At 41.0% G+C, this 101,039-nt stretch overlaps 4 protein-coding genes across 7 annotated transcripts in view; 2 read left to right on the forward strand and 2 right to left on the reverse strand.

Moving 5' to 3' along the window:
• The window catches only part of rargb (retinoic acid receptor, gamma b), a 41,560-nt gene extending 22,770 nt beyond the window's left edge, over nt 1-18,790 (reverse strand). For both annotated transcript variants that reach the window (XM_049588882.1, XM_049588864.1), the window contains exons 1-2: nt 18,641-18,790; nt 4,506-4,908 (exon numbers count right to left, since the gene is read on the reverse strand). In XM_049588882.1, coding sequence (XP_049444839.1) covers nt 4,506-4,674 — 169 coding nt within the window. In that variant the 5' untranslated portion in view covers nt 4,675-4,908; nt 18,641-18,790. The remainder of the gene's footprint in view (nt 1-4,505; nt 4,909-18,640) is intronic.
• Nucleotides 18,791-37,847: 19,057 nt separating this feature from the next.
• On the forward strand, nt 37,848-48,892 carry nr1d4b (nuclear receptor subfamily 1, group D, member 4b). The gene is made up of 8 exons (XM_049583323.1): nt 37,848-38,576; nt 44,048-44,359; nt 44,464-44,552; nt 44,671-44,815; nt 46,315-46,877; nt 46,982-47,167; nt 47,260-47,470; nt 47,563-48,892. Exons 1-8 carry the CDS (start codon nt 38,558-38,560, stop codon nt 47,757-47,759), a joined length of 1,722 nt encoding a protein of 573 aa, XP_049439280.1. The 5' UTR covers nt 37,848-38,557; the 3' UTR covers nt 47,760-48,892.
• Nucleotides 48,893-52,953: 4,061 nt separating this feature from the next.
• On the forward strand, nt 52,954-60,215 carry faim2b (Fas apoptotic inhibitory molecule 2b). The gene is made up of 12 exons (XM_049581970.1): nt 52,954-52,968; nt 53,569-53,617; nt 53,916-53,983; nt 54,388-54,452; nt 54,542-54,595; nt 54,690-54,740; nt 54,865-54,904; nt 55,007-55,044; nt 55,130-55,217; nt 55,312-55,407; nt 55,639-55,692; nt 58,968-60,215. The coding sequence occupies exons 1-12, from the start codon at nt 52,954-52,956 to the stop codon at nt 59,115-59,117; spliced, it is 768 nt and encodes a 255-aa protein (XP_049437927.1). The 3' UTR covers nt 59,118-60,215.
• Nucleotides 60,216-62,585: 2,370 nt separating this feature from the next.
• rbms2a (RNA binding motif, single stranded interacting protein 2a) lies at nt 62,586-100,337 on the reverse strand. 3 transcript variants are annotated; one of them, XM_049581930.1, is made up of 14 exons: nt 100,184-100,337; nt 84,486-84,649; nt 75,644-75,702; nt 73,529-73,620; nt 70,508-70,665; nt 70,284-70,363; nt 70,047-70,156; nt 69,816-69,859; nt 69,519-69,612; nt 69,202-69,252; nt 68,919-69,029; nt 68,689-68,769; nt 67,157-67,244; nt 62,586-66,462 (listed from the first exon to the last, which is right to left on the reverse strand). In XM_049581930.1, the coding sequence occupies exons 1-13, from the start codon at nt 100,253-100,255 to the stop codon at nt 67,164-67,166; spliced, it is 1,197 nt and encodes a 398-aa protein (XP_049437887.1). In that variant the 5' UTR covers nt 100,256-100,337; the 3' UTR covers nt 62,586-66,462; nt 67,157-67,163. The 3 variants fall into 3 exon arrangements, with proteins under 3 accessions (XP_049437887.1, XP_049437893.1, XP_049437901.1); XM_049581936.1 differs by having other exon boundaries at nt 84,486-84,646; nt 100,184-100,330; XM_049581944.1 differs by lacking the exon at nt 68,689-68,769.
• Nucleotides 100,338-101,039: the final 702 nt, after the last annotated feature.

Consider the following 101,039-nt stretch of genomic DNA (forward strand, 5'->3'; position numbering starts at 1 on the left):
TGCAGGCTGACATGCAAATGATTTTGGATCGTTTCCTTTTCAAAGCATTGAGACACTCTGCTGTTCATGAGATGTTGCAATGGTATCAACCAGCCACTCCCAGAAACCTCTGTAGCTCACTGATATTCCTTGGCATAGGAAACTCTTGCTTTGACAGGACGAGTTAAACATCTGTTAACTGTCAGTTAGCAAGCTACCTATAGAGAGCTTTTTTTCCTCTCTATGATAACTCTTTCTTAAAATGAAATAATGGAATAAAGTCCAAATGTTGTGAAAAAATCATAATTCTGTAATAATGACACTCTTACTTGTGTTTATATTTGTGGGGATCGAGGATGGACATGCTAAAGCGAGGAAACTCATTATCTGGAAAAGTAATGGCTGGTGTTGATGCACAACCTATATACATTATTATAAACGTGCATTATGGGTTAATTAACTTGGCTTGAAATCTCAGTGACTGCACCTTTAATCTTTTCTGACAACACCAAAATTCTACAAGAGTTTTACATGTTAATTTATATGAGCCTGGTTAATTTCCACATCTCGCCCACATTTTCAGCTTTTGTACCTCCCTTTCACAGAATATCACACACAAGTATCGCATACTAGTGTCAAGAGTATAATTTTATTGATACATATCAGTCAAAACATAAATATTTGAAACGGTTTAAATACTTATTTTCCACAGTATTGATACACCCATACAAGCTGCACTTTCTCAGTCTCTCTTATCGTTAATGTTTGCTCCAGTCATCCTGCTGTTCTCTGCTACTAACCAAGAAAAGAGAAGTCGTCGTTGTCATGTTGAAGCCTTCTTACATTCATCTTTTAATAAAAATTTGGAATTTTATGTCCTAAATGTCAATTTTATGTATATGAAGGCAAAGAAAAACAAAGAAGATAAAGTGAGCGATTATAGAAATAAACTTTAAACTGATTATTTACCTAATGATACTCTATGGTCTCTGCACCACAAGCTTACAGGGGAGCACCATCTAAATGAATAACTCAAATGTGTTATTTCTGTAGCCTAGGAAAGTTCAATCAATATTTGTGAGCATCAGCTACTCTCTCTCAAAGCCAGAAACCAGAGAAGTAAGTCTCAGACTCTTTTCCACCGCACAAAAAACCTGCTAACACCTGCTAACATTTAGCTTTTTAATGTGATGGGAATCTGCATTCACACTTGGGTCATTTGACTCTGTCAGTGGTCATGGGTATTTATTGGCTGCAGCTCTGATCGGCATTGACGAAAACACAACACCAAGGTGAATGCGTTAATTTTAGCTCCTTAATTTGCAAGAAGCAATAATGAGCCACCACGAAATACCGTCTGTCTCCGCACAAGCAGCCCTCAAATATTGTTCCATACTAGTCTGCACTGAGTTTTAAAGATAGACTGAATATGTAAGAGATATATAAAAAAATGTAACCACTTTGACGTGGTTTTTTTGTTGTTGTTGTTGTTGTTAATACAGGTCTCCATGCTGCTTTCTGTTGTTTACTAACATATTTTCTGGCCTGTCTGTGGTGTTAAACATCACAAACCAAAAAAAAAAAAAAAAAAAAGAGCCTACACACAGAAAGGCATGTTCATCTGCTGCATATCGTCTACTGGCAATGGGAAAGGAGTCTCTAGCCTTTTTTAGCGGGTTTACCCATGTTTAAAAAACCCTTGTATAAATAAATATAAAGTCTGGAGCTGCACAATAGAGCCAGATTTTGTGAACCCGCGGAATGTTTGTTTTCTTTTTATACCCAAATGAGTTTTATTCCATTGCAGTGTTCTCAGTTGTGAAACAGAAAATGTACCCACATACTGAGAACATTCCCCTGGGTGCTCTCAGATCTTTCCTAATTCACTGACTATGGAGCAGCTCCAGACTTTATACTAGTGATGTCAATTACCAGAGGCTCCACGACATGATGTATGATATGATATTATCATGATACTTTAGTCACAATACAATATTATAGCGATATTGTTGCGATATGCTGAGTATTGTGAAAAAATATATAACGATTCATTACCTGTTTTCAGCAGCAAATAATGTCCTCAAACGAAAACTTTGTCAACATCTGTTTTATCTAATACGATATCTAGTGGACTTAAAAGCAACTGATTATATAATTCACTTAGGCTACCTAAAGTTTCATTTGTATTTGTAATACTAAACATTTATATAATTAAAAAACAATACTTGTGGGACGATATGATATTGCCAAACAAAAATATTGCATTACTATGCTGTATCAATTTTTCCCCCACCCCTACTTTACCCTATACCCTATGACATCCCAAATTTGAGTTTTAGCACTCTAGTTTTTGCATAGTATACCTTTTTTTTAAGATTTTTTTTAGGCCATTTTGCCTTTAATCGATAGGACAGTTAAGTGTGAAAGGGGGAGAGAGAGAGAGAGAGGGAGTGACATGCAGCAAAGGGCCACAGGCTGGAGTCGAACCCGGGCCGCTGCGGTAACAGCCTTGTATATGGGGTGCCTGCTCTACCACTAAGTCATCGACGCCCCCTCTAGTTTTTGGATTTGGGAGAGAGTTAATTATGTTTACTAATATTTTTGGACTGTCTTAGACCAGAGGAGTAACATGTATGAATTTAGATAAAGGTATAGTTCCCCTTTAACGAATCTAATTTGGTTGGCCTCTACCGGCAACTGTCAAAGTTGAAAAAACATAAAAAAAACTGAGACTTAGATATTCTGTATGTACCTGTACATGTTCCCTGGGCCTCTTGTTTTGTCACATGTGGCCACCCGTATTGTCATCAGTCCTGACTGACATAATGCGGCCCCTCATATCTTTCTGTCTCTGTCTGTCTCTGTGTGTATTAAAGTCCCAGAGGCAACATGTCAAAGATGTAATGACACTGTGAGTGCTACAAACGTAGTGGTAGGACCTGAGTCTCTAGATAAACAGATATCAGCCGCTCACTGAGCACATTATCTGCGTACATACAATGAGACACACACACACACGCTGACTGACAAGAGCGTTCAGCAGGTATTTCTACACCAGATTTCAGTTTTACAGGATGAAAGATACTGTGTTTAGAATACTAATCTAGAATACTAGTCACAGGTATCAATATGAATGCAAGCTAATCCACCTAATTTTAACTACATAAACTTGAGATTATCAGCATTCATATGAACACATTAAAGGGTATAAGTTGCAGGAACCTTCATCTATTAATGCTGAAATTGCAAAAGTTGCACTGTAAGGAAGTCAAGAAAATCCTGATCCTGAGCTAAAGAAGGAATTGAGGACAGAAGCTTATTTTAAAGGAGGAACATATTTTATAATCAAAAGAAATTTCAATAACTTCACCACAAATTGCTGCCTTTGTTTCACTTTCACATCCTGTTGTTTACCCTACACACTTTTTTCCTGATCACTGTGACTCAGTGAATTTCAGTCAATATTTCTCCTTCTATATGAATCCATAGCAACTCCAACTGTATGATACATAACTTTAATTTGCTACAACACTAGCATTACAGGGAATTTACGGTATGTAGTGTCAGTTACATGAATATAGATTCATATTAAAGGGTGCTGTGATCCTGTAATGTCTCAGTAATACTACTGAACAGAGGAGAAGAGAATGAAAAGATCAAATCAACTTCATTTTCAAAATACACACTTTGTCAGTCTTTGCATGAGTCTCTCTGCAGTCTTTGTCCCTGTGAAGTGCAACAGCGCCCCCTGTGACTCAAAATCGTCTCTATCAAAACACACTGCTTTGGCAAGTTGGCATGAGAAACTCTTTCATCTGCCATCCTTCTTCTAAGGAAATGTGTGTTCCTCTATACTGATGAGGATTTGAAAGATTTAGATTGTGTGGAGGGCAGCAAGCTACACCAGAGACCATTATGTTTGCTGTTTTTTTCCAGCCCTACCCTCTCTGCCATCCGTTTGGTTTACCACATGGAAAACTTTCTTCTCTTCTCTTCTCTTCTCTTCTCTTCTCTTCTCTTCTCTTCGCATGATTTAAAGCCTGATTATAATCTCAATTCGCCCTGAAGACACAAACTGTGAAAAGTCTCCACTGTTTTACACAAAACAGGACTGTCTGGACATGGATATTTGGCACACTGTCTTGTCATATGCAAGCGTGTGGGATCAGAATTTCTTGATTGAACCTTGGCCCAGTCTTGATTATATTAAACATTTTCAACATATTTTCTTCAACAATCTGAATTAAGATAAATGTGTCTCTCTAGTTTTGAGCGGTAGGTCTGAATATAACGAGATTTTTTTTGGTTAGGAGCATCTTTGTGCATCTGTGCATTGATATGAGTTTACGTAAGTGAGGTATCCCAACAATTTTCTCAAAATTTCTCTCTTCGTCTTTTTTAATAAAATGCACCAAATGGAAAACCTACGCCTTTCAAAGTGTCACACTATAAAAGTGATGAATAACAACTCTTCATGGTTGATTTTGTAAGTTGCGTAAATGAATAATAAATTATTTATTACTCACACAATGCAGCCATCTCTTTGGGAAGGTCTGCCCCAAACCGGCCGAAAAGGTGGCTACTGGCCAGCAGGTCAAAGGGGGAGTGGCTCCGCATGGAGTTAAAGGTAAACGGGTACATGGCACGAGGAAAGCCGGTCATGTGACGCACTTGGTGCTCCCTGTTGGTTGCCATCGTGAAAAGTGCTGCTGCTGGTTTGGGTGAGTTTTCTCTGACTGTCTTAATGTTTCCTCTTCCTTTGTCTTCTTTGTCAGGGGCCTGCAATGAGTTTGAAGTGGGCTGCTGCCATTCAGCCCCTCTCAGCTGCTAGCTGCTCTGCCGTCAGGCTGCAGAGAGGTGAGAGGGATGCTGACAAGCAAGGAAGAGAGATCAGGAGCCACGTGACCAAGACCTGACGAGGTCCAGACTCTGTAGAAAAGAAGGAAGGAGAAGAGCTTATGTCAGTCCTGGAGACCATAGTGAGTTAAAAACTTTCCTAAAGTCAAATTGATAACAACAATTCATACAAAAATAGCAATAACAAAAACAATACCTGAAATATCTCAAAGACAAAGTCCAGATGAGGAAAAAAACACAAAGAAGGCAAAGAGCAAAAAGAGAGCGCTGAAGAAATAGAAACACTTCTCTCATGTTTTTTGTCTGTCTTCAAAGTAGTGCAATGATTTCAGGCAATGCCATATGATTTCAATCAGCAGCACTGTATTATAAAGGGTCTCTCTGTTCCCTCTGCCAGCCTGACTGTAGCCAGCCTTCTCGAGAACAGCCAGCCACAACATGGGCACAATTAACCCTTTGCAACAACAGACACATGACTTACTCCTTCTCACTGTACCCCACACCACAAACCCTCTGTGAAGCAAACAAACCTCTGAGGGTCTATGGTGATCACAATATCTCACCTTCTCTGGCCCTCAGGACTCACGCAGTGGCTCTGTGACCCTGTCAATAAGTGAAATGAGGGCAGCCCTCTCCTCTTGTTTCTCTATGACTTTCTCATCCCCTTTAGTGATTTCATGAGTGGGTGGAGCTTAACTCTCTGTGGTGGAGCTGTGGTAAATACAGCTCGGCCAAAGAATGTCTTGTTGTTTTGGGCCTGCTTCAGCATGGGAATCAAACACCCAGTGTGGGTGAGATGCAGAGGGAGAGAATTATGAATTTACAAATGGCCCTTATTGCACTACTAAGTAGAATACACAGATTCAATAGAAATACAAAGTGAAGAAAACATAGGGGAACTATCTGTCCGTCTATCCGTACCTGACTGAAAGTAAATTGTTCCACATGTGGAGGTAAAAATACTGGCTACAGCAGAACCCCTTTACAGGACAGAGACATGCCAACAAACACACACCCAAGCTTTACCTCTTAATTTAGCAAGTCCCACAGTTTCCATCTTAAAGAGACAATTCACTCAAATTGCCTCTTGTGTTCTTGTTGTACTTCGCCATGCAGATTATGTTTTTATTTGTTCAGGCTTTGAGATATCTATTTATGAGACATCTGCGTCCAACCAAACGAAACAGAGATGAATAAAAGTTTGTTAATGGAACTCACAGAATTTAAAAATCACAGTTAAAAAAACAGCAATATATCTTTCCGGGAACAGAGTCCCAGTTCTTAATAATCCATACGTGAGCAGTTCTCTTCAATAGAAAGCACTGCTGTAGTGCTCAAGATCAGTCTTGGTCTCTAGACCACTTTTTAAAGCTCTTGGTCTTGTCTCGCACTTGACTACATTTTTACTTGGCCTTGCCTCCATCTCAGACTAAAAGTACTTTGCATTTTATGTTCAAAACCAGTCAAGACCACAACAGCAGGGATCAGTGTTGAATGAAGAAGGTTTAGTGGATTTCACCCCTTAGTGTTTGTATATGTTTGCTCGTAGAAAACAAATTCCCAAATTCATGGTGCAGTCCCCAATATACACAATAAAAGAGATAAATGAAGAGAAATATTAATTTGGATGATTTTTGTGAATGTGGGTCAGTCAGATCAATTTTAGAAGTGCTGTCTGGTCTTGGTCTTGACTTGGTTTCAACCCCTCAAAGTCTTGGTCTTGTCTTGGTCTCGGTACATTCTAGTCTTGGTCATGACTTGGACTTGGTGTAAGCGGTCTTGACTACAACACTATTAGAAAGTAGAAGTGTTTACAACCATTCACCTCTGTTATATCGGATGAACCTGGACATATTGTAACCTATATCCCAAACTGTTTCGTAAGGCTTAATATTACCTGGGCTGAATGAAAAAGTGTTTGCTCTGATAAAAATGCTTCATATAGAAATCTTAGGTGCTGCACCTTATTAAAGAGCTTTAATCATAACAGCTTATTCCAGGCTTCATCACTCAAGATCCTAAGAAGATATGTTTTGGTCAGCCAACCCTTTTAAGTACTTAGCAGTTGCAGCCATAGACTGTAGGTTGTAACCCGTTGTCATTTTCTGGACGTCAAATACCAACGCATTGTCACATCCCTCGCCATGTTAAATCAACACCAGAGACACCCTTTAGCATCTTTAGGAGATGCACATAGCTTTTCACTAACCCCAATCTAAATCCATCTCCAGCAATACACTAAGAGCAACTGATGTGGTATAAAGAAAGGGGATCCACATAGGGAGGGATGGAGTCAAAGTGGATGTGTTAAACAAAATAGCCCCATTCCCACCAAGCAGTACAGTACGATACAGTACAGTTCGGTACACTTTTTGTCCGTTTCACTGTGAAAATTTGTGGATGGTGCCAATGGAACCTTTCCATACCATTCCCATTTTTGGTGCTGGTACTAAAAGGTGGAGCTGTGAACACTGCAGTCTGTTGATTGGTCACTCTACGCAGGGATGAGTTGTGGCTAGTTTTGAGGGAGTTTTACATATAATAGTAAACTGTAACCATAAAATAAAGGATGTTTTGCTGCCTCTCGCAGCAGCTGGAGTCTTGAGAAAAAAAAAATTCAACTCACTGGGCTGACTGCCGGCAACTTTTAAGGTGGAATGTTTACTTGTAATGTTAGTGAATGCATTAGCACACCTTGTGTCACACCTTAAATTTCAATATGACAACTATGAGCATTACTTCAGTATTTACTGTCTCTCTTGGATGACATACACTTTTAGTAATGAGCGCATCTTCAAGTGTTTAAAAATATATATTAATTTCGACTGCGTTATGTGAACTGCATATATTCTAATCCGCACTTGGAGGAAAAAAAAGCATTGCAGAGCATCGCTCCTGTGAGCAATAATAAACCCCTGAGCTTGCCTGAGAAGGACTAAATGCGCAAAGCTGCTATTTTTAAATATCCCATTGAGAGAGACTCTCCGTGCAGCCTGTTATAATTTGTTCTGAAAATGTTGGTGTGCAACCCTGTTCTGTGGACGATAAATGAGGTGCAGTCTTCCAGTCATGTAACCAGTGATGAGGAAATACAGCGAGTGTTGGACGAAGCAGTGAGTGACAACAACCCCACCCACATTTAGGGGCACTGTTTGCACTGGAAACACCCAACAGACCCATGGTATAGGTACCATGTCTGAAGGGTTATTCTTGGTTCCAAAGGTACCATACCAAAAGTGTTTGGTGGACTAATCGGACTTTCACCCAGGAGACTGCAGTTTGTGTCCTGTTTCAAACCAAAAGTCAGTGCTGTTTTAAGGTACTTTTAAGGTAGTATTTGTTCACATACTAACATCACTCAAGAGGCACATTTACATCATGTTACACAAGAAACACAATCATTTTAACCAGAATCATGATCTTTTTTATAAACCTAACCAGGTAGTTTTGTTGCCTAAAGCTAACTGCGACTGTTTCACAACATTAGCCACATGTTACAATGTATTTCAGCTATGCATCACAAAGAGATGCTAAAAGGGTGCCCTATGTGTCTCTATGAGGCACAGAGGGATACAGGACAAAGTGTTGGTAATTGATGACCTGGGAATAAGAATGGGATGCCGGTTCATACATATGTTTTATGTCTGTTGAGTTTTTTTCTGGTATTCTTAACCTGCAAATTAGTAATACACACATGATATGACTTTTTTAAATTAGATATCAGGATATTTTAGACTGTAAATAAAATATAAGCATCAAAAATTATGCACTCAGTTGCCAGTTTTTTGGGTACCCATGTGCCAAAAGTAATGCAGTCTAACACTACAGAAATACAATAAATCCCTCATGAAGATAAGATTGTTCACCTTTTGTAGAAACTGTTTAAAAGAGGTGTTGCTTTAAATTGGAGGCTTACGTTTGTAGTGCTGTACAGTTGTATTGCATCACACTGAGGGGTGTTTCTAATATTTAGTCTACACTCAATGATATAAATCGGGTGGATTAAACATTAGACTAACCATCAGGCATCTGTGCTACCATTATTATAGTAAAATACTTCAACATCCTTCTGTTGTTACGGCAGCTTTTTCTTCCAAAACACACACATACAGCACATGTTACACATTCACATACACGGCCACAAAATCAGCGCAGTGAGTGTTGTTTTTAAAGTCATATTTCCCATATTGACATATTTTCTGTAACTGCTTGGCTCTGCTGCGGTTTTTCTTCACTGCGAGGGCCAGTTAGGGAGAGTCCCTGCGAACTATTTTCACAAAGAGCTTTTGTGTTTGACGATCAGAAAATGTCAAACACAGGTTGGACAAAGTGTGTAGTGATTAAAAAAAAAGTGATTACATACATGGTGTGGAATGGTCACATTTTGCAAAACATATGCATGCACATGCCTCTCCAAAAGCAGCACACAGAAACATACAAGCACGGACATGCAGGCTGGAGAAGTGAACGTACACAGATGTTCTGTGACTTTAATCATGTTCATGGGCGAGTAATCAGTGGAAAACACACTGTGTTCACACATGCTGAAGCACCATTGAAAGCTGCAATTGACCTTGAAGAATGAAGGAGTAAATATAGGATGGAGGATCCCTCCACAGATGCAGCTTTGGAGTCGTTCGACTTCAAGTTGACTCTTTAACCAATCAAATTCAAAGACCGAAATCACCAGTATGAAAGCCAGATGTATAAAAGGATTGGGATGAAGAAAAAAATAAAGTGTCGAAAGCTGAAAAAAAAGATGGAAAAAGATAGAGGGAAACAGAGGAAAAGAAAGGGAGGGGAAGAACATAAGAGGGAGTTTCAAGCATCTGGCAGGCCATGTGTAAGAAGTGAACAGAGTCCTATTAATTAGAGCCATACTAGAAACTGGATTAATAAGAGAAAGAACGGACTGTGGTAAAGCAGCATGGGAGGAGGGAGGAGAAAAAAAAAAACGGGCAGAGCGGTTGCAGAAAACATACATAAAAATAAAGCAACGGTTTTATTTCCACTAATAAACTATGAAATAATGTGCACCCAAGCCAAGGAACAGTTTCTTTCTCCCTAATGAGTAACACCCCCCCGCCCCCTCACCCTCCCTCCAGGGGGAATACACCTTGGGTAAGGCAACAAAAGCAGTGCTGTGTCTCCGGGCCTCCAGGCCTCAATGCAGCTTTTATGAGACCTGGCTGGGTCAGGTCAGACTGGGTCACCTGGTCCTGGTCCTGCTGACACACAAATACACCAACACACACAACCGATGCTCCCTTTTCCCAGACTATGGGGATTAAAAACAGCTTTAGTGTAAAAACGTTGGGGCTTTCCACCTCTCTGTCTTTTCCAACAAGCCACTGCAAACCATCAACTGTGTTTGTTTTCACACAACTTCCATCAAACTCTGCTTTCTGGAGCGACCCCATTATGTGCAGAACATTGCTGCAAGAGCTGTAAACATCTCTCAGCTGTAAACAGTTGAAATGACAACATTTTTTAAATAACATGTTTTAAGTGCTTATTAGGAGCATCATCTGGACCTAGTTACCCTGGGTGTAAATGTGACTAAACTTCCCAGCCCAAATCAGCTTGAGGTTATAGTTATGAAACTACACACACACTGACACACAGAAGGTCATTACTGAGCATCTGTCCACACTAAGTCATTAACATGTGAAAACGACCTGTGACCAGACTAGCATATCAGGAGGCCACCTCACCAAATCTGCAACATGGAAGCTGAACAAGATCATTTCTTTTTGCTCACTTTAACAGCAAACTAGGGAGAGCACTATAGGGTTCACAACTTGCAGGCGACAATCATTTGTGAAAGGTGATGCCGCCATTGTTGTGAGCAGCACTTAAAAAATTGCCCCAGGTTGTTTTTATAAAAATCTCTTTTGTAATTTGGTAGGCAAACAACTAATCTGTCAGAGTCAACACCTGGCCAGATCATAGGGCTGTACCAAATAGTTTGAAGCTTCATTCATAATGCTGAAATTTGAATTCAACATTTTTCAGACAGGGCAAGACTTGAAGTTAGACTTGTAGCATTTTGGTCGATGTGAATTAAATATCATCATCTGCCCATGTCCACAAGGGTCCGCATAGACTCCACATATAGCTCATTTATTGTGGTTGCGTGGACTGTATGCATAGCAAGCGTGCTGACTGCACATGGTCCAGTCTCCTGTTCCACACTCTGGTCCAGCCCAAAACCCTGCAGCCAAGCCATCTGCAGCCGCTGCAGCATGGTGAAGTTCGTTTTAAGGTGGATATTTGACAGACATTCACCTCAGACCAGGACCTTATTTTCAGTTTTACCCAATGCTGGCAGTAGGAGGAAGGTAAGCTCAGCACCCATCCCTCCTGTTTACTACCAGGGGGCTGACATGGACTGCCAATGGCACTACGAATACAACCACATGTGCGTCCGCATAACGTTCAATGCAGGTAACAAAAATACTATGACTCTTATTTTCAGATGATCCTGAAGTAATGAACACATAGTTATGAGTACATAGTTATCCCCTCCTCTTCTCTGGGATTGTCAACAGTGTGGTCTAACTCAGCCAACTCATGATTTTGTAGTTGTCATTTACATATACACCTGTTTCTATTGTCAGACAACTGATGAGCACAATTCATAAATGCAACCTGTGGATCAGGTTCTATTTTACAACTGCAACGTCATCTGACAGCATCAATATAAATACATTTTAATGACAATGACTTGTATGTCCTGATTGACTATATTAAGGTTTTAACTTTCTGTTAAAATCAGCAGAAAGTTGACCTTTTATTTACACTGCTATACGTGATAAAAAGTTTAACATTATAGCAGTTATATGTTTTGTTCTTAGATCCATCACTCTTTGGTGAATTGAGAATTTTGATCAGATTTTTGGTTGTTTTTTATCTGCACATTAGAGAAAAATGTGGTGTGGAGATAATGTGGTGAAGCATTTTTTTAGGGAAACTGATTACTGGAGAGTTACAATTAATCTTCAGTTTTATAGTATAATGAGTCCACTTTTGGGGCTGGGAAATGTGTGGTAACAGGAAGTCTAGTATGTGTCCTCCAGTGTCAGTTAGTGAATGAGCAACAGCCTCAGTTAAAGCATTCAGAAAATGGAGCTTGATCAGGGTGTGTATAGGTTAATAAAGGATTAATCCATCTTTAAATCATGAAAGGATTGCACAAGGATAAAGACTGCACTATTTCATAGACCAGGTAACAGTATACACTAGAGAGGACTAGTAGCTCCTAGTTTCCTGCCCTGTTTTCACTGATTGGACAGGTTCCCAATGTCACCAACAAAAACAGTTGTATTGCTTATGTACTCTTGCAGGCTGTTCTCAAGCAGTGTTTTATGCATACCTACTAAAATTAATTTATTTGTATATAACCTACATAATCATGAGCCAGTAATTCATGTATGACCCACGTAATCAGGAAGGCTGTGGTCATAAGACAAATGCGCTGATGGGGAGATGGATGTGTCACAAAACACAGGACTTTCCTGCAGCAGACTGGTGTTTGTGTCCCATGTGAAACCAAGTGAACTTTTAATCATTTTAAGGTGCTTCATCAGCATTTTTATTTTCCTAAACCTAACCAAATTAACTTTACTTGCCCAAACCTAGCCTTTGTAACTTTGCTTGCCTAAACGTCACCCAAGTAATTTTACATTAAGTACATAACGTCATTCATGGGGTGATAATTTGTTGGATATCATATGAACTGTTGTATGAGGATACACTGATTCTTGCATGGTGGCATGTCAGCTTGCATCAGCCTGTTTTGACTTTTCTTTCACTCTGAAAACACTCTTGAGTCTTTGCATTGCTCAGTCAGTATGTTTACATGCACACCTAAGTCGAGCTATGGTTAGCTCAAGTTGGCTATCTAATTGGTCTACTGTCCTTGTCCCAGTATACAAGCACAGGAGGGGAATTGATTTATTATCTGAAGTGTGATAGGTGGCAATATGTTCCCTTTCATCCTGTCAGTATTGGACCTTTTTCCAGTTCACCTACGTATACATGCAGGGGTAATTCAGCTCCCAGCTGCATTATCTGGGTGTGTTAGTACGACTTGGAGAAATACAATTTAGTACGATTTCAGTTGGACTAACATGTTAACATGCATTTTAAAAGTCCACTTGTCGGATTAACACAATAAATCGTTTTTCTGTAATGTGCCACACAGAGTTATTATTACTAATATTTTAGAGTGAACTTTCCTTGTCATGGAGGGACTAATGTTGTATAGATGGAACAAATTTGACTATGTATTGTGGGGGAAAGGGTTGACTGCAAGTGACTGGTCAGTGCTAAATGGCTACCTGTGTAGTTTTAGGTACCCTTTCTGTTTCTGCCACAGGTCCTTCTTTCTTCAAGTCCAGCTGTGTTCGAAACTGAATCTGAGAATCAGTAAACATTGAGGTGCAGGGATAGATAATCAGTGAAACAAACAGTTCTTGATATGCTAACAGGAATAAAGGCAACATGACCAAAAAAATCTCTTTATTATTTATAATTCATTAATGAAACCTACACTTTTGACTTATGCACCATCAGCATTGTTTTTTTAAGGCAAAGCATCATGTACGCAATGTCTCAACTACAACAGAATACAAGCACACTGGCAGATTTTAGGATTTCATTGGAAAGTGTTGAGGTTCAGAGAAACACATGAGAAAGGTAAATGTTTATGTGTTGGTACTGTCAATGTTTCCATTAAATAGAAACAGTGTCAGTTATATGACTCTGAACTATTACCAGAGGGTTTAAATACTCAGTTCCACATCACATAATGATGTCCTTTATTTTGTATAATCATGTGGTCGATTAGTCCTCACTGTTAGCGTATCCAATGATGATGTTTCTTATTTTTTTTCTATACCCTTAAAGTGGTTGTTTCACCCCAATGAGAGTGTGAGCGCTTGTCTAAGACAAAATAAAAACTGAGAACAGGCCACATGAACTGAAAAGTATCCTGTCAGTAAATAGAAAATAAAAAAAATGTTGTATTTTTTTTTTCTCCTCCCAACTATTTAGTCATCTTTCTGTTTCCACACTTTCAGTGTGTGGGTTCAATCCAGAGCGATGTGAGTCAGCTGGAAAATAGGCCGGTATTCAGTGATTAAGTGCTATGGATTTTCTTTTTTTTTTTGTTGTTGCTCTTTTGTTTGGTTGGTTTATTATCTTGTGTTGTTCTTTTGTGGATATGAGCTTTGCTTATCTTTTGTTCTTTCCCTTTTATTCTGAAATCTATTTGCTTATTGTCAGTGTAACGTGGAGCAAATCTTCAGCCACTTTGACCTGCACAACAGATGAAAGTTTATGGTTTTGTTCAGCTTGTATCTATGGAGACATTAGAGTGTGATAGTAGGAAGGAAATCAAGAGGAAAAACTTAAATACAATCCCTGCGTTTGAAACCACAGAGTTTCTCTGTATGACACCGAGCCACAAAGTAAAGTAAAAGGCAGAGTCTGAGTGGATATAAAAACTCCCCCCAAAACAGCCAAATGCAGGGAAAAACATGACTTCAGCAGGGACAATTAGCTGTAAACCATAAAACCACAATCAAATCTGGCTTTTTCTGCGAGAATGCAGCCAGGGATGATCTGTCCTGAACACTCCAAGCAGAAAATGCACATACTGACACACAGAAACCATTACAGAGGGGAAAAAACATAGGCACCATCACCCACAAACAACATAATGAGATTTTCCAACAAATGACCGTACTATATTTTATGTCAAACTGACATGTAAAAATGTCTTTTGAGCAACACAAATATTGCAGGGCCGTAAACCATCGGTGTCTGACAGCCATCTTATACCCGCAAAATGTTTCTGGCTGTGGCAAACACATATTTTCATTTCATGCAAGTCATTATGTTGTTAGCTTAGTCAAGAATGTACACACAGATGTATATATTAAGCCTCAAAATAACATTTGATGTCTGTTTCCCCGCTGTTACTCAGAAACATCTTTCAGAGAGATTTCCAGATATTCGTTTTATGAAAATGATTTTCAGTAAACAAGATTTGATCTCCCTCGCCGAGTTTATAGAGGCTATAAAAAATACATGTTTGAAGTTTGAGGGTGACAAAGTCAATAATAACCTAAAGGCAATAGTTCCACATTCTGGGGAATCCGCAAAGTTTCCTTTTTCTTTTTGAGAGTTAGAAAATTCAATGCATTGTAGCTATACATCTGAGAGTGGTATCGACCTGCTTGTCTAACTTTTGGCAAGAAAGCCAATAAATGCATTTCCAAAACATTTTGAATTAACCCTTTAACTTCACACCACCAGTTGAACTTTCATCTCAGATTCAAATCTGCAACACATTATTAAAATGTTTTTATGTAAATGACAGTGTATCTACTAAAGGGATGTCTCCAACAAATGTTTATGGATACAACCACTGTTCCAAGTTTAGTTATGCTGGGTATGCTTGAAATTAGGACTGTTACATTGAAATTGCAATTTTCAAGTTGGTGATTGATGGAATTATTAACAAAAAAACTTTTGCAAAAGTGACTATTATAAATATATATACATATATATATATATATATATCAGAGGATCGAATAGGAAGGGTCATTTTCAGTCTGATAAATAAATTCAAGTTTTCAATTAATTACAGTCAGTACATGCTTATTATTTTTATTAGTTTTGTGGGGTTTTTAGATCTAGATTAATGCTGTATAAGTAAAATGTATTTAAAGAAGAAAAGATTAATTGTCATTGACAAAAAACAAAAAAAAAATCTGATTTCTGATTAATCATGACCCCATTTTTTTTTACACAAAACTGCCAAACACTCACTGGTTCCCATGTCCTCAGTGTGTATGCTTGCAATGTCTTTAACCTTCTATGATAGTAAACTGGTTTTTGGACTGTTGGTTGGGCAAAGAAGGCAACTGAGATGTCTGAGATGTCGGTTTGATCTCTGGGAGATATATACCAAACATTGGATTAGAAATTATTATTACTGTTAACCTGGATTAGTTGGGGTCTTTGGGATATTCACATTACACCAAAATACATGATCGAGTTACAGCATTATCATCAAATCATCTCCACCCAGTAGAAAACGATCTGAAAGTCACAATAGGCACCCTCCACTTTGTTCATTCATCACCACAAAGCGTCACCTGACTCTAGACTAACTTATTTTTACTCTTGTAATTTTGTAATTTAAACTGTCCAACATACTCAGAATGACACAGTATGAATTCTGTGTTAGCAGTGCTAATGGGGATGATGTTGACGATAGTAATGCTTCATAACACACACAATGTTGTCATTATGTGGAGCCAACCCTGTGGGCTCCCGGGGGTCTCCAGGTCGGAGCCGGGGTCAGCCCCTGTCGCTCCAGGCACAGCAGCCCGGGCCATGGGTCAGGCCTAATTGAAGCATTTGGTGGGCAGCTTTTCATTTAGTATTAAAGTAAAATGTGTGTCTAGAGACTGTCTGAACCCCCCACCGCCTATATGTCTAACACACACTCAAAATCTGTGCCTTGCTGTTGCTCCACAGAGAGGATTAGAAATGTGTTTAAAGGGACTTGTAGCCTGTACTGAAGAGCAGCCCCGGGGCCACGATTAAACACACTGAGAAGCTCTTTAGACACACTGAGACACATTCAGCCTCAAATTTTTTTTTGAAAAAGTGCAGCGAAAGCATTAATGAATGTTACAAGTGACTTTCAAATCTCTGAAGCCAATTGGGCATGTCAAGCCCGAACCACAACCACTGCATGGCTCTCAGAATAACTCAGTGTACAATATTCTGCAGAACAAGAAAACATTTGTGTCTTCCGCTCTCAAAAACAAGTAGCAAACGCTCACTTCTTTGTCTTGGAAGATCCAAGTTTCCATTTCTGTGTAGCGGGCATGAGAACAGCCCTGTTCAAAATCAAACTCAGCTGACACGCCGGCAAAGACGAATTGTTTCATATATAAATATATATATATGTATGTATATGAGGAAATAAAGAAGAAAGAAGTCAGTGAGACTGTGAGGAAGAGAAAGAACGAGGGAGAGGAGCCAGACAGCCTCCTCAGCCTGAGGGGCTGTCATTCTTGAAAAGTGTAGAGAACAAAGATGAGATCGCAATGCAGTTAAAGGAGTTATATCCAAACACACCCAAACCCATACACACACACACACACACACGCATTCCTTCTTGAAATTTTTTCTCCAAATGATGAAACCAAATGAAAAAAATTAGGAGTTAACCAAGAGCAGATGCATGCACCATAAATGTTAGATTTCAAAAAGCTGAAAATAATCTGACCTGGGATCAGAGAGACAAGTTCACTCAGTAGCCGACACTGTGGACGTCCACTGACGGAGAAAATGACCAAGTGACGAAAAGCAGAGTAAAATCAAACCCATTCAATCAGATGAGAAGAGGAAGCAAAGAAGACGACAAAGAGGAGTTATATTTAGCGAGTCTGTCACTGCTCTCCAGAATGTCATCTCTAATATGCTATGTAGTGTTTGCACCCAGCTGTTTATGCCTCCTTATAGACTCGTCCACCTATTCCTGTGGACGTGCTGATGAACATTCCTCCAGACATTAAGGAAAATTAATCTGGAATAGATTTGTCAAGAGTTTGCTACAGCAGCTCGCAGCGGGGGCCTTGCATTGGAGTGCATGGTGTAGAGTGGCATGCTCAGCAGTATGGTGTTAGCGGACAGACGTGGGCAGCTCGGATCAGCTGGGAAGAAGCACTTAGCAGATGAATAGCATCTTAATCACAATCATCAATCAAGCAATGCATCTGTATTTATACAGCGCATGTCGCACAAAGGATGCTATTTGAAATGATTCATGGGCTTTATAAAAAAGGGGGTCAGCAAGTGTATTCTCACACACATACACACATAATGCAAAGCAGCAGTGATCAGACACACAGCAGACTGTCTTGTGATATCCGGAGTGGCCTATTTCAGTGTTTCCATCCCGCTTATGTAATTGTGTGGATGGAAACCTGTTTACATAACCTTCAGGGAGGGGGGGTGAGTGACTGAGTGTGTTCATACTCAGGTAGACCAGACCCACTCAGCCATTTGTGATGTTGATGGAGTGATCCATCAAGTCTGACAGCCGGTCTGTTGGCTGAGAGCCTGCGGGCTAAGGCAGCCACTTTGTCTGGTGCTGGAGAATGGCCTGAGATGGTTACCAAGCTCACCTGTAGCACGCCACCAAGCCTGATGTATGCAACAGTAGAACGCAGTGACCTCTGCTCGCGAATTCTAACATCCATTATTTAACATGGACCTTAGCAGTGATCATAACCTTTCAGCAGCTGTGAATCAGAGTTTATAAAGTCAGGAATAAACAGAGACATGTGCATCCATCAGTGGGGGAAAAACAAATGACACACACATACATCTCCACAAGCATTTGTCTTCTCTCATGGAGCGGCCCCTGAGCACATGCAAGTGCTGATCAGCTTTCATTCCCCTCCTTAGCTGTTTCTGTTGTTCTTTCTCCTTTCGCTCGAAATCTCTGTTCTCAATTAAAGCTGTCCTCAGGAAACTCAATCTCTCCACTCGTGCTGTCCCAGAAACACACACACACGCACACACTCACAGAAAGAGAGAGGAGGAGAGAGACAAGAGAAACACACACACATCTCACTCATGCTCTGACATGTCCTCTGTCTGTCTTCTTTTCACACACACACACACACACACACACACACACACACACACACCGCCAACAGAAGTTATAAGTAAAGGAAGATCTTGAAAAATTGGATTGAAAAACCAAACTTACCAGATGTGGCTGAACACGGCACACAGTGAGGCGGCTAGTAAGGGTGAGTCAGTGGAGAAACGAGCTGGGAAGGAGCGTAGTAGTTGTGTTTGTCAGTCAGAAGTCCCTCTCACGGCGACGATAGAGCTCAGCCTGTTGCATTCCGCCTCCCTCTCCTTTTCCCCTCTCTCTCTCTCTCTCTCTCTCTCTCTCTCTCTCCCTCTCACACACACTAACACACACCCTCTCTCCTTCTCTCTCTCTCTCCTCCTGAAATCATTGTGTACTTTGATTCACAAACCCTGCCTTTGTCACGTGATCCAACACTTCAAATATACAGCACATTTTTTACCAGCCACAGAATGCCCGAAGGAAGAGAAAACAGGGTCCAGAAAGCTTAGGTTTCAACTTGCTGCCCACCCCCTCGCTTCCCTTGTCTCTCTCCCTCTCTCTCTCTCTGTCTCGCTTTCTTTGTCTCACAGCCCCTTTCTCTCTCTTTACCTCCACTCTGTCTACACTGTACTGTCAGTCAACGCTCTTTTGTTGGATTTCAACTCTAGGAGTGTTTGTTTTACATTTCTAAATTTGTTCCTCCTCTACTCACCATCCAAAGATAGGTCTACACTAACACACACACACACACACACACACACACACACACACACACACACACTCACAGAGAGAGCAGAGAGGCACATGCTTGCATGCACACACACTAACGAAACAGTCATTAACTTACAGACATACACAAACACGCATGCTGCAGAGGGCTGCACACCTTTGGGGATATCAGTATCAGCCCTTGGCTTGCGCTCCGTGTTTACAATGCCTTGACTTTGGGATGGTGGCCAGCCAATGTGGGAGTCCAGGGGCCTGGGGCCAATCAAGGGCCACTCAGTGCTTTATTGTGACTACATATCCCTGATGGGAAAGAAATACTCTCAGCATCAGTGTCTGTATGACTCAGGATGGTGGAAACAACAACTTAAAAACTGGAAAGGCTGCATTCAGCCTGAAAATGTTACAGTGTAAGAAAAAGAGTAATGCAAACGGTGAGTCAATCTGAAAATACTGATCACATATAAACAACTGTACAAGCTTGTTTACAGAAACATAAATTGCAACTGCTATTCAATGCACAGCACATTTGAAGTGCTACAGATAAGAAAAATGTGCAAAATATTACGTACACAACAAATTCATAGTATAGATACCTTCTCTGGAAACCACACAGAGCCTGGTATATATGTTAGATGACTTCATTAAATCTCCAAAATGCAAACTACCATGAGCTGTTTTCCATCTTTCCTATAGCCTGAGAAGTACAAAGGGCCATTCTCTCTGCAGTTTCCGCACCTTTAAATCAGTTTAAGTGGACTCTTTTCCTCCTACAGGATTTTCCTAAGCAAATCAACCCGGCATTTTTTTCTGGTAAGGAAGCATTTAATGGTGATACATTTGATCCGTGATAAGATCAAACCTGGCCAGTCGGGCCCTGAGGGGCAGAGCTACCTGCCTCTTCATGTCAGAGATAAAACTGTCTGCTACTGTCTGACTGACTGGCCTCAGTGGCGAGTCAGCCCACTACAGTCAGTACAGGTCACCTTCCAAAACAAAAGCTGTTTTTTTATTCTCAGCTTGACTACTTAATGAGGTTTTAAAAACACAAGTTTTATGTTTATTTAGAAAAAGTCCAATTTTCTATTTTTAATCCACCCGGTCTCCTAACAGTCACGTTTATGTACACTTAAAGGCCCACTGTGGATTTAGGGGAATACTTGAAATATAATATAATAAGTATGTTTTCTTTAGAGTACAGTCACCTGAAAATAAGAATCATTGTGTTTGTTACCGTGGAATGAGCCATTTATATCTACATAGGGAGCAGGTCCTCGTCTTCAGAGATCCCCATGTTGCACCGCTATGTTTCTACAGTAGCCCTGAATGGAAAAATCCAAACACTGCCTCTAGATAGGGTGTGTTTTCACATCAGCCACATAGTCAGCAGCCAAGCACTGGGAAAACACTTTTTTTAAACTCCTTTATTCAGTGTTTTTACTGGTTTACATCACCAGGTACGTTTGTTGTCGAGAGAAAGAGACCTCTGCGGATAATTCAGCTCCCGCTAAAAACCTCTTGAACATCTGGATCTTAATTTATCAGAGAGAAAAATAGGTGAGCACACTGTTCCTTCAAGTAAATTATTCATAGTTTGTCCTAAAAGTACCATGAAAATTGCAACAAGCGTGTCATTATTGTTGAGTGAGTTGGTTCCATGCAAATATGAAAAAAATATGTGTAAATAAGTTTCGAAATGAACTAATGCTTGGGAACAAAAATGAAAAATTGAAGTAGCAAGAACCTTTTATAAAGTACCTACAAATGTTAGATTTCCATATTTATACGATCAATTTGAACCTTTTTATTTAAATGCATTACATGGAAATCATGGAAAACAACATGAAATGCTTTAAAACTTCCCCAAGATGTTAAATTTCTGCGCTTATAAAAGACCACATATGTGTATATATACATGGCAACAATGGCAAGCTGTGTCTTTTTGCTACAGTATGGTGGGTTTTACATAAGAAATGCAAGGAAGCAATGTACCATCAAACTCTGCCTTGTCGCCATAATTAATCCCACTTGTTAAATTAGGTGTTAAATGCATCTTCTCATGGTTTTGTGATAAAATACACAAAACATGTTGGCAATATTCTCCTGTGAAATCGACCTCTTCAAGGGTTCCTGTCATACGTGACATGGAAACAACAGATCTGAGCCACATGGCGAGGGAGGAATGGAGAAATGAATAAGTCAATAGCTCTCTGCAGCGATACAGTGTGTGTTTTCAATAGCAGAACAAAAGAGATATCTGGAATAGATTTTGTTAGTACGGGGGCTTAGTGTACAAATATGAGACAGAGTGTTTTTTTCCCCATTGTTTCCTACCTCAGCAACTTACCATACATACACTACACTACTGAATGAAAACTACAAAATCATTCAGTATATTAACATAAACACAGAATGTCTACATTGAGCTTTTTTCAGCTATCTGTCTTGGATCACATTTTTTACATCACTTTGGTCACAAATATGGAGCTGTGGACGGTCCAATCAGAGGTCCACTGCTTCAACCATCTGGGTAACTGCCACACTCCTCAGCCCCAGTGTCAGCGAGGGAGGTGAAAGGTTAGTCCCGTTTGTGTTTCTGTGTCAGTGAAATGCGCAAAAAGGAGGGGAGGGTGTAACATCTGGCTGAGCGTTAAAGAAGCATTTGTATATTTCTGACTGTAAATCTATGGGGCAGTAATAAGCACAACATGTGGATGCATGTTGATGCATCACACAGATGTTTTCATTCTCTCCCACTTTTCTTCTTGTTTAGTGTCAATGAGTGTCAAAGCAGCTCGACTCAGAGAGAAGATTAGGAACATGAGAAGGGTTTCGATGAGGCCTCCAGGTAGGATATTAGAAAGAGGTAGGTAGGATAGGAAAGACGGCCTTAAAGATGTCGAGCAAAGAAGAAAGAACAAAGAAGCGGAGGAGCAAAACAGAGGAGGAAAAAAGAGGGGAGCTTATAACTTTCTGCAGAGCTCGAAATGGGGCCCTTTTTGGCAGCGAGCAGTGGAGAAAACCGCAGAATGGTGCGACTCTGGAGTTGAGGGGTGGAGGAGGCAGGAGGAGGGGAGGGGGCGAGCAGAGGACGAGGAAGCAGGAGAGAGCGAAGAGGAGGGAGAAGAAAAGAAAGGGTGAAGGAGGAGGGTGCAGACGGCAGGTTTTAATCAGCAACAGGCTGTTGGTAATGAGATCACTATCCCACTGCTCTCAGATTGATGTCATGTGAAGCTCTGTGGTGCACAGAGAGGCATGCAGAGGATGACAGGCATGCATGACAAGCTCACTCGCGTGCTCGGGCACACACAAACATACGAGCATACATGCAGAAAGGCAGAGACAGAGTAACTCTCACATTGAGGCTGGCAAATGCCCACAAACCAAAAAACACTGGCACTGCAAAAAATAAATAAAAAATCACATGCACAAGACAAAGAACCTTTAATACACCACAGCTCCCTGCTGTTAATTTTCTTCAAGCAAGAAAAAGAGCTGACACAAATATAATCACACCCACACATACACCATAAACACGTTTCGGGTCCCCAAGCTCCTTTATGTCTTTTCTGTCTCTCAAACAGCTAAACATGCACACAAAGAACATACTGTACCAGTGGTGAGGGTTGGCTAGACGTGCAGGCAAAAAAAGTGGGAGCAAAGGAGGAAAGAAAACGAGGACCGGGGGGAAGGAAAGAAGGGAGAGAAGAGGAAAAGAGTGACACTCTGGGTAGTAGTTGTCAGTTTGGGGTTATAAAGTTTAACACACGACCAGGGGAATAAGGGGGGTTGTTCATTAAAACACAGAATCTGGGTAAAGCATATGCATAACAAAAAAAAAAAAAAATGCAGTGAAGAAATTTAAAGTGCCGAAGCACATTTGCATATTTGGTGTTGTTTGCATCGATTAATGTTTCTGGCTAAGTGGAGAAAGAAAGGGAAAGGGAAAGGAGGTTGGGGGGTGTACATGTGCATCCAATGAGCAGCGAATAGTTTTTCCTATATAAATGTTCCCCAAAATTCAACCATGATGTCACCATGAACCTGTTGTGAACCCAACTCTGTCAACTACCATTACCGTCTCATGCTGTTCCCCACTGCTCCCTCCTGCTTTAGCTCGCTGCCTCTCCATCTCCTTCCACGCTGTCCCCCATCTTGTTCATGGGCTTCCACTCTTTATCTTTCGCCATATAATGTTGTCTGGCTGCATTTTTCTTTTCAACACAAACTGCATGTGTGCCCCCTCCCAACCACCACCACCACCACCTCTCCGAACCCAACCGCCCCCCCTACACACACACAAACTGCTCACAGCCATTTGGAAAGTCTCTGGTATAACAAGGACAGTTTTAATCAGAACAAGCTGGCATATTTTGGCCAAGACCTGCACTTATGGTAATTCAATCAGAAAGAGAGGGGAAAGAGGGGGAGAGAAAAAGTGAAAAGGGGCACACGGAGGGTAGTAGAGTGTGAGACGGGGAAATAAGAAAAACAGAGGGAGGAAAAAGGAGACAGTGGGCGGATGGGAGGGTGAGGTAGGGGTTGAGTGGTTGAAGGAGTTTGATCCACATGTGGAAATGATTGTCTAATTACAGCAGATATGTATAAGTGTTACTGCCTGGAGGACAGATGGTGATTGGAGGGCGCAGAGCTTCGAAAATGAAATGATTGGACAGGGGAAGAAATCAAGACGTGTAACTGGAGGAGCAGGAAGAGGAGAAGATCGAGAGAAGTGTCATGGTGGCTCCCGCATCATCTCCGTCTCCTTCCTCTTCAGCCTCAGACACAAGGCCTTCCCAAGACTCAAGGGCTGTCCATCACGACGCCTCTTCCAGTGATTCAGCCTGCACCTCATCTTCAAAATGAGACAGTCCACAAAGACATGCTCCTCATCAACTCACACAGTTGGAAAATGTATAGATTATCAGATGTTGCCTTCAAATAGCTGACAGAGAGGAACTAGGAAAAGTTTGACATTATGGGAAATACACTGATTCCCATTCTTGCCAAGAGTTAGTTATTAAGATTGATACCTCTCTCTTGTCTGTACTTTAAATATGAAGCTACAGCCAGCAGCCTGTTAGCTTAGCCTAGAATAGATTTCATCTGTACAAAAACTTAAGTGTAAAAATGACAATATCCCATTTTACGGGGGTAATGTGCCGAATTATTTCTTGGCCTGGACCAGTGACCTTATGGAGTTACCTGGCAACTGGGTAAGTCAAGGCCTAGAAATAGTCTGGCACGTAACCCCCATAAAACAGCTGCTTTTTTACACTTTAAACAAACTAAATATAACTTGTCAATTAGTGAGATTTAGAGGTGCTGGTAGGTGGATTTTGTTACGTTTGGACAGAGTCAGGCTTGTGGTTTCCTCCTGTTTCCACTCTTATTGCTAAGCTAAGCTAACCAGCTGCTGGCTCCAGCCACACATTTAATGTACAGACACCAGAGTGGTATAAATCTAATCTAACTCTCAACAAAAAATCAAATAAATGTACTTGACAACATTTTTATCCATTCTTTTAAATTGAAGCAAGTTCCATGATGCTAAAGTTTCCATCCCTGATATCAGACAGAATTGTCAACTCATTACACTCTGTGCCCACCTTCAGTCTGACATTAAGTCCACTGTAACGATTTCCCTGGTGGGGGAGGAATCGATTTCCCCTAACCAGTCACTAGAGACCCACATATCCACCTAAATCTATTGTTTAAAGTCCACACTGATGAATAGCCATGCCAACATTTTGCCAAGGTTTGAAGGGTGGAGCAGAGCAAAGAAAAAACAAACCATGATATTGGACAACAATGAGAAGACATGTCATCTAGGTGCAGATTTAGAACAGCCTAAATAGCAGCATCTATCTTGTCTATTGCACCCGCCATAGTACTCCACATTGGTTCCAGTGTGCAGCTTGACAGCACATGACAACAACTTGACAACCGTCTTAGTCTCGTCAGTGATGCTAATTGGCTAATTGATTCCCACCGCAGAGCTCACTGGTCTTTTTTTTTTTTGTTTTGTTTGTTTTTAAACCAAGAAACCACTGTTTCATGTCACAATGTCAGACGAATCAGTCAACTCAAACTTGGTAGAGTGCGGAATCAAAGGTCTGGACCAAGACAACAAATTTTCACAGAGGCACTGACATTTCACTTCAATACATGCTGAACAGTGAACCAGTATAAGAGTAACACATTTTTAAATCTTAAATTTTCCTTTGAAACCCCTGTGATGAACTACACATCCAGTCTATCCACACATCCAAGAACAAACTGTGGGGTTTATGCCTGATTTCCTTCACTGTTGGTTTCATTGATCATAAGTATGAGTTTTTCCAAACCGAAACCAAACTAGTTTCATCTGCCTAAACTTATGTCAAATACAGAGTTGATGTGTTTGTTACCAAACGAGATGCAATTGAAGTGGCATCCGCAGAAACAAGACAATGCAATGATGTCCTGTGACTGCCATCACATCTGTAAATCGCAAAAACATACAGCCATGAGTATCCAATTGCAACTGTTTTTTTCCAGTACAAATTACACAAAGGTGTAAGTAACTTACCACCACTATGGATTTACTAAAACTAAAGATAACATGAATACATATGGTTTCTTAATTTGCCCTAAGCTACGGGAGCCCTGAATGGCCATGCATTCAAACATTTCATTTACTCTGTTTGCCCATCATAACAAGTTCATTTTATCCGTTTTCTCAAGATCTCAACATAACAATATTTTGTTTTCTCAATATAACAAAAAAATGGTTAGCCTAAGCTATGAGGCTTAAATCATTGCAGGAACCTTTGCATTCTGCAACTCATCGGTTTGTATGCTATCTTATGAATTAGTGCACCACGAATGACATTACATCCTTTACACAAAGTCATGTCATTAAAGTTACTGTGGTTAGGTTTAGGAAAAGAAAAATGGTGAAAGTGTACCTTAAAATGACTCGCAGTCTCAAACAGTAGTCTCCTGGTGAAAGTCCCAGTGGAAAGTCCTGTGCTGTGTGACTCATCCACTACTCAAACCTGCATCCTTACAGACCGCAGATCCCCTCCTTGCTTACTCCTGTCAGTGCATTGGCCACGTGATCACAGCCTTCTAAAATATGTGGGTTATGCACAAATTATTGGCTCATCATTACATGAGATATGTACAAATTTTGGTGCATTACTTTTCGTAGGAAAATGTACAAACAGTGCATAACAACAGCCTGAATTCTGTGTAGCAAAGAGCATATTCATCATTGCATCACATCACATATCTCTTCAATGGAGGCCTGACGCAGGCTGAACTTGCTTTATGCCATGCTGTTACAGATAATATACACATTAATGTGGGTCGTCTAAGAAGATGTTTAACAAGGCTTCAGCTTTATCAGAGGAACAATCAAAGCATCAGCATGACATGACAAGATGACAAGACACAATACCTATTACATTCAATTTACAAAACTTTTTGTGATCTTAAATTAATTATCTCAAGAAAACAAGGATTTGTTATCTCGAGATCTCAAGAATAATATTGCATCATCTCAGGAAAACATTTGCTATAGTGATATAATGACATAAATAACTTCTCATCTTAAGAAAACAAATCAAATTAACTTATTATTACAGGAAAATAGAGGAAATAACTGTCTGAATGATGGCCATATAGGGCTTCTTTTTAAGGGCTTTTTGCCATGCTGTCTCCACTTTCCTCACTGTACTAAAACAAAAGTAAATACATTAAGCTACCAGGATACAGTAGGGGTAGGACGTTTGTCCCCGTCAGGATAAACTGGCACCTCTTCACAAGAGGCTGCCTGTCAACAGACCTCAGCATATCTGGGCTGCCTGCTGCGACATCTGTCTACCTGTCAGAAAATGTAAATACCCTCTGGAGGTTAAACGGGGCAAGTATCAGACATAGGTTGTTCCCACTATCATGGGATTAAACTGACTTTATTTGTGTTTATCAAGACACTAATATGGTTTCTGAATGTTGCTCAGTGAATGCAATTTTAATGAAATCTTAATGTATCATATTTAATGTATTTCTACGTCCCTGTAAAGCACTTTAAGTTGTCTTGTGTCTGAATGGCGCAATATTAATAACCTTGCCTTGCTGGTGTCCCAGTGACCTACGGGTCTTAATGCAGCCAGCAGTACAATATTTCATAGCTGCATGTTGATGTTTTTGTTTTATCCATTTCATTGTGACCAGTTGTTCCTTATATTTCCATCAAACTTCCTCTTAGGCACCACTGAAGTAAAATACTGTGGTGAACTTGTGGAGGGAAATTGTGCTACTCTCTGTAAGCACTGCATCAGAAGTAGATGATCAAGCTGTAGTTCACTTAAAATGTTGTCATATTGATTTGCATCAATCATTGTCTGATTTATAAGTGTTGATAAATTGAATGACAATACAAATTATTGTAATAATTCTTTCGATGTGGCATTTTGTGTTTATATGCAACCACAGATGAATTAGATAAAGCCATTTTCACATTCTGCTCTGTGTCATCTAACATGTTTAGAACATTTTAATCCTCATTTTATAGTCAACAAATTGTACATAATTATGTTGATTATGTTGCTAATATCAGCAGTCCAATGTATGCATGCAACTCCAGTGACCTCCATCTCTGCTGAAATATGGAAGCTACTCCTCCATGCTGGACATGCCTACAGAAGCCCTAAACAGCTATGACTAAAAAATATTATTTCCTAAATTTTCCCGGGGTTACCTGCAGTTTTATTTGTTACCACAAGATCAGGAGTTATTAATGTCAATATTCTTAAATAACAAGTGTTTCCCGAGAACACGGGATAATTTTCTTAATATCTCAACATAACGAAACTTTGTTTTTCTGGAGATAATGAGATACAGTAGCCTTTAAGACCTAAACCATTGCAGGAACCATTACATTCTGTGTAGCAATGTCACATGATCAAGAGCATATTGATCATCACATTACATTTGCGCCAATCAAGGTCTGACTCTGGCTAACCTGCTGTATGCCTGACTGTTACAGATAATAGTGCTTCATCTAAGAAACTTTTTAGCAAGGCTTCAGGTTTATCTGCGGTGCAATCAAAGCATGTCAGCATGACATGTCAAGTGTGGTGGATATGTTGATACACAGTGGCCTAGTCCTATTACATTTACACATTGTTTTCTCAAATTAATCATGTCATTATCTTGAGAAAACAGAGTTTCGTTATCTTGAGATCTCAAGAAAGTGATTCTGTTACCTTGTTAAACAACATTTGTTATGTTAAGATGATGACTTAAACAGCATAACTTGTAATCTCCAGAAAACAGAATTGGTTATCGTGGAAAAACACACAGAGGAAATAAAATCTTTATATCAAGACTGCGTAGGCCTTCCATATAATTCTACTGTAAAGCTCACATGATGAATTTACTGTGTAGATCAGAAACCTTTCTGAGTATGTCACATGCTGACCATTTCCATTTGTTTCTTAACATGATGGTTGCTGCTTAACTGGTGAGGAGGAAGAGAGATGAAGAGAAAGAACAAAAGGCAACAGCTAAGCCTCAGGGTTCCTTAATACCAGTAGATATCATCCTACCTGTACCCCTCGGAAGCCCACACTGGCTCTGCCTCCACCTGGACAATACACCTGGCGTATCATTCCTATAACCCGTAGCCTCAGGGGCAAGGCTCTGCTACACAGCCCTGCGCTCATAAAATGTGTTTATTAATTTGCCTTTGCCAACCTCACCCACGGTGTCAGTTTTTCCTACGCTTCACACCAAGTCTGCTGCCACTGGACTCACTACCGACCACTGTTTTTAAATTGCGTCATTTTTCATATTACCAGCTGTGTGTCTGCCTAGAGGCTGACGTCAGTCCCTCTGACAGGGAAACACCTGGGACTGGGAAGACTTGGTTTTGGAATATTACATGTGATCAGTTATTATTTCTAAATTGTTGTTCTTGGAATGTTTGTCTGTCCATCACACTGTATTTTGTATTCTGATCCAGTGAAGCTGCTTCTGAGTTTCAGCTGGCAAGGAAAAGTAAAAGAAGGCTGAAGATTCAAAGTAAATGAATTTATTATATCATACCATGTTTATTGTGCTGTTCCTGTCCTGTTTCAGTCTGCTATATGGTGCATTATTTTATAGTCTGTCTGGTTATGCCTGTATTCTGAAGAGGCAGGGTTGGAGGATAAACCTCTGCCATATAGAAACTAAGCTTGTCTTTCAACCAAAATAAGACACTTTCAGACACTGTCAATACACTGTTAATGTAGCTATCAATACTGAGTGCATCATGGAGGAGTCGTAACTTGATGGATGACAGCCCCAGGGGCATTCTCCCAGGTGTCACTTGGAGCAGTAACAACATTGCAATAAGACTAAAAAACATCTTGTGAATTCTGCAAGTCAGTGTATGTTTTGACAACCCTCAAACACAGTGCCTCGGCACAGTGTGTGCATACACTCAAAACAGAGTCGCTGACGCTTTGATAAGTCCATGGCCTTATAACCGTAATTAGAACACCAGTGCCAATGTACTTAATGTGTATGTCTCATGTCTATATTTAGAGCCTTCTACATCCCTGCTGATGTAGACACATACATCCACACCTCAGTTAAAGTGTTGTGAGTTTTTAAAACCCTTATACTGATGAATTTCAACCTTGTGAGGACTTGGAAAACTTATGCCAAAACAACCCACTAAAAGAAGCCCATTTCCTCACATGCCTTTACCTATACAAGTGCTGCCACCTTGTGGAAAATATATAGTGGTGCATTTTGGAACCATAGCTCTGACAGGGGAATAGGGAGCGGTGGATGTCTTTTTTCCAGGAATTATTGCTGCTTACCAAGAGAGGTACAGTGACATGATCCCTACATCTCCACAGCTGAATTATGTTTCTGCCAAACAAGCAATTTTTTTAACAACAACAAAAAAAGTGTTTCCATTCTTCAAACAGCTGTATCTCCTCTGACACATTTAATGATACACTACAAATAATGCAATGCTCGAAGTCACCAGTACTGACTAAATGCCCCAAATAACTCTTCATGTCTACATGACCTGATTCTTAGTTAAGAGCAATGACGAGCATCAGTAACATCTGTCTAGTTCAAGGGAAGCTGCACAGCTTACTTAAACCACAGAGGGGCGCTGTTCAATTACTTATTATATTGTGTGGGCGTCTGTTTCAGGTTCATTCAAGTACAATTTGTGCTGAGGATCTTCTTACAGTGAGACTCACAGTGGGGTCCATGGCACCCTGTACGCCTTAAAGGGGGGTCTGCAGCAAAATTAGATTTATCTATTCATTTTTATTCATTCCACTTAAAAAGATGTTGGATGAATTCAGGTCTAGGACATGAAGTTTTATAGAACATTTTAAGAATACGAGAAACTGTTTTCATTCAGGCCTCAGGCCTCAATACAGTCTCTGATCAATATCTTAATGTTTTGTTAATGTGAGTCATGGGAAAGGGTGGAGTAAACATTCAACACTTGAGCTAAAACAAACAAAAAATACATAGCACTGATGGCATTTACTTTTGATAACAGGTTAATAGAACTTCTTTTAGACTTTTATTTTGCATAAATGTGATGTAAATTTGTGAATGTAATTTAATTCAAACAAACTGAGTACATTTTTATCAATAATATATCTTTTCATAGCACCAACAGTGTTGATAAATCCTAACATGGTCTCATTAAGTTACAGAAATCTCCCTTAAACTAATCATAACCAGTTAACTACTGGTGCTGTATCCTTCAACCACAGATACAATCATTTCTGAAGGACAGGTGGATGTTATGTCTGAGATAAGCTTTATTTTAGTGCCTTGTTTTCAAAAGTTATATATTTTTGCTGCACAGACAAGTTTTCAAGTTTATCAAAGAGTATTTAAAGCCATGGCTTACATTAAATCGTGTACGTGTTCTAAGGTGCTTTGAAGAATAATCATAGTGAATGAGTTAGAAAGTAGGACATAATGATTCCTGTGAGTGTAGATTACAACTGTGGCCTTTGGTCAAGAAACCTGCCAGACCTGTTGTGTCACTGTTTGATATGAGATGCCAAAATAATGTAGACCACAGGAAGTGATGATGTGCTCATATAAAAGTTTTTATATAGCGAGATATATGTGGTGTAAGCATCTCCAGTGGTGGAAGAATCACCCAAAATGACCTTTAACACACAACAGACACTCAGTTACAAGACAATATCCTGAATTAAACATTTTTGTTTGGTAGAGGTAGGATTATTATTATCATTATTATTACTATAATATGATGTAAAATCTTAAACTGATATTAACTGATGGGTTAACCATAGCCTAGCTCTTCAATACATTTTGGGGATTAAAAATTCCATTGTATAAAGTAGCATCAAATGGAAATGCTCAGCTAAAGTACAAGTATCTCAGAATTGTAGGCTGACTTTATTACAGAAGCCTGCTTGAATAAATGTCAACCCACTGTACTATATTTAGCTTGACAGCTCAGTGCTTGCAAAAATTGTGTGATTTTTCCTTTTCACTGGAAGGAAATATGTTTGGGATAAGGTCAATAACAATGTGTAGCAGGCAGAATCAAACTCTGTAAAAATAAATTTAACAAAAAAATAGTAGGTCCATTAGAGGAAAATGTTCTATCATTAGCTCTCCCTAATTGAAAGTGATAGCTACTTGTAGATGACATTGAAACTTGAGCAGGTGCTGACTTTAATATCAAACACACGGTGACCCCATAGCCTAATTCCCCACAAGTTGAAGCTGAGTTTCTCATTGGGCTCACCTATGGAGAATAACAAGGAGGCTGGGAATAGAAGGCTGAGGTACGTGACCTAAATGTAATTGTCTATGTGCCTGCCAGCAACAGGCGCTGTGTCTTCTGAGTGCTTTCTGTGAGGACAGCGCGCTTTTTGGGCACATGCAGGCTATTTTACGGTGCTCATGTTTGCCCAAACAGCTCCTGACCTACATTCGCTCTGCCCCAGCCAATCTCCGGCGATAGTTTGGCTTTTAGCAAACACAATCTGTGGAGAGAAAAGGAAACGTGATGGAGAGGAGGAGGGGCGGCGGCAGTCACGGTGAGCACCGCCCATTACGCACGTGCCAGCTCTCTCAGGCAGAGATCGTCTATGTGTGGGAAGATGGCCGCTAGGCTCGGTAAGCAAAGACTGCACCAGTTTCCGGGTTGAAAACGTGGGCGTTGGCCTGGCGCATGCGTCCTGCCCGTGCGGTTTTGCCCTAAGCAGGAGAGGCACGTGGACAGGCATTGACACATTGACCTTACATTGCAGTTTTGTTTTCTTACTCTCTGTCTAGTCATGCTTTGTTTGTAAGAGTTTTTATCTGTTGCAACTTGCACTTAAGTCCAGCACTGTCACGTGAAGAGTGCTACTGCAATGGTCAGACTATTTTAGTTATTTTAATTACTAGTATTATTATCATATGTTATAATACATAATATCCATTAAATCTAAAGCCTATGTTTACATTTAGGCTCTTAAAATAAAAGGCTTGAGAAGAACACATTTCCACACACTGTCCTACATTCAAGGCAACCTGTATTTCAGAAGTGCAACATTTTCGGTCCCTAGACCTTCATCAGGTGAAGCAAGAAAAACATTTCAGACAGACAGACTGTAGTCGACATCTCTTAAGGCTGATTAGGGACCATGAGTCAGGCAGTTAGTCCCACAGGCTGTGTGCAATCAGCTTATTAGAGACACCTCACACTTTCACTATCTATAGCAGACAGCAATTACATTGACTTATATACGCACATTGAATAGTACAATTTAAAATCACAGTATCCAATATCATCTTCTCTATAATGACAATTATAATATTAGACTTAAATATCAGCCTGTGGGACTGATAGCCTGACAGCTCATGATCCCAGCTGGTCTCACCTGAGGAGGTGTTGACTGTATCTGTCTGGAATGCTCTTTGTTCCTCAGCTTTAGGCTGTCTGATGAGTGCCTCAGGACTGAAACGTTGTATTTTTTTTTTTTTTTTTTTTTTAAAAGATAAACCAAAGGAGTTCTGTCTTCTCTTCACTGGGGACATTTTCTTGGACACACCTGTATACAAGAAGCTGAAGGTGTGCATGAGCCTTCACAGTCTAGATTTGGCTTTTAAAACACTAAAATACTGAAAAATGTAAAGATAAATTTGCCAATCAATACTTTTATTTACGTATTTTTAGATAAAATGACATTATTTGTGTTATAAGATTTACATCATATATTATGATATATATTATATATGCATATATTGTAATTGGTATGTCTTTATTACATTTTATTTGACAGATTTTGACAGCCAATGTGAAGTCTGAGTACACAAAAAAATCGCTCATCAGTTAAATGTGCCAGATTTCCACAGAAAATATTTACATTAATAAAACTGTAGCCTATCATGTTTTTGGATGCAATTAAACCATTTATAACAATCACACTGAAACAATGTGATTTTCCTGAAAGTCAAACTTAGCTATATTACATTGGCCTATAATCTATACTTTTTCAAAGTAAAATGTAATTATGTTGCATTATGTTGCATTGATAGTTTAACAATATATATATATATATATATATATATATATATATATATATATATATACATACTCTATATATATATATATATATATATATATATATTACACTGACCAAATGTAATTTTCCATAGAATCAAAGTTAGTTGTATTACAGTTAGTACTGAAGTACAGTTAAAGCAAAATGTAACTATGCTGATAGAATGTGATTTCCTAAAAGTTTAACATATTGACATTACACTGACCAAATGTAATTTTGTACTACTTTAATTACAGTAGTAATAATCAGTTTCATGTATTTTTCATCATGTAAAATGTATATTTTACTTTTGTGTGTATTACACTGATACGATATTGTGCTTGTCTCATACTTGTTTGTTTGTAAAAACAAAATCATCCATCAAATACAACCATATATACATGAGCCCCTCTCCCACGGTACACAACAGCAAAAGGGGAGAGGTACCCTTTTATCGGTGGGGTACCCCCAAAGGTGAACATACAAATACAGAAACTCAAGTATCAAATATTCCACATATTGACTATGGAGGCCGAAGTGTGTCAGGTAATAACAACTGAAACCCAATTTGGGAGATCCTTCGTCCCCAAAGCATTACGACTGTTTAACACCTCCTGAATCCAGTCACACACGTACACACATCAAATTAGCCATAACTGGCTGGACTATGGAATGGACAATTTTATTTTAATTTAACTTCTACTTATGCATTCATTTTTAACTTTTTTTTTTTATTTTATGTCTATTTTAATACCACTGTGTTGTTGTTGATGAGGGGAAGCGTGGTTGTTTTTTGTTTTTTATGTGCTGCTGGACAGATGAATATCCCTTTGGGGATAAATGAAGTTCTTTCTATTCTATTCTACTTAATATTACATATGTTCATTTGACTTTGTTACACATATCACTGCTGTATAACTGACCCTGTTAAATATAGCTGTAATTTCTTATGATACACTATTTAATACAGAAGGAGATGGGTTTTCAGGGTTTTAATTTTTTTACCCCATGGCTACGGCCTTGGTATGCATGCAAGGCATATCCCTTTCATGCATAGTGGTCACTTTAGCGGACAGCTATTTAAAAGCCATTTTCTTGTATAGGCATGGGTTCTGATGTTATAGTTACATTTAAATCACTAGGGTGGACCCTTGTGCGTCATGCCATACACTGCCACCCACTGGACAGGTGTTGTCAGTGCAACACAAATCTTTCAAAACCAAGATGGCCGACAGAATGCAGGAAATGTTGTGCATCTCAGGAATATCTTGCCAATCCTTCTATAACAGGAGACCCTGGTAGGTAAATAAAATCTGGCAATGTCAAGTAACATCTAAGGAGTAAATACTGTGGCTAAATTTTTCAAGTATTAATTTAATGTTATGAGGAAACTGCAGTTAATCATCTGGCCACTGAACTGGACGTCATGCATTGCTGGCTATATTTCAACTACAACTGATACTATTATTGCAGTTTTGTTGTTCCTGAAAATACTTAATTTGCAGTGATTTTCTGAACTGTATATCAAGAATTAGAATGTAATTTACAGTTTTTGTAACAGAAACAATATTTTGACAATATTTTTGTTATTTTTGTGGAAAATGGTCATAGAAAAAAATGATAATTTACGAGGAGGAGGTGGGTGGATGGTGAGGAGTGAAGAGGATGGAGCTGGGGGGGGGGGTAGGTTACAGGAGGCAGAAGTAATAAGAGAGAGGGGAGATGCTTAGGAGTCAGGAGTAGAGTTCAACGCTTTTGCATGGCATTGAACAGTATATGAACATGTTAAAATATGCGAACACACTAGTTTAACAGCACTGAAAATATATTTTTGTAGAGTTTCACATGATATATATCGGTTTTTAAACTGGTTTATATTTCTTCAGGTGAAAACCTAAACGCATGCTGTCCAACTGAGTGGACATGTGAAAAAATTAACTTCAGAATTTACTTTTTCATGCCTAAAGAGGAATAGAAAATATATCTTGACTGACATCCTTGTAGTTCATGCATGAAAGGGGTTATCTGTGCACATTTTGTTACCTGCCACCTCATGATCTTATCTTTTAGATTTTTTGTATGTTATATTGACTTACCCTGCCTGTTATGTTCCATTGAATGTTGGTTTAGCTCAAAAACATCTACTAAAGGTAAAATCTAAAGATAGGCTATGCCCTTAACATCTTGGAAAAAGAGATAGATTTATCATTTTTGCAGTGCTTCCAAAACTCACTTTGCAAAGATAAACTGTCGGTTTTCACTGGGTGCTGTCATTTAAAATAATAGTTTCTATCATGGTATTAAAGCCCATAATCCTCTAATACAGGGCTGTCACACCAAAGGGTCCAGTCCAGCCTACTGGATGACCTTGCACACCTAATAATGATGCACTTGTGAAGGCTAAAGCCTGATTTATGGTCCTGCGTTAAATCAACAACGTACCAACGTCGTAGGGTACATGGCTACAGCCTGCTTTATGGTCTTGCAGGGTACCTACGACGTACCTACGTCGTTGCCGTGACGCCGTCACTCCATTTCGTTGCGGTGCAATTCACCGCCAGAGCGGTAGGGGGCTGCGTTCCTTTCCTGAATGGTTATCGTCGTCTCTAGTTGATTCTTTGTTTAGCTTGCGGCTTTTCCAGGCACAGAGAAATGAACGCGGAGCACAGACAGAAGACTCCGTCCGTATCCGTATCCGTATTTAACGTTGAGCATAAATGGGCCTTAATACTGCAACATCTCCATCACAACAGAAGATATTTAAAGATGGTGGCGATGGCGCAATCTGGAAATACGGAACTGGAAATGCATTGCTACCAAACAAACCAATCACAGCCCTCTCAAGCCTCCTGCGTAGCCATGTACCCTACAACGTCGGTACGTTGTTGATTTAACGCAGGACCATAAATCAGGCTTACGCAGGAGGCTCGCCGTAGCCCCCGGCATAGCCTGACGTGCACCTCCCAAAAAATGTAACTACACTTCGAGGCGATGCAGACCCAGTGCAGACCGAGAGGGCTGTGATTGATTTGTTTGGTAGCAACGCATTTTTGGTTCCATATTTCCATCCCCGCCATCTTTAAACATCTTCTCTTGTGATGTAGATGATGCAGTATTAAGGCCCATTTATGCTCGATGTTAAATATGGATACGGATATGGATACGGACGGAGTCTTCTGTCCGTGCTCCGCGTTCATTTCTCTGTGACCGGAAAAGCCGGAAGCTAAACAAAGAATCAACGACGATAACCATTCAGGAAAGGAACACAGCCCCCTACCGCTCTGGTGGTGAATTGCACCACGACGAAATGGAGTGACGGAGAAGTTCGAGGTACGACGTAGGTACGCCGCAGGACCATAAAGCAGGCTTAAGAAGTGTCAGGTTTCAGGAGCAAGTTAAACAGTGAGTGGCCTTCTTTGTATAAAATGCTGCTTTCGAGGTGTTTCCATTCTGACCAGAACACTTTACTTTAGTGTGGTGATGTCAGGATTATCACACAGGATTGGAAATGTATAGAAAAATGCACATGTAATGACAGCGAGTAGGCGACTGAATGTGGAAATATTCTTAAAATTGCATATATTATTCTGGAGACATCACAAGCTGTTTGTCATCTGTTTTGTCAATGAATGAGTGATTCTGAAATACAACAAAAGGGAAAAAAATGGAGGCGTTTGTTATTTATAGGATATTATGCACTGGTTTCACTGGTCTGGCCCACCTGGGATGGAATCACACTGCATGTGGCCCATGAGCTAAAATGAGATTGAGTGCAGTCAGGAAAGAGATAGGAGTGAGAGCTCCTCCCTCCCCTGCCTGTCTCTGCCTCGTTTCCTCGTCGTCTTATCGCCGGGCCCAGGCAGCCATTAGCATAAAATGTGTGTCAGTAGGGCAGCGTGAGCTCACATGCCATGCGCACATGCTGGAGAGCTTTAACCAGCATTCCAATGTCGAACCAGTCCAATGTGCCGTCTCCACGCGGGGCTCTCGGCCAATGAAAAAGTGAGAAAGAGTAGAAAGAGTGGGGGCACGAGGACAGGAAGGGAGGGGGGGTAAAATGTTTTCAGAGAGCGTGACAGGGAGAGAGAGAGAGAGATCCCTGATACTCATCGACAAACAAAAGAGAGAGAGAGAGAGAGAGAGAGAGAGAGAAAGAGAGAGAGGAAGAAAAAAACTGGTCACATTTCTCAGGCACCTGAAAACGTGCTGGTTATTTTAAGACTCGTGTTGCTTATTGATGAGTGGGGAGTGTTTAAACTACTTCCACTCCGGTCATGTTTTGATGGTGACTGTACATGGCAAGCAGCTGAACGCGTCGGGACCTCAGTAATTTAGAGAAGCCCTTTTACAGTGATCTCTCACACAGTATCCCGGCATCATAAGGTGTGCAGACGGAGAGCCGAGCCGCCGTGCGCTGCAGTCTCCTAACCTCGGAAATCATTTGGATCAGCTAGAGATAACTCGTCTTATTTCATTTCCTCTTCTTTAATAATATTTGCTCTTTACTTTTTCTTCGCTTGGTCGTGTTTTTTAAAACACCCCCCAATGCCCTGCGCACATCGCTGCTGGTCTGAGCTTTTGGATACACTCTTTATGCCTTGGCAGTTCTTGACTCTTTCACCTATATCAACCAAACTCCTCGGTAGCAAGCAAAGGCACTCAGTCCTGTACTAGACGGCCAGAAGTGAACCGCAGGGAACAACTCAACAGCATCGATCATCCACTAGAAAACATGGAAAACAGTCCTGGTGGTAAGTAAGCGTCATTCATGTAGTAATGTGTGTGTTTGCCTGAATCCACTGGAAACAGTATCCCAGTGCCAAACAGCAGTAATGTAATAGAAGCAGGCACTGGTGCGTAGTGGGAGCAGATGCCATTAGAACATTATTTTTAGATAATAAGATTTGTGGTTAATTCTAAATATGATTTAATAATTGCATCAGTCAAAACTACTGCTAATTATAGGCCTAGTACAAGTAGAGCAGAGAAATTAGTTGATGTCTTTGTTTTGTATGCTTTCCCTCTGCACGTCACTTTAACACACTGCGTCTAATGCACCTAATAGTTTAAAGCACCCCGGGGTGTAATTTTTCATGTATGTAGAGCTGGATCGGCTGTGTTAAACATGATGTGCAGCTTTTGGGAATCTCACACACTCAGATGTTACATACAGGCTGATGCAGGGTGAATGTGCAGGCTTTTAACTTTAATTCAGATGTGTAGCATGTTGCGCGGTGCCAGGTGACTCTGGGCTGCAGGCTATAGAGTTTTGAGTGAGTGAGTGAACTGAGCGCACACGCACGCACGCACACACACACATACACACAGACGGGGAGAGAGAGAGGGAAGTCCTTCCTCGTCAATCTCTGCGGCGGACTTCCGATTCCCTGCATGTAAACAAACTCACGTGAAGCGCGACCTAAAACGCCCCCTGACCGAGCACGTTTTCAGCCCACGACAGCCCCGTCTCACTCATCTCAACATCGTGGGCTGTGTTCTCGTGTCATCGATTGCCAGAGAAGGTGGATCACACACTCACTGACTCACTGAGTTTCTCTAGTTTGGTATTCATTGGAAGTTTTACAGAGTTGTTACTCAGTCACAGTGTGTGCTTCATTTATTTAAATGGGCTGTTTGTAACATCTTTGGCTCATGCGCAACTTTTTTCCAAAATAAATGTGAGTGGACTGTGTCAAGGAGCAGGCACGCCCCTTTGAGTCAAAACAAGTAGCCGGTGCCAAATGTTCCATCCGTGTACTGGACACCACTTGAAAAACACTTCTCAGAGTGAACATCCTGTTCAGCCAGGACTTGAATCATGATCTAAATGTGGCGGGGTGACGAAAACAAGCGCTCCAGTTAACATAACTTTTAAACTGGGCTATTTCCCGTTAACTCTGCTGCTCCATTATACATCTAATATTACATTGGGCATGACAGGGGGTATTAAAGTCGGTGTGTATTTCTGCTTCCAGCAAAACAATTTTAATTGCAACATTTTACCGCTGACACCAATGCAAAATTAAATTGGGTGGCTACCACGTCAGAGCACGCCATTAAGTGCCACACAGACATAATGCGCATTGACGTCATCACTCCTAAGCATAACACTTCTCATCTTCCCATATCATATTAATAATAACCCAACAGTAGTCAGACATAACGTCCTTGAACAGTGGGTGACCATTATAACCGTCATGTCTTTTCATCCCCTCTCCGCCCGGTGCACCCTGGGTAGGCACAGTCGTGATAATGCTGGGAATCATGCGCCTGATTTTTTTTAATACGCAGTTACCCCGCCTCGAGCTGACAGCACGTGTATACAGCCTCACAGTCCACGTGCGGCGCTTGATTCCCAAGCACCCCGCCCCTCGCGGTCGCTCCTCTCCACCGCGCGCGCCCTGCTCGCGCTCAGCCTGCACGGGGATTCCTCTGTATGCGCTGATAGCTTGGTCAGTGGGTCAGAGAGGTTTAGCAGCCTGTTCTCTCCTCCTGGTTACTGTAACAGGTTTGAAATGGTCGTTGGTTATTATTACGGGCTGTATTAGATGTAAAGTTGCAGTTTGGTGCCTGTGAGACATGTTAACCTACATTTGTCTGCAGTCAAACTGTGGTTTTGGGTGGCATGACGAACCAGTTCCGGTGGTGGTGTAGTTGCAACAGCGACCGTTATATTTAATTGAGCAATTATATTTTAATGTTTTTTCCTGCAGGACTGAATGAAGAAGTGTCTTTAGATTAACGTGACATCATTTACATGTTTCTTTTGAACATGGGCACAGATTTCAGGGGGGTGATATGTCCCCCTCAATATTTAGAACATGTGCACATGTCCCTCCTGAAAGACATTAAAGACATTTATGCCATAAATAGGCGCAGAAAAGGGATAAATAGGTGCAGAAAAGTTAACCATAATGCAGGAAGTTTAATGTTTGACACTCAAAATTTTCTGAGGCAGGACCCCCCAAACCCTGCATCCCTCCACCCAATAAGGATTTTGTAGACTGCTAGACTGTCAGTGAGTGCTTTGGTCAATTTGAATCCAGTTAAGTGTATTATGTAACATTCTGAAAAGAAGTCAACCATAGTCATTCCCTTCAACCTCACTGGTTGAGTTTTAAACTGTAGAATTTCTATGGAAACTGTGGGCGTACTAGTAGCTGAGCATTCTAAGTATACTTTGTCTCCACAAAATGGATGATGAGCATTATCTCAATGTATGACCACCCCTAGAGAGCTGGCCTTGTGACCTAAAAGCATGACTGTGGCCTGACCATTATTGTCTTATCCCAAGAGAGTGTTTTTTTTTCATTATCCCAGACACTGAATGGCCGGTACCTTTTTTATATAAATGTAAAAGATCCCACTGTATCTACGCAGATGAATGCGTCACAGGTGTCCTTCATGCTAATGGGAACAATAAGCTTAATGCTGAGCTCTGATGCCAGTCCTGAAACTAGATTCCTCCTGGTTGTCAGCATGACAGATGGTCACACATCTAGCTAATTCGCATTAAAAGCCAAGCTAGATTCAGGTGTCAGATAGTATTTCTATCCGAGGACTGAGCATGACCTGCTTCTTCTAGTTTTATATTATATATGTAGCGTAAGGGAGAACCTTCTATAAATACATATAGGACTCTGTGAACGTTTGCACCACAGAACTCCTTCAGGTTCAAATTGGAGCAACATACAAAGGAGTCATTTATGTTTCTGTATAAAGCAATAAAAGATAATTCGGGATTCATGTAATATAAAGCACTCTGGAACCATCTTTCTTGAATGTGCTTCATAAGTAGACACATGACATGAGGCCAGCTGTTTCACGTGGAGTGGGGCTTACGGCCCATGCACAGTTGCAACTGTTCACATGAAAGAGGACAGACTAGTTGGAAGTTAAGAGGGGGCGTCTCCCCTCCAGACATGATATGTGCACGCTGTCTATACAGTTTGCCTGCCATGCGTGCATGCCCAGGGGGTGGGAACACATGAGAGTGGAAGTTCATAGAGGTCTGGTTAAAGGGAGGGGCGCTGGACGGGTTTGTTTATTTTGTACTTCTTACGGCTCTGTGCATCCACAGGTCACATGTTGTAACCTGTGCCTGAGTACAGCAGGGATGATATTCCCAGAGCTCATTCTGGCACCCAGTCAAGCCAGATTCCAGGAAATGGTTATGAGGCGACAGAATATGGAATGTTTTCACAGTAGAGGGGTGGGGATGCATTTGTGAATGTAGGCAGTGGGTGTGGAGCTCATGTGTGACCCTGTCCTCTGCAGGTGATGCACATGTCCTTATCTCACACAAACACACAGGAAATGGCATGGGCACGTTACATTTGTGTGTGAGGCGATGTCCCAGTCTGTGTGATATTGGAGCTGCCACCACCACACAAGACGTCAGGCCCAGAGTACCTTGCATTCAGCGTTGACACGTGTGAGCGGTGGAATTAAGGAGGCACTTAGAGCTAAACAGAAATGCAGCACGTGTTTTCTCAAGGAGAGAAAGCACAAGAGACGAGGGAGGCTTTTTCCTCCACTGATTCAAGGTCCTTGAGAGGGAATGTGCACAGAATGACAGTGTAGACAAACTGAGGGTCTTGAGATAACACTGCCACTACAGTTAGTCTAGAAATCTCTTGACATGGCTGCAGTAACCTGTTTGGCAGGAAAGGGCAGTCATCTGACAAAAGCCGGGGTACAAAGCCGTTTTGTTGAGTAAAGATCTCTATCAGTCCAGTATTGACCCACAAAGTGCAATCATGATCATCTTGATGCGAATGGCTGTGGAGCATGGCACTGCCTTTATTTATGCTAAGGTATTTAGACCCTTGACACAGTGATCTAATTGCAATTAAAAAGGAGGGCAAACTGAACTGAGGAGGAAAATCATGAGGGGAGTGTAGAAATGAGCAGAGATATATATCTTGAAATTATAATAGTTTGCAGTATTAGAGATGATCTCCACTGTATTCAATTTTACCATTATACTTTAAAATGATTAATTGCAATCAAATGCTCTTTAAACTGATAAAAAAACCCTCAAGCACAGCATTTTGCCATGTCAAAAATAGTGGGCAGCAACAATGTTACTGTTTCTGTGGAATGCAGTGACTTCAGGTTGCTGTGCCCTGCTTGCTCTCCTCTACGTCTATAGTCACAGCATTAAAGCCTTCTCTATTCCAAACGTGATCTGCCCTAGCGCTTGTTATTGTGCTGCTGCTGTTGTCTACACGGGACTGCGCAAAGAGCCTTGTGAGCCGGGCGGGAACTGTGTCAAGAGTCCATGTGAGCTCCCGGTCAGGTGGCTGGCGGATAGATGGGTCTGCATGCCCGCAGCCAGAGCGGGGAGGGAGGGAGGAGGAGGAGGAGGAGGTAGAATGGGAGGAGGATAGAGAAGAAGGGAGGGGGAGGAGGGAAAGACTCAGTGCTGAAAAGCAAGCAGGCAGGGAGCTGGCTGGCTCAGGCTGCACGTGAGGGGCAGGCTTTCATCTTGCAGGGAAGAACACTGTCTGCAAAACAAGGGGGGCGGATGGGTGTTGTGTTGAGGGGTAATAGGGCATTTCCGACTTGATGTGACAACCCTAAACAAAGGCCTGTCTATGGCACTCATTGTGAACGTGCGGTGACTCACTGTCATATTATCATAAGCATATGGTGCTTCTTACTCAACATAGATGTGCTATGCATAGCTGTAATACATTTTTCTTGGGCTACGATACATTACAGGCTATTATATCACACACGTGTAGAAAACATATCTTCTCAGGCTATAACATGTGGCCATAATGTGTGCGTGTTGGTTCAACAAACAGAAAAGGGTATGTATCTGACCTGGTCATTGTTAGTTTAGCATTATTTATTCACATAATACCATCCAAAGATGCCAAAGTATCACTAATCAGTAAAAGCAACACCACCTTGGCATTAAAAAGCCTTTTTGATTAACCACCAGATTAGGATCCAAAAGACTCGACACAGATATCCAGGTCAGAGTTGTTGTCGCTCTAGCGCTGGCATTTTTTCTAAATAATTCATCAGATCAAATTTCTGTTGTCCCAACACGATCAGGGTTTTGTGTGTGTTTGTGAAAGTCTGCCAAGTAAGCTCTCTGGATCAAAGTAGAGCATTGCTCAACACTTGCACTCCCACTCACATTGTGCATGTGAACACGACCCAGATGAAGATCAGTACACTGAGTTTCTGCCCCTCTCTGTTCCTCCAGGTGGTGTTATCCTGTACGCCGGCTCGTCTGGCAGTGCCAGCCCGAGTCCTGGCAGCCCCTCAAGTGGATACCAGACCCAGTCGCCCTCGTCCCACTCGCAGCCCTCATCCCCTGAGGGTGTCTCCTTTCAGGAGATTGGGCCCCTGAAGCAGAGAGGGGAGCGGAGAGGAGGGACGCCTTCCCCGAAATTGGTCTTCCAGTTTCCCGAAGTAAACAATGCTCCCGTCGCCCAAATAACGACGGTATCATCTGCGACCTACAGCCATCCCACAGTGGCCAAGAGACCTTGTGGTTTCACTGGCACATTTACCAGTAAGTACCCACTCACTTCCCCCCTTCCTGTTTTCCTCTGTGTCACCTGCTAGCACTATGTTATTGTATCACTTTCTGATGATGGATGTGTGGTTCTTTCACAGAGACCGGAGGTATGGTGCTTCTGTGTAAGGTGTGTGGGGACATCGCGTCTGGGTTCCATTATGGCGTGCACGCCTGCGAAGGCTGCAAGGTGAGATGGCTCACAGATAATGTTATGTCATGTCTTTCTATTCAGCAGGTACACACACACAAACATTTTGCCACAAAAGACACTCTCTAAAGCCTTTCTTCTTTTGTGCCTCCTCCAGGGTTTCTTCAGACGTAGCATTCAGCAGAACATCCACTACAAGATGTGCGTAAAGAATGAAAACTGTCTCATCATGCGCATGAACAGAAACCGGTGCCAGCACTGCCGCTTCAAGAAGTGTCTCTCCGTGGGCATGTCCAGAGATGGTGAGAGACATGGCAAAATTTTTAGACTTAGGGCAACTAAAAGTGAAATCATTTTTTCTTTGTTAGTGTAGAGGAGAGGATTTAATATGCAGGTTACAGAATAGCTTTTAACAAAAAGACCATTCTACTGTCGAAATTGTTCGCAAGGAGGTCTCAGTCCTCGTCACAGAATTTCATTTTCCCTCATCTCTTTCCTCTCCCCTCCTTTTGTCTTCTGCTCTCCTCTGTCATCCTCTCCTCGTGCCCTGCTGTCTGATTTATGGCAGACGTAGCGGAGAGTCCCAGTAGTCATCCGTCATGGAGAAAACTGTGACAAATACAGTATTATTTTGGGAAATTGGGGCACAAAGTTGTTGATGACTCTGTGCGCTCACCAAAATGTACACATTTACCAATTTCTTTTTGTCAACATTGACATTAACAAACAGTCATTTGAGATGTAATGTTATTCCGTCCTGTTAATCAGGAAAACCTACAGCGCTCCACTTGAAATTAGAATAATATCACTGCAGTTAATCTGCTCCACTGCATCATTTCACCGCAGGACTCCAGTCTCTAGGGATACGGCTAAAGTAGGTGATAATAAATCATGGTTTTTCTGGAGCAAACATTTTTAGCTGACCCAAAAAAGCCAAAATGCGGGAGTGAAAAATCACCTGCACCAGATCACAACAGCGAGACTTTATTATTCATAACCACATTTTACACGTTTTTATTTTCTGAAGATGCACTCAAATTAAAAACCAAATTACATACTGTTGTTGGTTCTTGTCCAAAATGATATTATAGACCCTCAAAGCGATTTTTATTCCATGTCTTGACTTGACAACATAATATCTGCTCGCAAATTATCTTTTGATTATCCATTTTTTTACCACCTTCAACCCTTTGTCTCTTCCCCTCTCCCACCTGCCCCTCTTTTCTTTTTGACCTTTCCACTTCTCACTCACTATCATTTTACTAATGACATCGTGTTTAGTGTTGTTGACCCAGTGACCTACTTTCACAGAAAAGAGAGAGCGATTGCTCAACTGGAAGACAGAGAGAGAGAGAGAGACCGAGGGAGGTGGTGTAGCATACAGCGTACTATAAATAGGGATGTCAGTGGAGGTGCAGATTTGAAGGAGGGGGGGGAGGGGAGGATTGTAAAGGCTGAAGAGGAGGATGAGGCAGTCAGATGAGATGAAGGCTTAAGTGTCCGTATGGTGGTGAAACAGATGTGGTGGCTACAATATAGTGGGAGACTGTAGAGAGGTTGTGGGATTAGTTATCTGCGTAGAGATGACAGCTTGAGTGTCGGATGTAGAATGGAACAAAGAGTGGTTCTTTATCCATCCAGATAGACATGTAGATAGACATCTCTATACAATCTATATAAATCCTACATTGTGACTGCCTGAGTGTTTGTGCCGTTCAGTGTAACAATTAAAGTGCTGCCAGTAAGGAGCTGGCAGAGAAATGCTAACAGACGCTTCTCTTCTCTTCTGTTCTGTCCTTAGCTGTGCGTTTTGGGCGTATTCCTAAACGGGAGAAGCAGAGACTGTTGGATGAGATGCAGAGCTACATGAACAGTCTCAATGAATCAGCATCCATGGAAATGGAAGTGTCCCCTCCTCCCGATGCCCCCTGCAGTCCGCAGAACCAGACGAACGACGGAGCGGGCTCCATATCCCAGTGTTACCGCAGCAACGTAACGAACAGAGACGAGAAACCAATCAAGATGGCTGCCGGCAACAGCAACATCGGGGCTTCCTCCTTCCAGAACAACTCGGCGCAGGAACCCTCCCTGTCACACTCTGCGACCCAGACTCACCACACGGTTCACGGGGAGCAGGGGAACTACCACGTCCCCACAAACTGCCCTGTGTCCTCCACCAGCAATGAAAACTCCACCCATGTCGACAACGCCAAGTACACCTACCCTTCCAATCAGAATCAGTGCCCCGTCACTGGCCGCCTATCATCTCAGTCCTACTCAGCCAATCAGAACAGTTACCCAAGCAGTGATTCCCAGAACCAAGGCCCCTGCCCCTGGAAGCTAAACGGAGGAGCCAAAGTGCTGGTGAGTCTTTATTTTCCCCATTATTGAGTATGAGTCTGTCAATTCAGTGTCAATAAAAGGTCCATAACACTTCCTGTCCTCTCTTCTCTCCGTCTCTTCTTCAGGCATGTCCACTCAATTCATGTCCCGTGGCTCCATCCAGTCGCTCCAGTCAGGAGGTGTGGGAGTCTTTCTCCCAGTGCTTCACCCCCGCTGTTAAAGAAGTAGTGGAGTTTGCAAAGAGTATTCCTGGCTTCCAGTCTCTCAGCCAGCATGATCAGGTCATGCTGCTCAAATCCGGCACTTTCCAGGTACATTCAGATAAATATAAAGTGTTGGTGGGACTGTGGGAGATTTTCTTTTCCCATCCTCAGACCCTGACCTTGCCTGCTTCTGTCCACAGGTTTTGATGGTGAGATTCTGCTCACTGTTTGACCCCAAGGAGAGGACAGTAACCTTCCTCAATGGGCAGACATACTCACTGGCATCACTAAGGGCTCTTGGCATGGGCTCCTTACTGGACGCCATGTTTGAATTCAGCGAGAAGCTGGGATCTTTGGGTCTGGAGCCAGACGAGATGGCTCTTTTCATGGCTGTCGTGCTGGTTTCTGCTGGTAAGCAGGCACGCTAATACATGCACACAAAGCACATACTGTTTGCACACATTGTCTTGTGTCTAACCCCAGTTTCCCCTCCTTTTCTCCAGATCGCTCTGGTATAGTGGAGGTGGGAGCAGTCGAGCAGCTGCAGGAGAATCTAATAAAAGCCCTGCGCTCCCTCATCACCAGTCGCCGCCCAGATGATAGCACCCTCTTTCCAAAGCTGCTGCTGCGTCTGCCGGACCTGCGCACCCTGAACAACCACCACTCCGACAAGCTTTTAGCCTTCCGCATAGATCCATGAATTTAAAGCGCGAAAGCTTCCTGAGGTGTCTACTTTGGGGAGCCTCCGTGCTCCCCATGCGAGCCTGGCCTGCGACGTGCAGTTCACTGGCCTCTGCATGATGGACAGTTGTTGTGGGAGCTGTGCCAAGTCTGATATCATGAAAGAGCAAACTTGGGAAAAAAAATATCAGTGAAGGATGTCGGCACAGCAGGAGGCGGAGGCTCCTGAACTCAAACTGATTCCTCCTCCAGTTCCAGGATTGTTTAAAAAAACATTAAAACATAGATTGTGTTCTTCCTTTGGGTTCTTCGAGTTAACATCAAACCACCAAGTCATCACCACTCCCTCTGGGAGTTTGTGCTGGAGACCAAAAAGAAGAAAGAACCTGTTGTTCCTCACTAGACTTTGTCCTCCCATCCCAGCTCGCAAAGCTAACAAGAGGGAAGCACATACTCTCACCCAGTGAAAAAGGAACATGTACAAACATTCACCAACCATGATTTCTTTACTGTACATTCATGCTTCATTGTGTAAAGGGCACCTTCCATACATCGAGAGGACCTCTTGAATCAATATATAACATAGCAATAGAAATGTCTAATACACAGTCGGGAGGACGGTTTGTGTGTGCCCTGTTGAAATGATATAAGCTATTTTCACAACATGTTACCATGTGGGAAATCTTTATGAAAAATCACCCATTTGTGATTGAGAAATGTATAACATTTTTAAGAAATGAGAGTAAATTGCATTGTATTTGTATGCGGTAATCAGGGAGAAATTATTGGTCATTTTAGACCGTGTCTGATGGGATATATGTTAACGGTGTTTACTTGTACATTTTGTATATAACCTTTATTCTTGGTCTTCATTAGTTTGCAGATTCTCGGCTATGTAAATGAAGTTAGTATTGAATTATTGTATGACGTCACACATAATAGATTGCTCTACAGACTGCAAAGAGAAAGCAGCATTTGAACCTGAGTATAAACTTTTTATTTGAAGATATATATATATATATATATATATATAAATATATATATAATTGAAATAAATGTATTGTCAACTGACTGCATCACCTTGTGAATATTTTGTAAATGTTTTATGGTGACACCATAGTGTACCATTATTAAATAATGTTATATAGCATATTTCCTTGTGCTCATCTTTTTTCATTTTCCTCCTTAATGTGATCTTACCATCAGTATTACCGAGGCACACTGTGGAGCTGTAGCCTAGCAACAGAGGCAATCAGCCAATCATGCTCCAGGTCTGAGAGCCATTAGGGGCTTCATTACTAACAAGAAACACCACTTGATTTTTGAGTGTGTATGTGTGATAACAAATATAATTTCAAAGAACGTCACACTTCAATACGGGGCAATGTTCTTTGTCAACAGACAACAATCAGGAGGGAGATTATCAACTGAGATGGATTCTGTTGGGTGATGTGTGGAAATATGGCACTGAAGCGACAGTTTTGCTGTAGGCTGACACGTGAGTATGCAAATGCTCAGGGTGCCAGACAGTACAAGGAGAAGACGTCACCGCTGCTATCACTAACAGCCCACTTGAAGGCCTGGGAAAAATGCATTAGTATAAATGTTTGGGAACATTCTCTATAAACAGCAACTCTGGCCTCCAAAAGTCTCCATAATAAGCCTTGTCACTGTTTGTTATAAACCAGACTGACGTGGACAGATACAGCCTGTCCATGTTCTTATTTTACACTTTAAATTACTGCTAATACAAAATAAATGCATGTGGTTTTTGTGCACAGCAAATATAGATTCATGCTGAGATTAATATTCCCTCTGAGGTAACTTAATCAGGAGTGCATGTGACTCCTCATATGAATATCAGGAGACACATATCCAGCAGTATATGCTGAATAAAAGCAATGAATCGCCTCCATGTCAGGTGATTCTCTGGCAGTCAAACTGTCTCAAAGCAATAGCACATACACTACCTCTCACTCGGTGCCAAGATGAAAAATGAGCATCAGCCAAAAGCTGCCCTCTGCACTCCTTATATGTGAACACTGCCAAACTTTTATTCTCAGTGTGGTATCAAAAGAAAAAAACCACTGAAAGTCTTCTACAGTAAAAGTCTCAGTTGGAGCTGTGACAACCAGTGTTCTAGTCATTTCTATGAACTGTGTGAGGGCTTCACATGCCACCTACTGGACAGGATGATAACAACAGGAGCACATATTGGATGTGACTTTATTTTATGATTAGAAACAGGGACCGGGGCTAATACTGGAACCAAACGTCCATTCTGTCAAAATCAATACCCCCTATAATCAAGCACTCAAAAACACAGACAAACAAAGACTCAGATCTAACCCTTACTCTAATCCTGTAACGCGTGTGTGTGTGTGTGTGTGTGTGTGTGTGTGTGTGTGTGTGTGTGTGTGTGCGCCACTAAACAACAAGCAGTCAGCATCTCTGTGGTGTATCAAAGTGCAATCTCAAAATACCAGGACAGCATATCTGAGGTCCAAAGTTCATTCTCACTTGTGAAAGAAATCTCATCACATGGCTCATTTAGTCGCTGATCTGGAGCTTTTGATCATATCACATGATCGCCATCAGCAGATAGAGTTTGCCAAGTCATATTGAAACTGTAGTTCTTTAAATTTCCATTGTTTATTTACATTAACCTTTTGTGAGATTGTTTGTCAAGGACCACTTTAATTCCTTATAAGTGAGTATAGCTTATGTGTTGTCACAAAACATGCTTTGCTTTACTATTAGAGGTAATAGAGACAGCATTTTGTTATTTAGGAGCCTTATACCTCTGGTCCAATGATCTGCTTACTCTCCTGAGCAGGGGCGCACCATCAGGAGAGGCAAACCAGGCAAATATTTGGAGCCCCACAAAAAAATCTAGGAAAAGAGTCCCCGCTGGCCACTCACATTGGCATATTTTGGAGCTATAACCCCTTTAAACCTCCCATTAAGGCACCAGACAGTGCACCAACACTGCCCCATAAACACTTAAGTGGAGCCCCATCTAGCAACTGTGGGACACCTGGATAACATTAACTGGGACAAGGCCTCTTTGGGCTTCTTTGAGTGGGGCTTCCTAGAGTCTAGGATCACCTCTGTCCCAGTGTAAAGAAGCCAAGGACACATGTATTTGAGTAACAATACTACAACCTGCAATCTGTCTGGCACATGTTCCTTCTTGCAACATACACTGACCAATTTAATCTTGTCTGCTGGTGCCATCTAGTGGTGACAAGGGGGAAGTGTATACAGAGGCATTTTGTATTAAATGTTTTATGGGTTGAGGATTGGAGGAAATTCACTAAGCTATCTGCATCCCATTTATTGCATCCCAAATGTCACTTAAACTTGTCTTTTTTAAAATGTTGATACCATTTAGTGTCAGAATCTGTTTATCCTTATCGTCCACATTGTTTTGTATGGCTCCGCATTTTGCATTTCTGACTGAATGCCTGAATGGCTCAATCAATCAATCAATTGATCGATCGATCAATCAATCAATCATTCAATGCCTCTGTGTTTTTACCTATTTTCTGTATCATATGTGCATCTGTGTCTGTGTATGTGTTGTGTAAAAAGCTGCTAGGTGCCTTAATTTCCCTCTTGATTGATAAAGGATCTATCTATCAATGAATGAACTGAAACACAGGTTTTGTGGTTTCAGACAATGTTTCACCACAATAAAGATCACACTTCCTGCTGAACATTAAAGTAAAGTAACATTATCAGACATCATTGTATCAATGTATTGTATCAGCACTACATCAGAATCAGCTCTTAATGTACATAAATAGGCATACAACTACAAATAAAGCTGAGCAAATTAACACACTTTACTATGAACTTTGGCTACGTACACACTCACACACACACACACAAAATAACGTACAGTACAATCAATGTTGGAAACAGTTGGACAGTAGCGCAGATAGATGTGCTGGAATGAATTTAGAATGATAACGTGGTGCATACTTATACATGATATACATATGTTTGACATTTACATGTTTGCAGTGTGTATTTACACCAAAAAAAAATTCTGATGAGGTGGCTGCTTAATGTTAACTATATCACTATATAGCAGGCTTTTTGCACCCATTTTCACTGGTTGTCAATGGAAGGGGAACCATGAAACCTTATCAGTAGCTTTCTTATGTGTGTCCTTACTTTATGATCTATACTGAGACAAATCTCAATATGAAATACAGTAACATGTTCCTTCAGAGCAGTTTATCATGCTTGTGAAGTTCGTAATGGTCTTTTTGGCAAGGCAGATGGTAGTCAAAACAATATTAGTAAAAATAGTGCCTGCTGGTAAACCTCAAAGGTTATGTGTTTACTCCATAATGTTCTTAACTTCAATCTCATTAGCCTGATGTGCCTGTTACAAAACCAGTCTCTTACACAAAAACATGATGTCATACAGTCCGTTCATGGGATCACTGGTGTGCTGCTAAAAATAAAGCAGACACAAAAGTCATCTCATAAGTCATATCTCATAAGCTCACTTGATAATGATGTACATTAATGTTGTCACTCAACATGTCAGTGTATGTAAACAAATCCATGTGCACAGAGGTTGTTGGTTTTGTTTTGTATAATATATTACTACACAATATGAATACAAATATGTAGATTATCAAACATATTTTGTGTCTGTGCTCCTCATTTCCCCCCAAAGTGGAGCAAAACAGTTATGTAATGAATATGTAATTCAGATATGTAAGTCCTTTGAGTCTTTTCTGGTGAGCACTAGGATGATTAACCGTCCTGGAACACTGTAGAGAAGGTTTGTGCCAGCAATGGGAGACATAAACGACACCCCTGTTTTGCAACAGCAGTGGTACGGTCTGGCTTCATCTTAATGTTTTTGCGCTACCTGGACAATTCTAGAGCGACCTCATTTGGCTGAGGATAGGGGTGGCGTGGGATCAGGGTTAGAGAGAGATTAACCACATGGAGGCATATAAAGCTTCAGTGTAATCCGCACGCTGGAGACAAATTCAGAGCAACAACTATTCCACCAACAACATTTTTTTGCTTGCAACTCACAGTATTTTGGACCACACAAATTACACAAGAGAAGAGGAGCTGAGTGTTTTTTGTTTTTTTTTTTAAGACAAGAAAAACATTAATCTGTGATTTCAGAATAGTTTTCCTCATCATCAGCAACTCAAAGGTGCAAAAAGGGGAAAATCATGAAGAAGGGAAAGGTATGTTTTTTACTTTCCTGCCTTACAGCCACACCACAGCTTTGTAATACATTGTATAGTGGTTGACTTGAATGCAGTTTTTAAGTTTGTATTCTGAGCTGCAATAGATACTTATTCTCCAAAACTGAGCCCAAAATGAGCTCAGAGAAGCACAAATGATGAAGTCATGCAGTCATGCTCCGAGTCAGGATTGTAGGGCTATGGCTCTCCTCTTTCTGATTATTTTAATGACCACATCACAGCCAGGCTAAAATTATAACAATATATCGTCATTCAATGAATGTAGGTTTCAGTGTACTTCAATTATAGTGTTATACACGCTGGCTGCAAAAAGATGGAGGCCCATCGCATCCATCCTAATCCTTTGACCTAATCAAACATGGAGGCTGTTTTGTAGACAAATCTGTTATGAAGGATTGTCTGCGGGCAGCTTTAATAGTAAAATGGAAGGTATCATAGACTGAAGATGAAAGCAAAATTCATCTTCTCCATACATGTTTTATTCCCCTGTGCTACATGTATGGGAAATGCAATGACAGTTATGCTTTTTGTGTGTCTGATTAAAATTTTAAGAACGTTCAAACTTTAATTGTATCCCAGCAGGTCGGTGATGAAAAGGAGCCCCCTACTTATCAGGAGGCGACTGCAGGTATGATAAATTCCATTAGTTAAAAGAGTATTATGTTCTTACGTTCTGTCTAGACTCACTACATAGAGTACACACTTGTTTGTGTGAAAGTATATGTGTAAAAGTCAGATTTACAACATGCAGTGAGTGAATGGTTCTTTTATTATGATTGGATTGTTTGTTTCATTGCGATTTTTAACTGTAAGGATGTGGTAAAAGTTGTGTCTTGACATCACATAAATATTTAAATAATGCTGCAGTATCATTTTTAGTGTGTCACCATGTGTGACCAGACGTCTCCTCCCTGCCTCTCTCACAGGATATGAGGAGATGGAGGCCCAGTTCGCCTGGGACGACAAGGTCATCAGGCAGACCTTCATCAGGAAGGTACAAATGTGTAATATAAAGTTAGGGCTGGACAATATGGAGAGGATCGAATATCACGATATGTTTGAACAAACACCTACGGTTTTGATTATTGGTGCTTGATAAATAATCATCAGTAATGTGGATATAATGACTGAGTGTGTAAAGGCAAATAATAGAGCAGCTAGAACCGTCTCCAGAATTCATAAAATTACATCACTTTACTCTATGCAGCCTTTACAACCAGAAAAACACAATCATTATGATATGACCATATCCAAAATCTACAACAATATTTAGCCTCATATCATGAAATCAATTGATACATTGCCCAGCAACAATATGAAACAAGTGTCATCAGTACAAACCAATATCACAGTGAGTCTTCCATTGCTCTGACATTGTCTATGTATGCCTCCCTGCAGGTCTACGCCATTCTCTTGGTCCAGCTGTTAGTGACAGTGGGAATTGTTTGTCTCTTCTCATTTTGGTAACTACTCTTTTGAAATCTCTCAAGTTTTTGTTTTTAGTACTTCGATTCAAACATGAATTTAATCCATTTAATTTTTGTCTCTACAGTGCACCTGTGAGGTATTTTATCCAGACACATCCAGGCTTGTACATGGCGTCTTAGTAAGTGAAAACATGATGATTGTAGTTATTGTGTCACCTTTATATTGTTAGACGTTGTTTACTAAATTTCGTATTTATTTATGTTTTTTGACAGTCTCATGTTCTTTGCCACCTACATCGCGTTGTCCTGCTGTGGAGACCTGAGGTAATGCTTCTTTGCAATACAACTAACAACACAAATACTCATTATGGTGAACACATAATACTGTGTAGATTTATATTTGTGAATTTAAGCTGTGGATTTTCTTTCTTTTTTTTAACCTAAACAGGAGGCAGTTTCCTTGGAATGTCATTTTGTTAGTTCTCTTTGTGAGTATTCCTCATCATGAAAACACACCGCAATATGCTCTTCACTCACACACTCAACACACACCCTAACTGCAGCGATATTTCTTCACCCCTCCCCCCCAGACTGTGAGCATGGCCTTCATGATGGGATTTGTGTCGAGGTAAATACATATGTTCATGTGGGTGTTTTCGATGTTGGTTTCAACCCATTCCAGAGTAAAAGACTCCTTCCTCTCTTCCCTCCAGTTTTTACAACACCAAATCAGTGGCTCTGTGCCTGGGAATCACAGCTTTGGTGTGTCTTTGTGTCACCATCTTCAGCTTCCAGAGCAAGGTCAGAGGAAACTTCTTACTTCAAACTGCTTTTAAACAATCAAACAAGTGAAAAAAAATCCATCATCTGTTTCTCTCTTTGTCATCTGTTGCAGATTGACGTCACATCCTGTCAGGGTGTCTTGTTTTCTTTATGCATGGTCATGCTTCTCTGCGCCATTACCCTCTCCATTGTCGTCCCTTTTGGATATGTAAGTTTACCCACACCTTTCTGGAAGAAGTCTGAAATAACCTTTTACTGGTGATGAGTCCAGCCCCAGTTGCAGGATAATGCCTGCGGTGCTGCTAGCTGTATTTGGGTGTGCATTAACAAGAAGGGATTATCACAGATAATCTTGCAAAGCACTCCTGAGTTTTTCTTAAATTAGCATCCCACTGCCCTTCTTAATAGTGTTTTGTAATGCATGTGTCTCGCACCACAGGTTCCCTGGTTACACGCCCTGTATGCTGTGGGAGGAGCCATCCTCTTTACTTTGGTGAGAATCACATCATGAAAATATGGAGGCCCTTTTCCACCATTTTGATCCAAAAAACAAACAAACAAAAAAGATCCTACAAGTCATTATAAAGAGAAACTTTCTCCAAATCATGACTTAGTATCTCAAAATAATGAAAAACGTTGTCAAAATGATGACCTAGCATCTTAAAATAATGACATTAATGACTTAATTTGTCAAAATGAGAAACTTTGTAAAAAATAATGAGAAATTTCCTCAACCTGGTTTGGTTTCTCAAAATTACAAGAAAATCTCAAAATAATAAATTAGTGATCTCAAAATAATGAGAAACGTAGTATCGTTCTCATTACTTTTGAGGAAATTTCTCATTATTTTGAAATACTAACTCATTATTTTTGAGATACTAATTCATTATTTTTGAAATATTGACTCATTATTTTGAAGATACTAACTCATTATTTTTGAAATACTAACTCATTATTTTGAAGATACTAACTCATTATTGTACAATACTAACTCATTATTTTTGAAATACTAACTCATTATTTTGAAGATACTAACTCATTATTGTACAATACTAACCCATTAATTTTTGAGATACTAACTCATTATTTTTGAAATATTGACTCATTGTTTTTGAAATACTAACTCATTATTCTTGAAATATTAACTCATTGTTTTTGAAATACTAACTCATTATTTTTGAAATACTAACTAATTTTTGAGATACTAACTCGTTATTTTGAGATACTAACTCATTATTTTTAAATATTAACTAACTCATCATTTTGACATACTAACTCAATATTTTTGAAACATTAACTCATTTTTAAAATACTAACTCATTATTTTGAGATACTGGGCTCTAGTTTCACGGAGGGTGGCGCAGGGTGGCGAACCCCGCGCAGAACTAGTTTCGAGCAGCGCAACCCGAGGCGCGCTCAATTTAGTAGTTTGGCTTACCGAGGTGCGCTAAGATGGGTGTGGCAGGGGGAGGTGTCGACAGATCCAGCTTGGCAGTTTCGTGCCAAAACGCTTCGCCAAAGGTGCGCTAAAAGCTCGCCACTTGGAACCAAGTCTACTGTCAGCGCAGGCGGAGCGCAGCCGGTGTAGTGGAAGTTTGGCTGACCGGCGGACAGTGCGCACACATCACGAAAACCTCACAGTCAGGTTTCCAGAATATCAGGCACATTAACAATGCCATAAATAGCCACAAAAACCACTATTCAATGCAACTATCTGCAATCAGCACATAAATGTATCTCTATACATCTGATGTCAGATCAAAGGGGATTGGCACCACTTGGCACGTTTGGCACGCGTAATGGAAACCCAACCTGATTTGATTAACACAAACTAATGAGTTCACCTCCCTCTCAGCCAACCACAAACAGCCACAGCATCAGATAGGGAGTATATATTCAGCATCTGTCATCTTAGAAAAGCCAAAAGAAAAGAAACAGAGTGAGACTGTGAGAGAGAAAGAGAGAGCACGCGCGTACGAGAGAAACGCAACATTGATTTACGATTGTGGTGACCTCCTCCGAGGCTACCTTTGCATCATCAGCCCGTGGAGGTCTGCTCGCAGTTCCGTATATTCGGACACTGCGAGCTTGGACCTCCTGGACCAAAACATCAGTTTCCTCCTGGGAGAAGTTTGGCCATCTGACGCTGCTGCTCTCTTCTGCCATGGCGAATTGAGTAAACTCTCATTACGCCTTCGCGTGGCGCATTTAAGGGCGAGGAGAGGGGCTCATTTGATTGGTGTGATGTGTGTAAAACCCACTCCACGCCTTCTCTCCTCCCTCTTTCTGACTTGCGCAGGACGGAGGGACGGAGGTGGGAAAGAGGAGTAGCTGCGCCAGTGCGCACAGTGTGCCAAACTTACAAAATCTGCCTGAAATAACTCATTATTTCAAAATACTAACTCATTATTTTTAAGATAATAACTTATTATTTTGAAATACTACCTCATTATTTTTAAGATACTTACTCATTATCTTAAAATTCCAACTCATTATTCTGGAATACTAACTCATTATTTCTGAGATACTAACTCGTTATTTTTGAAATACCAACTCATCATTTTTGAAATACTAACTCATTATTTTTCGATACTTAATAATTATTTTTTTTTTAAATAACTCATTATTTCAAAATACTAAGTCATTATTTTAAAATACTTACTCATTATTTTAACATACTAACTCATCATTTTAAAATACTTACTCATTATTTTGAAATACTAACTCATCATTTTAAAATACTAACTCATTATTTTTGATATACCAACTCATCATTTTGAAATACTAACTCTTTTTTTTTAAATAACTCATTATTTAGAAAATACTAACTCATCATTTTAAAATATTTACTCATTAATTTTGAAATACTAACTCATTATTTTGAAATACTGAGTCATTATTTTTGAAATACTAACTCATTATTTAAAATACTTACTCATTATTTTTGAAATACCAACTCATCATTTTGAAATACTCACTCTTTATTTTTCGATACTTAATCATTATTTTTGAAATAACTCATTATTTCAAAATACTAAGTCATTATTTTAAAATACTTACTCATTATTTGAAATACTAACTCATCTTCTAACCGCTTCATCCTCTTGAGGGTCGCGGGGGGGCTGGAGCCTATCCCAGCTACATCGGGCGAGAGGCAGGGTACACCCTGGACAGGTCGCCAGACTATCGCAGGGCTGACACATAGAGACAAACAACCATTCACGCTCACATTCACACCTATGGACAATTTAGAGTTATCAATTAACCTAGTCCCCAATCTGCATGTCTTTGGACTCTGGGAGGAAGCCCAGAGAGAACCCACGCTGACACGGGGGGAACATGCAAACTCCGCACAGAAGGGCTCCCACACCCGGGATCGAACCGGCAACCCTCTTGCTGTGAGGCGAGAGTGCTAACCACCACACCACCGTGCCGCCCGAAATACTAACTCTTTTTTTTTTTTTTTTTTTTTTGAAATAACTCATTATTTAGAAAATACTAACTCATCATTTTAAAATATTTACTCATTATTTTTGAAATACTAACTCATTATTTTGAAATACTTACTCATTATTTGAAATACTTACTCATTATTTGAAATACTAACTCATTATTTCAAGAAAGTTTCTCTTATAATGACTTCTTTTTTAAACAAACTGGTAGAAATGGGTTTCCATATAAAGATCTCAATATCGTCCACCTGAAGTTTGTTTGTAAACTAATTCACTCTCCCTGGTTCTTCTCACTCTGTCCCTCTTTCTGCCACAGTTCCTGGCGTTTGACACCCAGATGCTGTTAGGGAACAAGCGCTACACTATAAGTCCGGAAGAATATATTTTTGCCACCCTCAGCATCTACCTGGACATCATTTACCTGTTCAGCTTCCTGCTACAGATCATGGGAGGAAGCCGCGAATAAAGCATTCCACCTCCTCTTCTTCCCCTACATAGTATTAATTTGTCCTTTAACTGATCTATTTGAACTGCTAACAAACTCAACAATCAACCTGGATATACTACCCTCGTGAACAAGACGACATCAGGGGTAGGCCCATATGGTTTTTCATGAATTTGTTTTTTTCTGTATGTATCCATGTCCATAGAATCCTGCTGCTGTTTTTGTCACCTTGACACAGCCCACACCTGCCTGATACCTCACTGCAGGGGCAGAGCCTGATGTTTGTGACTCAACCCAGACCTAGGGGGGTCCAGAGGGTATGCTCTCTTTGCCGTTTATAGCAGCTACACGCACCATTTCTTTGATAGTTGCCAGGGGAAAAAAATAATACTCTTGAGCAAGTATCTATTTTCTATCAAATATCATCTCTTGAAAAGAGGCAAAAATTGGAAGTTGACATAAACAGCATCACTGAGAGTACACAGACTGGATGTTTAGCTGAACGAATCTGCTACATGTGAATCCATGCTGTAATAATTTGAGCTGCTCTAATTTCGAATCAAGGATCCCCAACAAGGCCAAGTAGATGTAGTCTTTAATAATCAGAATTTAATATTAGGCCAACAGAAGAACATTTATTCAGACATAGTAGTTTAAACAAGATGGGTACGTATTATTATCTGTATGACACAACATTGGAGGTATTTTAAAGACCTAAAAGATTCAGGGCTCACTGTAGTCATTCACTTTACTCTGACCATTCCTTTGTATGTGATTTTGTATTTCTCAGGGGTCCACTGTGACCCCACCATCCTACAGTGTGTAGTCAAACAGTCATTAGGCTCATAAGTGGACAACAGACCAAAACAGAGTTAATTATTATCTGTTTCCATCACTGAGCCAAAAAGGGAGATTCATAAAATCTGCACTTTCAGGTTGTGTTTGCTTTAATAACCAACTGTTTCACCAGTTATGTACAGTAGATACAGTTTGTTTTATACTTGTTTTAATGCACATTATCACTGATGACAAGTTTAGTGTTTAACTGTATGTGTCTGAGATATTTTCACCTCAGTTTGAGCGTGGATGTTTTTGCCGGGAAATACTGTTTGAGTGAAACTGAACCACTGGATTTCAACTAACATCTAGACTTTCGAAGCTATGATACAACACCAACCACAAAGGGAAACTGTGTGTTTGTAGCATCATTCTTCATACTTTAACAACATACTTAAGTTATTAGACATCAGTTGCAATTTCTATTGTAACATTAATGTGGCCTTTGGGACGTGATAGAAAATGATTTCATGTGAACAAGTTGATGATTAGAATATGAGCTTTAGAAATGTTCAAACTGTATAGTGAATAAAACACATGGCATGTTCATATTTGTTTTTTCTAACAGTGAGCTGTGTCCGTTTGATTCTGATGTTTCAGTAAAAGTGACTCATAAAAAGTTGTTTAATGGTGATTAATCATTTCTTTACAGCTGATACATTCCATATGTCCTAACAGCACAGCTATTAAACTTTGTGCACAAGTAAGACGCCAAAGACAGTCAGTGGAAATGCCAGAAAACTTTTCATGAGTGGCCAGATGGGGCCACTGAAAATCTTGGGGAGGCGCACCGAAACCCAAAGCCATTGAATTTCAGGAATTCAATTTTGCTGTTGTAGTATAGTTGAAAACTACATCAATATGAGAGTACAGGAGTCACATACTTATATATCTTGGTCTCTTATTTTACAGTTAATATTACTAATTATCTGATGAGTTTAGACTAATATCAGTACAGTTAGGTATGGGTACCCATTGAACCTGTATTCATTCATATATGTTGAGGTGAGAGTTGAAAAACACCATGTCAGTTTTTCCCCTGGCCAACATTTAGTCTAACTTTGGAGTGTTATTTAGCCCCCTTCCCAACAAGCTAGTATCTTGTTATTAATGGATACCTTAGGTTGTCTAGTTTCACAAGAAACCAATTTTGCATTAGCTTAAAAAATGAAGGTGCGATGGCCCCCTAAAGACAGCAGTGTTAAGGCTCCAATTATGTTTATCAGGGTAAGCTATTGGTGCCACTGCACTCAGGTATCTGTGCAGTTAGCTGAGCTAAATTAATCATAGCTGTAGATGCGAGTATGGATGGTTTCCTGTCTGTGTATTAGGCCTGTGATGGACTGGTGGCCTGCACAGGAGTTACCCCTCTGCTCCGCTACTGCATGCTGGAACAGACTCCAGCAAGGCAAGGCTGTAGGTTTGGTTTCAGAAAAAAAACCATAAATATATATGTGAATGGTATTTCGTGCACTCTTTATATTTGTATCAATCTGGCAAATAACACATTGTTATTAATTAAACTGGGCTTTCCAAATTAATTTTAGTGACTTTTTTTTATTTTTAACAAATGTTTTAATAGTTGTAATATTAATTATCAATTATGTCACCTCACATTTACTTTTTGTTGATACAGCCCTCATACGTTATTACTGCTAAATATACGACTTACATCTTTGCTTGTGTTTTTTACTGAATGTATTACGCTTCTGTCGGTCCATCGGTCCATCTCATTCTTGTGAACGCGGTATCTCAAAAACACCTTGAGGGAATTTCTTAGAATTTGGCACAAACGTCCACCTGAACTCAAGGTGAACTGATTAGATTTTGGTAGTCAAAGGTCAGGATCACTGTGACCTTGCATTCACCTCATTCTTGTGAATGTGATATCTCAAAAAGGTCTAGGAGGAATTTCCTGAATTCGGCACAAACGTCCACATAGACTCAAGAATGAACTGATAAGATTTTGGCGGTCAAAGTTCAGTTATTGTGAAACTATTTCACACAAATGTCTAAAATGATTAAATGATGACATTTTTATCCAAAAAGTCAAAGGTCAACTTCACTTTGACATCATAATGTGAAATGCAAAAACACTTTTCCGGCCATACCTTAGGAACCAAGGGGTGACATCTGGTCAGATACTGAATTGGTGACACTAAACTTGCATGTTAAAATATGTAGCTTCTCTGCAGAAACATCCATATTTGAGGCATTACTGTCTGTCTATGTATGAGTCTGGACAGATATGGATGTAAACTGTAACTGCAACTTGACTGGTTCACAAAGGCATTTGACCACAAGGCAGTAATTCTAGTTTTATATGTAGAGGTGTTTGCAGTATTTTTTTCAGGATTTTGAGCGGAAATTCCCCAACTGAATTACATCCTCGGACTTCAGTCCCCCGTAACTCATAACAAAACAAGTAGGTTTAGAAAATGGACAGTCAGCTTTGACCTATTGAGCTACACAAACACATGCAAATACCTTCAGAGTTATGATGACACATACCAGTGCAGTAATTATCAATACAGCTGAAACAGCAGCAGCAGGAGGAGGTAATGATCCATCTGCTGTCAATAATGCAGCCCCTCCACTCAGTTACCGTGAGGCAGAAAATCAAAAGCACAGTTCACCCGATCATTGAAACAAGGCTTTTATTAAAAAAAAAAAGAAAAAAACTGACATATTCAAATTCAAAAGAAAACCAAGAAAGGAGGAAAATCTTATCTCAATCAATAAAAAAAACACAAGTTACAGACAATTTAGCAACTCTGGCACAGGAAGACAAAAGTAGCCAAGTGGCTTTGCAAAATAACCAAATATCAAAACCTCTTTCCTCTTAACAAAACTGTACAAAATGAGTTCTTGTATAAATAAGAAAACTGTTCACAAGCAGGGAGTGGGATTAGCCTATCGGATTTTCAAAATGCCTGGGATGCACACAAACCTGGTTCACACAGTGTGGAGTTTAATTATTTCTAGGTCAAAAATGTCACCTTATAACAACATTTCTATGTTTTAATAATATAAAATACAACTATTTAAACTGCCCATCAGCCTAGTGAAACAACAGTAAACTACTTTCTGTACATTAGTATCATGAGGTTATGTCTGAAAATAAAACAAATGATAGACACTCTATGTTAACCAAATGCAAATAAAAGGGGACATTTTGAAAATCCAGATTGGCCAACATCTAACCACCTGTTTGGAAATCCTGTTTTAGCAGCAAAACATTTTGAAGCTATGAAATAAGCCATCAAATCTCCATTAGGGTGGACAAAAAAAGAGCATTTTCAAATTGGTGTGGACTAAAAAAATAAGTGCGAGGAGATTTGTCTTTTTTCTGATATTGTGTACACAACTGATCTCACTATTCCTACAATTAAATGTAACTTAAGGTTCTACTTTTCATGATGCAAATTTTGGAGCATCGTGACTTTCTGTAATCTCTGCTGACAAGTTTTTAAAATATAAAAAGAAAATAAATAAACACTGCATTGTAACAAGTGGTCATTTCATAGTTTCAAAATCCTGTTTTTGTATTAAAAGTGATGGCTAATACATGGAATATCATTTCTCTGAACATATAAACAATATCCATGACATTTTCCTTCATGGTGCACTGAATCTGAAAAACTTGCTAGTCACTGTGTTATCTGGACAGGTTATAAATCATTAAAAAAAAACACACACACACACACGAGAAGAAACAAACAACATGGTGTACAGAGAATAGTGGAAGGGAGGAGGAAAAAAGACTATTTACAAAATTAGCTCTCGTGTCTGAAACTCTCGCTGTCGTAAAAGCTCTGGATTCCTCCTGGGTGTCTGCAGAGGCCAATAAAGTTCATAATGAGTCTACATGCGCACCAACTCTCCACCGCATTACGTATACTGAGGGAAACTCAGCTTCATTAACACATGTAAACAAAACCAGATCGTTCACGTGTAGTTTACTTTATGACAGATAGAGTAGTGGAAAAAAAAGTTCTCACAAAACCTTAAACTGTGGTCATAATGTGGAATATTGTGTGCACGTCACCACCTTTATTGCGATCTTTCTCTTTCTGGGTCTATCTGAAGCAGAATTTTATCCAGCTACACACACACAACACATGATCGTCTACGAACCAGAGAGCTAAAAGACGGGGCGGCTACAACATCTTTGGTTGTGAACAGAAACACACAGCAAAAAGCTGACGTGAAAAAAAAAAAGACAATGTAAAGAGAAACAGAATCATCAAACTGCGAGCCTCAACAAAGATGTTTTCACACTGTGTTTATCACTGGACTCAAACGTAGATGCCTGAAGAGCGGGAAGAAGAGCTCCTCGTAACCCTACAGCTAGACGACCTACTCGATGGCATTCAAACAAGCCTGTTGCTATTTCTGTAGTATATACAACTTAGTGTCAACCCTATGAGAGATCAGGCAGTTCATCCAGAGGAAAACATTAAGGCTTAGCTAAAAATAGTTTTTGCAGAATTTCGGATCACTCCTAAATTCATTCAGACTTGCTGTCTCACTAAAGGCTTCAAGAATCGTCTTTAATGGCACTTCCATGGTCTAGTGAGCAGTCCTTTGTAAAACCATTTATTTCTATTATCTACATATCTACAGTTTTTTTGATGTCTGCATAAATTAAAGTTCAACATATTTGGATGTTGGTGACATGAGCTCCACTCGAAAAGACTGAGGCACACCCAGGGCTCGTGCGCACGAAGCCTCTTTGAGCCGCAACACTGATGCAGCGCCAGTGTGAATCATTTGGATCAGCACTAAAATGAAGTCATTGTTTGGTTCAACTCTCAACTCCAAAAGGCTTTCCCCAAACAGGCCCGACACAACATGAGGACAGAAGACACAAGGTTTGGAACGGAAAAACTGAACAAGAGAAAAACTTGATGTGCACAACAAAACAGCATCAATCCCTACACAGAGAAAAAACTAACATCTATTCTTAAAAAAGCTAAATTCTACAGCTAAAATCTAATCTACTTCAAAGGTAAATTCATCCAAAAAATAAGGCAAAGTAGCTCAAAAAGGTTTTCAAGTGACAGACGAAAGCAAAACAGAAACTTTCTACAAACTAAAAAAAAAAAAATCACTGACAGAGAATCAAACTCAGGTGACAACAGCAGCATTGAAAAAAAAAGACTTACAGCTCCCTTTCCTTTCAAACTAATAATTCTCAGGGATAGTGTTAGTCTTCTATTTGATTTCCCTCATCGCTTTTGCTAAACTATATCTTAATTTAGTAACTGCAATGTTCTTTGTACACATAATCTTTCAGTAATCTAACTGCTCAGATCTAAAGCACGTTCACTTCATCCCTTCGACAGAGGATGAATTTAATGATACCTGAAAGTTTGCCACAGCAAAACCGCTTAAAACCACTTCTCATGGACATGGATGTAACGTGGAGTTACACTCTAACAAAACAGGACGACTATTAGTATGAACAGGTGTCATTTTTGTCTTCTTTCATGGCGCACACAAGACTCAAACTACTAAAGAATCATTTTCATGAGCCAAAATATTAGAGCTCATCATTAATGCATGGGGTTAAGTCCATTTCATCATCATAGACTACAGTATTAAATAACGTCTTTTCTATAAATGTATGTTTCAATGATCTAAAAACTCTAAAAAATAGAACTATAATTCAAATATAAATAGAAATAATTGATTGTCTTTTGTTCACTTATGGAAGAATGTTTAAAAAAAAGAATTTGATGAAACTATAAATAGTCAATGTTATTATTATATAACATCTGTGCGTGAATAGAAATCTCTGCAGCAGTTACAGGAAGAAGTAGCTTTAAACGGTTTGCCTCCCCGCGGTAATAATGACCCGACACATCAGACCAGCAAAAGTGTTTTGTAAGTTTTTTAAATCTGTACAAATTGTTACCCCCGCTGCTGCAAATAGAACATCAAACAACAGACATCAGGAAATAAAAATAAAAGTTTGCATATTTTACAAAAAAATAAAAGACACATTGTGTTTCAACTCTTCCTTGAATCACCCTGAAACGTCCAGAATGCTTGTTTTAAAAAATAAGAATTTGTTATATTACGTGCACAAAAATAATGCTCTGTGTCTTTTCCTCCGCTCTTAAGTTTTTTTTCCATTTTTTTTTTTTTTTTTAACTTCTTGTGTTCCTTTTTTTCAGTTATCAAAATAGATCAAAGCTTCTGTGAAGAAGATTCCCACCTTTGGTTGATCAACGCTTGAGGATGTGAGCAGGAAAGTCCAATGATGTAAGTGTTGTCCGTTTTCTTAAAAAAAAAAAACAAAAAGAAAAAAATACAGACATTTATACACACGCACACACACATACACACACACACACACACGCACGCATGCGCGCACACACACAAACAAACACAAGCACACATGTTCCTTTTGTTATCCATGTTCAAGTCCGGGTGCTTGGTGATGTCACAGAGCACAGTTCTCTTCCAGCTGAATCCTGTTTGGTTGGATTCATCTCGTGCCCTCGGCCCCACCCTGCTGGAGCTGAGAGACGCACACAAGTTAGTAATGACGCACTGAACCTGCTCAATCATTCCTATACCTTGAACACGTACAATATATCCTTTTGAATTAATTCATAACCTTCATGTACTATCGGGCATGCACATCCATGTTAGCAGGTTTTAATGCAGCAGTGACCTAAAAACAATATTTCACTCACAAGATGATCATTTGCATGTCAACCACTCACCCTGTGTTACACTGAATTTTTAAGAAAACTTTTTCGCATGCGTCAGTGGTGAACAAAGAATCCAAAATGGAGAAAGCTCTTGATGGATTTAGGTAAAAGAGGTCTGTGTTTAGCCACAGCCAAACCATATGAAAACATCTGTTTACAAGCTCTCTCACAACTCATGCAGTATAATCAGGCCCCCAGGAACGCTGCTCAACCTGGAAAAATATCCCCTGCAGCCCAAAAAACATTTTCCCCACCATTATATACGCCACCATTATAGAAGAGACGTGGATTGGATTCATCCTTAACCATGGAGGCATGCCAGAAAAACAAAGTTTTCTTCATGAATTCAGTGTAACACGGGGCGATCAACTGATATACAAATGATCATTTTGTTGGTGAAGTATTCCTCTCATGACTTTGCAGTTTAAGTGCTTTAAAAATATCGGCCTACGTTTGTCTAATTTGCAGGACACAGCAGAGAAACTTTCACTGTCCTACCTTAGCTTCACTTGGTGTGTTGGTATGAGTAGTTTGTGTGTTCTGCAGGAGTCTCCATGGCAACCTGTTGCTGTTGACCACCATTTTCCTAAAAAAAGATGGACAGAGGACAAATAATTCAAAATTAGTATACCTGATAATTAATGGTAATGTGTTATTTTAACAGATTAAAAGATACAAAGAAAAAGAAAGCCTGTATTTTCCCCCTGCCCTCCCCACCACGCTAAGGACATTACACTTTTTTGAGTGGATGACCCAAAGTAAAACATGTGAAATCTGTTAACTTAAAGCCAGTGCATACTCTAGGACGTATTTACTAAAAGGTATGCTCAATATTTTACCTTCTGCTATAATTAAAGGATTGGCTGAAGTTCATCAATGAGACTGACTCAATTCTACCCTCACACCCGTCACTCTACTCCACCCTCTCCATCCAATCACACCCTCAGCCCACCCTGGCCTACTACTGTGCCTCTTCCCATTCATAAACCTGCTCTTTTTTCCATTCACTGTCTGTGGCTCCTACCACAATCACTGAGCTCCACCTTCCTACAAATGACTCAAGATTCCCTGCAGGCTCAGCCGCCCTCCTGCAGAGCGCTCAGCCAGGAACCTGCTACAGCACCGGAGCACACACACTGTGCAGTCTGTGCCAAACGTCTCCATAAAATAAGTCTGTCTCTCATTCACGGCTCTCTGGGTTGAATAATGGAGAAGCTAATATAGACAAATTGTTTGGACAGTACACTGGAGGAAAATTATGTGGGGAAAATACAATATATATTAATACATTCATTAAATAATTAAGAGTTTCCATGAATTATTCAAAGATAAAGAAAGAAGACAGAAAGACATTCTTTACACAGTTTAATTCTGCATATCAGCATGTGCTAATATACAATGTAAATATGTTTGCTGTGAAAAGCTTTCTATTATACAAATATTTGAAAGAGAAACTCTAAAAATCAAAAAGCAAAATTAAAGTCTTCTAGACTGCTAATAAACATGTAAAATCTGTCCTATCAAATTTCTATGAAGACCACCTCAGAAATGGCATGACTCCTGTCTCGGTTTTATCTTTCAAAACAGGACATGATCACCTATACTGTTTTCACACCACATCACTTTCTGGCATCCAAAAATCATCATCACATCATCAAAACCTCTGATATACATTGTACATTATACATTTGTATTTATAGAATACTACAGAAGTCCTCACAGCCACTACGTCAGCTCCTACCTGTCATTAAATACCAGACACACCTTCAGGGCACATGGACACTGTCCAGCTCAGTAAAACAGTCAGTAGGAAGTATTAATAGCCAACTCCACCTACTGTTGTGCCTTAACTCTGCCACTCCTTAAAATACACACAAATAAGATCTGACGTGCTAAAAGCAGCAGCTTTTTTTAAGCACACAGATGTGTCAAGTTTTAGTAAATATGTCCTTATAAGAGTTTTAATTATTAGTCATCCCCATCACGGAAATATAAAATATAAGCAGCTGAGGTTGAGACTAGCTTCATACCTCTACTGGGACACTGGAGGGAGGCACTGGGGTGTACTGGGGGATGTAGGTCCCCTGCATAGTTGTGTTGGCCGGAATATACTGTAGGGAAGGCAGAGAGGAAAACACAAATTGTGTGTAGTATTTGACATCAATAATTGATCTCGTGAATGTCAGGACAGTTAGCTATGGGGGCAATTTACTGCCTTGTCCATTGTGTGTGTGTGTGTGTGTGTGTGATTGGTACTGACTGTGCCCGTGCTGCCCAGGGACAGGTGGCTTAGCTGCTGGGCAAGAGGTCCCATCATGGACGTGGGCTGGATGGACATGGCGTGATCCATTGTCGGGGTAAGAACTGTACCCTATGAATGCACAGAGACACACACAAACATAAAGTCCAGAGTCTGAATCATGTGTGTTTAAAATCCATCACATGAGAGCAAAACATACACAAATATGTCAGAGACTACAGTTAAAACTGGAGTTCAGGACTTTTACGTATAAACGATACTGATACTGAGGAGGGGTACTCACAGCTGGCTGCATGAGGTATGACTGATGGTGCATCCAGGACGGGCTGTGTACCTATAGATCAGGAAACATGTCAGACTTATTTGTGATGCACTGCTGTTGTTTACACAGTCCCCTCAGAGCCCTTAGTATGTAAGTCTGAGCGGTCATGAAAACCTGAGGAACATTTTCAGTAGTGTGGGCTGTGGTCTTCCCTGAGTGTCTGCTTAACTAACATAATGTGGACATAGTAAGGACTGTCTGCACAGAAATTCTTGGCATTAACATACATTTACTCCAAAAGTCAGTATTTGAATTATAAACACAGTGAGATGTCTCACCTGGTAGGATGAGACAGGAGAATGCATGTAAGGTGAGAGAGAAGTCTGGGCGATCATTCGGTTTGGAGCCAGACTGTAGGGTGAGGAGTAGAAGCTGCCAAAGAGAAAACACGAAAACATGTAAACAGCCACATTGTGTCACCAATCTGCAGTACAGTAAGTCTCCACCTACATTAATAGCATTTCTGTTTTCCTGTAGTGCCCAGCAGAGGGCAGCACTTTACTACAGTTTGAGTACAACTCCTATTTTTCTGGAGGGTTGGGACTGTTTTCAGTCAGTCTGTGCATACCACTCACCCATTTTGTAAGGCTGTGGGGTCATACGCAAGCGTCATTCCTCCCTGGGAAAACAATACACAGGATTCAGAAACAGTGAGGTCATGCACACACCGGTGCGGTCTGTGCTAAAACCGTCCAGCCAGCACAGAGTGAAAAATGATGCACTTGCTTGAATTTCCAACAGGAAATGTAACATCTGAACACAGGAAGTTGCCTTTAGGAATCACGAGTTAAAAGTGGCCATCTTACCGTATCTCCATCTCTAGCCCAGGGCCTTCCATTGTGGAGGTACTTCCCCTGGTTCTGCCTCTTCTTCTGGCCTCCGTCTGCAAACTTACATAATAAGGGCTCTGTGGGCACTGTGAAAGCAACAGATCAAACAGGAGAGTGGATTCAATGGTCACGGTGGGGAACAAAAACACTGAGCTCTGGCACCAACAACAACAATATCAGGTTCCCGTAATACAAAACAAACATTCCACGCACCAGGCACTCCCGGTGGAGTCTTGATGAATTTGCCATTGAAATGCTGAATTATGGCCTCGCACTTCTCCGTGGATTCCATTCTGAAAAACAGGCTCAAAGTCAAATTTAATCCTGCTTGTGGAGTGCTGTTTACGTTAGGATTGGGCAAAGACTAGCTTTTATTTACAGCACAAACTGCACTCAAATCACCAAACACCACCATGGAGTAGTATATTATGTCTGACCTGGCAAACCCCACGCCGCGGCTGGTCCCGTTAGCATCTCGGAGGATGCGTGTGGAAATGACCTGGCCAAAGGACTTGAGCATGCTCTCCAGCTCTTGCTCATCCATAGACACTGGCAGGTTGGAGATGTAGAGGTTGGTGGGGTCCTGCTCTTGTTGCTGTGCAGGAAATGAACATGCAAATCAGTTCACGTATTGATTTGGGGTTTTTTTTTGGATCTACAGGATTCTTTATGTTTCATTACAGTACAAATGTATGTTGGTGCAAGTGTTGCAGACACTTGAAAACCTAATGCATTTGCATTTGCAGATGGAAATTTCTTATCACAGTCAAAAATCTTTTTCACACTGCAGAAATTCCTGTGTAGGCAGCAGTGTGACCTGTCTTACCATCAACACCTGCCGTTGCTCTTGGCACATTAAATACTTCATCATATGCATGCACCATGTCAAGCATAATTTTTTAATAGGACCCGATACGGATAAAATGTTTTTAAGCAATTAGTACCAATAAACTGAAAGCCTGAATAATTTGACCCATGTGGTGCATGTGTCATTTGCTCAACGGAGGCTGTCTGGTTTTTAAAAGTTGACACGTCGCACACATAAATATACTGACACATGCAAATATGAATTTGTCTGCAAAGATTAAGTCATGTATTTGGGAGGAATGTTGTCTAATTAAGAGATGTGGAGTGCTGCAAGCAAAGAGATTATTCAGGGACTTATTTTGCGGCACTAGCTTGAAAGTGAAACCTTGTGTGACTGCGAAGAAGCAGACGGGAAGCCAGGCATGAAGTTAAGGAGTTCAGAGAGCAACAGGAGCCTGGCAACCGGGAGAAAAGAGGCTGGGCTAAAATAAGGGGAAGGGAAAACAGAGAGTGAAGGAAGAGGATAGAGGAGAGGGAGGGTGGGAGAAATGCAAAGCTTAAAATGCTGATATTTAGTGCAGCACGAGGGAACTGACACGATAGGAAGTAGTGGGAGTCTTGAGTAATTTGGGTAATGAAAGAGGAGGATGACAGAAAAGAGCAGAGAAAAAAGGAAAAGAGGATAAATGAGTGCCTGCTGATTAACAGGCTCTTCTCTTCCATCAAAATATCTTTTAGCGCTATCATTTTCCATTTTGTCCCTTCTTCCAGACGCTCGCTGCAATCACATAGCTCTGCAAACTGCAGGTTTTCAAAGTGTCAGATGTAAGTCAAACAGCTATCTCAAATGAAGATTTACTGCCTTTATGAGTGGCCTCTACTCTCAGCCGTGAGCCACCTGGCGAAGAGATAACCTATTTTCTGTGATTGGCGTCATTTATGGGTGCGGCAATACGGCCGTTATGTAACACGGTGGCACACTGCAGGAGGTCATGGGCCAGATGAGATTACTGGAGTTCAAGCCCGCATCACAAAGGAAAAACTCCCCCCCTTTTCATCCTTTCATCTACCTCAGCTAGTACACACGCTATCCTATTTCACATCCAAGCAAATATTCATCCTGTTGTAGATATGAAAATGCTGCTGGACCCATCCCAGGCACATGTGAGTGGGGTTTGCTGAGTGCAATCTTTCTTTTTTTTGTGCACCAGGCCCGAGGCGAGCCATGCCTGTTGAGGTGTGTCTCTGTGTATTTGCCTGTTTGTGTGTCGAGCAGCGTGCGCGAGCTGACGTCTGAGGTTGAATAGGGAGGTGCTGGGAAGTAAGAAGGGATCTATTTTTAACTCTGCCATGGTTCCCCTGCCCCTTGTGCACGCTGCTCCTCTGGGCCCGCAGCCTTGGAGCTAGGGTGGCCCGCTTGGGGACAGAGCATACTCTGAGGACGTGAGTGCAAGGTGTGGCTCCTTCTGTTTGTGAACAACACTCTGCAGCAGCCATGGTGAAGGTGCAAACAGGTGAAGATGCACTTGAGAGTTTGATATTAAACTGATTTCAGACTACTGCTTGTTTTTCCTGACCTGAGGTAACCCAGTGACTCTGAAACAGTTGTGTATATTTAGGTTTTTATAGTGGTTATCAACACCTCTGACTAAGCACATGTTGTCTGGGTGAGGCGAGTCTTGGTGTTCGGTTGCAGTTGTCGGGTATTGAGATACACAGGATTGTGTGGCACTCTTACAGAGGAGGTGGAGAGAACTTAGACTCCGGGGTTTAGTTGCACTGGACTCGTTCAGGTCAGCTGGCAGCGTGGATCTGTTACAGTTTTCTGGGGCTGGGCTGAGGGAGACCCTGGTGTTACATTGCAGTGGGTCTGTTTGGGTGCAGGACACGGGAAGGGGGGCAGGGACACTGAGGTGGAGTGTATTAAGTGCTGGTGTCAGCCCCAGGCCTGGGCCCAGACGATGGACAATGCCAGCCCATTGTGCCTGTCCCATTGACAGTGGGTGTAGTGGCACCCTCCCCTGGGTTCCCTCAATGGGGAGCCTGAGAGCCAGAGGGATCAGCTTAATGGGCCGACAAGAGTTGCTTTGACTGCAGACACTTGGACAAAGAGCTCGGAACAAGTGCTACAACAGTAGCAGGTTAGCAACATACACAAGCACAGAGACGAGGGTGTGAAGGGAGAGGAGAGAGAAGGTGGCGAGGAGAGCGATGAAGAAAGAGGGGACAAAACGATGTTGAAAGGGGAGGATTAACAAAGCAAAGAGAGTGGTGAATTAACAAAAAGTGATGTCATTTTGCTTGTAACAAATCTGCATTAAGCCAGACTTAAAACTGTTGATTATTAGCACAGTTTCAACTTCCAACTAAGTAAAACAGAACACACGCCTCCCTATAAACCAGAGTCTTGCACCCTTGCCAACAGGACACTCACTGCCAATCAGGCCACTGCATGTTACCTTTCACATAATAGAGAGGGTGAGTGTGTGCTTGTGGAGAAAAGGACTATGACTCTTAGTGGTCAAAGTTTTTTTTGGAGATCAATACATGATAGAGAAGGGCCAGAGAGATTAACCCAGTGGTTACTGGTAAATCTGAGGGTAAAAGAAGTGCAGGCTGTATAACAGAGCTGATCAAGTATTAATTCTTACTTTGGCCATCTGAGCCTGGACCCCACTGGACTTCAGAGCTGTAACAGCTTTCTGTGCTGCTGCTGGACTGTCAAAGTCCACAAAGCCATATCCTGTAATATAAACAAACACATATTAAATTTGCTGCAGTGTTACTTTGTTTGGAGTTGTGTATTTTCTTGTTGAGAATTAGATAAGAAGAGCAATACCGCTCTCATATCTGTCTGTTAAATATGAAGCTAAATCCTGGAAACAGTTAGCTTAGCAAGGGGAAACAGCTGGCCTGACTGAGTCCAAATAAGGAGACAGTTAGCTTAGCTTATAAACACTAGAAGCAGTGGGAAACAACTAGCCTGACTGAGTCCAAAGGAGCGACTGTTAGCTTAGCCTAGAAAAAACACTGGAAACAGGGGACAACAGCTAGCCTGACTCTGTCAAAAGAAGGTGACAGTTACGCTAGCTTAGAAAAAGACAGCTGGTCAGCTCTGTCAAAATAAGGTGACAGCTTACCTATCTCAGCACAAAGACTGAAAGCAGAGGGAAATGGCTAATGTGAGCCTGACTCTGTCTAAAGAAGACAACAGTTACCTTAGCTTAGCATAGCGACTGGAAGCATGGGGGAACAGCTAGTCTGACTCTGTCCAAAGAGGATGAAAGTTAGCTTATCTTAGCATAAAGATTGGAAGCAAGGGGAAATGGCTAGCCTAAATGAGTTGAAAGAAGGCAAAGCTTAGCGAAGTTAGCCTAACTTAGCATAAAGACTTGAAGCAGGGGTAAACAGCTATGCTGTGTCTCAAATCGCGCACTTCTGTACATACATTTAAAATTATGAGTGAATAAGTGCATTCACACTGAGAAGTATGGAAAAATGCAGTGCACTATGAGTACCCAGAATGTGCACTCAAACGGTCAAGAAGTTCAATGTGGAAATATGGACACTTCTTGCCCTCAATGGTCGCCATCTTGGCTATGTAGCGGAAGGGGAAGGACCACTTTTTAAACTGGAAATGGGGGCCAAGACTGTGCAACCGTGAACGTCGCTGCATTGTACAAATACATGTGTTTTTGCAGTAAGCACCACTATACTGTTGTCGGGTATAATCCAGGAGTATGTTTATTGGGTTAATTAAGCAGTCTGTAATGATTTGGTACTGCGAACGATAACGCGAATGCTAATGCTAGTCTGCTAACTAGCTAATTTGCGGTCGTCATTTCGGGGTCATCCCTATGTTTCCAGGGTTCTGTGTTTCCCGGGTTCTATGTTCCCCACTTAACCCTGCAGAAAAGCTTCTATGTTCCCCGCTTACACAAAAACAGTTCTATGTTTTCCGCATGGTTGAGCGGGCAACATAGAACCCGGGAAACATATAACCTTTTTTGTGTAAGCAGGGAACATAGAACCTTTTTTGCAGGGTTAAGTGGGGAACATAGAACCCGGGAAACACAGAACCCTAGAAACATAGATATGCTCCCGTCATTTCCAGTGAGTGCACAACAGCCGTGTTTGGTTTGAGACAACACTACCCTGTCGAAATTTACGCACTACGCCAATTAGTACACACAACACATAGTATACTAAGTAGGCTATACTAACGGAAACTTTGTGATTTGAGACACACCACTGGTCTGACTCTGTCCGAAGAGGATGACAGTTAGTTTAGCATAGCATAAAGACTTGAAGCAGGGGGAAACAGCTAGCTGGACTCTGTCCAAAGAAAGTGGCTGTTAGCTTAGCTTAGCATTAAAGCAGGAGGAAACAGCCAGCTTCCCGAAGAAGGCAACAGTTAGCTTAGCTTATCAAAAAGACTGGAAACAGCTAACCTGACTTCATTCAAAGATTTTTTTTTTTTTACAAATTTAACAAACACAATATCAGATGTTAATTTAGTAGCTTTAGAGGTGCTGGTAGGTGGTCTTAAACTTCAGCTAACTCTTTCCACCTATCCCCAGTTTTTGGGCAAAGTTAAGTTAACCAACTCCTGGATGTAGCTTCAAAGTTTGTGTAAAAAACACCAATCTTCTCATCTAACTCTCAGCAATTAAGTGAGTATGTTGACATACTCCCTTTAAAAAAAACAAACAAAAAAAAAAACAGCCAAAACCAGTGGGATAAATTAAGGCAACAGTTTAACTCACCTTTACATTTGTTGGTGGTTTTATCCAAGATGGCCTTGGTCGACACAATCTTGCCATACCTGCAGGGACAAATAAGAATACAGAGAACAGGCTCAATAGCATATGAGGTTACTATAGGGCAACAAAAGGAATTTACTCCTACCTCTGCATACCAATCCTGACACACTTCCTGAGGCTGCGTGACTGACTACAGGTGTAAACATGAACACATACTCCTTCACGCAATCAATTGTGTCTTTTCAGTGTGCTCTTAAGTGTCACAGAAAACTCTGTCCGCCTCCACCGTTCTGACTTTGTCTGCCGATGAAGGCTGTTGTACAGTAACTCTGTTCCCTTGGCGTTGCTTTCAACAGACAGGACAGGAGACAGCACCCCAGGGCCAAAAACAATTTGTTCCAGGTCTGTCTTTACCACACGCACATACACAAAGACTAACAAATACACAAACACACACCTCTCTACTAAATACAGCTCTGCTCTCGGGTATTTTTGGCTCAAACAAAGCCTAAGGTGTTGTCACTAGTGATGTCTGACTTGCAAATAGAAGTTTTGACTTCTAAGGGAACTTACTGTGTGCTTGATCCATTTATACACAAAAGACGTCAAATGGTGTATGAAACATAAGCTAGTGTCTTAACCTGTTATTTCAGTCCAGGTTGTCAATAGAAAAATATAACAAAAGCCAATCAGTAAAAGAGGAAGAATCAATTAATGCATTGATGCAGTATCATAAAATATTCATGCTACGAAAATCACCTTTAAAAGCCGTAAATGAGAAGTGTTATGTAAGATGTGGAGACTAATGGAATGCAGTGTTATAAGACGGTGCATCAGCACTACAGTATAATAGACCTGCCCTTGTCTGGTGAATTTAGCCAGTGAGTTCCTCTGTTTGGGCGACATGGCGTCTGGGCGGAATGTACACTGTAACCCGATGCTTCACCCCTCCGTTTCGCCTTCCTTCCCACCACATCCCTCTCCCTCTCTCTGTTTTTCCACCCTCGCATCGCAGTGCACCGCTGGGTCCTACACTCCCGCCTAGTTTCAGTGGACATTTGCCCAGATGACTCAGATCTGACTGGACGGTCACGGCAGAGACTTGTGTCACGGCTGACACCAGAGTCCAAAGTATTTCTATGCTAAAATGTTACAGCCTTCTCTCCTCCAACATATGTGTGGACAATTTTGATATCATCTACTACAACAGGCCGCAACTGGATGTGTGCATTCATCGTGTTACCTTCAGGATAGATGCATTACAAAGGACACTTCTTCACTGCAGAGATTAATTATTCATCATCCACTGCTACATACCCAGATGACCTTTGCATAGGCTATGTTTATAGTTTCCCACTGCCATCTAACAGCTGCAAAGTGGTCATTAGGTACAAATATATATACACAAGCTTGATATAATTTAACCCCTTCAAATCCAACTGAAATTTTAGGTTTATTTTTTTTTATATATCTCTGGACTTTTCTCAGCACAAATGTAGAGATTAAATTTACTGTTTACCACTGTTCAAAAACTGTAGATAACATAAATAGATTTGTGGTAACAAAGCAACGTAGTATTTACATGTGGGGGGCTTAAATTGACAAACCATTTAAGAATTTAAGAATTAAGAAGTTTCTCTTAACTAGTATTAGGCATGAAAAAAGTGAAACTGACTTGCACAACTCCTCTAGTTTCATTTGCTAGTGGTGCATCTTTTTTTTTTAATTTTTTTTTTTTACTGATATTAAGCCTTGGACCGCACTATTTTGGAAGACCTTGTACTGTACACACAGGCAGCCCTTTGATGAATTCTAAGTCATTTTCTCCCTTTTTGGATACACTATTCCTTTAAGACGTATTAGTTAATGCACTCTAATAAAAAAGGCTAAATATTAAAGAAATGCTATCACTGCCGATCTGAATATTTTTGGCTCATTATTATTTACATGTTTTCCTTATATCTTCAGCAGCCCAATAATCAAATTATCAATAGATGGTCTGAAATAAAATATCATGTCAAACCAAAGATAAAGGGAACATTTGACACCTTTTTGTGGATGTCCAATTAGCATTGTTGGTTAATGTAGTCAATTGAAGTGATACATTCTTCTCTGTGTGCTATATTGACTGTGAAAGTGAAGTTCACAGCTGCAAAACCTGTTGTTCCTCATGCATCCAGTGACGTCATTCGATGTGACACTGACGTACAAGCAATTTTAGCTTGAACTGAGGGCGTGCTCTACATGCCGCTCGAAAACAGAACTTGTCTTGTTCTCTTCCCTTGTTTTGCAAACTAGCTATTTTTCCAACAGTGAAAATCCATCCATCCATCCATATAACCATACATACATACATAAATACATTTTCATCTGCTTATCCAGGGCCAGGTATGGGAACAGTTAAAAAGGCATTCCAAAATATGAGTGCAGAAAATATTATGGAAGAGGAACTGACGTTGCAACTGCATTGGCCATGCAAGAGGATATGGCCAGCAGGGACCCTCCAGAACCTGAGCTGCAGAGAGCAAACACAGACTACTGGTGCCTTTGCTCAAATTGCCCTCTGATGGCAACGCAAACTCAACCATTCTGCTACAATGAATTTCAGCGTGTGCAGTTCTTCATACTGTAATATTCACTCGGTGTCTCGCTATGGGATGCAGCCTCCTGCAGCCCTGATAGAAGCATTTATCTCAATCTGCCAATTTTGATTGGCTGGTGAAAGGTGATCATCCACGCCGCACCCAGTAGTCCCACCTACTATATGTAGTGTGCGCGGATAGCGCTCCCTCAATTCAAAACCTCTTCTCACCTGAGAGCTTATCTCACGTCAGAGCTTTCACTGGCTTAACTGTTCACCAGGCGGATCTTTGCTAGCTTCACCGGACGCTAGTGTCGTGCTCTGGCTTCTGCCTTGTCCATTCACACCAGACCGGACCGGTAAGTATTTTTTCTTCCAGCCCCTCCGCGGCGGAATTCCTCTCGGCTCCCCACCACAGACAGTCGAGTCAGTCAAGCTAAGCTAGCATACCAGCTACTCCTCTCAACCCCACACTAGCACACCAGCTAGCCACGGCCCTTTTCTCCGTTAGCACTCCAGCTTGTCGGTGAGATGGCGACCGCTAAAGATCCTCACACCAGAGGAGATTTTCGGCTCTGTTGCTGCGGGAATAAAATTTCAGGGAAGGACGCCCTCCCAGTGTGCAGTACCTGCCTTGGGGTTGACCACGCCAGATTAGCCCTCGAGATTCCCGGGTCCTGTGGACACTGCAAAGTGTTTACAGTCAAGAGCCTCAGATGCAGGCTAGCCCACCATGTTAGCCTCGTGGGCTGTGACCTGTTTCTCCCCACCGCTGACCAAGGTGAGCAGCTCCGAGCTCCCCCGTTTCCCGAGGAAGACGTGCTGGAGATTAGCATCACGGCGGATGAAGATGGCACCTCGTTCCTCATATCAGATGAGGAGGAGGAAGACGACATCTTCGTGACTCCAGTCCCGGCTGAAAAGCCAAAGCTGCTCACTACCAACAGGGAGGAAAGCGGGGTGAGCTCTCCAGCTCCCTCCCTCCATGTGGACCTGCTCGACATGTGTAAACGTGCGGCAGAGAAGCTGGAGGTCGCCTAGCCGGTTGCAGTAGTGGAGCCCACCCAGTCCCGCTACGAAGGCAAGCGGTTCCCCCTGGCCTGTAGTGCGGTGAAACAGCTTCTCCCTATCTTCCCCGAGTTGCTGGCCGAGCTGTCCAAAACTTGGAGTAACTGCCCATACAGCAACAGGAGCCCCATCCTGGGCGCAGCATCCCTCGACTGCGAGGCGATGGAAGCCCAGGGCCTTCTCTCGATACCTCCGGTGGAAGCCCCCGTAGCTGCGCATCTCTGCCCAGACAGCACGAGCCAGCTATCTGCGGCCTCCTCCAGGCATCCAATGCTACCAACCAAGCCCGAGTGGTTCCAGTCTGCACTGACCAAGAGGGCATACAAGGCAGCCGCGCTCTCAGCCAGAGCTCTCAGCGCTCTCTCTATCCTCACTGCCTACCAGGCAGAGCTGTTTGGGGCGTCCGCTGATGAGCAGGACCCTGACGCGTGGGAGGAAATGGCGGTCATCACTGATTTATCCCTCCGCATCCAGTGCGTCTCAGTTCAGGCCACGGGCAAGGTGATGGCAACCCTCGTCATTTAGGAGCGAGCAAGATGGCTCAGCCTCGCGGGATGACATACTGGATATGCCAATTGTCCCGAAGGGTATCTTTGGCTCTGCACTGGCCACAATGCAGCAGAGATGTGAGGCAAAAAAGAAGGACAATGAAGCCCTGAAAATTTGTCTCCCCTGCAAAGCATCCACGCCTTCTCCTCCAGTGCAGCGCAAATCATTTGCTCAAGCTGCTTCCCAGCCGCCACATTTCAAGATCCCGAAGCGGCCGCAACAACCCGGCCTGCCCCTCCCGCCAAGGAAGGAGCCCTGGAGCTGGCTGGCACAGAAAGTCTCCCACCCCAACCGCAGTCCCGCCTCCACCACCCCCGACCACCCCCGACCGCCACGGCCTCGGTCCCCCAGGCGAGGAAAAAAAAGACAGCGGCCTGACAGCCGTCCTTTCTCCGGGTGGAGCATCCTGCTGTTCCTCGTTACGCAGGCCCACCGTTTTGGCTTGTTCGTGTGCGTCCCACGCCACCACTGCCCACTCCAGAGCCGGTCCGCAAGAGGACAGACATCGCCTCGGAGGTTTGCACTTTTGCACCCTGAGCCACATGTCCACAAGCACACACATACACATATGTTCCCAAAACTGTGAAAATAAAACGAAATCTGTCACAGCCAGGCCACGAGCCGAGGGTGCAGATAACAAAAAAAAGCTATAGGCTATAGCTTTGGCATATACGAGCAGGGGTCTGCAGCCGCCGGCGGGTTTGCGTGCGCACTCTACCCGCGGGATGGCCGCATGCTGGGCTTTATTCAGGGGAGTGTCTGTTCAGGACATTTGTTCAGCAGCGAGTTGGTCCTCGCCTCTGACTTTTGTTCGGTTCTATATGCTGGACGTGTCAGGGCCGTGCGTGGCTAGCGCGGTCCTGGAGTCCTAACTGGAACCCAGGGACCCTCTCCACTGGCTGGTACTTGTTCGATAAGCTGTCTGGCAATACGGGAGCTACCATATCCCATAGTGAGACACCTAGTGAATATCATGAAGAAGAACATTTGGTTATCTAACATAACCGCAGTTCTTAGAATAATATCAGCGAGGTGTCTCGCCAGCAGACCCTTCTTGCTGGGCAATGAGAAGAGGTTTGCTTATTGAATTAAGGGAGCGTTATCCGCGCACACTATATATAGTAGGTGGGACTACTGGGTGTGGCGCGGATGAACACCTTTCACCGGCCAATCAAGATTGGCGGATTGAGATAAATACTTCTATCAGGGCTGCAGAAGGCTACATCCCATAGTGAGACACCTCGCTCATATTATTCTAAGAACTGCGGTTATGTTAGATAACCAAACGTTTTTATTGAAGGCCAACCCCAAGAGAGGCCATTTGTGCGCTACTATGCATGAACATTTTACGCCTCACTTGGGCAGAGGTGTGCTGGAGACCTTCTTTAAGATCCCAAAGATAAACTGAAAGAGACAACCAAGACCAGCAGGGCACATGACTACTGAGTGACTATTTTTGTCACCTAACGCTATGATTTGGACAGCAAAGTAATAGCTACAAGCCAGGCGAGGGTGGTGATACCAGCTTGTGTGCAATGCATTCTGGTACATGTAGGCACTGTTGGCACTCAGTTTTCTGTCAGTAAAGCACGCATTGAGTAATTTATTACTTCTGACTACATTAACCATCAAAACTGACTGGAAATCCGCATATAACATGACATATGTTCCCTTTAATGACATAAATGTATATCAAACAAATGTTTGGCCCACAGTCATACACGCTGGCTCAGACTTTCCCGACTACAATACCTTCAGACAGAAAAACAGTTAAGTCCTGTTGATCTCTTTGAGTTTAATTAGAAGTGTGACAAAGACAAACAAAAGCTGTGTTTCATGTTTTCCCCAACACACATGCCAGGAGAGTTCAAAGGTCTACAGGCAGTGACTGTGTGACCCTCCACAGCAGAACGGCAGCCCACCACACTGTGCAGGCCACAGGGACTTAAAAGATAGCTCTGACCCATATACGGCTGTCTGACATTCTTTCCCAGCAGGCCATGATACTCTTTTCCCACTCATTTAAGTTTCCCCTTCAGAGGTAGACCTCCCACCCACCCCTAAAGCCTCTGTCCTCTCTCATCTTCTCTGACAACCTCACAATGATTTCTCTGTCAGTCCCGTGCTTTTACTCTCTGCTCTCTGTGTTTCACATACCAACCGCGGATTTCTGATTTTATTTGCCTGCTCCAACTTTGACAACGTGTGTGTGTGTGTGTGTGTGTGTGTGTGTGTGTGTGTGCACTCAAATATTAACATGATTATGGGATACAAGCCGTGCAAATTTGCACTAAGTCTTCCTGATGTAGGGTCGGAGTGGTTAAACTGGAGAATGGCATGCAAATATTTCTGAGGGAGGAGCTGTGGTGTTAGTATTATCAACTCAGGTTTTATTAGCTATAGCCAGTGCTTGTTCATGGAGGCGTGTTGTGACTGCGAAGGACCTGAGGAGATGACGGACGCATTAAGGTTTACACATTGCTTCTGTGACATACAGCATAGCTCTGACATGCAGCAGTCAAAACCAGTTTGGTTGCTTTATTGTGTGTGTGTGTGTGTGTGTGTGTGTGTGTGTGTGTGTCTGAGTTTGTATGGCTGACATACTGTAGAGGCTAGACTATCTGCCTAGGGGTCTGCTCTAAGGCCAATTCAGCCTCACAAAAAGTAAAAGGTTAGATCAGGACATGAGGAGGCAACAAGCTGTACCCTTCACTGGCCCCCTCTCCCTTTCCTCACCCCTGCCCTGACTCCTTTTCCCAACTCTTTGCATTCGTTCCCTATTTCCTGTGTCCCTCTAAGGCTCTACCATTTTGCTGAAGTTTTCCTGTGATTGTCAAGATTTAATGAAACTGACTTTAGTTGTGGTAATTCAGCATCCTTATTCACAAAACCACTTTTTTTCCTTCCTGTCAAAACAGCTCCTTTTTTGAACATCAAATTATGGCTTTAAACAATTTAATTTCATGTGTCCAACAGATTAAGAGCATAGCTCCAGACAGCACAGATGTTATCTGCTCACGATAGGTTAAGTTTCTACATGACTCCCTCTCCAAAGCAGCATCAGAGATAACTATCTAAAGAAAACTTGTTCCAGTTGTGGTAGACTGGAATGTGCTACCAGCTATAACCAGACTATAGCCTGATTCAATATGAAGGGATGATAAGTTACAGCGAGACCAATACCTTTGCCCTTTTGATCTGTCAGCATTGCAAAAACAAACTGTGACAATTCTGACTTGATTTCTTTTTTTTTTTTTTTTGCTTAACATGCTACATCTTTACAACACGCTCTAATGCAGACCATGGACATGTCTTTTTTTTTCTAAGTCATATTTTGCATTTGGTCTACATACTTGCATATTATTACTTACATAAAATATTTCTAGCATTTTGTTACATGATCATTCAGAATCGATTAACAAACAGAGTAGAGAACAGGGCAATCTCTTATGAGATATCATGATTGAAAGAATAGTTTGACATTTTGGAAATATGCTCATTTCACTCTCATGGAGCTGAAGTTAAGAAGCAATTAGCTTAGCTTTGCAAAAAGCCTGGAAACAGAGGAAACAGTCACTTGAATCTCACTGCAGTGCAAAAAAAAAAAATATCTGCCTCTAAAGTCATTCATCAATGTGCTGTATTTACATTCGTGATATACTTCGTGAGACGTAATGTTGTGCAATGTAGCATTGTATGGCGTCAGGTTGTTAATTTCTTTGCAGATAACAGCACAATGACTTCCCAGACTATTGTTGTCACCGTGAGGTTGTGTCAAAAAATACTTACAGCATGTATTACCTGTAAAATCATAAATGAATGATTTTACATGTCTGTATATAAATGGATTAAAAAAACAAAATGGCAAGTTTTTCTGGCGTGTCTTGAGCCTGTTCACCAGGGTATTCACATGCGCCTTGAGAATGCGTGTCCACTGACCGCTTGCGATCAGATCTCCCTTCCCTTCTCATTGTGAAAATAATCAAGTAGCCTACATCAATTCATTCCTCATCATAGCAGAATACTGCTGTGGGAGTGTGAGCTCCGCGTAGGGGAGAGTTGACGAGAGTCTGGATGCATAAACACAGTGACAGGGCTAACTATTAGCATCACATCACTCACGTTCCCTAATGGTAATTAACAGTTTTAGCAACAGAGTCGAGCTGATTCAGTGTCAGTGTGAGTTTGTAGGAACAATTTAACAGCTGCTAATGTGTTACTTTGTGCTAACTGAGCAGACGTTGAACTGACTTTTCACTGGGAGGAGAGTGACTCTATAAACGACTATTAAGTGCTGTGACTAACCTGAGTAACTGCAGCAACAGAAAGTGTGCTTATCTTTCAGGGAGTCAGATAAGCAAGGATGTAAGATGAGAGGCAGTCCTTCAATGTGGCCCAGACCACCTCTGAATGAGGTCTGAAAGATCAGATCTAAGATGCAATGAGTTGGGTGCATTCACACCTGGGCTTGAAACTGTTTGTGATCCAATCACCAAAGACGCACGTGACATGAGAGTGATATTGATCTTTTTATGTAACAACGGCAAGAATGCAAATAAGCATGTTTCCCAAAATGTCACACTGCCTTTATAAAAGAGACTCATGATGTGAGATTAATTAAAAAAGAAGAGTTTGCAAATCACTCACGGTTGGCAGAGCTTGACCAGGTCTTGGTCTGTGGTCCCCGGATGGAGGCCGCGGATGTACAGGTTAGTTTTACTCAGCTGTTCCCCTCCCCCACTGCTGTTGCTGCTACTGTTAGTATTGGGACTGGGGGGCGCCATCTGATGGCCGGAGGACACATAGGCCTGCTGCAATAAGAAAGAAACAGAATTAGTTGACTGTGCATGATCACACAGAAGAAGTCACCATGAATACTGGATATTCCCAAACACAAGGAAACATCGGACAGGCACAGCCATGTCAGTTATTATTCAATGTGAATAAAACTCAAAAGGTGTTTAGAGATGTTGATAGATAGAAAGTAATCCTGTATGAGACGGATGGTTTTGTGGGAGCTGTGAAAAATGATATCATACGGCCCTCATGTCAACACTCACCAATAGTGCTTTCTGAGGGGAATGTGGGGCCTCTTGGCTGCCTACTCCATATAGGGAAAAGGGGCCTCTTATGCTTCTCTGTGTTGAGTAACTTCTTTTTTACTTTAGGAACCAAAAAAAATCTTGCATATCAAGGCCAAAGCTTTAAAGGTCCAAAGTGAACACTGAGTCAGTCTGATAATGCAGAATGATGGATGTGAACTATTTTTATACTTTAGCTCCGTCTCTCATTTTATTTATTCTTCTGAAAGTAGGTATTTCTAAATGAATAGCTGCCATCTGTTCAAGTTTGCATTTCAATCATCCCTCTGACATTTCCCTCTCAAACAGTATCTGAGGTTAACAGTTAAGATCCTGACCAGCAAGATGCAGAAACAGGGTTTAGTTCAGTCGGAATTACATATATAGTCCATTGATCAAAACATGGTAGAAACAAGAGAATTCAAAGAGATGAGTGTCATCAGCACACCTGGAGTTTGATACTGCATGACAGTATATAGTAACATGCTCATGTTGCGACCACCTGTCATGATCTGATATCGACCTCAACCACTACTGAACCTCCTTCTCATTTCCCATGTTGGCTTATTTTGTTTCATCATTCTTCGAGGACTAAGTGCCGGTGAATACTAGTCATAAACTATGGCAGTCAACTGGTGGATGACTCACCACTATGAACATGAAAAGCTGTTGCACAACAACCTCCTCTCACTATGGGATTGTGGCTCTCCTTGGAGAAATCAAACAAAAGATTATGTAACCATGAGAGGAATATTTTTTATTGGGATAAATGCAGTTTCATTATCACTTTGAAAAAAAGACAGCTCTTTCCAGGAATAGATCTACTGGCTGTTTTCCAAATAAAAAACTGAGGCAATAAATAGCAACACTTGAGTGCAGACCAGGCTCGCCAGAACTGGTAAATATTGTGTCTGTTTGCTGCAAGAAAATGACTTTAATCACATTAAACTAACAGCCAAATGTTTTCATTCAGTGTTGGTCGAAGACATAAGAGCAAACATGCTTTCTGCCTGAACCCAGCGCAGTGAGGGGCGGAGCGTCTCATTTGAGAGAGCGATTGGACAGAGGCGACAAGGGGACAATGGGTTAATTTCAGGAGAGCGGAGAGGGTCACTGATCAGACTGGTGGTGTTTAGGAAAAGCCCAGCAGGAAGTCACGGTCACACCAGGACCACCAGCAATGTCCACCAATCCCGCTAATTAGATGCCATGCATAAGGCATGGAGGCCCTCTCAGACAGCCCCTCTGACCTCTACTTTGCCAGCAGCACAACAGCCGTTTCAACAACAGGCTCGTTTCTCTGAGAATAATCCTCTTCCTGTACTGCTGAATGAACCTGAAAAGTTTGCGTGTTTGCTCGTGTTGGATGAGATGGCGACACGACCTGCTCAAAGTAAAACAAAGAAAAGAGGCGTGGGCGTTCTTTCCTTTCATCAATTTGACTCCAGGGATATTTACGCATGTCCGTCAATGAACAGCAGGATGTCTTATGACTACATTTTAAATATTGCACACAATTAAAAACAACTGCATACAGTATATATAATTTTTTTAAGATTATGTATCTATTTATATAAATTTGTTGATAAATGTTACATATAGATATATGTATATGTGGATGTACTTGTTATACAGTTTGCATCTTATTCCACTTTTCCACCAAAGTTTGTGTGTATGCAGGTTTTTTAATCATAGGAAAACCCGCTTAAAAAAGGCGATAGACTCTTTTCCCATTGCCAATAGACCAGAACTACGTAAATGGCTCTGCAGCAGATGAGTATACCTCTCTGTGTGTTTTTTTCTTACTAAAGTGTGACTTTCAACGTCATGAACACGCCACAAAACAGGGTAGTAAACAGTAGAAAGCCAGTAAAATGCCAGTAAAAATGTTTACAGCAGTTTCTTCATTTTTTATATCTCTTAGTTATTCAGTCTCTCTCTCAAACTCAGTGCCAACTTCATTTTCAGCAACACTTGAGTGCTGCTTGAACATTGACTGATGGTATTTTGTGGCAGTCCGTTATTCCATCTTGCTGGCAAATGGCCTAAAATTAGCGCGTCCACTAGGGTGTCCGATTACCATCACTGCTGATCGGAGCAGATCAGAGCTGGAGCCGAAGAATACCTGTCACTGCTGTAGAGTCATTAAGTCCGGGAGTGAATGCCAACTGTAACCTTTCCAATTAAAAAAGCCAGATGTTAGCAGATGTTAGTGGGTTTTTTTGTGCAGTGGGAGACGGGCTATAAAGGGATACTTTGAACCAGCTTTTTTATCATAACAATGTGGGTAGTCTGTGTATGTTAACTGAACTATGTTAAACTTCCCTTCATCTTGCTAGCACCATAATGTCCCTGCTCATTTGCCAGCCTGGCTCTTGAGCTGCTGTCCAAACTACAGACTGTACTTCCTCATTTCTGTATGGCCACCATCACCATGGGCACAGAGGGTATAGAGACAGATTGAGATAGAGACACCCCACCACCACCAATACCACCCCTCTCAAACTCAGACCCAACTCCAAAAAACTGTAAAACTAGGCAGTGCTGTTGAAATATAAACCAAGATTCTGTTACTGCATTGCCTACTTCTCACTAAGAAATGTTTTCAAAAACATTTTTAGTGTACTGTTTGGCTGTTATATGAAAATCTGTGAACAGGAAATGGGCACCATACTGTTTCCTGCATTGTAAAAACAGAGGCTGAAAATAATTAGATGAAAGGGTAAAATTAAGCAGCACTGATCAACTACAAACCAAGGTTATGTTACTGTATTGCTTAATACTCGCTTCGAATCTTAGTAGAAACATATTTTAGCCTACTGTCTAACTGTAATACAAGATCGTTTGCTACCATCCAGCCGCCATATTGTTTTCGGACAAGCAACTCGCATAACAACACCCACCAGTGGGAGACTCAATTGGTCCCATCATGTAGCGCAGTAAATTCTGCTCATTGGAGGTTTTCTCCCTCTTGAGCAAAAGCAAATGCCACAGCCCTTTTTCTCTCATTTCTCTGGTTATGTAGCACCAACTTCAAAAGTATTTGTGTCTTTCTACTGCATTGACAGCCCCGTTTTATTAAAAGACTATCTTTCAACTAGTGAAAAACTTGTTCAACTATTGCTACCACGACCACCCACACTTTGTGTTTTCGTTCTTGCTTAAAATGAGAAAGATCCAGATGGAAATTTTGCACAACACAATGAACTATGGCCTGAAAAAAATCAATGTCTTTCTTACAATGAACTGAGCTGCATTATCTTGTACACTTGTTTCTTTTATTCGGTCAATTGTCCAACCCTGTTAATTTGAATAATAAATAAAACACCAGCCATTGTTAATTCCTGTCAGACCACAACATGTGCAGGACCGGCAGAAAACATTCAAACACAGCACGAGCCTGCCTGAAGGAGTTTATCTATCTTGTCACAGTGTAGTTCATGATGAATACATTTTTGGAGGCAGCTAATTTGTGAATGAAAGGACAGGACAGCAGAGACCTGTAATCTCGTTCACACACTCTTAACCAGAGTGCCAAGTCCCAATCAAGCTCTGGACTGTACAAAGAGCACACCACTGCAACAAAACCCCTTAAATTGCCAGTCTGCAACCACACCATATGCATTCACACCCACTCATACACACTTAAACTGCTGTAGCATGCTTGATTGTAAAATCTTTATAAGTTGAATATGATCTCAAGTCAAAATATATAATTTATGACCTCTGACTCCTTACAAAATATCATAATAAACATCCCAAACTGAACTAATCAGATTTGAGGTACAAAAGCTGCTGCCTTGTTGGTTGGTGATTGCATTTCAGGCTATGCATTTGATTTGCATGTGTTCTGTTGAAACCCTATGCTGAAACACCACTTTCCTCCATTGTTTTTTGATTAGTTGATCAGTAGTTGCTGAGAGGGCAACATGAGCTTAGAAACAAATAAATCATGTTTCCAATCTAGGACTGCAGCTTTCACCTCTGGGAAATTATGATGGGCCAAGGTAATTCTTCAAATTGATTGTTTGGTCCAACCAACAGTCCAAAATCCCCAGAGATATTCAGTACACAATGGCAGAAAACATAGAGCAGCAAGACTTGAGGAAATAGAAACAGTGAAAGTTTTTATCTTTGCTTAATAAATGACTGACTGACTGATCTATTAAGCCACTAATCATTTAAGCACTAATACTTTTCTCTTATTTAACAGATGAGTAGATCTTTTATCAAACATTCAGTCCCCTCAGAAATCAGTTTTCATCAACTTCAAACTTCATTAGACTAAAACTGAGATATCTGATTAGTTTCAGTAACTCTATGTTTTAATGACAGTTCTTTTCAATCTTAATACATAGTCCAAGCATTACAGTTGGGTATTTCCTGCTACTGACATGACCCTTAAACCATCTGAAACCTAAACCTCAGCACATATGGGGTTTGACGTGTTTGCATTTCACCTCCCCTGCTGAACCGCTCCAAATTCATAACAAAAGGCTCAAAAAATATCACTGGATATTTTTAGGACCAAACTTAAGATAAAAATCGAGAACACTGCTATAAATAAAACCATTTCCTCTACCTTGATGTAAACTCACATCAATACTCTGAAGCCACTGGGAAGTTGTCTTTCTCAAATACTGCAGGCTGTGGGTGCTGACTGACTTTAATCTATCAATATATCAAAAAGCGTACAGTTTCGTTTTTAGTGTTGACATCAAAATAAGGTATCAAGAGTGAGTCATTCATATAGACACTGTGAACGGCCACTGCTGTACTCTGTTTAGATTTTCCAGTCTCACTCCACCTCTGTTTTTATCTCCGTCCCCCCCTGTGGGGGCTTCTCCAGCCGACCTCAGTTTGACCCACAGAATTCCATGGATTTCCTGGTTGCTGGGGGGTCCGCCCGCCTTTCCATGTCCTGGCTGCCTGTCTTCTCCTGAGGCAGGAAAGAGCCATGGCTGTCTGACCAGCTGACCGACTTACATGCTTATGCACAGATTTATAGCCTGGCTGAATGAGGACGCAGCTTCCGGCTTGTATAGAGTTACACCACTGAGCTGCCGCTTTGCACCGGCTCCACTTTAGGACTGACAAGGAAAATGAGTCATGGGAAAATAATTCAGTGCTTAAAATTTTCACCTTTGAAGCATCGACTTCTGAAGCCTTGCCATGTTGATAAAAATTATACTAACAAAAATTTATTTTACTACTTATTTGTCATACTCTTGGATATCTATGGAAAAATGTATTTTTACATAAGCCGAGGGTTAGGTGAGGACTGTGAGTATAGTAAAGCTGCAGTATAGCGGCAGGCAGGAAATCCTCTGTATCTGCTACTGATCTTATCACACAGCCATTTGAATTAGGAGCTCTGCATTCCAACCAGGTGACAGGGACACCGAACTCACGTCCAGACTCGTTCCTGAAACCTCCTTCCTTTCTGTCTCTTACCCTCCCCTTCCTGTTGTCTTTTAATAGGCAGCTATTAATCTTCAAACTGTCTCTGTCTACTCTGTCTCTTAATGTTGTTGAGCTCACCTTGATGCATACGCTTTGTGCAAATGCACATGCATGCATGGTTTCCAAGTCAGGTCAGGTGGCCAAAGCCTGGGAGCTTGGAAACAGATACCGACAAACACTGGCCCTCAGCTCAGCTAGAGATCTAACAAAATGTGAGGCACACCGAGTGTCTGGCATCACTGCGGTACTTGGCATCAGATTTCTGACAGCTGTGCTTTCTCCAAGGACTCTGCCTCCCTCTCTACCTGTTCACCTTGGCCAGATCATGCGGCTGGCAGCTGAAGTTGGGGACCAATCCAAACCATCAGACACATTAAACAAAGCGATAGATAAACATATAACTGGCGGAGGGCCAGAAGGACAAAGGCGAAGGTACAGAAGAGTACAGTGAGGAGAGTCACTGCAGCGGAACATCTGGTTTAATATACAAAAGAGAAAAGTATCCCTGTAGACAACGATTATTTAAGGATGTAATGCATTTCCTGTTGTTGAGTTGTTACAACATGAATTTCCAAGCATATCTAATATGTTTTCAGTGTGTTTAAGACAAAAGAATTATCTTTGCCATATACAGAAAATATAACTAAAGCAAGATTATCATGTCGTTACTGCACCCTGAATTCTGAGGCAGACACCAATCAATAACTGAAAACTTAAGAGTTTAAAAAATTATACTTTGGCAGATTAATAGCAGGTAGAGTTTTTTAACATAAAACAGAGTCTTGATACGGATCCCTTACATGTTTTTTTTTTTTAACTGTCATCAAGATACATACTGAGCAGGACATATTACAGTGCAAAAATTACCTTGTTCACTGAAGGACAAAACATTTAATGGAGAAACTGTTCCTTAATTACCTATGGCATGTCATCGACAAAATCCAACTTTCTTTTCAATACACATGAATTGTCTTGAATTCATAATGGCCATTAAATTTGGTTTTAAAAGACAAACTTGTGATTAAGATCTTAAGTGTTGGGTTACCAGCAGGCAGTCGCCACAGACTCTATAAAATAATGCACAAAGCTACTGTGACGTCACCCATTTGCTTGTGGACTCCCATTTTGAAAGTTCAAGTTTGCATTTTGGAACCAAAAGTGACCCAAGGTGTTCATATTAGAATGTAAGTATGGAGCTGGGGAGGAGCGAGGGGTGAATCTGTATGAGAACTTGAGGGACGCCTGGCAGACAGCCTGTCACTAAAAGCAACCACGCCCTGAATTATGCATAACTTTAAGCCTTAATAAAATGGTATAAACCGGTAAGTTACATAAAAATTCATCTGCCATAGTTCACATGAGTGGGAAAACTAGCTTTAGAGACCAGACTGTAAACATATTTCTTAGGGCTGCCCCCTAATATTCAACCAAATATTAGTCGACCAGAAAGGTCATTAGGTGGCAAGATTTCATTATTAGCTTAGTCGCAAAAAAATGAAACAAAAAAAAATGTGAAACTCTATTAGAAGCCGCACCTTGTCAAAATAAATCAAAGCCTATATGACTGGACCATGTGGGAATTTAATTTGAAAGGAAGGACACAGGAAGTCTCCACGCTCGGCAGTCAGACAGGAGTCATGTTAATTTCAAAGGCTGGTACCTGCAGTTATCACACAGGCTAGTTAATAACATGTCGGGCAGGAAATCCAAAGTGTGGGATCATTTTGAGAAGGTGAAGGACGAACCCAAGGTGATATGTAAACTCTGCAGGCAAACATTTGCCTGTCATTCGTCGACTACAAACATGACGTACCATCTGAAGCATATTAGTAGCTACGTGCCAATTAGCCCCTTAGCACAATCATTACTGCTTTGCCAACAGCGTCATTAACAGGCGGCTCGCTCAGTGTGTGACATGCACTTGTAGATAAAATATAGGCCTGTATTAATGAAGGTTCATTAGTACGGTTTTGTCTTTCTCTGTAATGTGGCACAGTGTTAACAATGTTACTGATACTATTCTTTCTCACACCTTGAACTCAAACCAATGTGTTGCCCCGCTTAAAATATATTATTTAATAATCAAATTAATATCATAAACATACAGGCGACTAGTCTATTAATGGCCCTAAATGACGACTATTGATCGACTAGAAAAATTCTTAGTCAGGGGCAGCCCTATTATTTATGCTGTAGTTGGTCATTTTAACATGGTTGTCTATGGGGTTTGACTCGCCTTTGGAGTCAGTCTCAAGTGGTCATTCTAGGAACTGTAGTTTTTGGCATTTCAATGTTTGCTCTATTTGGAAGTTACTCTGCTCCTAGCTTCAAGCTACACTGAATTAATTTTTGACCACCAGGGAGAACACAAACTCTAAAAACTATCGCCATTGAATTAAAGTTTGTATGGCTCATGTGTTGGCAGTTACCTACTTACAGATCGATAATAACGGAGCAACATCATTATCCCAGTGGGGCCATGCCTCTGGCAACCTGATGAGTTCAAGTCCAATATTTTGTTGATGCACTGATCAGATATGCCCCAGTGGCACCAATGTAATTGATGTCATTACTCTGTGTGTTAGTTGCATTCATTCATTATCAACAGGCTGCAAACACAATTTTAAGTGCCACAGCATCTCTGTGTTTCCTTACAGACATTCGGCTTCATGCAGCTGTATCGCTAACATTCACATTATTCACTTGAGTCAGTATGTTTGCCTTTAACTGCTGTTTGGTGCTGGGAAGGTCGTGTACAGTGGTTTTATCAGAGCTTGTTTGATGGAAAGAGCTGCCTGCTGCTGCTGGAAACAGGATTAATGAGAGCTGTGAGACTCAACCCTGCTGTAAATGTGTGGGCTGTAAAAACTAGCTAAAAGGCATTGTAGAGCTTCAGCCTTGTCAAAGGAAAAGTTCACCTACGTGCACAGTCATTTGATTCTTCAAAGATTCAAGGTGAAACTTGTAACTGATAGAATAACTGTCTTTCTAAAGGTAACCTTTCACTTTCAGAGCAGCTGGTCTAAATACTGATGTGTGGATGTGCACAAATCTTGTTCAAGATTTAAGTGTTTGGTTCTGTATATTTCTTGTGGAATAATCTACCCATAAATCTGAATCTGGGTCACAAAGCACATTTAAAGTGGCCACAAAGAACTGCCAACAATATGTAGCATATTCAGTTTTAATTTCTAACTTTTTATGACCACTAAAACAACAACAGCATGTTGTCATAGCTACCCAGCTGCCTGCTATTTATATGTTGATTGTCCTGTTTGCACTTAATGTCTTGTTGATGTTTTATCTTGTGCTGTCTTAAGTGTTTATGAGAGCACCACTATGGAATTAAGCCTTCAGGCTTTATTGTGTTTACATCCTCTGTGATTGTTAATGTATGTGAAGAGTGAGGTGCAGCGCTCTATGTCTTTTACATCATCAAATAAAATCAGTTAATCACTGTCGTTATTAAATGTTGTTCCATTCATTGATGTCATGTCTCCATTGAAATTTCAAGTTTAAGTCAAACCATGGTTTCAGATTTTTTATGCAAAACCCTCATCAACAGTAAAGAACACATATCTATTTAAATCTTTAGTAAATGCGTGTTTTAGGTGGACTGTCAATGGGGTGTGATGAATGTGTGAGGTCAAATGTTTTAATTGGATACTTAGTTTTTTATTTCAGTGTAATGTTTTCAAGTACTTGGGGTTTCTCATGTTTTTGCCCATTTACTATGCACCGACCAACAAAGTAACATGCTTTTAGATTGATGTTGTACCTCCCAGACATCAGTTGGTTTCACTTCATGTCATCACGATAGGAAAATATACTTGCACAAACTTGAATCTTGTTTGACACACTGCGGGTATGGTAATCAATCACACTGTACATTTCATCTGCTTTACTTTTTTTGGTCAAAGATACACTATTGCCACGGGGTAAGACAGACTTATTCAGAAACTGTTTGGAAAAATCCCCTTGAACACTTGACATCTGACATTTTAGTGGCGCTATCCTGTAAAAGAACATCTAATTCAGAACTATAAGCATTCAGGGTCATCATAAGCCGGGTTTCCATTAAAGTGTCAACTGACTTTTAAGCAAACTTTTGAAATGTTGCAAAAAGGAAATGCAAAATAGATGCGCTTCCATCAGCTGGTTTGGAGAAAATAAATTAGGCTCTGCAAAGTGTAGTTTTATCAGAGGGTGGCTTTCCGCATGGCTGTAATCAGCCGGTAAACAGAGCAGAAGAAGTAGAGGTTGCATACCAAAAACAAAACAAGTTGACATGGCCATCTAACCCATCTACAAGAGAAAAATTGAAAGACATCTTCAGTCATCTGTTTTAATTGTTCTTTTATGTTAGCTTGTGTTGGTCATGATTCATTCTGTATGGACAGACAAAAGCTCAGTTTCCACCAAGCAGTACAGTATGGTTCAGTTCAGTTCAGTACGCTTTTCTTTCATTTCCACTGTGAAAAGTTGTGGATGGTACCAATTGAACCAATTTGTACCGTCCCCATTTTTTTGTCACCCCTCTGTTGGGGTACCTAGCACCCACAGATCCAGTACTAAAAGGTGGAGCTGTGAACACTGAAGACTGTTGATTGGTCAATGGCAGACAGTCACTCTTGCTCAGGGCTGAGTTGTGGCTGGTTTAAGGCCTGTGTAACCACCGTTCATACCATGGCAAGTTTTACATACTTCAGTGAACTATAACTGTAAAATGAAATGATGTTTTGCTGCTTCTCACAGCAGCTGTAGTAAACAGACTTCTGGTCCCTATAGGTACCATGTCAGAAGGGTTATTTTTGGTTCCAAAGGTACAATACCGAAAGTGTTTGGTGGAAACAGGGCTAAAGACGAAAACATCTGATCAGTGATGTGGGTAAAATGTTCGCTACATCAGAACTTATTCGGCAAAGGCATTTCCATATTCCATTTAGCGCCTCAACTTTAACAACTCAAGCAAGCATAACTTTTTTCCACAATTGAAAATTTATCAAATGTTTCAGTTTCCATACAGTTTTTCTAATGTGGTACTCTAAGATGTGAACTTGATCAATTCTTTCACCAAAAAGGTTCCTGTTTCGCTGCCAACTATCAACTCCCTGACCCCCAATAAAGCCAACATACTGCTCTGCTACAATGTTTACAACTGGTGTTCACAAATATTCATCACGATAACCAGTGATCCATCTGTGGGAGCGAGACAGTGTTAATTATTAACCATTTAAATGGAATGAAATTTCCTTCAAGGCCACATCACTATATATGACAATGAAATATGCTTTAAAAGTCCATATAATTGCATTAACAGTCTTTTTCAAGCTAAAGTTATCTAAAGTAAAAGGATTTATTAATAGCTGCAATTTCCTTGCAGGTTGCTGGTGTAGTTAAAATGCTCTCGCCTCCAGTGTCCAGAGCAGAGTGATTAATCACTGCCTGCTTAAAATAAACCCTTGTGATTGGACAGTTTACCTGAGAATTGTTGAAGGGCATGATTTGAGTCACCAACGCAGGCAGGCTAAACACAAACTGGCAATGCTGAACGTGATCAAGTTTTAAAACAGTAATTGTTACTTATTATAGTGTATATAGTATATAGATAATCAATGAGCCATTACTAAGAGACTTCATCAATTTCAAGGGACCTTTCACAGCAACATATGTCAACATATTTGCATGATTCATAATATAAATTATATATGATTACCGCAGCAATTTCTTGGTAAATTTTACTCTGGATTGATTTTGTTGCCTGCTAATGAACGGTATTCTTTTTGCGACTGACACAAAAACAGACTCCATGTTGTTAAGCCACAGGCACAGGATCGGACTCACATGACGAACCTGCTTTACCAAACAAACTTATTCTGATCAAGGTATTTATGTGAGGTATTCATGTCACAAAGTAAAAATCAATCCTGTCCTCTATGTGTTGTGTGCCTGTATGTCAATGTGTGAGCTTTTTAACAAGCCTCTTTTTGTTTGAAAGCAATGTTTTAAATTTAAGATATTCCACTTCTGCCACACACTGCAGTCAAACTCTGACTGTTGTCAAAGAGTAATGTCACGCAAGTAAAGAAGACTCCCTGGCAAGAATTAGGAAACACTGGTGACGCCTGTAAGCTTGTGCACGTGAAAGTGAAAGGGTGAAAGAAGCATGGGAGACTTCACTTCTTCTATTCTGCCATGTCTGAACTTTTAGTGAAACCCTTTGAATCTGTGTGACAATTTAATGCTCCAATTCATGCGTTTCTTTCACTTCTACCTGATGGATTATGTGTTGAAGCATCCAGATCTTTAAATCTCAGAGATAACTTGACATAAAAAAAAAACTCCCACAGACATGAGAACAAAAATCTGACTGACGAGTACAAAAACAAGCCATTCAATGAGACCCTGAGCGAGACGTGTGATACCTTGAGAAGCGACAAGCCGCCTCCTGCTATTTTTCCATCCAGGAAGCTTTACGCGGAAACCGACCAAATTTGATTTGAGAACATTAATTCTATTTATTTGAGGGAGGAAATGAGGTGCTGAGTCAGGGGAGGAGCAGCTGGGTTAAAGCACAACAGCAACCAAACGTCTCTGAGTCGTAGGGCTCGGTAATCACCTCACACGCACAAAGAGCGCTTTTCTTACCCCTTGGCGTGTTCAGTTTGTGATCAGGCTTTTATTTTGTGTACTTGGGCGGCTCAGGTATGGCGGAATGTGAGCAAGAGATAAAAAAGAGTGAGGAGGTGGATGTGGGAGGTGGAAACGTTAGGAATCACAGCACAGGAACTTGACCTCTCTGTGAACTTTAGCTCCACAAAATAGAGAAGCTTGGGACCACTAAAGCAGCTGGAGGAGAAAACTTGACTTCCCTTTACATTCTTTATTTAATGCCTGTCTTCATGCTTCATTTGTATATAGCAGATCAGCAGGTCTTTACCTTCTTCATTGCAAGTACTCCTAAATTAATACACTTTAGGTCACGGACGCCTATTTGATAAAATTTCACTTTAGGACCGCCATCTGAAAAGATGTTGGTTGTTATACATGATTAAGGCCACAGTGCTATAATTGCCAGCTACAGTTTGGAGGAAGTGAAACCTATGATCAGCATAGTCGCTCTTATGACTCTTACTCACATTAGGCTCACTTCTTTTGTAAATTAATTTATTTATTAAAAAGAATTATGATTCCCTGTTTTTCCGCGGAGCCCCTAGAAGATACTTTGGTTAAGAACAACTTCAGTAGATGTTTATAATGTAGTATTTTGTACCATATTGTTTATTTAGCTAATGTTTTACAGCATATAACATCAAGTTATTTGGACAAAAATAATGTGACGTTTGATTTTCTCCATATCACACAGGGTAAAAATTGACAGTGAGGGCATGCAGTTCAGTATTTTTTAATAATCTATAAAAATAACACGGCTATAACATGACAACGACAACTTTTCTTTTCTTGGTTAACAGTAGAGAACAGCCAAATGTCTGTAAATTAACACTGACAATAGGAGGGAGCGAGAAAGGCCCACTGATACTGGTTAACTCTAAAACTGTCAGTAAGAAACTGTTATTACATTTTATGTGCATATAATGATTATATAAATATAATACCTATACCTCACTTAATAATGATTTTTTTTTGCTTAAGGAAAAAGTTCGACATTTTGGGGGAAGCTCTGGTGGGTGTTATTACCTTTGGACAGAGCCAGGCTAACTTTTTCCTTCTTTGGTCTGAGCTAAGTTAGCCAGCTGATGGCTGCAGCTTAACAATTAGCATACAGACGAGACAGCAGCATTAATCTTCTCTTCTAACTCTCAGCAAGAAAGGGAATAAGCGAATTTCCCAAAATGTCTTATTTTTCCTTTTACTCACTGAGCTTCTGAAACAAAAAACAACACTGAGTGACCCAAGGCGTATTGCAACTAGTAATTATTTTCATAATTGATTCATTTTTGTCTATATGAAATATTTTTTTAAAATACCATTTTCAAATCACCTGTCTGACCATCAGTCCAAAACACAAAGATGGGCTGTATTTACTACAGTATATATGAAAAAGTAAATGCTAATGTTTGGCATTTTTGCTTAAAAACTTACTAAAACAATAAAATGATTGTTATTTTTTTTTTTTTAGTTTATAGACGTCAGTTGATACTGGAAGAGACAGGTGAGCTCAGCCCATATAGAATCGTTCATAAACATGGATTAGGTCTTTAAAAATAAATAACTAAATAATAAAAGTGTCTATACTGAATGTCTACCTTGACAATAGCCAATCTATCCATAATCATATAATACATTTATTACACATTTGGTCAGAAACAACAGGGACCAAACTGAGAATGAAACTGCAACTGCTAACATTTACAAGACAGTCCTGATTGCTCATGCAGTGACTTTCCTTTTTAAAAGTGATATTTAACAATTTTTATTGGACCCCGGTGAGCTAAAAATGGCGTGCTCTGATTAGGGAAGGAATTATTTGTCAGACAGACTCCTCAAAGCAGCGACATGACGTCCAATCGAGTACTAACTCAAATAAATGTCTGCAGATAAATGTATGTTCAGTAAAAACGCAGTGTGAGTTCATTAAATTAAATTGCAAACCATGCGTATGAGTGTGTGTAGAGCAAACAGTTCAAACACAATGCTGTTTTCCTCAGACAGGCGCTCGTGTTGACATCAGATCTGGGAGGGATGAGCAGCCAGGCGGTGCCCAAGATCACAGAAAGACAATATGCCAATATACATTTTCCAAATGCCATTTAGAGTTCAGGAGCACACAAAAGAAGCCGGAGCAGAAGGACAGGAGGAGCTACTGTGGATCCTGTGGACGTGAAATCACAATGTCGCCATGTATAATGAAAGAGCTTTTTACCATCACTTCTAAGCCATTACAGTCCATAGATAGAAGACACATGATATGTGCAACCTACTTCTCAGAAATATAGATTTAAAGAAGCAAAAGTTGTTTTAATGCAAAAAATAGTCTCTCCTATCAGTGACCATAATAATGTAGCATTTAAAAAACAAATTTGTAATTTATGTATTTAATAAATTAAATCGTATCTTGTTAGATCAAACCTTGTTTAGAGTATCCTCCCCTCACATATTGATTGCAAAGTGGCAATGTCAACATTGAATGCAACCACGAGAGCGCGATTCATAATTCTGGGAATGTAGTCATCATGGTCTGGTGGGATTTTTCAAGGGGTGGGGCATATTCCGCTTTCAGATGGGAAACGAGGAAAAAAAACTTTGCAAACTTACGCGGCGGCGGAGACAATGAAGACCTGATTTAACACTAGATATGAGTGTCCGGAGCCCGCGGAGGAAGAGGCAGAATTCGTTTTGTAACATGTTCCCCTCAGCCTGCCTCTCACCCTACCCCCACTTCCACAAACACATCCAGCCACAGACGCGCTATCCCAACACGGTACAGTTACCCATAAAAGTTGCTCTCCACCATTGACTTTTTTCAAATGAGTGAGCAGAGCCCTATCGACATCCCTTACTGTACTACACACGCACAAATACTAGGAAATAAAACACCAGGCGTCCAACATGACAGGACCGAGCGGTAGCTAATTCTCCCACCTCCACAGCCCGCGGAGCACGGCGGCTCTGTACGCTGCATTTTCACTCCACGAAGTCTGAAGTTAAATTCAGTACGTTTCGCTTTTCAAGGACACTGCAGCTCACTGTCACAAGCCTTTTTCTGTCGCGACACACACGGGCGTGTTGCCCTGCAGGGCGAACAAGCCGAGAATAAGGGAAAATCCCGAAAGCGTTTACCTTTTTGCTGTTTCTGCTGTTATAGCCGTTGTATGGGTTGATTCCTGCCCTTGGCGGTACGGAGAGCAGCATTTTTCTCGGCGCTATGTCCGGAGCGGCGAGCACAGCCCAGGCTGCCAGCTGACGTCAGCAGCTGGGGAAGTGAGTGCCTGGAGTCCCGCTGCTTGACTGCAAGTGGTGCTGCTGCTGCAGCAGGACAGGGGCCCCCACTGCTGGCCCCTGGGCTACTTGGGGGTCCTTCACAGGGCGACAGGAGGTCTACAGAGCAGAGGGGATTACCTCGCCTGGACTCCATTCACCGCCCACTGTTATTTCTCTCACCAGGGGAGATTGTGGAAGAATAACTAGAAAAAGAAGCTTCTGCAAACTGTAGCTCTAAAGACAAAACGCCTTTAAATTCAGACTGTGGTGGTTTTGTCTTGGGGGTCCTTAATTCTCTTCTTGACCTCACCTCACTTCATTAGAGATGCTCATTTATTTTCAGCTTTGTCTCCTGTAACAACAATCTTATCGAACCTAATCAGTTTTATTTCCCAACAAAAACCTTGAAATATACAATATCCTGTGTGACATAACAGCCTTTCACATTGGGCTTTATATTGTCTGTAATACTGGCCACGAGTCACATGACTTGGACTCAACTTGATGAAATCATAAAAGACTTGCAACTTGACTTCGACTAAACACCAACATTTCATGACTTCACTTGGAGCCTTTTGACTTGAAAACACTTGATACCTTCCTCCAAACCCAAAGATTAAAAGTCTGTTATTTAAAAACTCTGACCCAAATCAATTACCTCCCCTTCATTTTCTGAATCAGTTAACATTAACACTATTAAAACCCAGCAAGTCAG

Source organism: Epinephelus fuscoguttatus, linkage group LG1 (assembly GCF_011397635.1).
Source record: "Epinephelus fuscoguttatus linkage group LG1, E.fuscoguttatus.final_Chr_v1".
NCBI lineage: Eukaryota > Metazoa > Chordata > Actinopteri > Perciformes > Serranidae > Epinephelus > Epinephelus fuscoguttatus.

Bases quoted from the DNA above. Each gene is read 5' to 3' on its own strand.
- nr1d4b (XM_049583323.1), top strand. The intron at 44,360-44,463 runs GTAAGTACCCAC...GTTCTTTCACAG, and splicing joins TTTCACTGGCACATTTACCA to AGACCGGAGGTATGGTGCTT. The intron at 47,471-47,562 runs GTAAGCAGGCAC...CCTTTTCTCCAG, and splicing joins TGTCGTGCTGGTTTCTGCTG to ATCGCTCTGGTATAGTGGAG.
- faim2b (XM_049581970.1), top strand. The intron at 53,984-54,387 runs GTACAAATGTGT...GCCTCCCTGCAG, and splicing joins GGCAGACCTTCATCAGGAAG to GTCTACGCCATTCTCTTGGT. The intron at 55,045-55,129 runs GTAAATACATAT...TCTTCCCTCCAG, and splicing joins ATGATGGGATTTGTGTCGAG to TTTTTACAACACCAAATCAG.
- rbms2a (XM_049581930.1), bottom strand. From the start codon at position 100,255: ATGCTGCTCTCCGTACCGCCAAGGGCAGGAATCAACCCATACAACGGC. The intron at 70,666-73,528 runs GTAAGAATTAAT...TTTCCTGCACAG, and splicing joins TCCAGGCTCAGATGGCCAAA to CAACAAGAGCAGGACCCCAC. The intron at 70,157-70,283 runs GTGCGTGGAATG...TTGCTTTCACAG, and splicing joins GACTCCACCGGGAGTGCCTG to TGCCCACAGAGCCCTTATTA.